We start from the raw sequence: 144,179 nt of genomic DNA, 5'->3' as shown, positions 1-144,179 counted from the left end.
GGTCGCTCCACAAACAATGGAACTTCTAGGCTAAGTGTTCGGAGACTGAGGACTTTGACAAGATGTACACACCGGCGCCTCCTCCTCTGCCACTGTATCCAGTTGCGGTACAAAACGTGATGTCAAATGGAAGAGATGCATTTTAGGTTTAAGGAACTGCCCAGGGAAATGTAGCTTCTGTGGACGCTGGCGTTTTGTGATCACCAGAATAACTTCATGACTAAAAAGCTTCCGTATTTGATGTTAAAAACAGCGTCACCACTGGCTAACACTATCAACTAGCTAGTGGGCTTGCATCCTTATCAGTGGGGACGGTGGTCGCGCGTTTGCTCCCAGTGCTGCTCCATTTCTTTTGTTTTTATAATTTTTTTTCTTAACACCTAATTCTTTGGGGTGGGGGGTAAAATTGCCTTAACGACGCCGCTGGTTTTCACATGCATAATGGGCCTCTGAGGGGAACCCTAACCACGATGTGGCCTGCGTCTAAAATGAGTTTGACACTGCTGCAGTAGACAACGTCACGGCATCCCCTCTGTCAAGCACACTAATGGTAACGATGTACTCATGGAACAAAGAGTTCTAGTCAGACTTGTGTTTGTAATTGAAATAAACGGGTTGTCGCAGGCCTCCTTTCATTTTTGTGCACAGTGGTCAATTCATTTGACAGCATAAATATGAGGTAAAAACTCACATCAGCCTTTAGAAATAGATTTTAGGTTCAAAGCATCCTATGGCACAATGTTGTGTTTTTAAATTAAAGGTGTCTGTGTATTGGGCTTATGTACGTGAACAATGTCCCTCTAAGTATTACTGCACGTCCCTGTCTGCTGGCATGAGTACGGCAGTTGGCTGAGCTCTGGGACTTTATTGGAAAAATTAGTGTACGTAGTCTGGTGAAGAGCACATTGTGTTTGTGTGTGTGTGTGTAGTGGATGGTGGGTTCAGAGTTACTGACAGGGAAATTTACTCACTGACCCTTGAGAGATGTTCCTCGGTTACGTTGTGGCTGCTGAAAAACTAATCCTCGCAGTAAATCATGACATTATACATGCATGCAGCTAAAATTATCCCGTTAAAGTCAGGCAGAAAATTGGAGTGGGGTTTGGCTGCATTCTGACAAAGTGTTAGCAATCCAGGAGCAGACAAACACCCACGAAAACATAGTTCTATCACTCTGGCAGCTTCACACAGCTCCCTGACAATGTCCACACGTTGCAATTTCAATTTGCATGGCCTAAATTTATTACACAAAATGCAGGTATTTTAGGTAGGCCAAAATTGTATTTATTATTTTTAACCCAGTAATTGCAAGGCAAATGGTCTTAATGGAAACCACAGCCTCTGAAATAAACAAGACTGAAAAATGAAAGTAGTGATTATGGTTTCTCAGTGCCTGTTGTAGGATTTGTGAAGTTGCTGCCAAGAGCGTTTTCATGTCACTGTATCAAACTGCTGCCCATTCTAGACACACTGACTCATTCGTCAGAACACTGGCCCCAATGGAGGACACTTTGGTTCGGGAAGGGGGGGATGCTAAATCTATCCACTCCCATTATTTGTCCGTTAATGTGATGTTCCATTGTGTGTGCCCTACACAATTACTACTGCCCATGTGATGAATGGTGGAAAAAGTGCATCAGACAAATCATATCTATCAGTACATCTTAAAGTTTTTACCAGAAAACATTTAAGTGGTCATTATGCGAGCACAAGAAATGCTCCAATGTCATGACAACATACAGAAAGGATTTTCAGTGATTCATTTGTGATGATGTTACACGTCTGCAATATGATTTACTCAGTGAAAAGCCACAGACGGCAGTCTAGGACCTCTCCTTCTTTTGGTTTTACGTACATGTTGCCTTCCTTACAAAAAAGTATTCTTAAATTTAGTTAAATTTAAGCGCAATTATTTATTATTATTATTATTGATTTTTCTCTAAGCGATTTGAGACTAAGTATGTCCGCTTTTTAATTTATAACATTATTTATTTAAATATCCAGCATGCCTGCGACCCTAGTGAGGATAAGAGGTTCAGAAATAAATGAATAATTGAATACTACAACTACTACTACTACAGTATATTATTATTTAAATATTTAAAATAAGTGTATATTAAGAGTATATTAAAAATAAATGTAGGAAACCCTTTGGTCCTTACAGAATGGTGAAGTAAAGAACATATACAGTACATAAAAAGTAGATTGGTGTATGAAAGTTTTACATTGCTAAAATGAATACAAAATAAAATTTAAAATACAATTGACCAGTTCAGGGTGTGCCCTCCCTCTCGCCCAAGATAGCTGGGATAGGCTCCAGCACGCCCGCGACCCTAGTGAGTATAAGCGGTACGGAAGATGAATGAATGAATGAATGATACATTTGACCCTCTAGGCGGCACGGTGTACGACTGGTTAGCACATCTGCCTCACAGTTCTGAGGACCGGGGTTCAAATCCGGTCTCGGCTGTGTGGAGTTTGCATGTTCTCACCGTGCCTGCGTGGGTTTTCTCCGGGTACTCTGGTTTCCTCCCTCATTGCAAAAACATGCATGGTAGGTTAACTGAAAACTCTAAATTGCCCGTAGGTGTGAATGTGAGTGTGAATGGTTGTTTGTTTCTATGTGCCCTGCGATTGGCTGGCGACCAGTTCACGGTGTACCCCGCCTCTCGCCCAAAAATAGCTGGGATAGGCTCCAGCACGCCCGCGACCCTAATGTGAGGATAAGTGGTACGCAAGATGAATGAATTAATGGATCATAACAAGAGTTACTGTATGTTCTTATTATACAAAGGCAATCAGTGTAAGAAAATCACACACATGCACACACGCAATGATGCTTGCAATACATAAGGACTAAAGTATTTAACAATTTTGAATACCAAATCATTTGCACAACAAATGCATTGTCTGCTTGGTATAATATTTTGCAATTTTCCCACTGTGCCCACCTCTCGTCGTGCTGCTGGATCCTTCCTCCACTGAAAGGATCTGTCAGTTTTGCACATTTTGGTTCACGTCTGGTGTGAGGGGTAGGGGCGCGGAGACGACGCGTTTAGGGCTTGTCTCCTGCTTGACAACAATTTTGGGTCGCACCGCACACGGCATAACAGCAAGGGTCTGACGGAGTCACGAATCATAAACACATGCTGCAGCCTGCAGGCTATAATCTATAACAGTACTCCGGTCGGCGGCCGGGACACTCGGCTTTGAGTGAATGAGCGCCTCGGTCGCGTGCGCCGTGCGTTCGTGCACGACTGCGTTGACAGACCCTATAAATGTACTTGTTGAATGGAAGACTGTAATTATGTTTTGTTAAAGGGTGGCTGTGTGTGTTGGAAATTATATAGAATTTATCGTATGCACAAAAAAAAAAAAAAAAAAAAAAAAGGTCCGGACGGTCGAGAGTTGTCCCGAAATTCCCAATTGCCATCCTGCCCCTGCGTTCCAGAGAAATCTATTTGGGCAATGTTTTTGTGTGATATCTATCGAAAATCTGGTCAAAACCGCCTTAAAATTAGAGTAAAACAGTAGAACTCAATTATTTCTCACGATATCTCCTCGACCATCTCATTTTGTGTGATATTCGGGGAACTCCTTTTCCGATTGGCTGACAGGTTTCAGTTAAATATCCACAGATTGCTTGTACAGGCCAAAATCCCGATATGTTGACCCATCAAAATTACCTTTACATTTCTAACGGTGTCATTTGCCCTAGAAACTCAACTAGCGCAAATGGAACATTATTGGTGATAAGAGCAGTATCGGCAGTAGAATAAATTCAGAATTTGGTGTTTGACATGCTCATTCTGTCTCTTTTTTTATTTTATTTTATTTTTTTAGAAAATTCCACAAAGATGGCGGACACATTTGTATTAAAAAAAAAACAGATATAATAAAAAAAAAAACAGTCTTTATACAAGCATGAGCAGTCAGTCACACATACAGTAAAGTAATCTAAATGCATTCAAATGAAATTTATGTGACAGCCTTTGGCCTGCAATAGCATTGTGTGTGTGAGCCTTTATTTGGCGGCCTGACTGCTGGCAATTTCTTACCGTGGCTGGCCAAGCACAACACTGGCGCTCAGGCAAAAATAACCATCGTGAGCACCTGGCAGTGGCGACTGTCTAGAGAATGCCAAGCTGAGGCAGCAAGAATCAAGTCTATGCAGGAAGCCGGTCACACCTTCAACGCTGATCTATTATCCACTTTGGCATGACATGAGCTGGACTGACACACCAACACCAACATTGCGTTGATTAACACAATAAATAAATAAATACAAATTTGTGTCACGCACAAAGTTAGTAGTGAGAGATTTACAGTAGATAAATTCTGTCACTCACACAATCCAATTCAGTCTATATAATAAAAATATTCTGTCAAAGCAGCATCTGGTAAACCCTGACAAAATATTAGTCTATTAGTGTTCAAGTGTACTCTAAGTATACTTATTTAAATAAGTATACATATAGCTTACTTAATCCAATATATACTACATGAAATTATACCTAAGCATACATGGTTTATACTAATAATATATTGTTTTAAAAAGTATATTTTGGCCATGTTTAATTTACTTTTTTTATATTGATGGAATTGTGTACAGTGGACCTAAATTCAAACGCCCTCGAGATTGCACAATCTAGCAAATTACACCACAATGTTGAGGTTAAATGTGTCAAACTCAACTCAACAATTTGTGAGATTTCAATCCAAAAGCATATTTTGCTTTTCCTTTGGCTTTTATTTTATTTTTGGGTGGTGGGATCTCACTACGGAAGGGCACCAATGATAGCAAAAATGAAGTGTGTGATGATAACCGCAGAATTGATCAAATCTGGGCCAGGCATTTCCGGTTGTCATCATCATTTCAGTATTCTGTTATACCTAGATCAGACTACAGGATTTTAGCCCCGATATTGACCGCGGACGAGTTCCGAGATCGGGCCCAACATATTTTGTCCTTGGGCGACACCATGGAGGGATTTATAAACAAATAAAATCATTTTCAAATCAATACAAAAATGAACAAGGAGCCAGTCCAATGACTTTAAAATCGGAGTGATGTGTTCTTGTTTTCTTGTGCCAGTTAAAAGCTGTGCAGCAGCATTCTGAACCAGCTGCAGTCGGGCAAGTGATGTCTGACTGAGTCCAACATAAATGCATTGTAGTAGCCTAAAGGATTTGTGATAAAAGCATGAATTAAAATGTCAAAGTGATGCAGAGAGAGGACTGATTTAGCATTGGCCAACTGAAAAAAGCTTAACTGGACAACCGAGCTAGATCAATGTGCAGTCTCACTCCCAGAGTGCTTACTGTGAGATTCAAGTATTGTGTCAGTGCACCAAGGTCACCATTAATTGTGGGGGCATCATTAAGGCCAAAGAACATCACCTCAGTCTTTTTATCATTACAAAGCTAAATATTTAAAGACATCCATGCCTTTATTTTGACAAATGTAAGTTTGCATATCATTCGCATAAAAATTAAAAGAGATGCCACGTTTTCAGAGGTTTGATGAAACAGGCCCAAGAACGGAACCTTGAGACTCAGCGGCCCCAACACGAACACTACATTTTCTACCTGCAAGGTAGGACGGAATGCACTCTGAAGCTCGGCTCTGAATGCCCACACAGTTCTCCAGCTGGGACAATAGGATCTGGTAGTCCGTGGTGTCAAAAGCAGCTATTAGATCGAGCAGAACCAATATGACACAGTGACCAGAGTCTGTGGCTAAAAGAACATCATTACAAACTCTCAGGAGTGCTGTCTCAGGACTGTGCTGAGTTTTGAACCCAGACTGGAATACCAACTGGCAGTGGACAATTTTCTTTTAACTTTTTAAAATAAAATTGGGCTCCCAGATGGACCTAAAATTTGAGAGAACGGGGTGGCTAAGCCAGGTGTGTTGATCATTGGTTGCACCACAGTGTGCTTTAAAAACCCTCTAGTACCATACCATTTGCCAAGTTGCTGTTTAAAATGTGAAACAGATATGGAGCCAAAGAGGGAAATACCTCTTTTAAAAGGTGAGGTGTAAGTGGATCATATGGAAATCCGGAAGACTTCACAAGACCAATAATTTATTTCAATTAAGGCAAACGGACCAGCTCAAACTTAAAAAACAACAGAGGATGTCATTAAAATGGATGAGTTGCACAAATGAGGGCTAATTAGGGCTAATTAGTGGTCCCAACCTTACTTGAAAAAACACACTTCATCTGAAACCTCCAGGGAAACCAGTTGTGGCGCATTAAGGAAATGAGTCATTATAGTAAACAAAACACGGGGGTTGTTACAGTTTGACACAATTATATTCAAAATGTTGCATTTTAGCAGCTCTCACTGCTCTTTAACTGTCTCTTAATATTTCAAACGACCCCTGTAATTTGTATTTTTTCCACAGCACCTTGAACTGAAAGTAGGGACTTGTGGCCAATGTTGGGACTATGTCCCGACAAGCTAGGACGTTGGTTGACATGATGATTAGGAGAAAGGCAGATGTACTGTGTGTTTTATTTATTTATTAATTTTGGTCCTGTTCGGCTGTTAGGTCAAGCAGAAAGGAGGCTCTGTATCCCTTTTATGCCAGAACAGTTTTATTGTGTCACAGTGGACTTTTTAAGCTGCCGCTGTGGTTTCTTAGTATTTTAATGGATATTTATTGAGAATCAAAGTCGATCAGTCGAACAGAACAAGGTTTCTAGAGGTGAGTGAGAAAAGAAGACAAAACAAAAGACAAAGCACTCGCTGTAAACAAGATGAGGAAAGCAAATCATTATATACCGAGAAAAATTACACGTTAGATATGAGTGTTGTATGGGATGGGGCAGTGGTGCCACACCCTGTGAGGGAAGGACTGGACAAGATAGGACAGGACAAGGACAGGGAAGCATGCAGGACAAGGGTCGTGAACCCGGCTGTACAATTGAAGTGTGGTGGGAGTGGTTACGTAAATTATAAACGTCTATAGGACCAGAATGTGAGTGAGGGGATACCCAAGTAATTCACATAGTCATAAGTCATTTGTCGCAATGAGTGAGTGGCCCCACACCGAACGAATAAGTCCCAGGTGTGTGTGTCCGAGGACACATGCAAGTGAATTGACACCATTTGGCGTGCACAATGACCGTCAGGAGTGTCCTGTAATTGCTGTGCTTGCACCGCAGGGACTGAGGACCCCACCCACTCAATCAAGAGGCAGGGTCGCGCCCAGGAGTCCACCCGAGGGCCCATCCCACACCGAGGGATCCAGGGCGGTCCACTGGCCCCACCGAGGCGCCCCGAAAACAGGGACCCAGCCCAGCCCAACGGCAAGACGGTCTACCTTGTTTGGTGGAAAGGACGCCGGATAGAGGTGCCCGACAAGGGAGCGATACGAGGGGGGGAACCCAGAGAGTAGCTACAGGGCATGAGAGTGGCGTCCCCACACCAAGCAGCCATCCAGCCTGAGGGCCCCGGACTCAAAAGCACCTAAGGCTGATGTACTGTGTGTCCAGGAAAGCAGGTGGAACAGCAGTAAGGCTAGAAACCTATGAGCAGGGACCAGGTTTACGTTGTAAATTATTTTACCATGTTGTGGACCGGAAGAGAAATAGAGTAGTGTTTATCTTAAAGGAAGAGTTAGTTAAGAATGTCCTGGAGGTGAAAAAGGTGTCGAATCAAGTGATGAGGCTAAAGATAGAAATCAAGGGTGTTATGTTTAATGTTAAACTTTAAACCGCATACACTCCTTGAAGTCTCAGCGCCCCTTGCACAATGGTCATTGCACCGGTCTATTGCAATATTAGTCATTCGAACTGCTTTAAGTGCTAGAGGACTCTGCATCTTTTTGCACAATTGTTTTTTGTCAATGTCTTTGTCTCCAAAGTGTTCTGTCTGTTGTACTAGAGCGGCTCCAACTACCGGAGACAAATTCCTTGTGTGTTTTGGACATACTTGGCAAATAAAGATGATTCTGATTCTGATGTTACTAGTGTTTATGCTGTACAGGATGTGAACTACGTTGTAAAAGAGAAAGACATTCTGGAAGGAGCCAGTCGAAGACTTTGCCAAGGGATGGAACTGGCTGTAGTGAACATTTTCTTTCAGAAGAGGCATTAACATACTGTAAGTAGAAGGACACAGGTAGACTAATCTTGTCCAGATGATGAAATCTGATGACTCTGGTGTTGAGGAATCAGGGTCACGATGAACTTTATTGTTCCAGAGGGAAATTTGCTGCATTTGCATATATTCTGTCAAAACAGGAAACAAATACAAACATTAAAAATACTACAGACAAGATAAACCGTAGGCACAGCAAGCAAACATAAAGAGACACTGATAAATAGTTAAAATATGCTTGTAATAAAACAGTGGTAGCAATAAGAACAGAAATCACTCCAATAAAATAAGTGAAGTGTTCACTATAATATAACAGTTCAATAGAGTAGAAACAGTAAAACCAATAAAACCAATCTAATCAATAATAAAATATCTGATGATAGTGATCAAATCTCTCGATGAAACGATTTCATTGGGGCCTTGTGTTTTGTCAGGTTGTTTGTTTAGTAATGAGATAGATGTTGGGAGGAAGAAGAGCTTATAGCACACACTTCTATAGCTGAACACTCTGTAACGTCTCCTTGATGGCAATAACTCATACTCTAGTGCAGAACATGAGAAGGATCCTCTAATATTCTGTGAGCCAGGTTGACTTCCTTTTATCAAATATTGATTGTAGAGGAAGAGGATTTTTCCTACCAATCACCTTCATGGCACAATTGACTAGTTTTACAATCATAGATTTGCATCGCACTGCGAGAATGCCAGAGTTTCCATGACACCATTATAGAAGGTTGTCATGATTTTTTTTACACATCAAATATATTTATTTGCACACCAAATAGCTGGAGTCTGCAAAGGAAGTGAGACAGCTTTGCACATAGTAGGTCAATATGACCATCTCAGAAAGTTATTGATCTGAATGCTCAAGTATTTTTATGAGTCAAGCTGCTCAATTTGACTTTTGCCGATCATGACTTGATTGTGCTGTCTTACTGCTCAGGAGTCAAAAATCATTTCTTTGTTTTGGTGGTCTTGAGATAGAAATAGTTCATTTCACACCAAGAACTGAAAGAGGAAATACCTACCCATCCATCCATCCATTTTCTGAGCCGCTTCTCCTCACTAGGGTCGCGGGCGTGCTGGAGCCTATCCCAGCTGTCATCGGGCAGGAGGCGGGGCACACCCTGAACTGGTTGTCAGCCAATCGCAGGGCACATAGAAACAAACAACCATTCGCACTCACAGTCATGCCTACGGGCAATTTAGAGTCTCCAATTAATGCATGTTTTTGGGATGTGTGGGATGAAACCGGAGTGCCCGGAGAAAACCCACGCAGGCACGGGGAGAACATGCAAACTCCACACAGGCGGGGCCGGGGATTGAACCCGGGTCCTCAGAACTGTGAGGCTGACGCTCTAACCAGCCCTTTTTAGGCCCCCTTCCATCTAAATTTTTTTCATTATTTTTTTTATAATCTCTGATGTCCTTTTATTGGGTTTGCAAGATAATTTGGGTTGAAAATTTCCAGAAAGTTGTTTTTCAAACTATTCTAGTTGGTCTTTTACACCTGTAAGTTGAGACGGCTGGATTTCTCATTAATATGTGATGGAAATAAGCTTTACTCTGATTGGGTCGCTTGTTTTCTCAATGTAAATATGGAAAACAGCTTCGCTTTGATTGGCCGTTGATGAATGGCAATATCTCAGTGGCTGGGCAAAGAGCCAATATACCGTATTTTCAGGACCATAGGGCGCACCGTATTAAAAGGCGCAGTCTCAGTTATGGGGTCTATTTCTGTATTTAACACATACATAAGGCTCACCGTATTATTGGGCGCAGGCATGGTAAAACATACGCTAGCTTAAAACATACGGTAGCATGCATGCACCCTAAAATTTTTTTTTAAAAAGGCAGCGGGAGCAAAAGTGATTTCGCTTGTACTTTATTGAAGTATTTAACATTGTACTCACGTTATTTTTTGATCAATCCTCATCCACAAATCCATCAAAGTCCTCATGTTCTGTATCCAAAATGAACAGCTGGGCAAGTTCTCAATCAAACACACCAGGTTCGAGTCAGTCTCGTTGCCGTGCGGCTCCTCAGAAATGATGCCGGCTTTTACGAAAGCTCGAACAACAGTGCAAGCAGACACGTTAGCCCAAGCACTCCTAGTCTTAGTAAAGCGGTATTCACCATCTGTCATCCATCGCTCCCACACTGCTCGCAACTTCACTTTGAACGCCCTGTTTACACCGATGTTCAGTGGTTGGAGTTCATTAATCCATTGCTGGAGTTGGTCTTCCAACTCAGGCCACCTCGCCTTATTTCTGCGTTTTGTTTTTCCTTTTTTTCCGCAGAAACTCAGCTTCGTCTTCCTGACTTGGCGAAGCTCGTTTTCCTGCTTCCTCCACTTGCGTACCATGGATTCGTTGAGCTTGAATTCTCTTGCGGCTGCTCGATTCCCATGTTCCTCCGCATAACTGATAGCTTGCAGTTTAAACTGTGCTTCGTAAGCGTGTCTCTTCGTAGGTGCCTTTTTCGACTGCGGTCAAGCCAGCCTCCACTCGTAAAGTAGCAGTCAAGCCAGCTGCATTCCTTAACTGAAGAGCATTGACGTCCGTATTATTGGGAAGCTTTTATTTTGAAGGTAGCTTACGCCGCGAGTTGGCGACTTATTACCGTAATGCCTAGTATGAACAAAATTAGGGGCGACTGGCTTGATTGCTACTTTACGAGTGGAGTCTGGCTTGACCGGCGCTATATACCTACTGGGGGCGTGGCTTTAGCGTCCTCTTTCACGCGCACCCTTCCCCCTTTACGTCCACATGCTGTCCTCAGCCACGTCCGCTTTTCCTCTGTATAAGCAGCGTGTCGGCAGGAAATGCTCCCAGTCAGTCAAGCGGAGCACTCATCACACAACAACATTTACAGCTTTTGGAACTTGGTGCACACATAAGGCGCGCCGCATTATAAGGCGCCCCATCCATTTTGGAGAAAATTTAAGACTTTTAAGTGCGCCTTATGGTCGTGAAAATACGGTATATATATATATATATATATATATGTATATTATATATATATATATATATATATATATATATATCCATCCATCCATTTTCTGAGCCGCTTCTCCTCACTAGGGTCGCGGGCGTGCTGGAGCCTATGCCAGCTGTCATCAGGCAGGAGGCGGGGTACACCCTGAACTGGTTGCCAGTCAATCGCGGGGCACATTGGAACAAACAACCATTCGCACTCACAGTCATGCCTACGGGCAATTTAGAGTCTCCAATTCATGCATGTTTTTTGGGATGTGGGAGGAAACCGGAGTGCCCGGAGAAAACCCACGCAGGCACGGGGAGAACATGCAAACTCCACACAGGCGGGGCCGGGGATTGAACCCGGGTCCTCAGAACTGTGAGGCTGACGCTCTAACCAGTCGGCCACCGTGCCGCCTATATATATATATATATATATATATATATATATATATATATATATATATATATATATATGTATATATGTATATGTATATATATATATATATATATATATATATAATCTATATATATATATATATAATATATATAATCTATATATATATATATATAAAATATATATGATCTATATATATATATAATATATATATATAATATATAATATATATATATATAATATATATATATTATATATAATCTATATGGCGGCACGGTGGGCGACTGGTTAGAGCGTCAGGCTCACAGTTCTGAGGTGTGGGGTTCAATCCCCGGTCCCACCTGTGTGGAGTTTGCATGTTCTCCCTGTGCCTGCATGGGTTTTCTCCGGGCACTCCGGTTTCCTCCCACATCCCAAAAACATGCATGCATTGGAGACTCTAAATTGCCCGTAGGTGTGAATGTGAGTGCGAATGGTTGTTTGTTCGTATGTGCCCTGCGATTGGCTGGCAACCGGTTCAGGGTGTACCACGCCTCCTGCCCGACGATAGCTGGGGTAGGCTCCAGCACTCCCGCGACCCTAGTGAGGAGAAGTGGCTCAGAAAATGGATGGATGGATCTATATATATAATCTATATATATACATATATACATCCATTTTCTGTCCAATTTATCCTCACTAGGTTTACGGGTGTACTGGCGCCCATCTCAGCTGTCTGGTCACCAGCCAATCGCAGGGGACACATAGACAATCACTCACACCTACGAGCAATTTAGAGTCTTCAGTTAACCTACCATGCATGTATTTGAAATGTGGGTCCCAAGTAGCAACATTACTAACAACACAACCAACGCAACCTGTTTTGATTGAAGATTTGTACTACTTTTCAGAAGTCTGCTGCCTTTCTTTAAATGCTGCTTAGTCAACATGTTCAATGGCTACATCTCTTACAATAGTAACGCTATACTGTATATAATGTGAGCATACATGCACCATATATGCCATCACGTTTGTATTTACATTGTTGTGCGAAGGGTTTCATAACTGCAAGCTGAGGAGAAACGGAAATGTCCCACTGTGTTTTTTTTGTTCCCAGCTGAAGAAATTGGGTTGGCCGGTTGTGTTTAAAATGGATTTTGTCACTGAGGTTTTAAGTTGTGTTGTTTTGTTGCGACTTCATACAAATTTGACATAGCAGCTCGTTGGTGTGAGCGAGATGGCTGCGTTCATCTGGCTTGAATCCAAAATGTTCTGGCTTTGCCGTCAGAAAAAGTAGCTTCATGTACGCAAGCGCCCGCATTTCAAATCACGTACGAGTGCAAACCCGCACACAGGCATGCACACGGCCAATCAGATAGCGAGTCCCCACCGTTCACTATTTCTGATTTGTTTAGAGACCAGATGAGTTTCATGTGTGTGCTTTCTTCCTCAAATGAACGGGCACCTGTATACACCCTCTGTTTGTTTTTTTGCCGCACCATTCAGAAATTACGGCCTATATGCAACCAAATTAGACACACTCTGGAGTCCAGTCTCGGCAAAAATAAATAAATAAAATAACAAATAAAAAAAAATTCATACGCCGGATTTCCAGCACCATGACAGAGAACTTAGTCATAGTTCTGCGTACTTTATGCGTCACTGCTAATTTTTGTGCGTCTCAGATGCGGGACGCACATCAAACAAGATTCCTGTATATAATTTTATAAGCTTGATCGCCGTCCCCCCCCCCCCCATTTCCAAAATCTCATCAGTTTTCTTGCATGAGGTAATATTCAGACATTTGGTTTCAGTATTTTTAAGGATTCAGTCATTGTAGTATTCAGACACAAAACAGGGGGATGCATCTTCATGTTAAACTATTTTCCTGAACAGATTTCCCCTAGACGAAGCAATAAAGCAAAGATGTCTTTCACCAAGTGAAGTAAGCAGTTGCTCTAACATCTTCTTAACCCTTTCAACAACAGACATCCTCTGAAGCCAACTTTCCATCCTCTTTCACTGTCCAACAGGTTGGACAAAGAGAGACAAAGGCAGCCATCGTGAGGATCGAATGTGACCTGAGAGCACAGGATAAGGTATGACATGATGAATGGAGAGATATAATGTTGGACTTCAGTGAGTAACAGACAGAAAAGGATTGATTGTGAACAAGTCCTGTCCCTGATCTGAACTTGAGTTGATCAATTAACTCCATTATGTTTGTCTGGGATGCACTCCATGTTCCCGTTGGCTCTCTGTCCACACAGAAATCCCGACATTGAGCCAACACTAGGGACAGAGGAATGAGTTCATTTCCTGCCCATCGGTGAATCGGTTCATCAAATACAGCGCGTGGCTATCCGTCCTTGTGTGAGCTCACATATACTTCTGCACAGCTCAGAAATGCAACGGTGTGTTTATCTTTCGATAGACCACTGTGATGTCTGTACAGCAGAAACACTTAATTGAAGATTTGGTCAGCGACCATCCAGTCTATTTTTATTTGGCCCTTCATTTGCCAAGACATTAATGGGTCGCAGCGTCCTCTTGTATTATAACATTAACCTAGTGCACCGGGCACACTCGAACACACACAATTTATTTTATTTTTTTCTTACATGCAAATACACAATAAAAGTAGTCTTGCTTCCACCACATCCAGGTGGGTGATAAAATCAGCAGCTTAAGGATGAATTAAAAAACACCAACATGCTTTTGTGTTTTTGTGTACGCCCGTGAGCACACGCCTGCAACTAAAGTCCCTGAGAGTTCAGGGCCAAGGCTTCATTTCCTAGACTTGGCAAACCACATAAAGACAATTTGAATGACCCAGGGCTGTGACTAAAAATAACCTGACAAAAAAGTCCAAGAATTGACTTGGCATGAAGGGCGAGGAGTGACTTACTGCTGCCATATGCCATCATACCTACACATCCAGTTTGATAACAGCGTGGGGCGGGTGTGCAAATTCGTACCAGCTGTATGGCATTTGGGTGTGATGTCAACAGAAAACAGTGCCCCAATATGTAAATAAATCCTTTTGACATAATGACTGAAGGTTCGCCAGTTCGAATCACGGCTCCAAGACTGTCCGCTGTCGAAGTGTCCTTGGGCAAGACACTGACCCCTAATTTTCTCCCAGTGGGCCTGGCAGCGCCTTGCATGGCAGCAACCGCCTATCGGGGTATGAATGTGTGCATGAATGGGTGAATGTGATGCTTTGTAAAGAAGTTTGGGCACACCGAAAAGAAAACGTTTAACTGAAAAAGTGTAAGGTGAAACTTCAGCTACAGTATTATGCCTATGCCCTTCCTCTTTACAAACCAAAAACATACATTAGTAAAAAGCCTTCAAGTCTTAACACAAACAAATTTCACAATTTTTAGGAGCAAAATGAAATAAGTTGAAACAACAACAATAACAAAACAAAAGCAAACTCGAGACACACATTTATCATAACAGTCAAGCTTACACAACCAAAAGTTCCAATATTTTCACAATTTCTTTTGTTCATGTCTGATTCATATATTTTTTCAGCACTGTAGTTTTAAACAGTGCCCTTTCTTGCGACCAGTCCAGGGTGCATGCACCCTGCCTCTCACCCAGCGTTAGTTGGGATAGGCTCCACCATGCCCGAGACCCAAGTGAGGATAAGTGATATGGAAAATGGATGGATGGATAGTTTTAAACATATGGTTAAAAAGTGTAAGTGAGCCACACATTTTCAAATCATTCTCATCATATTCCACAAATAAACACCTGTAACAGAGACAAATCTCTGCTTTATATTAGTTCTTATCTTATATTTTTTTTAACACCTTGTTCCCTTGAGATCATAATTCTCTCTGATTACAAACAGCTTCTGTGTACTGTGGCAAAGTGAATTATTGTGTATTTTGTACAATATCTGTGCAGTTTTGAATTCAACTAAGTCAGATAATTTATATTTATGAATAGTTCATAAATTGGTTCCATGAAGTTAGAGCGATTACTAATTCTTATAGGTAATTTTTGTAGCTCAAAAATAGGGTGTTATTTTTTTATGTGTTGCCCCATATCTCAGCACAGTAAATCATATTTGGGAGTAACAGTGAGCAGTAAAGTGTGTTCGTATTTTCTTATTTAGGACATCCTTGGTTTTGCAGAGATTAGCTATGGTTTTTGACATTTTGGTTTTCACATGATCTATATGTGCCCTCCAGTGACGTTTCGCATCAATTACCTCTCCAAGAAATGTATTTATATAGAGTACTTTTTCTATTTCAATGTTATTTACAGTGGCAGCACAGTGGACGACTGGTTAGAGCGTCAGCCTCACAGTTCTGAGGACCCGGGTTCAATCCCCGGTCCCGCCTGTGTGGAGTTTGCATGTTCTCCCCGTGCCTGCGTGGGTTTTCTCCGGGCACTCCGGTTTCCTCCCACATCCCAAAAACATGCATTGATTGGAGACTCTAAAAATTGCCCGTAGGTGTGACTGTGAGTGCGAATGGTTGTTTGTTTGTATGTGCCCTGCGATTGGCTGGCACCAGTTCAGGGTGTACCCCGCCTCCTGCCCGATGAAAGCTGGGATAGGCTTTACAGTGATTTTAACCTGTTGTTTTTAATTTGTCTGTTAGAAAATATTATGAGCTTTGTTTTGTTTAAATTCAGCTATAATTTACTAATGTCAAACCAAATTTTAAATGCGCCTGTCCCTGGCAGTGGCACCAGCACACCACACGGTGATGAGGGAGGTGAGGATGTACTCACTGATGGCCGTCTAGAATTGCATCAACATCTTGATTGGCAGCTTGAGTTTCCTCAGGTGCCATAGGAAGAACATCTTCTGTTGGGCCTTTTTGAGGGAGCTGATGGCCGCAAAATAATCTTGATGCGCATTAGCCGAACTATAATTGCAGCTTTTCCCTGGTGTCTCTTCTGGGGAGCATGGAGAGGTTGAAATGTTCTGATTCAGGATACTCACATTGTTTGTTTGGAGGAATTTTAAATCTTGTTGCGCAAGTGTCTGTAGCACGTCTACAGTGTATTTACCTTCACTTGTAGCTCTGGGATACAGTGGGAGGAAAAAGTATGTAAACCCTTTAGAATTTCTTAAATTTCTGCATAAATGGATCAGAAAATGCGGTCTGATCATGAGTCAGCTTAAACTAATACACACAAAAAATGTTTTCATATTTGTATTCAAAATAACATAAACAATCCTGTAGTTACAGATCAAAAGTGCACAAAAATCAGGATGAATTTTGTACCATTGTTTGTTGCAAAACTGTTATAGTTCACCAAGATTCCTGGGTTGTATGGTGTGAATAGCTCTCTTGAGGTCATACCACAGCATCTCAATTGGGTTAAGATCAGGACTTTGACTGGGCCAGTCCAGAATACCCATTTTCTTATTCTAAAACCATTCTGTGGTCACTTCTGTCTTTTGGATCGTTTTCCTGATGCAACACCCATCCTCTTTTGAGGTTCAACTGTATCTTGATATGCGTGTGAATTAATTTTCCCATTGATGATAGCAAGGCTGTCCAGGCCCCTCGGTGGAAAAGGATGCCCATACCATGATGCTCCTTCTACCATGCTTCACAGTTGGTTTTGATGTTGGTGTGCTGTGCCATTTCCCCCCACACACATGGTGTTTGTGTGTTCCTTCCAAAGACTGCAACTTTGGTCTCATGTCCACAGAATATTTTGCCAGTAGTGCTGTGGAACATCCAAGTGCTCTTTAGCAAACTTCAAATGTGCAGCAATCTATTTTTTTAGACAACAATTGCTTCCTCCTGGGTTTTTTCCCATGAATCCCATTTTTGTTTAATATTGTATGTATGGTAGATTTGTCAACAGAGATGTTTACATGTGCTAGTGATTTCTGTTCTTTTTTACCTCAGTGAGTATTCTGCGCTATGCTCTTGCAGTCCTCTTTACAGCACGGCCACTCCTTGGAAGAGAAGCAACTGTGTTAAACTTTCATTGATAGACAATTTGTCTAAACGTGGACTGAGACCTTTAGAGATATTTTTGTATCCTTTTCCAGCTTTATACAAGTTTATATATAAAGGCCCGACCTCTACCCGATTGAGATGCTGTGGCATGACCTCAAGAGAGCCACCAGACATCCCTAAGAATCTTACTGAACAGCAACAGTTTTGTAAAGAGGACTGGTCCAAAATTCATCCTGGTTGTTGTGCAGGTTTGAGTTGCAGCTACAGGAAGCATTTGGTTGAGGTTATTGCATACTAAAGAAGGGTCAACCAGTTATTAAATTCAAGAGTTTACATATTTTTCCTCCCTGTCCTATGAATGTTTACGTTATTTTCAATAAAAATAATAGACATATTTTTTGTGTACTGTTTGTTTATTCTTTTTATTTAGCTGAAGATCAGACCAAATTGTATGACAAATCTATGCAGAAATTTAAGAAAATTGAATTTCACTTACTTTTTCCTCCCGCTATGCATTTGGTGTGTCTTCTCCAGTCCGTTTATAATTACATCCTCCATTCTTGTATAGTGTTCCAGTTCTTCAATACACTGTGCCAAATTGTCTGTTTTCTTTCTCCTTTATCAGGGTTTTTAATTGTTTTAGCTAATCCATCAAGTTGTGCAGCATATTTTGTTGTTTGGCCATACAAAAAACATATCAGTCGCCATTATAGTATTACGCACAAAGACAAATGCATCAAATGCTCACCAGCTGCCAAATGTGTTAGTGTCGCTGCCTTCAAAACAAAGATACAATGTTAACAGAGCTTTTCCACGGTTTCATCACACTGTGACACTAAATTTTTTTACATTGGAAATTGTGTGGAGGGGATGCTACTAGTCATGCATGACCACAGTTCTTTGCATTTACAAGCAGTATTTAGTTAAAGTACATGGTTATTATTAAAATTGGTTGTTGGAATGGACAATAATATTTTGCTCTAAGCAAAATGATCCAGTTATTTAATATGGAAATTATTAGTCAGTTCATTGTAGTTAATTTGATTAATAGAAACATTAACACATCTGCCTCACAGTTCTGAGGACCGGGGTTGAAATCCGGCCTCGCCTGTGTGGAGTTTGCATGTTCTCCCCGTGCCTGCGTGGGTTTTGTCCAGGCACTCCGGTTTCCTCCCACATCCCAAAAACATGTGTGGTAGGTTGATTGAAGACTCTAAATTGCCCGTAGGTGTGAATGTGAGTGCGAATGGTTGTTTGTTTCTATGTGTCCTGTGATTGGCTGGCGACCGGTTTAGGGTGTACCCCACCTCCCGCCTGAAGATAGCTGGGATAGGCTCCAGCACGCCCGCGAACTTTGTGAGAATAAGCGGCACAGAAAATGGATGGAGAAACATTATGCAGTATTTCAAACAATAGTTCTAATTGCCCTATGGGTGCATGAAGTGCATCTTGGCTGAGACAATACATTTATGGCCCTCGCACTCATCAAAGGTGTGCATTTCAGTTGTAGATAGAGGGCTCAGTGAACAAAATGCCTCAGAAGAATTCTTCTCAAAACATGTCCTCAAGTGCACCTCCCTATTCCAATATTTATTAAATTGTCAGCCAAAAGAGGACAATCTGTTTTCAAGCCACACTTTTGTAGAAAAGCACACAACTGGGTTTCACGTGCATTCTGGGAATTAAGTACCGGGTTTTCAGAGAACCATATATTCTAGCAAATGCATATTTATGCAACGTTTCACAATATTTCAGAGAACTACCATATTTTACTGCAGTGTTACAGTTAAAAGGTTTTGTAATTTAAACCAGCATAAGGTTTGGCTAACAAATGAGGTTTATTGCCAAGATTTCCAATGAAATGTGGAGATGTTATTAAAGTCATCATTGCCTCTTTATGCTTTTCGCAATATTATGGAGGTGTAAGGTCGACTAAAGGCGCTTTAACTCATAGAGCCAATATGATAAAGTTTTTTTCATCATGATGACACAAAAATCATTGGCTCTTTGAATCACAGACCCTCACATGTTGCTCCATAAAGCCGCTGTTTATTATAGTACTGTTTTTACTGGTCTGTAAAATATTAGCTTTGAACCACTCTGCTCTTGTGTGTGTGTGTAAAAGCCACATCTGAACCGACTGGTTTGTCATGAATGGCCGTGGGGAATAAGAGCTAATGCTGTGGCTTGGGAATCTTCCCATAAAAACACACACTCCTTTGACTCCATGACAGCCAACACCACTGCTTGGACCTGCTCTGTTTTATACTTCGACAGGTTGCAGGGGCTCCCTGCTGGGTTTATAAACAGTCATGTCTGGTCTGCTGCCATCCATTGCTCCCATAGCTACCTGTGAGTGAGTAAATCAATCAATCATTCAATACAACTTTATTTTAATAATACCTGTCATTTGGATAAGTGCAGTGTAAAGGGATTCACAGATGACTGACAAGCGGGTTGTATGTTTGTGTGTTCCCCAAAAAATGTGAGACATAAACTGGTGAAAGACCATAAAATTATAATGCAAGTTCTTATAAATAATTGTGAGGGCTGACCATTAACATGGTTCTTACATAACGTGTTCTCTACTACTCTTAGGAGTGTCATTCATGGTAGTATCCGCTGCATTTTTGTTTTGCATTTCTTTTGTTGCCATTTCCTTTCAGTGAAACTGTTAACCTGCCGCCCAATAGTGTAAATGGTACGGTCTCATTCACACTCTCCCACAAGATATTGTGTGACTGCTTGTACTGAGGAGGAATTTGTTATTAAATTTTAGTAATAAACTGCATAAATTTGAGGATATACTGCTGCTGAAATAAGTATTTAACACGACACCATATTTCTCACTAAATATACTTTGAAGGGTGCTATTAACCTGAAAATTTCAGCAGATGTTGGGAACAACCCAAGTAATCTATATATATAAAGAAAGTAGAACAAATAAGCCCAGAAATTAAGTTGTGTAAAATTGTGAAATGACACAGGGAAAAAGTATTGAACACATGAAGTAAAGGAGGTGCAAAAAGGCATGGAAAGTCAAAACAACACCTAAAATCGATCAATAATCAAACAGCAATCCAGCCCCAGTGCAAATGAATATCAGATGGTTCAGTCGTAACTGACAGCCTACAAAAACGTCTCATTGCCAAGGTGTGAGTCAAGACACATCTCATGATGGGTAAGAGCAAAAAGCTGTCTCCAGACCATCGCAACTAATTGTTGCAAAACCTAACGATCGCATTGGTTACAGGTTACATATCTAAGCTTCTGAACGTTCCAGTGAACATGGTTGGGACCATAATACGTAAGTAGAAAACCACCATAAATTTGCCTTGATCAGGTGCTCCTCGCAAGATTTCTGACAGAGGACTGCAAAGAATAATCAGAAGAGTTGTCCAAGAGCCAAGGACCACCTGTGGAGAGCTTTAAAAAGACCTGGAATTAGCAGGTACTGTTGTCACAAGGAAAACAGTGAGTAATGCACTCCACCACCATGGCCTGTATGCACGCTAACTATGCAAGACCCCATTACTGGGGAAAAAAAAAAAAGAATGTCAAAGCATGTCATTTAAGGTTTGCTGAAAAACATTTGGACAAGCCAGTTAAATACTAGGAGAATATAGTCTGGTCGGATAAGAGCAAAATTGAACTGTTTGGACGCCATAATGCACACCACGTTTGGAGGAGAAATGGCACTGCACATCATGCTAAAAACACCAACAGTGAAGCTCGGAGGTGGGAAGATGACGGTGTGGGACTGCTTTTCAGAAAATGGTACTGGTAAACTTCACATTATTGAAGGACGGATGCATGGGCAACTCTACCAAGACATTCTTGACAAAAATCTGCTGCCATCTACGAGGATGATGAAAATGAAACGAGGGTGGACATTTCAGCAGGATAATTATCCAAAACATACTTCCAAGGAAACTCTCAATTGGTTTCAAAGAAAAAAAAAATAAAGCTGCTAGAATGGCCCAGCAAATCACCTGACTTGAATCCAATCAAACATCTATGGAAAGAAGTGAAACTCAAGGCCCATAAAAGAAGATTCAATATTTGAAGACTGCTTGTGTGGCGGAATGGACCAAAATCACACCAGAACAATGCATGAGACTAGTTTCTCCATACAGGAGGTGTCTTGAAGCTGTCATTGCAAACAAAGGCTTTTGTAGAAAGTATTAAGTAAATACCAGACGTCGTGCTCAATACTTTTTTCCTGTCATTTCACATTATTACACACAACTTAATTTCTGAGCTTATTTGTTCTACTTGTATGTATGGATTACTTCTGGTGAAATTTTCATGTCAATAGCTCCTTTGGAAATATATTTGAGAAAAATGGGTTAAGTGTTAAATACTTATTTCAGCCACTGTACTGTATATGATACAGTCCCGTATAGTCACAACATCAAGCACACAGTCGAAATGTTCTTTCTAAACAATCTTTTGCATTGATTGTTATTGTCGAAGTAGCCCACAATCTTTCCTCCTTGGAGGAGATGTGTGATATGAGTGCCTTTTGATTTTAACCGACTGTTAGTATTTTATAGGAGACAGAGCATTGCCGTCCGTCCCTGGTTTGGGATCTATGTTGCCATTTGCTTTGTGACACTAAATGTGAATACTTGAAAAAAAAAATAAGGGAAAACATCCAAGTATGAAACCGAAACAACAAGATCGCAGATACAAGCGGCCGAGAAAAATTTCCCCCGCAGGGTTTCCGGGCTCTCCCTTAGCGATAGATTGAGAAGATCGGTCACCCGGGAGGGGCTCAGAGTAGATTCGCTGCTCCTCTCCATTGAGATGAGATGAGATGGCTCTGGCATCTGGTTAGGATGCCTCCCCCACGCCTCCCAGCAGAGGTGTTACATGCACGTCCCACTCGGAGGATGCCCCAGGGAAGACCCAGGGCACGCTGGAGAAAGTGTCTCCCGGTTGGCCTCAGAATGTCTCTGGATCCCCCCGGAAAGGCTGGACGAAGTGGCTGGGGAGAGGGAAGTCTGGGCTTCTCTGCTTAGGTTGCTGCCCCCACAACCCGACCCCGGACAAGTGGAAAAAAAATAGATGGATGCATGGACATCCTTTCTGGCGGCATGGTGAACGACTGGTTAGCACATCTGCCTCACAGTTCTGAGGACTCAGGTTCAAATCTGGCCTCGCCTGTGTGGAGTTTGCATGTGCACCCTGTGCCTGCGTGGGTTTTCTCTGGGTACTCCGGTTTCCTCCCACATCCCAAAAACCTGCATGGTAGGTGAATTGAAGACTCTAAATTGCCCGTAGGTGTGAATGTGAGTAACTATGAGGATAGAAACAAATATCTTCATTAAATCACATTCATTTACTTACCAAGTCAAACTTCAGTTCAGTGATACTGTCACAAAACTCAACTGGCCACCATAAGCCAACTGTAAACTATGTATGCAGCTAATGCATCATAATAGCGTCCCATGATGGGGAGAATGTTTGGAATATAAGATACAACGCATAAAAAACCAAGAGTTATTTTTAAGTTTATTCTTGAAAAATGTAAATACCTCAAAGAGACAAATGGAATCTGTGGAGGAGATGCAAACTACTGGGGTGAAGGGTTGAACTGTGAGTTAGAACTGATGGAAGAAGGCCTGGGGCACATACAGTAGTTTACACAGCATTTGCACCACTTTGTGTGTCGCATGCATGTATTTAGCACGCAAAAACGCACGCACACACACACACACACACAGTGCATCCTTTCCACCAATGCAGGAGGAGGAATGCAAGTCCAGTAAATATCTAGAAGGAGAGAGATGACAGATGGCAGTCGTGAACACAATAATTACCACATACTTCATAACACTGCGCATATCAGCTACGTACATCCAGAGCTCCTTGAGCCAACTCCCTTTAAGTCAGCTCACACATCCACAATATGCCCACTAAGAAGCCTTACATTACATTAGAGCATTGGTGTCAAAAATAAGGCTTGTGGGCCAGAACTGGCTCATCAAGGCCCAGGTGGATTGAACACAATGCATTTTTTCAATAAAATTAACTATTGTTTCTAATTTTGTCCACTTAAGGGAGCACATATGACCACTTAAATGACAATTGTGGGGGTTGCTTCGGGAGTATGGGGTACCGAACCTCCTGATACGGGCTGTGTACGACCAGTGTCAGAGTTTGGTCCGCATTGCTGGCAGTAAGCCGGACTCGTTTCCGGTGAGGTTTGTTTTGGACTGTGCCAAGGCTGCCCTTTGTCACCGATTCTGTTAATTACTTTTATGGACAGAATTTCTAGGCACAGCCGAGGCGTAGAGGGGGTCCGGTTTGGTGGCCTCAATATTGCATCTCTGCTTTTTGCAGATGATGTTGTTCTGTTGGCTTCATCAAACCGTGATCTCTCACTGGAGCAGTTCGCAGCATAGTGTGAGGCGATTAGGATGAAAATCAGCACCTACAAATCTGAGACAGTGGTCCCCAGTCGGAAAAGGGTGGCGTACCCTCTTCAGGTCGGGGATGTGATCCTGCCCCAAGTGGAGGAGTTTAAGTATCTTGCCATCTTGTTCACGAGTGAAGGAAGAATGGAACGGAAGATTGACAGGCAGATCGGTGCAGCGTCTGCAGTGATGCAGACTTTGTATCGGTCCATTGTGGTGAAGAAGGAGCTAAGCCGAAAGGCGAAGCTCTCAATTTACCGGTTGATCTACGTTCCTACCCTCATCTATGGTCACGAGCTGTGGGTCTGCCTCATAGTTCTGAGGGGCCGGGTTCAAATCCGGCCTCGCCTGTGTGGAGTTTACATGCTCTCCCCGTGCCTGCGTGGGTTTTCTCCGGGTACTCCGGTTTCCTCAAACATTCCAAACATATGCATGGTAGGTTAACTGAAGACTCTTACTTGCCCATAGGTGTGAATGTGAGTGCGAATGGTTGTTTGTATATATGTGCCCTGCGATTGGCTGGCGGCTAGTTTAGGGTGTACCCATCCTCTCGCTCAGAGTTAGCTGGGATAGGCTCCAGCACGCCTGCGACCCTAGTGAGGATAAGCGGTATGGAAAATGAATGAATGACTAACAATAATAATAATAATGCATTATACTTTTATAGCGCTTTACTAGGCACTCAAAGACGCTTTACGATTTAATTTACTATTCATTCACTCCACATTCACACCCTGGTGGTGGTAACCTACTTGTGTAGCCACAGGCTGCCACTCTGCAGATACAGCCCCTCCAACCACCACCAAAAAATGTGGATTAAGTGTCTTGCCCAGGGTCACAACAACGACATGCGCACGGGCGGGGATATGAACCAGCAACCCTCCTGTTTATCCTGACCTAAGGTGGGCTATGAGTTTTGGCCCCCAGTACGATTGAAATTGACACACCATGCATTAGAGGTTACATCTAAACCCCAACAAGGATGACCTAAATCATGCGATTCATCCCAGCTCAGACTGCAGAGTTATCACATATACAGTATATACTGTATCATGGGGGATGGAGGGAGTCTCTTTTCACCCAAATCCACCATGACAGGTTCCATTAAGACAACATTGGGCACCAGTGCTAATTCTCACCAATCACTTCAGTTCTCAAGCATTCAGCTTCCATCCAACCCACAGGTATGACCATGAATGCTGCAAAGGCCAAGACAGTGTAATCACCAGACTGTAGTCTGGAACCATGATGATGAGTGGCGCCCACAGTCATGAAAACTAAGCTGTATCTCTTTGGTTCTTTAAAAATGTCTCAATCAGCCATGTGCCATCTGCAACTCAACTGTTGAGAGCCAAACTAGAAGTCAATGCAGAAGGAAGACTTGTTGCAAAAGAGCAGAAGAGCTTTGAATGTTTACACTCAACGTTAAAGCCGAGGTGATAGTTGTATTGTATTTTTTTAGAAAAGCAAACTGATGTACGCTGTATAAGATTCCGTTTTAAAGAGATTTAGACTCAAACAAATCGGAATTTGGAATTTTACATACTCTTAATACTTTTCCTAATAATTTAACAATTTACAAATGCATAGTCATTAGATTTGTTTTGTCCAGAACTACAAGCCAGCCAAAGTGGTTGAGAATATTGGATTTAGACACACAGTGATTATATACAAGAAAAAAAGTGCACATAAATGATAGATGATGAACAGATTTTCGAAAAGAAAAACATGATTACAGCTCAACGGGAAAAATCTTAACTGACAGTCTATCAACACAGCATATTTCGACTTGGTAATTAGTACCTACTCTTCCTCTTTCTTAAAAAACAAGTACTCCAAATATGGTCTCAGATCGGGCCATTCCCAAAATTTTAATCTTCTTCTGGCGACAGTTGGAGATTAACGAATACCTCAATTTCTATGAAGGTAGCCAAATCCATTTCTAGGTGTTTCTAATACATAATCAACAGCCATTATTTTGATTAAACATTATATATTTTTTTACGAAAAAAGTAACAAATCCCCTAAAGGGACTTGAATTAAAAAATAAAATAAAATCTGTGTGTGCTCTTAGTCGTTAGTTTTTCTTGTGAGTGTGGTACAAAAGCACATGCCGGCTTGCATGTAGTATCTTTCCGTTAGCTTGTAAGAGTTGTTTATATTAAAAGACCTACCTACATTTGTAATACTGCAAACATCCATCCACCCATTTTGTGAGCCGCTTAGCCTCACAAGGGTTGCGGGAGTGCTGCAGCCTATCCCAGCTAACTTCGGGCAGGAGGCGGGGTACACCCTCAACCGGTTGCCAGCCAATCGCAGGGCACATATAAACAAACAACCATTCGCACTCAGATTCACACCGACAGGCAATTTAGAGTCTTCAATTAACCTACCCTGCATGTTTTGGGGATGTGGGAGGAAACCGGAGTACCCGGATACAACCCACGCAGACACAGGGAGAACATGCAAACTCCACACAGGCGGGGCCGGGATTTGAACCTCAGAACTGTGAGGCAGACGTGCTCACCAGTCGGTCACAGTGCCGCCATACTGCAAACATTGGCACTTATTTTGTTGTTCTAGACTTTAAAATGATGTTCGGAAGAAAACAAAATCCCACCAATAGACTCAGTAGTAATTTTATACTTGTTTTCTAATCACATATTTGATTTTGAGCCATATTTTGGCCTGCCTGCATTTAAGTCACAACCTGTGTGATTGACATATCAGCCTGCTGACATCGGCGACAGAAGACAAGCACGTTTCCTTTATAGTAGTACGTGTTCTTGGTTGCTTCAGCAATTAATACTATTTGTCTGTCCCCACCAGTGTTACCACAGTTACCTTGAAAAAGTGACTTAGTTACTTTACTGATTACTTTGGAAAAAAAGTAACTTTTTAGTTAGTTTAATCAGCTGCCAAGTGGCAGGAATATCACTTATCCACAGTACAAAAAAAGCATTAGCTTCACCGTACCCATTACTTGGTAATGTACGCCACACAAGTTACAGAATGATGTCATTAAATAGTAAAGCAGTAGGCGATTTGTGATGGGATAGTGAAATATCTATTACAAGGTAGGGGCTCCTTGGCCAGCTCGCTAGCTCCTCCATAGCTGATGTCACCAGCAGTCGAATGACTTTGACAACTCACCCTTTGCCATTCCATTGCTTTTAAACCGGCCACTTCAGCCAACACAGCCATCCAGTGGCCGTGTTTCTCTGCAGTCCATTGTGGGACCATTTATCCTTGATGCGCTGTTAAACTCCTGAAAATGTTGCTCGGCCCACTAGCTTGAAAGTTTTTTTTCCCAGGAACTGTACCGGGCTATAGTTACTTTTATTTCCTTTTTTTGTATCCTGAATATGTAACGCCGGCACATGAATTCCGTTACTTCCCAAGCCTGATTGTCAAATATGATGCATCATTACGTTAGGAGCATGCTCCGCACCTTGCTCCATAAAAAGTGCACAATATAGATTAACTTGTATAAATTTCACTGCTTGTCTTTTTTTTCTGTCTTTCAGTTGAAGAGTATTGGCAAAGGAAGAGAAAGTAGAATCCCAACTCTATAAGACAGGAATCCATCAGCCGCACCACATCAGGGACGGAACTACAAGCTGCACTCACAAATGCTTATATCAGATGTTATAAATTTCCCATGTGGACCTTATGAAGGAGACCTGTATGCCATCTTTAATAAAGGGTCCTTTTATCCCCACACCTCCCCGAATGGTCTGGTGTGGGGCTCTGCGCTAAAAATAGGCACATGTATATGCATTTTAGGAGTTGGCACACTTATGAATTCACATGCATTCACAGATGTTTCAACAAGACTGCATGTTTGCAAATGAACAACAGAGAATTTTCATTATAATGATTCAATGCCTTATAACACCATCACTATAGAATTAGTCACGTTTTCCAGACAGCGTTGTGAAGAGTCTGGGAACATGTTGGTCAGCTTTTAAGCTCATAAATTCATCTCCTCACTGTGTCACTTGATGTATTGTCAAAACAGTTTTACTTAATCAGTGAAATTTCCCTCACGAACAAAACGTTCTTAGTGCATATCCTGAGGTTTACACTGGAGGGTTTGTGTCCCCAGCTCCTCCTGCAGTGAGGAGCCTGTCAAAACATTTTAACCATCCCAGCATTTTTAAGGAAATTGAGATATTTTCCTCCTTAGCATAGCCATGATTAATAGTCGAATTATAGCTTGTGGGCATATGATTACTTGTGAAGGGGAATGATCATATGAAGGATTCCAAAGTCAAGTAGCAGTTGTTTACAGTGTAATTATTCTATTTAAAAAAAATAAAAAATAAAAATTCCCACGAGCACAAGCTTCCAGACACCAAAATGACAGACAGATTAAATCAGCAAATTGTGCTGAAAGACAGACTGAAACACCAATTCATTAAAATCGTTCAGTCAATCAAATCAGGACACAAACCACAAGTGAATCAAGTGTTCAAATTTCATAGGCCAGCCAGTAAAGCACAACTACATGGTCTAAGCTCTTACCAAAGTCTTGGCAGCAAGTGTCTTTATGATCTGTATGATCTGCTGCAGGCACACTTTAATCACCATTTTTTAACTCACAAAACAAGCATAAACTAGCTAATGCAAAAGTTGCATCATTTAATGAAATATTATAGACGTGTCTATAATACATCAACAGTAATTCAGTGACACAAAGTGGCAGGTTTGGAGACAGTCCCATAGATTAAACTAAAGACAGACACACACTATACAAGGCGACTGAACACTGAACTATTCAGTCGTGTGACTTTTGGTATGATGTTCCCTTTTTTTAAATATTGTGTTACTTTTACGGCGGCACGGTGGCCGACTGGTTAGAGCGTCAGCCTCACAGTTCTGAGGTGCGGGGTTCAATCCCCGTCCCCGCCTGTGTGGAGTTTGCATGTTCTCCCCGTGCCTGCGTGGGTTTTCTCCGGGCACTCCGGTTTCCTCCCACGTCCCAAAAACATGCATGAATTGGAGACGCTAAATTGCCCGTAGGCATGACTGTGAGTGCGAATGGTTGTTTGTTCCTATGTGCCCTGCGATTGGCTGGCAACCAGTTCAGGGTGTACCCCGCCTCCTGCCTGATGACAGCTGGGATAGGCTCCAGCACGCCCGCGACCCTAGTGAGAAGAAGCGGCTCAGAAAATGGATGGATGGATGGATGGATGGGTGTTACTTTTACACCAGCTGTAACGAGATAGACACCTACCAAAAAAGTTATATATGGTAATATTCTTCCAAAAGTGTTGGGGATCATTCAGATGTTTATTTGGTGATTTATTTCTATAGTAAAGACGAGTCTTTATGTGCTTTTTTTGCCTTTCAACTCTGGCACTTTGCTCTGTCTCTTCCTTACTGCTGAGTCATGAACACTGACCTTATCTGAGGCAAGAGAGGCCTGCAGTTCTTTAGATGCTGTCCTGTGTTCCTTTGTGGATTCCTGGATGTGGAGGAGCAGCGGAAACTCATTTTGGCCGCTTGTATCCGGGATCTTGTTCTTTCAGTCACGACCCACAGCTCGTGACCATAGGAACATAGATCAACCAGTAAATTGAGAGCTTCGCCTTTTGGCTTAGCTCCTTCTTTACTTAACGGACCAATAAAAAGTCTGCATCACTGCAGACGCTGCACCGATCTGCCGGTCGATCTCCCGTTCCATACTTCCCTCACTCATGAACAAGACCCCAAGATACTTGAACTCCTCCACTTGGTCCAGGATGTCATCCCCGACCTGGAGAGGGCACACCACCCGTTTCTGACTGAGGACCATGGTCTCAGATTTGGCGGTGCAGATTCTCATCCCAGCCGCTTCACACTCGGCTGCGAACTGCTCCAGTGAGAGTTGGAGATCACGGCTTGATGAAGCCAACAGAACCACATCATCTGCAAAAAGCAGAGATGCTATACTGAGGCCACCAAACTGGACCCCCTCTACGCCTCGGCTGCGCCTTGAAATTCTTTCCATAAAAGTTATGAACAGAACCGGTGACAAAGGGCAGTCTTGGCGGAGTCCAACCCTCACCGGAAACGAGTCTGACTTACTGCCGGATATGCGGACCAAACTTTTACTCTGGTCGTACGGGGACCGAACAGCCCGTATCAGGGGGTTCGGTACCCCATACTCCCGAAGCACTCCCCACAGGACTCCCCGAGGGACACGGTCGAACGCCTACTCCAAGTCCACAAAACACATGTAGACTGGTTGTGCGAACTCCCATGCATTAGCATGTAGTTATTGACTGATTGATTTTTATACTGCTAACCAGTGAAGACATGAATACATAAATAGATTGCTGGTGTTATCACAAATCCCCATCAACCACTCACCACGCCCCACTTTTGGTCTGAGGATAGAGGTATTGTTCCACTGCAAGTATACTGTGAGCTGGCTTGTCTTCTAACACAGTCTAATGATGCAGGAACAAATATCTCTCCACTAACACTCTTTATCTACGTGCACTTCCCTGAATATTGTCCACTATCCCCCATGGCTTGGCTGACCTGACTCTCAATGTGGGTCACAGGCCGCACAATCACCTGGTAATTACCAGAGAGTAAACAAGCCAAGCCAATGGAGAGCTTTTAATGATTGTCAGGCTGCCACAAAGGGCCCTTCAGCTTTAATGAGGAGTAAGTGTGTCATATTATATTACACAATTGTTGGCCCTGACCCCCATGATAAATATAGTACCTCTGGCTACAATGTTGTGGGATCGGGGAAAATTTGAGGGCTCATGTGTGATAGGAGTGTAAACCTTGACCCCTTCGCCTCAGTGGTGTGATCTGAAATGACCTTACCTAATAAGCCCTTTGCCCAGTGTTTGAATCAGATGATTAATTGCTCACTGGTCTTTCAGCAGCTATGACACCATGTGCCACCCACAGAGTAAGTTTTGGCCTCCTGTCTCAGGCTCATTAAATGGGGCCTTTGTCTACAAGCTGCTCTCATTTGTCCCAGCGTGCCCACCTATCAGAGAGGTCGACCCCTGTCTCTAGTGACGATGACATCACCTCCTCATCGAGGCGAAGGTGATGTCTCTCTATGGGCCATCTCTTTCCCCTTATCACTCAATCACTCCTTTGTGCTGGCGAGGCCTGTGGGCTTATATGGACAGTAATGAGACTTTGCAATTTGCCAGCGCAATTTTAACCCACACAAAGCAAATGATATAAAAGGACATTGTTTTAAGCAAGAAAAGTGAGGTTAATGGGATGAGGTGCTCTCACACGTCACAGAGCTGGCTTGCAGAGTTGGGCCAGTAAAACCTCTTTTCACTAGTCAGGTGAGCTAGCAGGCCAAACAGTTCCTCAATAGTGTTTCATACTTTTATAAAAATGAAGACCATTTTGCTGTTTCACGCATACATTATTATTGTGTTTATGACTGCTTATCCTTGGTAGGAATAACACTTATGACAGCTTTTTAGCTGAGGGTGAAATTGCTGTGTTCCTTTATTCCCCAAACCTTTCAGTTCAAGACCAACATTAGAAATATGGTTCCCTCCTTGGTACCCAAACAAACACAAATATGTAATAAAATATATTGTAATAAATCATGGATATCCATAATATGAACATTTGCGGGCAGCTGTTTGTTTTTTTAGCAGCTATGTGTATATAATAAGAATAGCATTTGACATAGCCCATGTTATTATAAAAAAAAAGGTGGGCAGTGTGAAAAGTGCGGGTGTTGAAAAAGTGTGCGGGTTGCGACACCCAGATCCTCTCGAGTAAAGGATAAAGCCTATAATCCATCCATCCATTTTCTGTACCGCTTATCCTCACTAGGATTGCGGGCATGCTGGAGCCTATCCCAGCTATCTTCAGGCGAGAGGCGGGGTACACCCTGAACTGGTCGCCAGCCAATCGCAGGGCACATATAAACAAACAACCATTCACATTCACTCCTAATGGCAATTTAGAGTCTTCAATCAACCTACCACGCATGTTTTTGGCATGTGGGAGGAAACCGGAGTACCTGGAGAAAACCCACGCAGGCACGGGGAGAACATGCCAATTCCACACAGGCAGGGCCGAGACTTGAACCCCCGGTCCTCAGAATTGTGAGGCAGACGTGCTAACCAGTCGTCCACCGTTCCACTATGCCATCCATCCATCCATTTTCTGTACCGCTTCTATAAGAATAAAGACAATTAGTTACAGCAGCAAACTGCAGCCGTATGGGGGCACAAGGCAGTGCAAACTGTAGGCCGGTCCCAAGCCCGGATAAATGCAGAAGGTTCCGTCAGGAAGGGCATCAGGCTTAAAACTTTGCCAAACATATATGAGCGTTCATCTAAAGACACCGTTATCCTGCAGGGCACCGGTGTAAATTCAGCTGCTATGGGTCAAAGACGAAGGAGAGGTGGAAAGCAGGTTCTTAGGCAAAAAGAGAAGAGGAAAGCACAGAGCCTAGAATTGAATGTTGAGACTAGGACATCTTGGGAGTTAGTTGACATGATGATTAGGAGAAAGGTTGATAGATTGTGTGTCCAGGAGACCAGGTGGAAAGGCAGCAAGGCTAGAAGTTTAGGGGCAGGCTTTAAATTATTTTACCATGGTGTAGATGGGAAGAGAAATGGAGTAGCGGTTATTTTAAAGGAAGAGTTAGCTAAGAATGTCTTGGAGGTGAAAAGAGTATCAGATTGAGTGATGAGGCTGAAACTTGAAATTGAGGGTGTTATGTATAATGTGATTAACGGCTATGCCCCACAGGTAGGATGTGACCGAGAGGTGAAAGAGAAATTCTGGAAGGAGCTAGACGAAGTAGTTCTAAGCATCCCAGACAGAGAAAGAGTCGTGATTGGTGCAGATTGTAATGGAAATGTTGGTGAATGAAACAGAGGTGATGAAGAAGTGATGGGTAAGTATGACATCCAGGAAAGGAACTTGGAGGGACAGATGGTGGTAGACTTTGCAAAAAGGATGGAAATGGCTGTAGTGAACACTTTCTTCTAGAAGAGGCAGGAACATAGGGTAACCTACAAGAGCAGAGGTAGAAGCACACAGGTGGATTATATCTTTTGCAGACGATGTAATCTGAACGAGGTTACCAACTGTAAGGTAGTGGTAGGGAGAGTGTGGCTAGACAGCATAGGATGGTGCTGTATAAGATGACTCTGGTGGTGGGGAGGAAGATTAAGAAGACAAAGGCAGAGCAGAGAACCATGTGGTGGAAGCTGAGAAAGGAAGAGTGTTGCTTTTTGGGAAGAGGTAAGACAGGAGGAGGACAGGAGGAGCTTCCAGAAGACTGGACCACTACAGCCAAGGTAATCAGAGAGACAGGCAAGGGAGTACTTGGTGTATCTTCTGGCAGGAAATGAGAGGAAGAGACATGATGGTGGAACCTCACAGTACAGGAAATCATACAAGGAAAAAGGCTAGCTAAGAAGAAGTGGGACACTGAGAGGACCGAGGAGAGGCGAAAGGAATACATTGAGATGCGATGTAGGGCAAAAATAGAGGTGTAAAAGGCCAAACAAGAGGCATATGATAAGATGTATACGAGGTTGGTCCACCACACTTTCCTATTCTACTCTTCCTTCGCTCTCATTTCCCTCATTCATCACTCCTCAAAGTATTCTTTCCAGCACACTACTGGCACCAGTCAGCACATTTCCATCTCTATCATTAATCAGCCTAACCTGCTGCACATCCTTACCATCTCTATCCCTCTGTCTGGGCAACCTGTATAGATCATTTTCTCCTTCTTTAATGTCAGACAGAGGGATAGAGATGGTAAGGATGTGCAGCAGGTTAGGCTGATTAATGATAGAGATGGAAATGTACTGACTGGTGCCAGTAGTGTGCTGGACAGATGGAAAGAATACTTTGAGGAGTGATGAATGAGGGAAATGAGAGCGAAGGAAGAGTAGAAGAGGAAAGTTTGGTGGACCAGGAAGTGGCAATGATTAGTAAGGAGGAAGTTAGAAAGACATTAAAGAGGATGAAAACTGGAAAGGCAGTTGGTCCTGATGACATTCCTGTGGAGGTATGGAAGCATCTAGGAGAGGTGGCTGTGGAGTTTTTGACCAGCTTGTTAAACAGAATTATAGCGGGTGAGAAGATGCCTGAGGAATGGAGGAAAAGTGTGCTGGTGCCAATTTTTAAAGAACAATGGTTTATGTGCAGAGCTGTGGGAACTATAGAGGAATAAAGTTGATGAGCCACACAATTAAGTTTCACATTTTATAAATTTATGCCGCCATCTCGAGGTTATACAAAAGCTGTACACTTTCATTCCTATATGCCACCGCCCCCTAGAGGTTATGAAAAAGTTGTACACTTTAATTCTCATATGCCACCGAGAGGTTATGTAAAAGGTGTAGCCTACACTTACATTCCAATATGACAGGGGTACATATGACTACATACATGTACAATTGTGCTCATAAGTTTACATACCCAGGCAGAATTTGTGAAATAAAAAAAAATATATATATATATATCAGCACGGTGGCTGACTGGTTAGAGCGTCAGCCTCACAGTTCTGAGGTGCGGGGTTCAATCCCCGCCCCCGCCTGTGTGGAGTTTCTATGTTCTCCCCGTGCCTGCGTGGGTTTTCTCCGGGCACTCCGGTTTCCTCCCACATCCCAAAAAACATGCATTAATTGGAGACTCTAAATTTCCCGTAGGCATGACTGTGAGTGCGAATGGTTGTTTGTTTCTATGTGCCCTGCGATTGGCTGGCAACCAGTTCAGGGTGTACCCCGCCTCCTGCCCGATGACAGCTGGGATAGGCTCCAGCACGCCCGCGACCCTAGTGAGGAGAAGCGGCTCAGAAAATGGATGGATGGATATATATATCACTGAACGACCATCATTAATTTCTTTATGGTTATTAATTTTTTTTATGAGAATGCTTTTCTGAAATGCTCGACAGTTTCATTTGAATCCCATTGAAATAAAATTAAATGTGTTTCACCTGGTCCTTCATGTTTTCCTTAAAGTATTGTACACATCTTACAAATTCTGCCTGGGTAATCAAACATATGAGCACAACTGTGTGTTTTCTCATTTACTAAATAAAAGTAGGGTTGTGAATTTCAAAATAAGAGAAAGTAAATAAAAAGAAAGTATTATGTGTTCAAATAAAGTGCTTAACCAGAATAATTATTTGAAAAAACTAACAAAATACAGATAATACTTCACGTTTTGATTATATGGGTAGAAGCAAAATCATGCATTGTAAAAATGCACTATACATACGTAGAAGGGTTTTCCAGAATTTTGAGGTCAACTTTGGGGGTGCGCATTATTCATGGGTGCGCGTTAACCACGGGAAAGTACCGAACATATTTACAAAAGTATATTTACAAAAGAACACAACAGCTCAAAAAGCCACTTACAAAGCTATTTAAAAGAGCATTTAACTCAGTTAATTAACAACCCAATAAAGATGAACGCAGTTTTTGGATCAGATTTTGGATCCCAACAGACTGTAGGTTTTGAGTACATTGTTAAATACTTCAATAAAGTAAAACCGAACTCAGTTTTGCTCCCGCTGCCTTTATAAAAACTTTGTTTTAGCGTGCATGCATGCTACCGCATGTTTTAAGCTAGCGTATGTTTTACCATGCCTGTACTCAATAATAAGGTGCACCTTATGTATGTGTGTTAAATACAGAAATAGACCCCGTAACTGAGACTGCGGCTTTTAATACGGTGCACCTTATGGTCGTGAAAATACGGTAGGTGTTATCCACTGCTCCGCGACGAATGAGGTTCAAGCTAAACGAGCTTGTGCAACATACCAGAGGCTTCTTTATTACACGTAAGAGCCTTGTAATCTGGGAAGTTAACCCGTGTGGGGTTTATTTGCGGCATACTGAAGGCAACTGAATCCACTTAAACAAAAAAATCTAGTATACAAATATTGTAAAATGTATTAAGACAAAAGTCATTGGAAATACATTTAAAGGTGTCCTTCCATCCGAATCCTTTTTTTTAATATAGTTTTATGCAAAACACAGGTCAAAATGAGTCTGTGACATGGTTTAAGTTTGACATCTAAGCAGTTTGTTGTTTGAATGCAAAAGGCAATAAACGGCATAAGGCTAGCAAAATAGGTGGATTTGAAACCACTGACATTGTGACATACTGTAGTTTTGTCAATTCATTCAAAGTACCTTCCCAACCTCTCAACTCAACTGAACGGCAACACGGCATTTCCAGGTTTTAAGCGTGCGAGTCTTAACCATTGCCAAGCCATAAAAATACAGTCTCTAAAATATACATATGTTATTTTACAACAAGACAGTACTTGACTATATTCATAATTTATGATGTACAGTGTTGCCACAGTTACCTTGAAAAAGTAACTGAGTTACTTTACTGATTACTTGATCTTAAAAGTAACTTAGTTACTTTGCTGATTACTTGATTTCAAAATTAACTAAGTTAGAAAAAAGTAACTTTTTAGTTACTTTTGGCAGCTGCCAAGTGGCAGGAATATTACTTATCCACAGTACAAAAAAAGCATTAGCTTAACCATAACCATTACTTGGTAATGTACGCCACACAAGTTGCAAAATTATGTCATCAACATGAAGCAATAACTTAAATATTAGTGTAGTTGTAGCCACATTAAATCAGCAACTTAGTGGAGACTTGACATGCCAACATAATACAGTAAGTTATAAATGTAAACAAGCACACCATTCTTAGTACACTGCCGATTGTGGTCCATGAAAGCAACTGTGTGTGTGTGTGCGTTCCTTTATGTGTGAGTGTACGTAAACATAAAAGTGAGTGTCTCACACACACACACACACCATTGCTCCCACCACAGTAATTTTGATGCGAAGAGCGAGAAAGTTTTTTCTTACTACGTGACATCAGCCGTGCAGCGTGTTCAACCAGATCACAGACGAAGTTGAGAGTTTTCACTTTTCATTGTAAATATTATTTAAGATAAGTATTGTAAGACCTGAGTCACTGATGGTGTAGTGGTACACTCGCCTGACTTTGGTGCGGGCAGCGTGGGTTCAGTTCCCACTCAGTGATGGTGTGAATGTGAGTGCGAATGGTTATCCGTGTCTATATGTGCCCTGCGACTGACTGGCGACCAGTTCAGGGTGTAGTCCGCCTTTCGCCCGAAGTCAGCTGGGATAGGCTCCAGCGTCCCGCGACCCTAACCAGGATAAGCGGTGTTGAAATGGATGGATTGTAAGACCTTGCGATTGGCTGGCAACCAGTTCAGGGTGTACTCCGCCTCCTGCCCGCTGATAGTTGGGTTAGGCTCCAGCACGCCTGCGACCCTAGTGAGGAGAAGCGGCTCAGAAAATGGATGGATGGATGGATGGATGGATTGTAAGACCTTCAGTGAGTCAGTCCTTACCCTCCATGACCGATTGATGATCGCGCACTCGGTATAAATAATATGCATTGCGTGTTTAACACGCCAGTAAAACTGTATTCCTAATGTGTAAATAAAAACGTGACATCAAATACACTTTTTACTCAGGAAAATAACAAAAATAGTGTGGCGACAGTGAAATCGTGCATTTCTTTGCCCTTTCATGGTACTGCACAGTCACTGTGCATCGTAGAATCAACAATCACTTCCCATTCGCTTTCTGCTGTTCATTGGAGAAAATAGTGGTTTCGGTTAAATGCGGTTGCACATTTGGACTGCTCTTTGTTTGAGTCATCAGCTACAAATTACTGTTTGGTGAGAGACATTGATGATGCAAAAGTAACTATTGTTGGATTGAAGAAGTAACTGTAGTCTAATTACTTTCACGGGAAAAGTAACGCGTTACTTCACTTGTTACTCAAAATGGCAGATTTTTTTACTAATGTGTTACTTTGTAACGCGTTACCGGCATCACTGATGATGTAACAGTGGATGAAGTAGCGAAGCTTGCAATCAGTTTCGCCAGCGATGATCATCGCGGCAGGTTCAATTCCAATGAATGGGAGCGGATGACGAGCATAACCTCAAAATATCAGTCTTTTCATTTTCACCCACGTTGCCTTTCTGATCACGTTCCCTATTAGTGGGCCAACAATCCAACGCTTGGTGAATTGTGCTTCACAATGATCGTAATTAAGGCTCTGACTCAGGTTATATATCGCCACTCGCTATTCGTGAGGACGTAAACGAGCAAATAACGAATCAATTTGATTTACTATTACTGCAAAATAATAGTCCAACAAATGGAAAGTCCCATGTGATTATTTGAAAACTATCTATTGAACTGGTAAGCGAGTATGCTGGTATGTTTTGACTAATGATTGACAAGTTTTAGCTGCATCTCCATGCAGAAAAGTTTTACTTTTTAGTTTAAAATGGCTTACTTTAACAATGATTCCTCACCGTCGCTTGGCTCCAGGTAGACGGTAAATCCTCAAACCGGATCAAACTGCCGCCTTTCAAGCTAACCTGCTGGCTACCTAGTCGCTGTAACTTCATGGCACGCTCTGTTGGCTCAACATTCTCCCGTTAAATCTGCTGCCGCAGTCGCCTTCTCCAGCGATGGAACCATTTCCACTTCCATTGTATCCATGCAGCTCATTGGAGAGCTAGGCTAAAAGCAATTCTCCTTCAGCTCTGACCCCTTTTTTTTTTTATTTTCCAAACAAACTTTATGGAGCTTTCGCTGAATCCACAATGCGTACATGTGTCAGGTCTGCTGTCTCATCACCCTGAGCAAAGCCACAGTGTGTGTGTGTGTGTGTGTAAGTGTGTGTGCGTGTGTATATGTGTGGATGCATTTGTGAGTCCTTGGAGGTGTGGCGTGGGTGGGTGTGTGTGTGTGCGCGCGCATGTTTGTGAGTCCTTGCAGGTGTGGCGAGTTGAACTCAGCAGCTGTACTCCATCTCCAATCAGCTGCCCTTCTTAAACTGGCGTTGAACTCCACTGTGCTTCCAGATTGTCAACTCTCTATGAAGAGTTTGAACATCTAGCCACTCAGCCCATTTGTAAAAGAAACATTTTATTTTATTTATTTTTCTTTCTTTCTTTCTTTCTCTTTTGCTCAGCCTGCTACCTTGTCCATGCTCGGTGCAAGCCTGCTCATTCCCAGCACCCCGTCCACCTGGATTCAGCTATCAGATCTGTTCCCTGACTAGCACCAACCCTTACACCACCTGTTGTGCAATAAACTTCCACGGCGGTTGCGGAATGGCCAAACCGTCATCTAGAAGAGCGCTGCAACGTTTCCTCTGAGGTGGGAGTTGGCGCAGTGCTGTCCCAGCAGTACCCGGGGGATGGTAAGGTCCACCCTTGTTAGGCAGAAAGAAATTACAGGATTGGCGACAGAGGACTCCTGGCGGTGAAGATGACTTTGGAGGAATGGCGGCAGTTTCTGGAAGTAGCTGAACACCCATTCGTTGTGTGGACTGATCATAAAAACCTGCAATACATATGCTCCGCCAAGAGACTGAGCTCCCGTCAAGCAAGGTGGGCCTTGTTTTTCGATCACTTCACCTACTGTCCAGTATCCCAAAACGTCAAGCCTGATGCCCTGTTCTGTCAGTTCACTGCAGGGGGCACCAAACCATCTTGCCTCCTACTTGCTTTGTAGCATCTGTAACCTTTTAGATTGAGGCACTGTTGAGCGGGACCCAGGTTGGACAATCTGTTCCTGGTGGGACCCCACGGAATTGTTTTTGTCCCCGACTCTATCCGCTCTCAGGTTTTTCAGTGGGCCCAGTCCTCACGGCTCACCTGACATCCCAGAATTCCTTCGTCAAAATTTCTGGTGCCCCACTATGGAGAAAGACACCTGATCATTTGTCTCAGCCTGCATGGTATGTGCTCAAAATCAGCCATCTGCTAAACCCAGCTCTGATCTGCTTCATCCACTTCCCATCCTCTGGCGTCCATGGTAACACATTGCTCTGGATTTTGTTAGCTGACTTCCTCCATCCAAAGCTAACACTGTCATTCTTACAATTGTTGACAGCTTATCAAAAGCAGCCCTTCCCAGGCTCCCGTCTGCCAAAGAAACCGCGGATCTATTGGTCTAGCATGCCATACCTTCCGACAGCAGCCCCGAGTTCACCTCACCTGTTTGGAAGGCATTAGGCATTGGCCTGAGCTCTCATCTGGATACCATCCTCAGACCAATGGTCAATATGAGTGAGTTGGAAAATTTATGTTACATGTATACCAAATATTACTTCTATTAGTTGTGACTACTAGCTTTTTTTGCCATGTTGTGACTCCATTCTGATAAAGATAAGTTCGAGTGCAGCTGGACAAATTTTCTTTCCTTTTCTTGTCTGTCTCTCTTACTTCTTTATAATGGTGTTTCTTTGCTTGCTCTTTAGTAAGGGATGACGACTTGTACCTTTTCCTCTGTTTGCAAAGATTTCTTCTTTTTTGTCATAAAACCCCACAAATACAAGATTACTTCCTTACTTATTTTGTCATGAAAAAATATGACAAAAAAATGAATAGAGACAAGCTCACGCCCCTCTGGTCCGGTCCTCTGCAAGATCTCTGGTACAAGCAAACTGTCAACGCATCCCTGCACCTACTTACTCTGTTGGTCCAAAGGTGTGGCTCGGCACAAAGAATCTACCACTCAAGGTAGATTGTTATTGGCCCCTTTTGAGATTGAGGTTCTTGTAAATCCCATGTGATGTGCGCATCAAGCTCCCTGCCACTCTGTGTTCACCCAGTCTTCCATGGCTCTCAGATTTAAGCCTGTTTCATCGAGCACTCTGCCCCCCCCCCCCTCTTTCTTTTTCAGTCTCCCACAGCAATTAGCACATCCAATGTAACAGGATTCCACTACAGCTTGAAGCAAACGTGGGACTGGATAGTAGCAAACAGCGACATGGGATAAACAACTCAAATCGCTGATGTTCAGTAACACTTTCAAAAATAATTATTGCCTTATTTTGTTAACACTACAGTGAACCTCTGCTGTTTCACAGTTTATCATTCGTAGCCCTGCTATTTTGAAGATTTCTAAGCAATTGTTTTTAGACTAAGGCAAGTCAGAATTTAGTTGCACGCCTCCAGCTGTGCTGCAATATGCTGAGGTCTATTAGAAGAGATTCAGTGAAAATAACAGCAAGAAGCAGATGCCCCTTCAATGTAGTACAATACCATATTTTTCCATTTTAATATTTGTTGTTCCCACAGAGCAGAGACTATATGCCTGCGAGTATTGTTTTATGCTCTTGTTTGTATGTTGCTGCTCTGTGTGTTAAAGTTGCAATTGTTTGAAAGTTTAACATCTATGCTAATTTATAGTGGCCAACATGTGAACACGCATGCCCCACAGTTCAGAGGTCGTGGGTTCAAATCTGGGGTGCAGTCTTCCCGGGTGGAGTTTGCATGTTCTTCCTGTGCCTGCGTGAGTTTTTTTCCGGGTACTTCGGTTTCCACCCACATTGGATAGTAGGTTAATTGAAGACTCCAAGTTGTTCGTAGGTGTGAGTGTGAATTTATTTGTATGACTTGTTCAAGGTCCAAAGTCAGCTAGGATAGGCTCCTGTACACCTGTGACCCTAGATAAGTGCTACAATGGATGGATCTCTGCTATCCATTTCCCTCTGATTTTTTTTTTTTAAATCTTTATTAAACCTGTCCTTTTCGGCTGCTTGGTCATTCAGTATGGAGGATGTATGCCTTTGCCAGAAGCTGTGCAACAGGGGAGTTTTATATACTGCCTCTGTGGTTATTTGCATTATGATGGGTATTTATTGAAAATTCTAGTAGGACAGAACGATGTTTGGGGGGGGAGAGATGGGGGGGGGGGGGGGGGGGGGTGGGGGGGGAATAAGCAGAAGCACATGGCTGAAAGTACTGCGACCTACATACTGTGTGTGTTGCTGAAATGCTTCCACACTATAGAATCACAGTAGTAAAGGCTTTTTCACACTGCACTTTTTTTATTATTTGTTTTTATTAACTACAAATAACTCTTTGCTGTGCTACAGTATGTATTCCTTACTATGTATTTTAACAACATATGCAGTGTTTCTTCATGCTTGGTTCTTTAATTGTTTTTGTATATGCAAAGATCATTTTACACTTGAGACCATGTGAGTCCCAGGATGCACGTCTGGGAAGAATGAAACCCTGCAACTTATCATCACGGAGCACAGATACAGTAATCCTCGGCTATGTGACGGTTGTAGATTCGCGGTCCTGCTATATTGCAGATTTTTTATTTGTACATTTTTTCAGTATATTTGCATTATCCATTGCTCTTACTCTCTCTCAGTACATTGTTTCAGCTTGCAATTGTAGCAAGTTTTTTAAGACGATACATTTACCCAACAACTATCACGATAAACGATATAGTTTTTTTTTTATGACAATATAATAGTATAGCGCATAATAATTCAATTGCATACATTTTAAGAACAATTAACTTTCTATTTTAAAGAACATTGAACATTGGCATTGTAATGTGGAACAAATAAAATCTTTGATAAATAAAAAATACAAAAAATAAATCAGACTTAGATTTTGTTTGCAAAAACTGCACTTAAACAAATATTAAACGTTTGGCACATAGGTATAGAGTCATTAACACACTAAAGAGACCCAAAAAAATTATTGAAGCCTGCCTGAATTTAAATAAATAAAAACGCCATGTATATAATCAAAAGCATTTAGGCTTTGTCACTGTTTTTAAATCAGATGGCATACATTTTAATGTCAGATATTTTCTAGTCTTTTTTATTTAGTGTTGTTGTGTTATGTACTATATAATTTCTGCTGACTGTATCATTTCTGCTTTTGAAATTTTAGAGATTTTAGCTCTTTTAGTTTGAATGTTCTCCCTGTGCCTGCGTGGATTTTCTCCAGGTACTCCGGTTTCCTCCCACATCCCCAAAACATGCACGGTAGATTATTTGAAGACTCTAAAATGTCCGTAGGTATGAATGTGAGTGTGAATGGTTGTTTGTACCGTAATTTTTTGTGTATAATGCGCATTCTTTCCCCAAAAAATGTCAAAAGTCAATAGTCCGCATTATACATGGGTAAAGGAGAAAATGAAAAAGACTTTCACATTTTATAAATGTATGCTGCCATCAAGAGGTTATGAAAAAAGCTATGCACTTTCATTCCAATATGCCACCGCCCCCTAGAGGTTATGAAAAAGTTGTACAGTTTCATTCTAGTATGCCACCTAGAGGTTATGAAAAGAGTGTAGCCTCCACTTTCATTCCAATATGACAGGGGTACATATGACTGCATGTATGTACAATTGTGCTCATAAGTTTACATACCCAGACAATTTGTTTAGTTTTTAGTTAAAACTGCTGACTGAACAACAACAACCATTAATTTCTTTATGGTTATGTTTTGTTTAATGATAATGCTTTTATGAAATGCTTGACTGTTTAATTTGAATTCCATTAAAATAAAATAAAGTGTTTTGCCTGGCCCTTCATTTTCTTAAAAGAAAAGCTCTTCCTGGGTAATCAAACATAGGAGCACAACTGTTTGTTTTCTCATTTACTAAAAAGTAGGGCTGTGAATTTCAAAATAAGAGCAAATAAGTATTTTGTTCAAATAAAGTGCTTAACTTCAGAATAATTATTTGAAAAACTAACAAAATACAAAAAATACTTCGTTTGATCATATGGGTAGAAGCAAAATCATGCATTGTAAAAATACTTTATACATAGAAACGTTTTCCAGAATTTTGGTCAACTTTGACGATGCGTATTGTACATGGGTGTGCATTATACACGAGACATTACAGTCAGTGCCTTGCGACACCAGTTCAGGGTGTCTCCTGCCTCCTGCCCGCAGTTAGCTGGGATAGGCTCGAGCATACCCGTGACCCTAGTGATGATAAGCAGTGTAGAAAATGAATGGATGGATTTTAGCTCTCAATAAGCTTTTACCTGGTTAAATAAAGTATGAAATCTAAAATAAGGCCTGCCCTCGAGCTGTGGAACTGTGATGTGAAACCTTTACCTGTCAATCCAATGATGCTGAAAATGGGTTCGCTGAAGTCAACTACTGCCTGAATATTGATGTGTACCACTGTGCATATGGTTTATAAACAGTTAACTTTGCCATATGTGTGTGTGCGTGTGTGTGATGTGGGGAACACACACATAACTCTGAGCGCTCATTTTTTTGCAGTATGCCTGGATCAGACTACAAGACAAATTTGGTCCTTCACGATTGCAACATGTCAGACTGTTGCCGTATCTCTCTTGTGAATGGTGAATCACATTAGTGGCCTATGGTCAAATGCAAAACACGGATTGGCTCAAATTGAGGGTGTGTTTACAGCGAGGGTGGGTTTCAACTGACTTCAGTTGAGCAGGAGATTCCAGTTTGTGGTTGAAGCTCTAGTGGAAACATGCAAACCCTCCAGAGATATGTGCCATGGTGCGTTACAACCCCGATGTGAGTTTCCCAAATCAGCAGACTTTAAATATTGCTGCATTGCAATTTCCACTCTGTTCCCATCAACCTTGAGCACTTTGCGATGCAGTGACTGTAACTATTGTGGGGGGCTCAAGCATATCGTAGCCTATTAAGAATGAATAAGATAAAACTGTGGGACTGAATGAATACTAGAATTTATTTTTCCACATTCCTCTCAACAATAAATGCAGTCATCCATCCATTTTCTATACCGAGGATCAAGGGTGTGCTGAAGCCTATCCTTGCTGACTTCAGGAGGCAGATGTGCTAACCGTTCGTCCACGATACCATCCCAAATAATATCATGAGAAATGCATTAAAATACTGTGGTAATGTCTCAACAATTCATTCCACAGCCTGACCTGGATTAAAATTATAGATATGGTAATTATCCATATTTATCTTAGCTAAATGCTAAGCTAAGAGCTCAGGCCCAGAGAAGCCGGCGGCGTTTCTGGGTGTTGTTGATAAATGGCTTTTGCGTTGCATAGTAGAATTTCAAGTTGTACTTACGTATGTTGCGCCGAACTGTATTTACTGACATTGGTTTTCTGAAGTGTTTCTGAGCCCATGTGGTTATATCCTTTACACATTGTCGGTTTTTGATGCAGTGTCGCATGAGGGATCGAAGGTCACGGGTATTCAATGTTGGTTTTCGGCCTTGCCGCTTACATGCAGTGATTTCTCCAGATTCTCTGAACCTTTTGATCCTATTATGGACCGTAGATGATGAAATCCCTAAATTCCTTGCAATTGTACGTTGAGGAACGTTGTCCTTAAACTGTTTGACTATTTTCTCACGTACTTGTTCACAAAGAGGTGAACCTCGCCCCATCTTTGCTTGTGAATGACTGAGCTCATTCAGGGAAGCTCCTTTTATACCCAATCATGGCACCCACCTGTTCCCAATTAGCCTGTTCACCTACGGAATGTTCCAAACAGGTGTTTGATGAGCATTCCTCAACTTTATCAGTGTTTTTTACCACCTGTCCCAGCTTTTTTGGAACGTGTTGCAGCCATAAGATTCTAAGTTAATGATTATTTGCCAAAAACAATAAGGTTTATCAGTTTGAACATTAAATATATTGTCTTTGTCGTGTATTCAATTAAATATAGGTTGAACATGATTTGCAAATCATTATATTCTGTTTTTATTTAGGTTTAACACAACGTCCCAACTTCATTGGAATTGCGGTTGTATATGAATGTTACACGATTATTATTTTTTTGATCCACAGGGATTTGTCTTGTGTGAGGCTCCTCCACTGTATAAGCAAGTGGAGTAGGCTGCTACAAGTGTAAGTGCTGAAGCTATAATCTATGAAAGTTTAACTTTTTGAATGGAATTATGGAAATAATTCCATGATATTCTAATCTTTTGGAAAGGGTCTGGAGATGTAAATACCATGAAAGAAAAGATGGAATTATGAACTTTTGTCTCATATTCGTCTTTTGATCTGAAAAAATTCTTTAGTGTACAACAAAAACAAAGGAATTGACCTTGTCGTTCCAATACTTTTGGAGGGGACTGTGTGTGAGCGTGTGTGTGTGTGTGTGTGCGTGTGTGTGTATATATATAAATTCAAAAACTCATTATATGGATTCACTACAGAGAGTAAACTATGATTTTATTTAATATTAATGATGATGATTTTAACATACAGTTCACGAAAAAACACATTTTAACATCTCCAAGAAATTAGAATGTTACATAAGAAACAGTCAAAATAAGGTTGGAATTGGCCTTCTGAAAAGTATTCTCTTTTGTTGAATGAATCTGTATATTTTTGTGTTTGGACCTGCAATGCTGAAATGCAATGAACTCTCCTACAGTATCCATCCATCCATCCATTTTCTGAGCCGCTTCTCCTCACTAGGGTCGCGGGCGTGCTGGAGGCTATACAAGCTATCATCGGGCAGGAGGCGGGGTACACCCTGAACTGGTTGCCAGCCAATTGCAGGGCACATACAAACAAACAACCATTTGCACTCACAGTCACAACAATGGGCAATTTAGAGTCTCCAATGAATGCATGTTTTTGGGATGTGGGAGGAAACCGGAGTGCCCGGAGAAAACCCACAGAGGCACGGGGAGAACATGCAAACTCCAAACAGGCGGGGCCGGGGATTGAACCCCGGTCCTCAGAACTGTGAGGCTGACACTGTAACCAGTCGCCCACCGTGCCGCTCTCCTACAGTACTCTAATTTATTGAGATGCACCTATACGTGTGTACTTGTGTGATGTTACTCACTTGTCATTGAAGCACACAGGCAAACACATTTATTATCCTGTTCACACTCTGTCTTTCACCAATTGTATCGCAACCTTCGCTCTTTCAGGCACTGTGACTTACCACGCATGCATGTGAACTGAACCGTTCGAATAACATCCATCCATTTTCCGTACCGCTTGATCCTCACAAGGGTCGCGGGCGTGCTGGAGCCTATCTCAGCTCTCTTCGGGCGAGAGGCTGGGTACACCCTGAACTGGTCGCCAGTCAATCGCAGGGCACATATAAACAAACAACCATTCGCACACACATTCACACCTCAGAGCAATTTAGAGTCTTCAATCAACCTGCCATGTGTTTTTGGTATGTGGGAGGAAACCGGAGTGCCCAGAGAAAACCCACACAGGCACAGGGATAACATGCAAACTCCATATAGGCGGAACCCTGGTCCTCAGAACTGTGAGGCAGACAGTGAGCACCGTGCCGCCGTTCGAATAACAATAATACACACATGAACGCAAAACTAAAAAATTGCTTAAGGTACCCAAATGTAATAGATTAACCCTTTATAGGGCACTCATGAAAATACTTACAAATTCAAAATGTGTGTGACTTTTTTGTCCTTCAGTTTTTTCCTTGAATACAACTCATCTCCATGCATATATAGTATACAGTATGTTGGGTAGCTGAGGTTTTCCAAGCGAGAGGGACAAAAAGTACAAATAGGCAAGCGCATATAACAGGATCAATAAGTACACTGTACAAAGTAAGTCTATGGGAGCGTTCGTGAAAAGCCATCGTGACGTAATTGGTTGGGAGAAGTCCCATTCATCTCCATTTAATATTGGCTTGGAAACCTTGTTTCGTGGCTTTTTATCGCAGGATGCAAGTTTGGGGCAGCTGATGCCAAACAAAGCTATGCAGCAAAGCTTTTGTACAACAGCAGCAACCACAATTTGCCTTAAATACGAAGTAACAGACAAATGTGTCCCAAATCTGTCCACTGGCCTGACCAGAGGGGACGTTTTTGATCTACTTTTCATGAATTTCCACAAGTCTCTTGATGCATACAAGAGTTAATCATTCAATTGTTGATTGGAAAATGTTCAGACGGTGAAACGTCTCCATACGTGACGTGTATTTGCATATTATAAGGCTCATATCTGCGGCACCGTGGACGACTGGTTAGAGCGTCTGCCTCACAATTCTGAGGACCGGGGTTCAATCCCCGGCCCCGCCTGTGTGGAGTTTGCATGTTCTCCCCGTGCCTTTGTGGGTTTTCTCCGGGCAATCTAGTTTCCTCCAACATCCCAAAAAACATGCATGGTAGGTTAATTGATGACTCAAAATTGCCCGTAGGTGTGAATGTGAGTGTGAATGGTTGTTTGTTTGTATGTGCCCTGCGATTGGCTGGCAACCAGTTGAGGGTGTACTCCACCTCTTGCCCGATGATAGCTGGGATAGGCTCCAGCTCGCCCGCAACCCTAGTGAGGAGAAGCGGCTCAGAAAATGGATGGATAAGGCTCATATCCATTTGTAATTTATTCATGATAATAGGCCTACTTTAAGCGGTAAAATATCACCATAAGTAAGAGTGGCATCAAGTATTTAAGAGTGAGATGCAAGTTATTAGCTAATGTAACATTTATCTTTTGTTTGTTTGTGCCAAATATCATGACATCTGAATAATATAACATCCAATATCATAATATTATGTTGTAAAACAAGTTATTTTAAAGCTAAGCGTCTTACCATTACGATATAAAGTGCTGAAAGCGAACGTGATCGGTCAATATGGTTCAACTTGTGTCACGTAATGGCTTCATGTAAGCTTTCAATTAGCTTTATGTGTCTTTGGGATACCGTAAAAGCTCTAGGAATCCTTTGTTGACAATCTGTATGTACAGCCCATAATGCAACACGACACTACCATTTATTAATTACTGGAAATAAGCGTGAATAGCCCCTTAACTCGTGGTCGGCTATTGATTTCAAAAGGCTTTCTGCCAACCAAGACACCACATGACCACGGAGAAAGAGCGGCCAAAACAAAACTTCTGTTTTTTCCTCTTATTTTGAAACTCACATTTGCGCCACTTCTGGTGCCGGAGTGACGCTAACCTGATGACCGCTACACGGCAAAGGGTTCACTTGAACGTGACATAATCACTTAACAAACCACTTATGTAAAAAAAAAAAAAAAAAACCAACAAGGCAATGCAATCATAGCAAAGCGTTTGCATGCATGTGTATTTGGATGACTTTACTGACTCGTCATTGTCACACACCACCGAAAGAATTCATGATATTATCATACATGCAAATCAGTCGCCTTTCTGCGAAATTCTCAAAATAGGCCATTTACATGAATCGTATAGATCCAATGAGTTTTTCTTGGGGGGGGGGTCTCCGTCACTGTCACTGACATCCTAGACTGTTTCGTACTCGGACTTCGACTTCCGCATTGGCTGTTTGTGTCAATCCAATTTAAACGCTAGTGACTTTAAACGCTAGTTCACCAATCAAACGACACAAGAAAGTCACATGACCTCACACAACGTCTTCCATTGGGCTTCCCAGGCGTAGGTATTATCACTAAATAAGACAGCCCGTGGCGGCCCTGTTGGGAAGGTCGTCGTTACCATGAAGGCAACGGCGCGCTATTCGTGTTTACATTTAGACGAACAAAAACAGCTTTCATGTATTGCAGTATTTGTCTGGCACTGTCTGCCTAAACGTGGATATTTCAGCTCACTTCTAACTTGAGAAAACAGTAAATTGCAGATGGTTTGTTGTAGTTTTTACTGTGCATACACACACACAGCAATATCAGAATTTGCACATTCACATTTTATTTTGTAATACTTTTTTTTATTGTTGTTCATGCTGTAGTTAAAAAACCAGAAGTTACTATTTACTCAGTACGTTGAGTAATTATTTCACTATGTACTTTTTACTCTTACCCAAGTAATTTTTTGGAGGACGACTTTTTACTTGAGTCACATTATTTTCAAGTAACAGTACTCTTACTTGAGTAACATGTTTGGCTACTCTACCTACCTCTGGAGTGGACATCCTCTATTTTTACTATTATGTTTAAGCAAGCATTTTTTCTCATCAGATCAACCAGTGTTGTATTTGTTGCATTGGTCTTTTGTATTTTCGCGTTAAGGTGCTGTGGGTCGTGGCCCTGGTTGTGATCCCAGCGGAACCGCGAAGCACACGTAACATCGGCGACAAGAGTTGATCCGCTAGTACATCTTGTATTAATAAGGAAACGCAGCTACAATTATCTAATTAGTTTACGGATGTTAATGTGAAATGTATTAAGCGACGGAGCGACGTTAGGGATTATGTCAGAATGAACTAACTTCAAATTCAGAAATGGACAATAAAAACAGAAAAATATTGTACTTAATATTTTCCTGGAGATTGAATTTGGGATTAGCCTTTGAAGTTGGTAATAGTGAAACAGACAATAATTTTTGTCAATTATTTTCCAGAATGAGAGTGCTTAAAGAGGAAGATGCTATTCATGTGGCACAGCTTGAAGCAGGCATCAGGTGCAGGTGGAGATGGGCCTGGCTCAAATTGAAGGCCAGAACAAACAAAAAAAAGGCAAAGAAATTAGGCAGATTTCATTTTAATCTTAAATTTGTACATCAACGGCGGTGTAAATAGGTTTTTCTGCGTGAATAAATTATTTTATTTGAGCCTTATTGTACTCTTCAGAGTCTTCCAGATTGTTGAATTTATGTTAAAATAAAAAAAGATTCTCTGCAAGGGCCTGGGGGAAACCCACCCCCCTACAATGTTTTTTTTTTGTCACCTTTTTCATGCCATTGGTGTTTGCATGTCTGTACTATGCATACAAATTATCTTCCAGACTTCTAACTATGCTCCACACAGGCACACGTGCCACTGGGCAGGCGCAATTACGTAAATTAGACTCCTTCACATTATACAAATGTATAATTAATAAATGTTTAAGGCACTTAAATTATAAATATAACATTTCCTGAAACAGTAAATGACTGTGGACATTTCTACAGTCTCACTGTCAGACAGTCGGCACACAGTACGAAGAGCAGGAGACAGAGTTGAGGAAGCTTACGTGGATTTCATTTGAGAAGTCAATGAGGGTGTTTGTGGGAGCCGTGCTCCCTCTTGCCCCAGCGTGTAGCCTCCAAAGTGTCCTTCTTCCACCATAAATCTTTCAGACTCTTAATACTCGTATGCTGTATTGAGGCAATAAAGCAACAATGTGTATCTGTTGGGCCCCCTAGAGGATTGTAACCGAAGTGCACTTTGCCGACCATTCACATTTGTTGACACTTCGTTTCCATTTGGTAGCACACAAGCAGCCTCCCCTGGCACATGGGTGAGACAGACAGGGATATGCGGGTTTACACCATGCAACACCTATAAGTGAAAACACCGTTTCCATGGCGACTGGAAACATTCTAAGAACTTGAGTCTGGTGCATTGACAGTTATTCCCTGTCACCCTCAAAAAATACATCTTCTCCTATTACCACATTTTAAAATACTATTTACACTACCTCTTACCATTGTATGCTCAAAATTCTATTGGGACATTACTAAGTTGTTTGTGCTCAATGTTAATATAGCAATGCTTTTTTTTCTTGTCATTTTATACTTCAGTAAATCCAAGACGACTTGACACCTGAAATGGTTCATATAACTTATTTTGGAATCTGTATCAATCAATACCTGATCAGTTCATAGGCAATATCCGTAAAGGGTAAAATCTGAGTAAGGTTCAGATGCCTAACTGTGTATAATTCTTTGTCACAGCATTGCTTTTCTAGCACTTGAATGCAAGTCATGCAACTTGCAAATGTGGCTGTGGGTTTACTGGTGTATAAGAGTCCAAGTGTTCCAAACGCTGCTTAATCGTCCAAGAACCACCAAAATACCAGTTCAGCATCAGTCGCGAATATTTCTTTTATAGCTCGAAAGTTTTCTGTTAAAATGGGGGAACTTTCTCTGGCCACGCCCCTTCAAAGCAAAGGACTTGGATGTCGGCGTCTCCGATTGGCTGAGAGGCGCCGAGCGACAACACCTGCTTAACTCCTTCATCCAAATTGACACCCGGGACTCTGAGAAATATAGGCAGCATCCACGGCGGCACATGCATTCACTTGGACGCCGAGCCGCAGCCAATTCGAGGTCAACCATCACGCGCCATCCACGCACGCATTACGCACGCGTTCCACGTATATCTTTGCCGGAGAAGGGGCAGAGACGCGATGTTTCTTAAAGTGGCCGTAGCGCTGCTGGTTCTCTCTGTACTGGAGCAAGTGGTCGGCTCGGATAATATCGACATTTACGACACTCCGCCGGAGAAGCCGGTCTTCCCCAAAGGACGCCTCTCACTGCAGAATACAGGTTAGCTATACAGTACAAGTGGCTGTGCGTGGTGTCAGTGGGACACGTGCGCATGTGCGTGTGTGGCGGCATGTAGGAGTCTCGTCCAGCCATCTAAACTTTTGTTGTTTGCTGCTTCTGATTCAAACTGTAAACTGTAAATCCAGGCACACGTACGTACGAGATACGATATCTTGATATCTAAGTAACAGTGGACAGGAATCCAATATGTTGGCAAACTATTAATAGTTCGGTCTTGGGCAATATATCCTAACATTTATTGAGCCAAGGCACGTATTTTACATGGGGGTGGGGGGGAAATAAAATACAATCTCACTGCACACCACCAAACAAAAATTTCAGGAAGAGTGGATCCACACGTTAATTATTTACCTTCTGCCATCTAGTGGAAGAGCATTTAATTGTTCTGCCTGTCACTATATGTCGCTGGCATAGATGGATGAACAAAGATACATTGTCTGTAGTAAATAAATCATTATCGGATCAATTAAGTGAAAAGTGATCATTTCCGACAGCACACTTGATCTCTCATGGCACACTGGTTGGGAATAACTGCCCGAAAGTAATCTGTAATGCAATGGTACAACTTTGTGCATCAAAGATGGTGTCACTTCCTCATAATGCATTGCTTTTCTTTTGATTTTGCACCTGTACATAGTATGACTGTCAAATGCAGCCCCAGTCTGTCAAGCTGCAAATATTAGCTGCTAATTTCCCTGCTGAAACTCCAAGACAGTTTTAATAGTGGAACCCCCCTTCCCTCCCTCCCAGTCCTGTAACAGCAGCGTGTAACTCAATGCATGCTGCAGCCAAGCTCGTACGATCCAAGCACATTCCTCTGATGCCAAAACAAGCACTGCCGTCAGCGGCTCACTTTTCCTGTGCACTTAAGTTCAACTAAGGCGTACTATCCGGGGGGCTTGTGTGGCGGTTTTGCACACAGTCGGGGGTGGGTGGTGGGGGGTGGGGGGGGGGAAATCAGCTTCAAGGCAACACGCCCATGATGATGCTTTACTTGGGTCCAACAGGTGTGATCTAGAACTGCAGAACCCAAATCCTTAAGTGAACAACTTCCAGCAATTTCACATTCAACAGCGTTTTCTGTGGTTTGTCCCTGCCATTCATGACTGTAGTGAGACTGTAAAGTAATAACCAGAAGCAAATATTCACAAGGTTTGCTCTTGTTTAAATTTGTATATACCGGTATTCTCAATTTATTGCACACGTTGCTGTTCAGGCAAGATAAATCACAGCACACTAGAGTCCACCAGAAGAAGCCCACATCTGCAATGCACCATCCCAATGCTCAATTCAAGGCATTGCAGATGGACCATGGTGCCACCTATAGGGAAATTACACCTCACCCTCTCATGTGTCCTGCTTGCATTTTTCTTTCTCAGGCTTAACAGCCACTTGCATTTGTGTAAAATGTGAACGCCATTTGTCCAGCAGCTTTAACTTCAACACACTGCTGCTATTACCTCCTCCAAACTGTTCCATCTATTCCAGCTGAGATCCAGCACTGTCTGATGAGTGCGGGTGATGTCGGCTGCGGTGTGTTCGAGTGCTTTGAGAACAACTCCTGCGAGATACGAGGGCTACAGGAGATCTGCATGACGTTCCTGCATAATGCTGGCAAATTTGACTCTCAGGTATTACCGGACCATTTGCAAGAATTGTATAACCAGAGGGCAACATTCCTTTACGATGACTCGTTGCTCCAGACTCATCTGCGAGCAGATTTGTTTATTTCTGTTTGTGCATGCCTCCAAAAGGACTAGCTTTTGTAAATACGCAATTATGGCATCAGGTCTACTAACTGCTTGATGCACATAGTTATGACCAAGAGTCTCAAACTGTCTGGCCAAAAGTCTATTAAACCACTTTATTCAAGGCTTTTGAGCTTTTTGTAACAATTTCATGTATTCGTGGCGGGCTTGATCTAATAGTTTTTATGTGTCCCGCAGTTCCTGTCATTTTGTAAAAGAATGTTATTTGCATGACTGAACAGTGTGCCTCCGAATCTCCTTATGTGACATGATTTTCTATTTGGTTTGGGCTGCACAATTAATCAATTTTTTATTGCGATTTTGGCTGCCACGATTAAATGAGCCTTATCGCCTGTTTTTTTTTTTTTTTTTTTCATTTTATTTTATTTTTTTATATAAATGCGGGCAGTGCTGCATATGAAAAGTACTTCATTTGCAGCAGTGCCCACAACCTGGTCAGCCAGCCATCAGGGCACTGCACTCTGGTGCAAACTTCAAAATAATAGCCTAAAATGGCATTGATCTCCTATGTAGTGATATATGAAGCTCTAATTTTGAAGATGGACCTCTCAGCACCTTGGCAGAGAAGGGGCATGTCACGGTTAAGACACTATTAACAATCGTAGCGACTGCTTTGACTTCAGCTTTTTAGCTGGTCTGACTGCAATGAAAAAAACGCCGGGAGTAAATACAGAGTGAAATCACAACCGTCAAGTTCTTTACAGTTTATGCATGACTGACCAATGGTCAAGCAGAATAACAGAGACGTACCGTCCTTGAAAATTCATTATACTAACGATGGGGATTTTCAAATGAAAAGTTGGTGCTTATTGCCTTCTATGCATTAACTGTATTTGCTTCCATTAAGTTGCAATTTGTGATTGCACTTTGTAATAGCACATATATTCAGTTAGCCCTTGCTAAAGTTGATTTTTTTTTTTGGGTACATTTTTTATTATTATTACCTATCATTTATTCCTAGTCATTGTGAACTCAAAACTCTTACATATTCTTTGTTATAGTTCCCTAACACAGCGGTGTCAAACTAATTTTTTTTCAAGAGCCACATTGTAGTTAAGGTTTCCCTCGGAGGGCCATTACGTCTGTGAACCCATATAAATATGATGGCGTCGTATTATTATACATACACTACAAATTCATGGATAACTTGTTTTGAAATCAAAAGCCAGTAAAACATTGATTGTTCTACTATTAATCAATTTATTTTAAAAGGGGGATTGGTAACAAAACAATTTTTGCAATATCTTAATGTTATTAAAAGTGAAGACAATTTGCAGTTTTGGTATTTTAGCAAGATACATAAAGTCCACACACCTGAGTTGCTCTCGCGGGGCATGTTAAATGATCCGGCGGGCCTGATCTGGCCCCCGGGCCTTGAGTTTGCCCAAACATGAAGAATAATTGTGATTAATAATCATGAGGCGGCACGGTGGCCGACTGGTTAGAGCGTCAGCCTCACAGTTCTGAGGACCCGGGTTCAATCCCCGGCCCCGCCTGTGTGGAGTTTGCATGTTCTCCCCGTGCCTGCGTGGGTTTTCTCCGGGCACTCCGGTTTCCTCCCACATCCCAAAAAAAAACATGCATTAATTGGAGACTCTAAATTGCCCGTTGGCATGACTGTGAGTGCGAATGGTTGTTTGTTCCTATGTGCCCTGCAATTGGCTGGCAACCAGTTCAGGGTGTACCCCGCCTCCTGCCCGATGACAGCTGGGATAGGCTCCAGCACGCCCGCGACCCTAGTGAGGAGAAGCAGCTCAGAAAATGGATGGATGGATGGATAATAATCATGATTACAATATTGATAAAAATAATAATGATTATCATTTTGGCCATAATCATGCACCCCTAATTTTGGTTAACTTTATATTGTAGTGTGACATTTATTACAATTTACTGTTAATCCACATGATTCTCTTGCCTCTGATTCATGATTGCTTTCATTGTAATTGTTCCAAAAATGGCTTTCTTCACCATTCTAAGCACCACCGATTGCAGTGGGATTTGTTCAACGGCTTGCAATCGAATGCTCGTGTGAACAGAGAATTGTAGTGTCAGCACTATATTGAGCTAAAATACTTTGTTTGGCTTCCGTTACATTTCAAATGCAAAGGGTTTTGTTGTGCCATTAATTATATGCCCGCTTGTTTTGTGTAGGGAAAATCCTTCATCAAGGATGCTCTGAAGTGTATGGCCCACGGGCTTCGACACAAGTTTAGCTGCATCAGTAGGAAGTGTGTTTCCATAAAGGAGATGGTGTTCCAGCTCCAGAGAGAGTGTTATATCAAACACAATCTGTGCTCAGCTGCTAAGGAGAATGTGGCCGTAATGGTGGAGATGATCCATTTCCAAGATCTCTTCCCTAAAGGGTAAGCAACTGGACAGTGTGTTATTCAATAAAGCCTGGCCTTTCAAGGTTATCTTTTTGCCATTCATCCTTGTTTAGTCATAGTATTTGGCCTTTATTTGTCCAAACATCATGTAATTTATTGACTTCTGTCTGCGTAGTCCTTATGTGGAGCTGGTGAATATTTTGCTGGGTTGCGGAGAGGAAGTGAAGGAAGCATTAACTCGTAGTGTGCGGCTTCAGTGCGAGCAGAACTGGGGAGCTTTGTGCGACAGCCTCAGCCTCTGCTCAGCCCTGACGCCTTCACCCTCGGCTGACGAACAACGCCGCCCCTCGCCATCTCAACCTCAGCCTGAGCACCCTCGCCACCTACGCCACGGTGACCGGGACAAACCCGGTAAAGTTGGGTTCCATGGCCACCCTCGCGGTCGCAGTCAGGGACTGCGCCGCCAGGGTCCAGATGCCGCAGTGGCAGTGGAGCAAGAAGACCCTGAGGCCACTGACATTAGGAGGTGAAAATGCAGGAGGTTACAACACTGATATCCCCAACATCATTTAATAGCACACTTGGACATTTACACATGAACACACACACACAAACTGAGCAGAGGGAAACAAACCCCTTTTCTGTGTTCTTTTTTTACCTTTTCCAGTCATTCCAGCAGTCCCACATGGTAAACCTGCAGGGTAATTGTGGCATAGCAAGTATTGTTACGCCTGACTACAGGCCACATTTTTTTGTAATGAATAATAATTATTATTATGGTGATTATTTCTACTTTTAGGACTGTTTTGGCTAATTTAGCATTTTTCTAATCATACTTACTGTAAAATGTGATTATTTGTATTTATTTTCTTCTTTCTGAAATGTTGAAATATTCAAATGTAAATAGGAAAAAAAACTATATTTATATGAACATGTATAAATATAGTTACAAATATAAAATAGTTATGTGTTAGAGGAAGTATACAGCGTGCTGTTTTTCCTCACATTATTGCACCTATCTCATATTGTGCTGTAGATAGGAAACATACACCATTTGTTGTTAGCAAGTGGGATTGTGTATTGTAATTATAAAGATACTTGATAGTGAAATACCAATTGTACACTTTTGAAGTCCAGTTCTGGCACATATTAATTGTAGTGCATTATTACAGCCATGACGCCAACAGAAAAGTTAGGAATTAAAATGAACATATTATTAATACATAAACTGATTTTGGATATCACCCAAATCTGCAAATTGTTGGCCGGTTAACAGTGCAGACACGAGGAATAAGCTACGATTTGTATGTTATTAATTGAACAGAAGAGACGGATGTAACATTCAAAGCTGTTCTTGTGCACTGGCAAGTGTTCCAACATTCTCTCCAAGCTTGTAACCATCAGCAAATGATTACATCTAACACAAAGAAAGGGGTCTCAGCATGTTTTATACAAAGAAGTGAGGTTATTGAATGTTCTGTCTTTATGATGTTGAGCCACAAATTTCTTTGCTGTTGCACTTTTGTTAGCTTTTGTTGGACTGCTGAAAGTTTAAAAAAAAAAAAAAAAAAAAACATGTGACCCGCCGTCTTTATCTTATCTTCACCTTATACGGGATATTTAATTTGACCAAGCCTCACCTACATCACCAAATTCAATAGAGTATCTATGCTCATTGCTCTGGACTGGATTGAGCCATTTTTCCCATTCTTGTTGTGTCCCATGCCTTGCTTGCACCCTTGAAATTAGTCCTTTTCCAAGTCCTTCCCCACGGTCAGCAGCGATGTGAGTTCCTGTTATTGTGCCTGTTTGAGCTGCAGGCGATACAACAAGGACCCAGGAAGTGGGTTACGTCCACACATGGGGTATGTTATTATAAATGTTATATTTACAGAGGCCACTAGAGCATTCCTCTGGGCCTCGGCCAAGAGCCAGCAACTCCAAGAGGCAGGCCAGCTGAGAGCAAGGCCTTTTTCTTTTCTTTTTTTTATTTTTATTTATTTATTTTTTTTAATTATTATTTTTTTACAGTCTTCCCTCAGGTTATTGCCGCCTGCTGTTGACCTTTTAAGCCCAGCCATGCTTTTGCAGTAAAAATAAAGTTTAGAAGCATGTCAAACCACCCTTCAAAGCACAATGACAGTATACAGTCAACATAAATTTCAGTTTGAGTATGTAATGTATAACCCTGTAATTTTGAAACCATTACAATCTCCATTTAAAAACAAAAAAAGTTCCCTTTCTGTTACAGAGGTTGGAGACCTAAGGAGACATAAGCTATTTTTATTGAATATGTACTGTATATGTGTAACGTGACATTTTGTTCAATGTAGTGACTTGTCTTTATGTATTAGAACAATAAACTAACCTTGTTCCTTTTTTCATCACCCAATGATATACTGATATATTCTGTACATGGCTTCCACAATTGAAATATCGTTTAGAAGTTTTCACTCATGTTTTAAGCTTAGACCCAATTCATATTTTGGGATTCATGAGGTCAGTTGTATCTTCCAGTCATTAAAATGTTTGAATCTTTATTTTGTACAGCAAACTGTGTTTATGTAGCTTTGTGCCTGTTTTATATAAGTACCACATGGAGTGGTAGCAGTGCAATTGTACTTTTATCAGTGGTAATGACATCAACTCGGCAGAGAGCGTTCGTCTCAGGTGTCCATACATGTTAAAGGACACCCTGCTCTCGTCTGACTAGCTGCCCCATCTCTTGGCAGTGAAATACGGCCTGTGTTTAAAGTTTTAAAGTGTCAAGTACTGTATTGGAACTAGCTGCCGATTGAAGGGTCAAAACATTGACATCATCCACTTGGGAGTGTGTTCACAGTGTAGTTTTTAAGAGTTGTGAGCAAGAGAACGGCATGGCACAAAACATTTACACAAAGCTGTGATTTCATAGATTGACATGCTATTAAGCCATGCTGCATTGAGCCAATTTACTAGGCTCATATCTGCAGTTGCTACAAACTTGAGTCAGGCTAACAAATGTTACTTATTTTTTATTTTTTACTTCTTAAACAGAGTTACAGGGAGGAAAGAAGACCACATTTTAAATCACAACATACCATACAGTTTATGTTACACCAACACCATGACCTCCATCTATTCAGTGTCAGGTCATGAAAGAGAATGTGGTTATACAAAATAACCACTGGGTGGTGACATTTCTTACATGTTTCTCGGGGGAAGGTAAAGTTCAAACTCTAAATTAGGTCCAAAAGGAGTTGAACAAAGGCAGAGGTTGTATGATTTTCCCTTTATACACTACGACGATGTACAGAATATGAACTAAAGCAATCATGATGCGATTAAAGATGTCTTTCAAAATTATTGTATTTATATTTCAATTTCAAGGGTTAATAATTAGTATCTCCAGTTATGAGTGTTATTCCTTCATTCATGCATTATGATATACGTGTCACTGTTTTGTGTGGTGGTTGTTTTGTATATCAATGGTTTCTGTTGATGTAACATGATAGTGGTGGTGGATTAAGTCGAGTAAATCCCAATGAAGGCCCTGGTACCAAATGCATGGCCGGCCACTGGATTCAATAGTATTGTTTGGACAACTGACATAATTAATTATTTTGAATACTGAATTATTAATGAATATCCTTTTTAGGACTGGTTAGAGCGTCAGCGTCACAGTTCTGAGGACCGGGGTTCAATCCCCGGCCCCGCCTGTGTGGAGTTTGCATGTTCTCCCCGTGCCTGCGTGGGTTTTCTCCGGGCACTCCGGTTTCCTCCCACATTCCAAAAACATGCATTAATTGGAGACTCTAAATTGCCCGTAGGTGTGACTGTGAGTGCGAATGTTTGTTTGTTTGTATGTGCCCTGCGATTGGCTGGCAACCAGTTCAGGGTGTACCCCGTCTCCTGCCCGATGACAGCTGGGATAGGCTCCAGCACGCCCGCGACCCTAGTGAGGAGAAGCGGCTCAGAAAATGGATGGATGGATGGATGGATGGATATCCTTTCTAGTCATTTTTTGCCTGAAGTCTGGCACCTCAGTCACCAAATTCAGACTCACTCCTGCTATGACAGGTCTTAATTGCAGTTACCTTCAGTCTCTGCCTGTTTATGGGTATTACTGTCTTCACATCTATCAGTAGTAAGTCAAATACAAGTTCTATTGAGGTTCTATTGTTGTATTCAGGCTATGCTGACTTGGCCATTGATGAATATTTGGTGCATGGGCCTTGAAATCGTGTTGAGTTGCATCTAGGTCATAATCTATTTGCACTGTGAAGCGCCTGTGACCAGAGGTGCATTGCCCGCTACACCCCAAAATTGTTACTAAGTTCTGTCAGCAGTCATTTCGTCAATAAACACCAGTAAACTTGTGAAAAATAACTCAAAGCTTTTTGAAGGTAGAAATTAATCTTACGTCTCAAACCAATACGGCATGATTTTCATTCATTGAAGACAAAGGTGGACGCACCAAGACCCACAAAAATGAGCAACTGAAGGTAAAGGCTTGGCAAAGCATCTCCAAGAAGGAAAGCCAGAACTTGGTTACTTTTGGTGATGTCTTCAATTAGTGTCATGCAATAAATTAGTCATTATAGTGGTAAATATACAAATGTGGCCTGTTGGAGCAACACATTTACTGTGCAAGGATTGTAGCAAAAACAGCATGCTGGTGACTGGACTCGAATACACTGCACTCACTTGGTTGTTATGGCAACTATGCGCTATCAATATTGAGATGTGCAGAGACCACAAAAAGTGCCCTCTGAAATGAGAAACCTGAGATAACCAGCTTCGTCTGCACTGTGACCATTTCTGTGGGAACAAATAAATATATGCATGACTTGGTGCCCAGAATAATTAATGATTTAGCATCAATCTGTAATGAATTGATGTAGACTGTCTCATGTTGAGCATGGAAATAATGTCATAGATGTTACAAAAATATGTAATAATCATTGTATCCAATGCTAACTATTTAGCTTTAGCAGCATAGCTCAGTTTTTTTTACACTTAAGTAATATGGACACAAAAGAAAGCCACTAGACAAGGGAGTACATACATTAATCATAAATCTAACATATGCATATTTTATTCAAATAAAGATTCAGACACAAACAACAACTATATGTTCAATGAATATTAAACCAGGAAGGATCTGGACCTCCAGCTTGTTAGTTCTTAAAGGAAACCATAAGCTCAAAGCAGGCTGTGTTGTTAAACCACCCCAACAGGACCTGCAGCACAAGAGATTGGGTTGGGTGGTGAGTGCAGCTTAGAGAGGACACAAATAAGGGGTGGGTCTGGTATTGCAAATGGTAAACATACTGAGAGACAAACGAGGTGAAGAAAATCCTCCTCAATCAAATAATTTTGTCATATGGAAGTTTGGTATACTTTATATAGACATTTTACTTTACTCTTATGTCCGACCAACATTCCAAACCATTTTTGGAGAATTGCAAAGGCTTTCACCAATGACTTCCACTGGAAGTGGTGAAAGAAGCTTGTTTTGGTTGAACAGGTTTAACACTAGTCATCTTACTCCCACTTGAATAATTGAATGTATAACGCAGGCACTCATCTGAATGGGTTCTTCTTCTTCCCTCTGCTACAAGAATGAGAATGAAGACTAGCAATATGCACTCATGTATGCATTCTGACTTACAGTAAAGGTCATTATGTTTTTATGCAGCTTAACTCATTCACTAGCCAGCCTTCCCAGTTACCATGGATATTTGACTTCTAAATTATTAACAATTAACAATTATGAGAAAACAGATTTGACCAACCCTTCAGGAGTGTGTTTAAAATATTTCTGGTGATAATTCGATGAGGTACTGAATTTGTTGATCTGACACAGGGACAAAGCACACAAATTCACCTAACATGAAGTGTCCATGGGTTGCCTCGATTGAACATTTGTGGATTACGCAACCTGGATGAGAAAAACATAAAGAAAAACTGAATTTTTAATAAGCATGTTTTTTGTTTTGTTTTTTAATTGATTTGTGACAGTAAGCTAAAAATAACTAGGCGAACGATTTGTTTAATCATATTGTGCCCTGTGCATTTTTGAACGAATGGCTGCAAATGATAAAGAATACTTTTTTACCCGTTTAAACATTTCACGTAATTACCAAGCTTTGAAATGATCCCATTACAAAAAGGGCTTTGATTGTCTCTCATGAACGTTTTCCCCAACAACTCCTCCCATTGATTTCAATGCATCCTTATTTGGGAGGAGAACGTGTGCCATTCATTGAATAAAGGCGTGCCATAGGCGCGGCGACTCAATAATTATCCACTCAAATGGAAGATCGAGGCATGACTGGGCGGGACTATAGTGGAAATCCAGACGCATATTGGCTGCCTTCCGTTCTCAGGGCGTGGCCCATAGACGGAAGTGTCCGCCGACTGGCTCAGCTGTCATCTACATGAAAGGAGAAACCATTTACACCGGCCGTCTGGGAAATGCAGAAAAGGGAAAAACGCTGAAATATGGCAACATCAAAACGATAAGGTCATGACGCCCATCTGAAGGTAGTTACGACCGAGTTGCTAGAGATAGACTCTCATTCTCAATGACTCAGAGCCGCGGACGGGTTTGGGTTACGTTTTTTCGAGGTGAAAATTTGATGGCTTTACTGTGTGACATTGAACAATCAGGGCACGAAATAGACGAGGTCGTTAAAAGAGCCAAGCTCCATTTCCATCATGTCATCCCCTGGAAATTTCCACCGAGCTCTCCTCCGTAATGTTGTCGCGTACGTTCGTTCGTTCGTATCGTTTGACATTGTTATCCGCCGAAAGCGCTTTAATGCTTGCCAGCTGCTTTGCAAATATGCTAGTTTTCCAACGTCCCTTATGCTAGCTTAGCGGCTCCGGGAAGGGAGCCTACAAGAACCGACTAGAGACGTCATCAGCATTTTCCTGTATTTAAATGGCTTCGTGTGGGGAGGTCATTGCTTAGAAAGAAATATTTCTCGGTAGGTGTCCACGCTGCTGCATCGGCGCCGACCGGATCCGTCACAAATTCAGAGCAATGCTCAGGGGTGATTTAAAATAGCCTTGTGTGTCTGCATGATGAAAAGGACACATGCAAGGTGGTGGAGTCGATGTTAGCTTTGCTGCTAGCTGCGCAACGACCTTTGTAGGCGTCAAACTGGGCGTTTAGCTGCTGCCTATGCTGGTTCGGTTGGGTGTTTTCCCTGCTTGCTTACCACCATTATTATCCTGGCGAGGCACTTCTTACATTTCTGTGGTTATATTATAAAACAGACATGATGCAATTCAAGTAGTGTATGTTTATATATGTTTATGTGTGGTGTGTTCTTTTTACTAGCCAGTCTTATTCAAGGTGTACGTTGAAGTGAAATTTGTCACCATTTAAATCCATTTGTCTGTTTTTCAGGATTAAAAAAAGAAAGAAAGCCAAAAGCTACTGAATATATATACTGTGTGTCCTAAATGGGGGACTACGGGTTTGGAGTTCTAGTGAAGAACAGCGGTGGTAACAAATCTGCTCTCCCTGTAAGGATCCCTCCTCACCTCCAACCCCAGCACCCTCACCACCCCTCCAACCCCTCGAGCTCCCCCTCCTTCGTAAACAACACCTGCTCCACCAATGGAGGCAGTGCTTGGCTGTTCCCCGCAGTAGCCCAACACAGTAACATGCAAGATGAGATTCTGGAGTCAGACAAGTCTAAGGCTTTAGACCTCCAGGAAATGCAGGAAAAGTCTCAAGTCCAGGCCCAGCCTCAGGCCCTTTCTCCAAGCCAGCAAGAGGCCTCCTTAGAACTGGAGGGAGCTCTGCCCGAAAACAACTTGATGGAGAAAGGTTCTTTGGAGAGCAGTGGTGGGAAGGAGAAGCTAAGGATGGAGTCTCCAGTGCTGAGTGGGTTTGACTACCAGGACACACTGGGAATGGGTACAGGGTGCACACAGTCGCCCCCTTCCTCACTGACAAGCTTCAACAACTGGTCCCCTGCTGTTCCGTCTACACAGTCTCCTGTGGTAGGTGATGACGTTGGGGGTTTCTTCGGTCCTTCTGGTTCCAATGGCAATGCACCTCCCCTGCTGTTCCAGAGCTTCTCCCACCATGCTGGGCCTGGGTTTGGTGCAGGTGGCAATTTCTCTCCACAGATCGGACCAGTCTCCCAGCACCATCCTCCCACACCTCACCCCCAGCCCTATCACCCTCATGGCCAGGGCGTTCCGCCGCAACACCGGCGCTCCCCGGCAAGCCCTCACCCCCCTCAGCCCTCCTTCCCTCCGCACGCTCATCGGACCGGCGGCTTCCCCCAGCTGCCCCACCTCACTCCTGCCCAGAGCAAACACCCTTCACCCTGGGGAAGCTACCAGAGCCCCTCCACACCCACATCAACCACCTGGAGCCCTGGCGGATATGGAGGCTGGGGGGGCACACATGGGGTTCGAGAGTACCGACGTGGGGTAGGTGGAGGAATGACTGGCCTTAACTCAATCTCTCCACTGAAGAAGTCCTTCCCCAACAGTCAGGTAGATGCACGTCACGACTCATAAAGACGCTCATTCTCGTGTATTGTGGAAACTCCAAAGTTGACTTTTTTTCCCCAATAGTAAATGTATATTGCCATCAAAGATCAAAACCTTTAATTGTTCAGATATTTTATTTATAAATGACATTTGAACATTCTCAACTGTCATTCAAGGATAAAGAAAAGTATGTAATATAACTAAAATCAAGAAATACTACTGACCATTTTAGACACCTGACAAGTTGCACAGTGGAGCAGAAACAGGAAGATGGCAGAGCAGTAGGCTACTGTCACGTTGTGGCGTTTTATAGGAAATGCTGAAATCAATAAATTGCGCATCGGTCAGCACTAGTTCTGTGGTTGCTTTGTTGGTATTGTATACTGTTTTAAACAAATAAACATTAGGAATCAAACAGTAAACTTAAAACCTTTGATAACATTTCAGAAGGTTAGTATTATCGTTTTAAATTGTAATTATCCTTGCTATTGTATGTAGCGTCTCTGAGAGCAGTATTTGTCTGCTAACTTCTCCTATTTGCTGTGTGCCGCAAATGGAGAAAGAAGACGCGAATCATAGACTGCAATGATGAAGACGACGCAACTTGAACGCGAAGATGATTATGCCAGACACACATTTTGAGGTTTTGTAATGTGGCAGAGGACTAGGGTTGAACTGTGGGTGTTAGATGGAAAATTATTTTTAAATATAAAATTACCCTGTATGCAAAGAAGATTGGTCAAATAAGAAAAACAAAAACATTTTCAGTTCAGTGGAAATAAGATGTTTGTTGACGAGCTTCTGTGGTTATTTTCATGCTAGTCATTAGCTACTTTGCTCTCGGCTAGATACTGTTTATGTAAGCATGTGCTTGATTAAAATGAAATTTCCACTGTATTTTCATATTAGCTGCTGGTGTAAGCACAAAATAATTTTGGCCTGTAGATGAAACTCTTGCTGGTCCCCAGGTTTCTTCCCAGAAGTTTCCCCGGAATAACTCTGGCTTCAATCACAAGGGCTGGGTGGAGGATGCAGTGAGCCGCAGTGATAGTGTCTACCCTTTCCAGGTGAAGCTTCAACAATAATGCCATTCATTTCATTTGTTAAGCCTTTTATTTTCAGACTGTTAAATCCTCCACAGTCATTTTTGTGCTTTGTTTCTAAATACATTAAAGATGTTTGAAGATAATTGCTGAAAATGTGCAAAGACTGACACTTGTTACTATGAGTTTGTGTGCAGTGTATCCTGCAGATTAGGTCTAGCCACTAGCATCGTGACTAACTGTGTCAGGCTGCCGGTACCTCAGATGGTGATAGGGAGGCTGTGAGGAGTCTTAATGTTCTTTTACTCTTTTAGCAGGAGAGAACCCGCTCCTTTGATGGTTTCAACATGCACTCTCTGGAGAACTCCCTGATCGACATTATGAGGGCTGAGCAGGATTCCTTGAAAGGTTAGTTACCACACTGACAATAGTCAGGATGAGCTCCATTGCTACTGGCTGTCAGCCTTATCTGACAGCCAGAAGTTATTGGGCATCTTCGCATAGCACACACTTTACAGTGGAGACACAGCAGAGGAAAATGTGAAATTATTTTATTTTGTGCAGTGCATTTTTATTATATTTGAGTGAACCCCAGCATGTTTGCAGTTTGGCATTTGCAAATGCACTTATTCACAGATTTTTCTGGGAACCTATCCTCCGTTATTATTGTTGCGCATCTTGTAAGTAAGTAGTAAGTATTGCTTAGGTGGCATCTTGGTGCGAAGGAACTATGTTTTAAGTGAGTTGAGGAGCTTCATGTAGTGCTTTGTTGCCATCTTGTGAAATTTAGTTGCCAAGGAACTATATCAAAGTGAAGATTTAGACATTGTCATTTAGACATAAGCATTGCTTTGCTGCCATCCTATGGCATCTATAGGCGAAGGGGCGTCAGTTACTGAGATTTTCTCTATTCGTGGCAAAGTTTAGTTTTTAAAAGTAGACACCTGATTCACATACTATATACAGTGGGTACAGAAAGTATTCAGACCCCCTTAAATGTTTCACTCTTTGTTATATTGTAGCCATGTTCTAAAATAATTTAAGTTCATTTTTTTCCTCATTACTGTACACACAGCACCCCATATTGACAGAAAAAATGGAATTGTTGAAAATGTTGCAGATTTATTAAAGAAGAACTGAAATATCACACAGCCATAAGTATTCAGACCTTTTGCTCAGTATTTAGTAGAAGCACCCTTTTGAGCTAATACTGCCATGAGTCTTTTTGGGAATCATTCAACAAGTTTTTCACACCTGGATTTGGGGATCCTCTGCTATTCCTCCTTGCAGATCCTCTCCAGTTCTGTCAGGTTGGATGGTGAATGTTGGTGGACAGCCATTTTCAGGTCTTTCCAGAGATGCTCAATTGGGTTTAAGTCAGGGCTTTGGCTGGGCCATTCAAGAACAGTCACGGAGTTGTTCTGAAGCCACTCCTTCGTTATTTTAGTTGTGGGCTTAGGGTCATTGTCTTGTTGGAAGGTGAACCTTCAGCCCAGTCTGAGGTCCTGAGCACTCTGGGGAACGTTTTCATCCAGGATATTCCTGTACTTGGCCCCAGTAATCTTTCCTTCGATTGCAACCAGTCGCCCTGTCCCTGCAGCTGAAACCCCCCCCCCGGGCATGATGCTGCCACCACCATGCTTCAGTGTTGGGCCTGTATTGGACAGGTGATGAGCACTGCCTGGTTTTCTCAACACATACCACTTGGAATTAAAACCAAAAAGTTCAATCTTGGTCTTATCAGACCAGAGAATCTTATTTCTCACCATCTTCAAGTCCTTCAGGTGTTTTTTAGCAAACTCCATGCGGGCTTTCATGTGTCTTGCACTGAGGAGAGGCTTCCGTCGGGCCACTCTGCCATAAAGCTTCGACTGGTGGTGGGCTGCAGTGATGGTTGACTTTCTAGAACTTTTTCCCATCTCCCGACTGCATCTCAGCTCAGCCACAGTTATCTTTGGGTTCTTATTTACCTCGCTCACCAAGGCTCTTCTCCCCCGGTTGCTCAGTTTGGCCGGACGGCCAGCTTTAGGAAGGGTTCTGGTCATCCCGAATGCCTTCCATTTAAGGATTATGGAGGCCACTGTGCTCTTAGGAACCTTAAGTGCAGCAGAAATATTTGTTTAACCTTGGCCGGATCTGTGCCTTGCCACAATTCTTTTTCTGAGTTCTTCAGGTAGTTCCTTTGACCTCATGATTCTGCAAGGTCTTACATAGACAGGTGTGTGGCTTTCCTAATCAATTTCAAGCAGTGTAATCAAACATAGCTGGACTCCATCCATCCATCCATTTTCTGAGCCGCTTCTCCTCACTAGGGTTGCGGGCGTGCTGGACCCTATCCCAGCTATCATCGGGCAGGAGGCAGGGTACGCCATGAACTGGTTGCAAGCCAATCGCAGGGCACATACAAACAAACAACCATTCACACTCACATTCATACCTAGGGGCAATTTAGAGTTGTCAATTAACCTACCATGCATGTTTTTGGGATGTGGGAGGAAACCGGAGTGCCCGGAGAAAACCCACGCAGGCACAGGGAGAACATACAAACTCCACACAGGCGCGGCCGGAACTGTGAGGCAGACTGTGCCGCCTGGTGTAGAACCATCTCAAGGATAATCAGAAGAAATGGACAGCACCCGAGTTAAATGAGTGTCACAGCAAAGGGTCTGAATACTTATGGCTGTGGGATATTTCAGTTTTTCTTTTTTAATAAATCTGCAAAAATTTCAATGATTCAGTTTTTTTCCCCCTGTCAATATGGGGTGCTGTGTGTACATTAATGAGGGGAAAAATGAACTTAAATGATTTTAGCAAATGGCTGCAATATAACAAAGAATGAAACATTTAAGAGGGTCTGAATACTTTCCATACCCACTCTATTACAATGCATAAACTAGTTTAAAATAAATCAGGACTATTACTTACAGTATTAGAAACAAGACCCCAGGAAGGCTGGATAGTCAAATCAAAATAAAATGGTGGCACATAACGCTGTCTAGTGAGCACAGAGGTGACTGGAACGCTAGCTACAAAAGACACTGTTGCAACATAAGTAATCATGTTTAATACTGCGCAGGGAACTTGGTTACACATCCCGAGAGGAAGCGGGTACTACTCCACAGTTGAATAAATCTGAGAGGATTAACTTCCTCGATAGGTGCTGTTGTTACGGTAGGTAACTGAGTTAGTGTCGGGCCCTGCGTTTGCAACCTGGGCCATCAGTGGGGATTTACCGACTTAATCCACCTCTTAACACTTACCACTGTCAGGCCGGTATCATAGAAACCATCAATAATATATAAAAACACAATATAAAAGCACGCAACTATGCTATGTACATTATCTGGAGCAGTTCAGGATCAACATTTAATAAAATGACAAAAACATACAAAAATGTTATTAAATACATGAATACTCTCCAGAGATGCAGATTATTAAATGCATTAATGTTCAATACCTACAGACGGGTTTTGCTAGTAGAACTTGGCATGCTCTGACCTAATTTTCAAAGGATGGAAAAATGCTGATGTATTTAGCCCAATGAGGTGAATGTTAAATCTCATTGGTCAAAGAAACTGTCCCATTGCTAATAGAGTTTAAGTTAAATCAGCCAGCACTACTTATTCTGAAGGCCCTCGGCTTGACATGGCAGCGCATAGAAGCTAAAATCTGATTTGACACTTGGACACAAAAAAATGCGACATCCAGATAGAGGAAGCAGTGCAGCCAACAGCAGCGCTGCGAAATGAAAATAATAGATTTGGGAATTAATAATAATATTTAATGGAACAAATATTGGAATTTAGGTTGGAAATGTAGGCCAGTGCTTCTGATAGTGTGAAGACAAGCAAAGAAGGCCCTGCTGGACCTGACTGTTCCCCATCAAAGTGCAAATGGGCTTTGGAATTTACTCATGGCCATGTGTATAATTGGAGGAAAAAGGAAGTGAACACTTCGGAATTTCTTTGATTTTTGCATAAGTTGGTCATCATATGTAGTATTATCTTCATCTGAATCGCACAAATAAAGAGAGTCTGCCTAAAATAATATCACACAAACAATTAGTTGCAGATCAGACATGCACGATCAAGATTAATTAATTTGGACTATTCCTCTTGACGAAACTGTTGCAGTTCAGCAAGATTCCTGGGCTGTCTAGGGTGTGAATAGTTATCTTGACATCATGCCACAGTGTCTCAATTGGGTTGAGGTCAGGACTTTGACTAGGCCACTCCAGAACATGTATTGTCTTCTTCTATTGTTTTGTTGCTTCTGTGTTTGGGATCATTGTCCTGTAGACACACCCATCCTTTTTTGAGCTTCAACTGTTGGACAGATGCCCTCAACTTCTCCTGCAAAATATCTTGAGAAACATGAGTTTATTTTTCCATTGATGATAGCTAGCTGTCCAGCCCCTGAGGTAGAAAGCACACTCATACCATGATGCTCCCACCACTATGCTTCACAGTTGGGATAAGGTTTTGATGTTGATGTGCTGTGCTATGGCGTTGTGCCTTCTTCCCAAACGATTCAACTTAGGTTTCATTAGGCTTTTCACGATCAGGATTTTTTGGGCCAATCACCGTTTTAAAAAAATTCAATAAAAAAAAAAAATAAATAAAAAAAGATATCCGATCACAAGATGGATCAATGTCTATTTACATGACTTGTTCATTTATTGTATATACTTGTGTACTGTATACTGAGTATCTTCAAAAGTTTTGTCTAGCATATTAGACAAAAGTTAAAAGATCAATGACCTCGAGGGGGCATTCAAGGATTGGCCACTGAAATAAATTTAGGTTAAATCAATATTACAACATGACAGAAATAATGTGTTAACTTACTGTAATTAAATTACTTTAACAAGTACTGGTAATGACATGCTTACTCCAACTTTCTCTCTGTCCCGGCTACATGGACGGTGTTCTCCAGAGTTTGCGTCCGTTTGGCTTTTTCTTTTTTTTTCTTTTTTTTTTATTGTATTTTTTCTTCTCTCCCCCCCACGCTGCGTTGCTTGAATGCAGCATGCTCTTCCTTGTGTACATTCTTCAGGTGCCTGATCAAATTTGTAGCATTTAGATGATGTTCCCAACGATGTACTTCAGTTGTTATCACAGGAATATAAATATTAGACAAATATAACCGAAGTAAACATAAAATGCAGTTTTTAAATTGTGATTTCATTTATTAAGGTAAAAAAACTGTTGAAAGCTCTACCCAACCCTGTGTGAAGCAGTAATTGCCCCCTAAACCTAATAACTGTTTGGGCTACCCTCAGGAGCGCTGACTAAAATCAAGCATTTTCTATAACGGGCAATGAGTCTTTCAGATCTCTGTGGAGATAATTTGGCCCAATCTTCCTTGCAGTATTGTTTTAATTCAGCAACACTGGAGGGTTTTTCCAGTATGAACTGCCTTTTTAAGGTCATCCCACAGCATTTCAATCGAATTCAATCCGGACTTTGACGAGGCTGCTCCAAAACATCCATATTTTTTTTTAAGCCATTCAGAAGTTGACTTGCTGGTGTGTTTTGCATCATTGTCCTGCTGCAGAACCAAAGTATGCATCACCTTGAGGTCACAAACTCATTCTCCAGGATTTTCTGGTAATGAGCAGAATTCATGGTTCCATCAATCACATCATGTCGTCCAGGTCCTGAAGAGCTAGGCACCGCCAGACTGTCACGCTACCACCATCATGTTTGACTGTTGGTATGATGATTTTTTTCTGAAATGCTGTATTACATTTATGCCAGATGTAACGACACACACACACCTTCCAAAAAGTTCAACTTTGATCTCGTTTCTGGAAACAAGTATGTATTTATTTATAAAAAAAATTACCAAAAAAAAAGCCTTTTTTAAATTTTTATTTTTTTGTCAGCAGTGGTTTTCATCTTGGAACCATGGAGGCCGTTTTTGCCCAGTCTCTTCATTGTTGTTGAGTCATGAACACTGACCTTCACTGAGGCAAAGGAGGCCTGCATTTCTTTAGATGTTGTGCTTATTTTCTTTCTGACGTCCTGGATGAGAAATCCAAATTGGGGTAATTTTTGTAGGTTGGCCACTCCTGGAAGGTTTACCATGTTTTCTCCATTTGTACAAAATTGCTCTCACCTTGGTTCACTGGAGTCTCACACTCCTATTATCTCATGGAGAAGCCGTAGCCTTGTAGGTTCACTTATATTTTCGTCCGTGTCTTGTCAATGGCTGTTATTTTCAAAAAAAATATGAAACACAATTGTTTGTTTAATTAGTTTAAGCACTCTTTTTGTTTATTCTTGTAATTTAGATGAAGCTCAGACTATATTTTATAACCAATTTATGCAGAAATTTAAGGAATTCGCATACCTTCCCCCCCACTGTAGAAACAGCCAATCAAGTTAGCAGCTCAGCAAAGATTGATGGCATCCCCTGATCTAAACCTCCCTATCGGGCAAGGAAAAACTCAAAACCCCATTTCGAGAGAAAAGGAGAAGTTTACTCTGCTACGGTTCATCATAGCTGACCCGAACCTTGAATTTTAGGCCCAATGGCTCATTATTTTATCCTGTGACAAGACCATGACAATATTGAGGAAATTTTAATGCCATGGTATTGTGATATTGTCAATGGCATTACATCCCTATTCTGTGGTTGTCATGTTGGGCACCTATTAGTGCACTTTTTATGCATGTATGCTCATGTAAGAAATTTTTTTAAATCAAGCACTATTTGATTTGTCTTCTGAATTCCTTTTAACCACAAATTGTATACGATCGTGCTCGAAACGATCCTTTGACAGAAATTAAGTAATGTCTGTTAGTTGCATGGTCTGAAGTCTTTCCTGTTTTGTCATTTACTGTAGGACGCTTCAGCTTCTCTCACCAGGGCGGAGACGGCCCTCTGCCTGTGAATGGTATGTAAATTACAGTACATGCATAAAAAGCACCATGGCCTAATTGAACTATATCTTTACACATTGCACCAGTTTGATGCCTTTGATACATGATGCATTTCCGTGTTTAAAGGTCACTATTTTTTATTTGAGGCAGTTGTTTGTGTTTAACTCCAGAACAATGTAAATGTTTTTGTGTTGTTTTACATGCAGCGAGAAGCTATGGCAGAAGGCGAGGTAAAGCTTTTAATATACAGTGGAACCTCGGTTTACGAAGGACCCAGTTTATGAACAATTCGGTTTATGAACATTTTCAAGAAAAATTCCTGCTGCTTACACACTATTTTCGGTTAACGAACAGTCTTGGCATGGGCACGAAAGGCTCAGAACTTTGTGCTTTTTGTCCCGCATCATCATCGTGTACGCATCATTGACTCTGTGCTTCAGTTTTGCCTAAAATGGCAGCAGCATCCCACAATGCAATGCAAAAGTTGGTCTGCATTGTGGGGGCCATTTAGGGCTAGCAATAACCAGGGTGAACGTAAACATTACTGTACCCGAAAAGGCTAAGACACTGCACATTGATTTGCAAGCGAACCCACTGTTATTTCCATCCATCCATGCATTTTCTTACGCTTATCTGAGGTCGGGTCACGGGGGCAGTAGTTTTAGCAGGGATGTCCAGACTTCCCTCTCCCCAGCCACTACATCCAGGTCTTCCGGGGGGATCCAGAGGCGTTCGCAGGCCAGCTGGGAGACATAGTCTCTCCTGAGTGTCTTGGGTCGTCCCCGGGTTCTCATCCCGGTGGGACATGCCCGGAACACCTCATCAGAATCAGAATCATCTTTATTTGCCAAGTATGTCCAAAACACACAAGGAATTTGTCTCCGGTAGTTGGAGCCGCTCTAGTACAACAGACAGTCAATTTACAGAACACTTTGGAGACATAAAGACATTGACAAAAAACAACAACAAACAACAATTGTGCAAAAAGATGCAGAGTCCTCAGTTCGAATGGCTAATATCGCAATAGTCCGGTGCAATGACCATTGTGGAAAGGGCACTGAGACTTCAAGGAGTGTATGCGGTTTAAAGTGACGAGTAGTGCGATAATCTGGGACAATGGTTGTGCAAATGTTACAGATACTCCTCAATCAGTGTGCAAATGGAGCAGATGCTACTCTGACATGAGTGGCCACTATATGCAAATAGTGCAGCACGGCGAGACAACTACAGTGAGTGCACGAGTAATACATAATACAGAAATGTGACAACGAACTCAAGTCAAAAAATTGCCAGCTTGTTGTAATGGAATTGTAAGTTAGCTGTTTAAGAAGTTGATTGCAAGAGGGAAGAAGCTGTTGGAATGTCTACTAGTTCTAGTTTGCATTGATCGGTAGCGCCTACCTGAGGGAAGGAGCTGGAAGTGCTGGTGACCGGGGTGGGGAGGGTCTGAGAGGATTTTGCACGCCCTTGTCTTAGTTCTGGCACCGTGCAAGTCCTCAAGGGTGGGTAGGGGGGTACCGACAATCCTTTCAGCAGTTTTGATTGTCCGTTGCAGTCGGAGTTTGTCCTTTTTTGTAGCAGCACCAAACCAGACTGTGATGGAAGAACACAGGACTGATTCGATGACCGCTGTGTAGAACTGTCTCAGCAGCTCCGGTGGCATGCCATGCTTTCTCAGAAGCCGCAGGAAGTACATCCTCTGCTGGGCCTTTTTGAGGACGGAGTTGATGTTGGTCGCCCACTTCAGGTCCTGGGAGATTGTAATTCCCAGGAACTTGAAGGTCTCGACGGTTGACACAAGGCAGCTGGACAACGTGAGGGGCAGCTGTGGCGAAGGATGCCTCCTGAAGTCCACGATCATCTCTACAGTCTTGAGCGTGTTCAGCTCCAGGTTGTGTCGGCCGCACCACAGCTCCAGCCGCTCCGCTTCCTGTCGATATGCAGACTCGTCACCGTCCTTGATGAGGCCGATGACAGTGGTGTCATCTGCAAACTTCAGGAGTTTGACAGTCGGGTTCGCTGAGGTGCAGTTGTTCGTGTAGAGAGAGAAGAGCAGCGGAGAGAGGACACAACCTTGGGGCGCCCCAGTGCTGATGCTGCGTGTGGATGAGGTGGCCTCCCCCAGCCTGACCTGCTGTGTCCTGCCCGTCAGAAAGCTGTAAATCCACTGGCAGATGGCAGGTGAGACGCTGAGCTGGGGAAGCTTGGATGAAAAGAGTTCAGGGATGATGGTGTTGAACGCTGAGCTGAAGTCCACGAACAGGATCCTCGCGTAGGTCCCTGCACTGTCGAGGTGTTCTAGGATGAAGTGCAGTCCCATGTTGACTGCATCATCCGCAGATCTGTTCGCTTGGTAGGCAAACTGCAGGGGGTCCAGCAGGGGACCTGTGACACTCTTGAGGTGGTCCAGCACAAGACGTTCAAAGGACTTCATGACCACAGATGTCAAAGCGACAGGCCTGTAGTCATTCAGACCCGAGATTGCAGGTTTCTTGGGGACTGGGATGATGGTGGAGCGTTTGAAACAGGATGGAACTTCGCACATTTCCAGTGATCTGTTGAAGATCTGAGTGAAGACTGGCGAGAGCTGGTCCGCGCAGACTTTGAGGCAGGATGGGGACACGTGGTCCGGGCCTGCCGCTTTGTTAATCTTTTGTTGTTTGAAGATGCGTCTCACATCCTGTTCATGGATGGTTAACGCAGAGGTCAGAGGTGTGATTGTGGTCGCGGGTGCGGCCGGGTTGGTGTGTGGTGTGAAACTGTCCTTTTCAAATCTGCAGTAGAAGGTATTCAAGTCGTTGGCTAGTGTGCTATTGTTCTCAGCTTGGGGGGATCGTCGCTTGTAATTAGTCAGCGACTGGAATGCATGCCAGACTGATTTAGAGTCGTTTGCGCTAAACTGTTTTTCCAACTTTGCTGTATAGATCCTCTTTGCAATGTTAATTTCTTTGGTCAGCTGGTTTCTAGCTCGATTATACAGGGCCCTGTCCCCGCTCTGATATGCGTCCTCCTTAGCTTGGCGAAGCTGCTTAAGTTTAGCAGTGAACCACGGCTTATTGTTGTTGAATGTGCGAAATGATTTTGTTGGTACACAGACCTCTTCACAGAAACTGATATAGGATGTGACAGTGTCCGTATATTCATCCAGGCTGCCAGCTGAATTTTCAAAGACACTCCAGTCTGTGCAGTCTAAGCAGCTTTGAAGTTCCATCTTGGCTTCATTTGTCCACTTTTTGACTGTTTTCACTGTAGGGTTCGCACATTTAAGTTCTTGCCTGTACGTCGGTATTAAGTGAATTAAGCAGTGATCAGATGAGCCCAAGGCTGCACGAGGTATAGCACGGTATGCGTTTTTTACCGTGGTGTAGCAGTGGTCTAAAGTATTATTTTCCCTGGTAGGACAGTCGATGTGCTGCTTGTATTTAGGGAGTTCGTGGTTGAGTTTAGCTTTGTTAAAGTCCCCGAGAATGAGGGGTGAATCGGGGTGTTTTTTTTTTATTTCGTTGACTTGATCGGCGAGCGTTAGCAATGCGGCGTTCGTGTTAGCTTGAGGCGGAATATAGACGCCAGCGAGAATGAATGATGCGAACTCACGTGGGGAGTAGAATGGTTTACAGTTTAAGAATAGCGACTCCAAATGCGGGCTCCAGTGTGTGCTGAGCACCGTGACGTCCGTACACCATTTTTCGTTGATATAGAGGCATATCCCGCCGCCCTTTGTTTTCCCCGATGATTCCATGTCGCGGTCCGCTCGATGAATGTGGAAACCGGGAAGCATAACAGCGCCATCGGGTACAGCGTCGCAAAGCCAGGTCTCCGTGAAGCACATGGCCGCGGAACGTCCGAAGTCTTTACTGGTCTTTAACAGAAGATGAAGCTCGTCCATTTTGTTGGGTAGGGAGCGTACATTCGCGAGGTGGATCGACGGGAACACCAATCTGTGTCCTCTCTTGCGGAGTTTCACCTGAATGCCGGCTCGCTTCCCTCTGTGGCGCCGCTTCCGTCTCCATGCGCCGAAAACCGCGGACGCCGCTCCGGTGAGTAACTCGGGGGGAAAAAACTGAGCGGATATTCGAAAGTTGGTGACAGAAAGTCCGGAGTAGACTCCTTGATGGTTAGCAGGTCTTCCCTTGTGTAAGTGAGTCGTGTAAGGTCTCCAAAGACGGACGAAAAACACAAAAAACACAAAAACAAAGACAATACTAGATTCCTCATCAGGGAGATGTCCAGGGGGCATCCTAATCAGATGCCCCAGCCATCACATCTGGCGCCTCCCAATGTGGAGGAGCAACGGCCCTATTCTGAGCTCATCACAGATGACTGAGCTTCTCACCCTATCTCTAAGGGAGAGCCCGGACACCATGCGGCAGAAACTAATTTTGTTCGCTTGTATCCGGGATCTTGTTCTTTGTCACGACCCACAGCTCGTGACCATAGGTGAGGGTAGGAACGTAGATCGACTGGTAAATGAGACCTTTGCCTTTCGGCTTAGCTCCATCTTCACCACAAGGGACCGATTTTAAAAAGTCTGCATGACTGCAGGTGCTGCACCGAGCCACCTGTCGATCTCCCACTCCATTCTTCCCTCACTTGTGAACAAGAACCCAAGATACTTGAACTCTTCTGTGCATTGCCACAAACAACAGTCAGGACCCGTCCCGCCACCCAAAGGCGGAGGAAGGCTACCTTCTCGTCCCCCGGGGTGAACCCCAATGTACAGGTGCCGAGTCGGGGGACAATAAGTATACCCACACCTGCTCGGCGCCTCTCATCGTGGGAAACTCCAGAGTGGAATAGAGTCCTACCCCTCTCAAGAAGACTGATACCAGAGCCCAAGCTGTGCGTGGAGGCGAGTCCGACTATATCTAGTCGGAACCTCTCGACCTCACACACCAGCTCGGGCTCCTTCCCTGTCAGAGAGGTGGCATTCCACTTCCCTAGAGCCAGCTTCTGTAGCTGGGGATCGGATCGCCAAGGCCACTGCCCAGCTCACACTGCACCCGACCCCTATGGCCCCTGCGCCAGGTGGTTTGGCCATGGGAAGGGGGACCCACGTTACCCTTTCGGGCTATGCCTGGCCGGGCCCCATGGATGCAGGCCTGGGCACCATGCGATCGTCTGCAAGCCCCAACTCCAGGCCTGGCTCCAAAGGGGGGCCCCGGTGACCCGGGTCTGGAGAAGGGAAAACTGGGTCCAATATTTTTACTTGTCATAAGGGGTCTGTGAGCGTGCTTTGTCTGGTCCGTCACCTTGGACCTGTTTTCCATGGGTGACCCTACCAGGGGTATGAAGCTCCAGACAACTTTCCTCCGAGGATCATCGGGACACACAGACCCCCCCCCACGATAAGGTGACGTCTCCAGGAGTTAATCATCATAAATTGTTTTCACAATTTCACATCATTTCTGTATTGCACAGTATTTATTTTTAACCTCAACAATCAAAATAAGGTCAATATAATGTAGTTCTGCGGCTGGAACGGATTCATTGCATTTCCATTCATTTCAAATGGGAAACATTACCTTAGTTTGTGAACGTTTCGGTTTGAGAATGGGGTCACGGAACAAATTACATTCGTAACCTGAGGTTCCATTGTTCTTAAAAAAAAAAAAATAGTAAAAAAATAAAGCTGAGTTCTTCGACCATTTGAAGTAGTTTAACCATTGCATGTTCTTTCATGGATGTTGTCAGCACCGCAGCCCTATGTTTGCTTTTAAATCTTCCCTTGAATAATCAAACTCTAGCTTTCTTCACCATTTTAATTATATACATTCGATTTTCTTGCTAGGTCATTCCTCTCTTTTCCCCATGGAAGATGAGCGCTCTTTCGGGGAGGAAGAGACCACTGAACTCAGTGGACTTGGCTCAGCGCACTGTTTCCCCCACCTCAATGGAGAGCGCATAGAGCGCTACTCTCGCAAAGTGTTTGTTGGAGGGCTGCCCCCGGACATAGACGAAGGTACAGCGACTGCAGTGATCCAGAAGGTGTTACACTAGTTTTATCCTAGCTCATAATCTGTAAATAAATAAATAAATATCCATACACTCTTTTGTTTATAAAATAGCAGACAACTGTGAACATTTGTCAGTTATGTCAGTTCTAATAAATGGGTCAGTTTTCCCTACAGTTGAGGATTTCAAATGAAAGGAATACATGGATGGGTGACAAGTCATTAAAGCATTACGCTGTAGTTCTATAACACAAATCACTGTGAAATTATAATAGAAAGAAACAACATTTCAGAGTGTCAGTGAAGTGAGGTAATGGCATGAGTACATGACGCAACAATTGTTTTTTTTGCCAAATGTATTTCCATTATTTGTCTTGACAATTGAACAAAGTTTTTTTGCTGAAAGAAAAGAAAGCAGTACGGAAGAACAGGGTTGTGGAGCGACAGATCGTACTGCAGGGAACTAGCATGCACCTTAGTTTAGCGAGTGGAGTAACGCTCTCTTAGGAATGATGCCTTTGCAGAAATGGCTTACTGGTTGCCACAGGCTTCATTGAAAGCCCTACTTCGTTAGATGGCAAGCTATGTGAGTCAGTTATCAGTGCACTCTGCTCATTGTAGCAAAATAGTGCACTCCATTTTTCATGGAAACATAGCTTTGTTAATGTAAACACTTGATAGATAATAAATTAAGTAAATGATTTTTATGTTAATCCCTAATTGGGAACATTTGCATGGATTTGCTTGAGCACTTGCAGTGCAAAAAGTATTTGCCCCCTTTTCAAATTATAATTTTTTGCACAGTTTCCCCCACTTTAATGTTTGAGTTCATCAAACAAATGTAACTGTCAGACAAAGATAACAAGTATTTATGGGGATAGAAAACTATTCAAAGCTAACTGGCCCTGTGTGAAAAAGTAAATGACCCCCTTGTTAAATCATGAATTTAACAGTGACTAACCACTTTTTTGGGGAAAGCTGAGTTAATTTTGACTGATCACTACCAAGCCTGATTACCTCCAGACCTGTTCAATCAAGAATTCCCATGAATACAACCTGTCTGACAAAATGAAGTTGGCCAAAAGATCTGAAAATGCTACAACTGCCACGAGCCAAAGAAATTCAAGAACAGATGAGAAATAAAGTAATCTGTCAATCTGGTAATCTGTCAGTCTGGAAAGGGTTACCAAGCCATTTCTAAAGATTTAGGACTCCAGCGAACCATGGTGAGAGCAGTTATCCACAAATGGAGAAAACGTGGAACAATGGTCAACTTTCCCAGCCTACAAAAATGACCCCAAGAGCACACCGACGACTCATCCAGGAGGTCACAAAGGAATCCAACATCACAAGAACTGCAGGTCTCCCTTTCCTCAGTTAAGGCCAGTCTTCATGATTCAACAACAAGGAAAAGACTGGCAGATGGCAGAGTTCCAAGGTGAAAACCACTGCTGACCATAAAGAACATAAAGGCTCGTCTTACTTTTGCAGAAAAACATCTGAATGAGACTTTTGGGACAATATTCAATTGGCTGAGGAGACCAAAATTGAACTTTTTGGAAGGTGTCTCTCATAAATCTGGTGTAAATGTAACAGAGCATTTGAGAAAAAAAAGAGAAAAAGAACATCATGCCAACAATAAAACATGGTGGTGGTAGCACTGTGATAGTCTGGGGCTGCTTGGACCTGGACGACTTGCTGTGATTGATGGAACAAGGAATTCTGCTCTTTATCAGAAAATCCTGAAGGAGAATTGTTGGCCATCAGTTTGTGACCTCAAGCTGAAGCACAATTGCGTTCTGTAGCAGTACAACGATCCAAAACACACCAAGTCAACTTTAAATGGCTTAAAATAAATAAATAAATAAAATAAAGATTTTGGAGTGGCCTAGTCAAAATCCAGTCTTCACGCCGATTGAAATGCTGTGGCATGACCTTAAAAAGGCTGTTCATCCTCAAACCCTCCATTATTGCTGAATTAAAACAATTATGCTAGGAAAAGTGGGCCAGAATATATCCAGAGATGTGAAAGACTCATTGCTAGTTATAGCAAATGTATGATTTCAGTTGTTGATGCTGCCAAGTAGCTATGAATATTTTTTATCCCCTTAATAAATAAAATTATTTAAAAACCGGTATTTTATTTTTACTTGTTAGCTTTGTCTGATATTCACATTCGATTATCTTAGACATTAACCTGGGGAAATAATGTAAAAAAATAAGAATTTGAGAAAGAGGCAAATACTGTAATTTCTTGTGTATAATGCCCACCCTTGTATAATACGCACCCTCAAAGTTGACCTCAAATTTCTGGAAAACCCTTCTCCCTATGTATAATGCATTTTTACAATGCATTATTTTTCTTCTAACCATATGATCAAAATGAAGTATTATCTGTGTTTTATTCCTTCCTTCAAATAATTATTCTGAAGTTAAGTACTTTATTTGAACATGTAATACTTTTTATTTACTTGCTCTTATTTTGAAATTCACAGACCTACTTTTATTTAGTAAATGAGAAAGCACACAGTTGTGCTCATATGTTTGATTACCCAAACAGAATTTGTAAGATGGGTACAATTCTTTAAAGAAAACACAAAGGGCCAGGCGAAACATATTTTATTTTAATGGGATTCAAATTAAACTGTCAAGCATTTCAGAAAAGCATTATCATTATCAAAACATAACCATAAAGAAAATTATGGTTTTTCAGTCATCAGTCTTATTTAAAACTAAAAAACCCCCAAAAAACAAAAGAAAACTAAAAACACAAACAATATTTCCTAAATTCTGCCAGGGTATGTAAATTTATGAGCACAACTGTACATATGCAGTCAAACGTACCCCTGTCATATTGGAATGAAAGTGTAGGCTACACCTTTTTCATAACCTCTAGGTGGTGGTGGCATGTTGGAATGATAGTGTACAGCTTTTTCATAACCTCTAGATGGTGGCATACATTTATAAAATATGATAGTTTTCCCCCCCCATTTTGCTCTATACCTATGTATAATGCGCACTATTGTGTTTTAACAATTTTGTCGGGGGGGGGGGGGGGGGGGAATAATGCTTATTATACACGAGAAATTACGGTACTTTTTCACGGTACTGTAATAAACACTGATTGAACATTTGATTTGTGTTCCAGATGAAATCACTGCCAGTTTTCGTCGATTTGGTCACTTGTTTGTTGACTGGCCTCACAAGGCAGAGAGCAAGTCCTATTTCCCCCCAAAAGGTGAGGACTGATACACATTTGTTCTACTTTGGATGTAACAGCGCACTGATATTAATTGCTCTTATGACACCTTTCCAGGATATGCCTTCCTGCTTTTTCAAGATGAGAGCTCTGTTCAGGCTCTGATCGATGCCTGCATTCAAGAGGATGGCAAACTGTACCTGTGTGTCTCGAGCCCCACCATCAAAGACAAGCCTGTGAGTGTTTTCATGCGCTTTTAGTCGGGGGATGTAGTAGTTCCATTACTGTTCTAAAATGACAATAGTCTGATTAACAAACAACCACAATGCATATCACATTCCTCCTCTAAACCTGCTGTGTCATCCTGAATGAATAGTTTCTGTAATGTGTTCATATGCCAGGTCCAAATCAGACCTTGGAACCTAAATGATAGTGACTTTGTAATGGATGGTTCTCAGCCTTTGGATCCAAGGAAGACCATCTTTGTTGGTGGTGTTCCTCGCCCCCTACGTGCAGGTAAATTTGGGTCATGGCTCCCAAATGCATTACACTGCCCTCATCACGCCAATTAAACTTGTATGTTGTTTATGTATGTTGTTCTTCCAGTGGAGCTGGCCATGATCATGGACCGTCTCTATGGCGGAGTGTGCTACGCTGGTATTGACACGGACCCTGAACTGAAATACCCAAAGGGGGCGGGGCGAGTGGCTTTCTCCAATCAGCAAAGCTACATTGCAGCCATCAGTGCCAGATTTGTTCAACTGCAGCATGGGGAGATTGATAAAAGGGTAAGTCATTCTGCTGTTTGAATTGATGATTTGTTTTGAGGTCCTGTTGTAAGAGGCTGTAACATGTAGGTGATGTTAACCACTGCCTGCTGGTTGATCAAGCAGATTCATAATCACCACAGCTTAGTAAAGACTGTGGATTCATGTCAAGAAAACAAACACTAATGTTAGCTTGCCCTGTTGCTGCTCCACAGTCTCTACTTCGCTGCAGCGGCCCATTTTCTTGCTGCCCTCAGTCTTTAGAGCAGTGGTTCTTAACCTAGATTTGGTCAAACCGTAGGGGTTCAGTGAGTCAGTCGCAGAGCTTCAGCGGAGGAAAACACAGACATAGTATGTGCGTGCCTGCGTGTCTCCGTCAATCTGTCCGTAAAAGCCATTTCACACTGCGTTTAGCAGGGCGCAGCGCATTGTTGACAAATCGTGTTGCGTCTAGGTGGGCGTTTGCCACCGCGCCTCAATTTGAAAAGGTTTTTTTATTTTTATTATTATTTTTTTTTCTCCACAATCTTGTAACAATATGTAAAAGATACACGAGTTGAAATGCTATTTTTTTTAAACAATCTTTCATTTAAAAATATGTCCGATACACTTGTTGAAATGTTCAACTCGAGTGCGGCATCGCTGTGTCATCAGACAGCGCATCCATTAGGATAGGGGTTGGCGGAGTGATTTCACAGTGCTAACAACAATATGTAGACTATTAATGGAAGACTACCTGGCTATGTGACGTGCCTATATAGCAGCCACGTTGGTGAGTGCAATGTTCCCATCAAAGGCAATGCATTTACAGTGGAACCTCGCTTTAATGGACCCCAATATAACGGATATTTGAAGTAACGGACTGTCTGGAAAATACATGTGTCCAAAAATTGTTTCCAGTTGTCCCCTAAACTGGCATTGACAAAGTCTGTTAGTTCCAGAATTGGTCACTGTTGTTTACTGGTGCTGTGGCGCAATATAGACAGAGACTGGGAAAAACCTATTTCCGGGTCACTGACACACGTGCCTCCTGTGCCCATGTGGCAGCCATATTAAATGTGGTGACATTACATCAATGACATTTGGCAGCCATGTTGAATGTGTCACATTTCGAGGCCTTGCATTGACATGGCGTCCATGATGGCCAAAGTTCTATCTATCGACGCATAGAGCTCTGTGCTGCAAGAGAGCAGCATGGCGGGAGTGTTAAATTAAGAGGTTGCACTGCACGTATCTTAGCGAACAATCCTTTTCGAAGATTGTAGGCATAAAAACAAATACAAGGATTAGACTTTGTTGTGAAAGTACGAGTCGCACTTGCCAAAGTGCATGGGAAGAACAGAATTTATAGTAGGTTTTCACTGAATCGAACTGTTTTTGTTTTCGTCTCAAATTCATTTTTTGTTGATTTTGTTTGAACACAGGGATTTTGTGTACACAAATATACCTGTTTTAAATTTGAAATAAACTATTTTATTTTTCCAACGAAGAAGGGTTCTGTGAATGTGTGTATGAAACTTGCGGGGTTCAGTACCTCCAACAAGGTTCAGAACCACTGTTTTAGCACTAACAGCCAGTTGCTCAGTAAATACCATAGGCCCTTGATTGCAGTTTAACATTTCTTGATCTGACGTAGGCATTCAATATCGTGTGGTTTTCCTTTTGATACTATTTTTGAAGTGGAAATCTGACAGCCCACACCACAGAGCCAACCGTTTGTTTTAAATGTTTGGTTTTGAAAATTTAAGAACAAGCAGAGAAGCAATGATGCTGCAATGCTGTTAAGTCATCTGCAGATATGTAATATTGGACCAATCAGATTGCTCTGATGTCATCCCTATAATTGATCACATCCCCAAGGGTGTCGTTTTGGGGGTTGAAATACTATGAGGGTGATATATTAACCAATTATAGAGGAGTCCTCGGTTTACGGCAGTTGTGTTTCTTCACCTGCAACATAACCTAAATTTCTAATCTGTCAGTAACTGACACCAACGCAATAGTAAAATCATAATTACATGATTGATTGAGTGTCCTTATTTCAGATTAAGTTTTATGAAAACATTGCTTCGCCCGAAATGTAAAACAATCAAATGGAAAAACAGTACAATGATAAGTGAACGACTTGTGGCAAATGACGGCGTATTCTTACTCCACATGTAAATATACCCCTTGGTTATTTCAGTTCAGGGTCCATGTCAATACCAGCATAAACGTAAACTGCGCTGCTGCTGCTGAACGATTCTTACTTCATGCGCTGTTCTTAACCCCAAAATGTTGGATAGGCGCAAACAGGCGTTTTTCAACGAACAGTTTGTTCAACAGAAATATTTTGCGTATGGTGAATCGGCAAGGGTTAACTGTACTGTTAAGATTGAGTGGATGGAGTTCAGTCCAATTCTGTGGTCCCGTGCATGATTTTAGCTAGAGTGTACATCAATCCTTTATTTCAACACTTTCTACCATTTGTGTGTCCCAGGTTGAAGTGAAGCCATACGTGCTGGATGACCAGCTGTGTGACGAGTGCCAGGGCACCCGCTGCGGAGGGAAGTTCGCCCCTTTCTTCTGCGCTAATGTGACTTGTCTGCAGTACTACTGTGAATACTGCTGGGCGGCAATCCACTCCCGGGCAGGACGCGAGTTCCACAAGCCCCTGGTGAAGGAAGGTGGCGACCGACCGCGGCATATCTCCTTCCGCTGGAACTAAGGCAAAAGCGAGAAAGGGACCTAGGATTGGGGATGGTCTGAAAGAAAGGGGTAGCTAGGGAGTGGATACTGGCGACCTATGATATGAAAAATATAAATGCACTTTTCTCTTAAGTTAAAAAAAAAGACTTAATTTATGTTTTTTTTTAAATTGGGCCCTCTAAACAGTAACTGCTCAGAAGAGAGTAAAATCCCTTTTATGTTTTGACTTGGTGTGCATGAACATATGAATGCATTCTATTTGGATTTCAATGTTTTCTTACTTGACTGTAATTTTGTTTGGTGTTAGCTGGCGAAGCTGCTTACATTTGTTGTCAAGAGTAACAAAATTTAATTGAGGTTCATCGTAATACCTAAATCGGTATACTAACTATGGAAGCTGCATTGAAGAGAGTATGTTTTCTTTTTTTTTTTTTGCGTGCAGAATTTGAGATCAACTACCATTTACCAAAGTTTGAGTTGGGTTTGAATAGAGGAGGAATGTTAGATGCTGAGTTGATTTGTTTGGAAGCTGGCCAATGTCATCATCAGTCTCCCCAGCAACTGGCAAAAGCTGCGTTTGAACTGCTTGCAATTGTCTGAGGTCTCTGTTTCAAAGTGTCGACTTTGAAAGGAAAGGGCAAACCAAAGATTGGCCTAAAACGCATCATCAAGAGCAGACATCAATGTGGGGTTGTCGTGTCCTCTTTTCACGCAGCGGAGGAAGTCTGGAGTTTCAGCTCATTAAGGCACAGCCCTCGTGGCTCAGGTAGTAGTATTTGCTCGCTTTATATTGTCAGGGATATTAGCACTGGAAGCTAACATGCTAATGTAGTACAAACTATGGGAATGCACAGTCCATTCTCCCTGAGCTGTCCTCATGGTGTTCCACTGCACGCTCTACCTGGATTGGAGCTTCTCTCACTCGTGTTGTGGATGGATATGGCTGTAGCTAGAATTTGCTGTCACAGAGATAAAGATATTATTTTATACATGGCCTGCTGATTTTTGTACAGTGTTTTATAGCTGATTATTTTGTCATGGACATATATACATTTATTATGCACTACTTTTCTAAATATTTTTTTCAATAGTCATTTGAGGCACATTTTTCACAGATGGGAGAACTCCTTTTGCAATACCTCATTTTTTTCACTTGGTGAAAAATAATTTTGTACCTTTGTTACTAAAAGATCTGCAATTATGATTAACTTAATTTAAGATAAAAAAGTGATAATATAATTTTCAATTAGCTTTTATATATTTAAGTGCTGGTCAATCTGAACATTGTCTGGTGTATTGGTGTGATTCTGGAGCTTAAAAAATAGGCTGTCATTAGCCAATCGTACATAGATTATCTGCCCTGATTAACATTATTACTGGATCCTAAGGCATGGCAAGACCTTTCTAAAAGATTTTGATAGTCTTGAAAATATATATATTCTGGTATTTCACTCTTTAGGTGTAGTTGATATGATTAAGGTAAAGTAAAATAAATGTTTTGACTTTGGTCAACATGTAATCATCCTATCACCTGAGTGGATTTGAATATTTAGATCCTCTTTGTGGGACTGCCTGCAAGTTCTACTACTTGGCATGCATAATTATTATGTACTACAGAAACTACATGGCTAGTGTTAATGCAGGACCTAATGATGTAATGCACTAGATCTCTTCCTCCTTTTCATTGCCTCTTCGAGATCACCTCTCTTTACATGACAGAGTCTGCCTTCCTCACACAGACATAATGTTTATGCAATCTACACTATGACAACACTTTTGTAATGTAGAGGACACTTGGTAGGACATAGGTGAGAAGACTTGATCACTTGACCCCTTTTGTGATGTGGCATGCTTTGGGACATAACCTGAATGTGATGTAATGTTGCAAGTTAACTGTGAGCCATTATGTGCAATACCTATTCTTTTTAGAAACAAGTCTTCGCAGTCAAAGTCATTAAATCCATAAATCATGCAGTCACACGATTGTTCCCTCCTTTTTGTTCCCTAAGATATATGGAAAAAAAGCTAATTTATTTTTAAACATTTGGTTTTGTGCTTACGTACTTATTTTGCTACTACCATGCAACTGTGATTGAAAACATTGTATGTGTGTATATATATATATGTGTGTATATATATATATATATATATATATATATATATATATATATATATATATATATGTGTGTATATATGTATGCAAGGTTGATAATGTATTACATTTGCTATATTTTCAATTGAAATGTATAACTATGATTTGGATCAGATTTTTGTTATATTTTTGGGGTGATGTGTTTAACTTGTTGATGTGTCTAGGTTTTCTAATTGCTGTTTTGTGCTCTGCATTTTCAGATGAAAAAAGAATATCAAATATGTTTCTTAGTATTACTTGATTGCAGATGTTCAAATAGTTTTTAATTGTATGCTGGGAAGGTTATTTATTAACTTTTTTTTATCTAATATAATTTGGATTTTTATTTAGTAATTCCACATTTATAATTTGGATTTTTATTAAGTAATTTCATTTATACTGATTTTTATATTTTTTTTTCCTGATTTTTCGCTACAATACAGTTTTTATAACTGGTTTGTAGGAGTGAAGTATAAAAAAAAAAAAAAAAAAAATCTGTCATATTCATTTGCAGCCAACCTTGTTTGTAATTGTCGACATACATTTGAAGTATTTGTAATGTGAGATGTTGAACAAATAAAACCGCTGTGAGGAAGAATACATTTTTTGGCCTTTTTCAATATGGGTGGTATCTGTGAAGATAAGTCTAAAAAAAAAAACTGCTTTCATGTGATGAGCAATGTGTGATATATAAAATGTATTTTTCAAAAGTTAATCTGTCAGACATTGCTAATTAGTGAACTGCTGAGCATCTGCTGTTGCTTCTGAGCAGTGTATTGTAATGAACCTCATTATTTAACAACAATGTATTCAGTATGGCCATATTTGGACACTTAACAAAACTACATGGCAAGTGGTAATCTAAAATGCATAGCACATAGCAATGCACTAGGGTCGTGAGCGTGCTGGAGCCTATCCCAGCTATCTTTGGGGCGAGAGGCGGGGTACACCCTGAAGCCAGCCAATTGCTGGGCACATATAAACAAACAATCAATTTAGAGTCTTCAATCAACCTACAACGCATGTTTTTGGGATGTGGGAGGAAACCAGAGTATCCAGAGAAAACCCACGCAGGCACGGGGAGAACGTGCAAACTCCGCACAGGCAAAGCCAGATGTGAACCCGGACCCTCAGAACTGTGAGGCAGATGTGCTAACCAGTCTTGCACCAAGCTGCCTTTTTTTTTATTTTTTTTTTTATTTTTTATTTTTTTCTTTATATATCTTTTTTCTTCATTTTTTTCCAATTCACCTCATTTTCCCCCCTCTTATTCTGGAACAATGTGTGTGTCATCGATTTAAACAATTGAACTTTGGTTTCGTCTGTCCACAGAATATTTTGCCAGTAGTGCTGTGGAACATCCAAGTGTTCTTTAGCAAACTTTTAACATGCAGCAATGTTTGTTTAGACAGAAATGGCTTTCTCCTTGGTGTTCTCCTATGAACCCCCTTCTTGTTTAATGTTTTATGTATGGAATATAAGCAACATTGGTGCATTTTCTCCATTCATAGACAGTTTGTCTAACTGTGGACTGATGAACATCAAGACATTGAGAGATACTTTTGTAAACATTTGTAGCTTTACACAAGTCAACAATTCTTTATTGTAGGTCTTCTGAGAGCTCTTTTGAACAATGCATGTTACACATCAGGCAATCCTTCTTGACAGGAGACAATTCTAACCTGGTGTGTTTTCTAGTGGCCAGAACAGCTTTAAGTCACACCTCCAATCTTTTCTCATTGATTGGACTCCAGGTTGGCTCGGGCTGGTTTACACCTGAGCCACACCTGGAAATCTACCACGCTTTATTTGTTAACGGAGATTTTCGCATGTGCCAGTCATATCTGCAGGTATTCAGGTGGCACTCTGGGGTTCTTTTTTGTCTTTTTCTTTTCTATTTTTTACCTCATTGAGCATTCTGCGCTTTGCTCTTGCAGTCATCTTTACAGGACGGCTCTTGAGCAAACTTCAAACATACAGGAAGAGAACCAACAGTGGTGAACGTTCTCCTTTTTTGGACAATTAGTCCAAAGATTAACTGATTAATATCAAAACTTATACAGATACTTTTGCAACCATTTCCCGCTTTATACAACTCAACAAAACTTGATCATAGGTATTCTGAGACCTCTTTTAAGCAGGGCATGGTATACATCAGGCAGTGCTTCTTGACAGGAGACAATTCTAATGTGGTTTGTATTTTCTAGTAGCCAGAGCAGCTTTGAGACACACCTCCAAGCTTGACTTTTTGATTGGACTCCAGGTTGGCTCACACCTGCCTCTGATTAGCTCTGCGAGAATCTGTAACCGAGAGGTTCGCTTACTTTTTTCCTTGCCTGTCCTGTGAATGTTATTTTCATTTATCCATCCATTTTCTTTACCGCTTCTCCTCACTAGGGTCACAGGCTGCTGGAGCCTATCCCAGCAATCTTCTGGCGGGAGGCGGGGTACACCCTGAACCGGTCGCCAGCCAATCGCAGAGCACAGAGAAACAAACAACCATTCGCACTCACGTTCACACCTAAGGGCAATTAAGAGTCTTCAATCAACCTACCACGCATATTTTTGGGATGTGGGAGGAAACCGGAGTGCTCGGAGAAAACAATAGTATTTCAAACAATAGTTCTAATTGCCCTATGGGTGCATGAAGTGCATCTTGGCTAAGACAATACATTTATGGCCCTCGCACTCAGCAAAGGTGCGCATTTCAGTTGTAGATAGAGGGCTCAGTGAACAAAATGCCTCAGAAGAATTCTTCTCAAAACATGTCCTCAAGTGCACCTCCCTATTCCAATATTTATTAAATTGTCAGCCAAAAGAAGACAATCTGTTTTCAAGCCACACTTTTGTAGGAAAGCACACAACTGGGTTTCACGTGCATTCTGGGAATTAAGTACCGGGTTTTCAGAGAACCATATATTCTAGCAAATGCATATTTAGGCAACGTTTCACAATATTTCAGAGAACTACCATATTTTACTGCAGTGTTACAGTTAAAAGGTTTTGTAATTTAAACCAGCATAAGGTTTGGCTAACAAATGAGGTTTATTGCCCAGAAGGAAATGCGGAGATGTTATTAAAGTCATCACTGCCTCTTGATGCTTTTCGCAATATTATGGCGGTGTAAGGTCGACTAAAGGCGCTCTAACTCACAGAGCCAATATTAGGAAGTTTTTTTTCATCATGATGACACAAAAATCATTGGCTCTTTGAATCACAGAATTTATGTTGCTCCATAAAGCCGCTGTTTATTATAGTATTGTTTTTACTGGTCTGTAAAATATTAGCTTTGAAGCACTCTGCTCTTGTGTGTGTGTGTAAAAGCCACATCTGAACCGACTGGTTTGTCATGAATGGCCGTGGGGAATAAGAGCTAATGCTGTGGCTTGGGAATCTTCCCATAAAAACACACACTCCTTTGACTCCATGACAGCCAACACCACTGCTTGGACCTGCTCTGTTTTATACTTCGACAGGTTGCAGGGGCTCCCTGCTGGGTTTATAAACAGTCATGTCTGGTCTGCTGCCATCCATTGCTCCCATAGCTACCTGTGAGTGAGTAAATCCATCAATCATTCAATACAACTTTATTTTAATAATACCTGTCATTTGGATAAGTGCAGTGTAAAGGGATTCACAGATGACTGACAAGCGGGTTGTATGTTTGTGTGTTCCCCAAAAAATGTGAGACATAAACAGGTGAAAGACCATAAAATTATCATGCAAGTTCTTATAAATAATTGTGAGGGCTGGCCATTAACATGGTTCTTACATACCGTGTTCTCTACTACTCTTAGGAGTATCATTCATGGTAGTATCCACTGCATTTTTGTTTTGCATTTCTTTTGTTGCCATTTCCTTTCAGTGAAACTGTTAACCTGCCGCCCAATAGTGTAAATGGTACGGTCTCATTCACACTCTCCCACAAGATATTGTGTGACTGCTTGTACTGAGGAAGAATTTGTTATTAAATCTTAGTGATAAAATGCATAAATTTGAGGATATACTGCGGCTGAAATAAGTATTTAACACGACACCATTCTAAAAACAAAGCTAGTGGTGACTTTTTCATCCATCTATCATTCCCTGTATCGTCTATGGTCACGAGTTGTGGGTCGTGACCGAAAGAACAAGATTCTGCGGTAGGGGCTCAGAGTAGAGCCACTGCTCCTCCGCATTGAGAGGAGCCAGATGAGGTGGCCCGGGCATCTGTTTAGGATGCCTCCCAGACGCCTCCCCGTTGAGGTGTTCCGTTGTGTGTGTGTGTATATATATATACACACACACACACACACACACACACACATATATATATATATATTTATATACACACATATATAAGTATATGTGTAATACTTTTACTAGCCGAGGTTTAGAAATTTACAACTTCCCAGTTTTATGGATTGTACCATCATATTACACTAACCCTAACAGAAGCAAACCCAGTTTGTCTAGCAGAAGATACAGAGTCAAAAGTTTATACACTTAATCTAGCAGTGTCTAACAAAATTAAACAATCTAAGATGAACATTTACCTAAACCTTTTTAATTACTCAGCCAGTTTTTGATATATTTTCTAAAATCAACAACTTGTTGACTGTGCCCTAACTCTCATGAGAGCGGAAGCAGAGGGGGACTCCTTCCATCCTCACTTCTGCTTTTTCAGACCACTAACTGTTTCTTGTTAATATACAGTGCGTTAGTAGGTGCGTAATGGTAACATACATGTATATATATATATATAATTTTTATTTTTTTCACATTCATTTGAATCGTCTTCTAACAAATTGAGTGTTTTTCAGGTTGATTTGACAATGAAGGAAAGTGGGATTATTTTGGTATTCATTTCAGGTAAGCTTCATTTTAACTGTGTAATCAGAGATGTCACTATTTATTTTATGAGACATCAAAACCCTGTAATGACCCAAAATTGGTTAAAGCTGGATTTTGGCTGTATAATCACAATTCTTCCTGTCATGCCTGACATTTTTGTGAATAATGTTCATCCGTACTGACTTCCTTTGCTCGAAAGGTGTATTGAGTGGAGACTGGGGAGTGACATTCGAGAATCAGTGTGCCTTGGAAGGGACGACAGTGCTTGTGAGGTGCCAGTATGACTACCCTCTTTTTCACATTGTCACTTCAACTCGCTGGTTTCAAGCCCGGTGGGATTCAGGCAGGCATATAACCTCTGCCACCCCACACCATTTTGAATATGTGGGCAACTCCTGGAAAGACTGCAGTCTGAAGATCCATAACATAAAACGTGCTGATGAAGGACATTACCGATTTCGTTTTGTGACGACACTGAGGAGTTGGACGAGCAAAAATACACTTTATCTGTCAGTGAAAGGTACAGACACTTTTACTTTTAAATAGGGCTGGGCGATTAGTGGGTTTTATTGATTGATTGTTCATTGCGATTTTTTAATGGCTTATTTTAAACAGTGGCATTTTTGTGAAAAAATAAAATGCAGAATTTGTTTTATGGCCATATCACCCAGGCCTAGTTTTGGGTGCCATTCAAATGTCTCTTAATCGCGACTTTCTGGGGAAGGACTGACCGCTGCTGTGGAGCCAAGCACTGTGACAGAGGGGCAGTCTGTCAGCCTGACTTGCAGGACCGATTGCGGCATGCTGTTGCATGTCTGGTACCGAGATGGAAAAGTGGTACCACACCCGGTCTTCCAGGCCAGCAGAAAGGATTCTGGGAGGTACTACTGTGCTGTCCTCGGACAAGAAAAGATCAAATCGGCCTCTGTGGCTTTAAATGTTCAATGTGAGTAGTTTTTGTTGACTCTTTTCAAGGCAGAAATCAACAGCAACATTACAGACCTTTTAATGTGCAGGACGGCATGGTTAAAATCATACATTCATCAGCGTTGTTGTTATACAGTTTGAAAATTTATCTTTTTGGGGGGATGAAAACATATCTACAGTTGTGGCTATTTTGAACATACACGTTAGGGGAATTTAAGACTGAAAGTTGCCCGTAGGCATTCAAATATGAGTGTGAAGGTTTGTTTGCTTGTTTGTTTGTTTGGGGCGGCATGGCTCAGTTGGTTGAGTCAATGTCTCCCAAGCTGAAGGGGTTTGGGTTTGATCCTGAGCTGTTGTTACCATGTCTCTATGTGTCTCTGTATTATTCACGACCAATCCAGCGTGTACTTTCTTGCTCACATTCAGCTGGCAAAAATGCATTATAATAAGAACATGTTTTCATTAGTGATTTATTAGTATGTTGGCATTTTTCATTCATATCAAAATGTCAAATTGTTCAATAAGACCGCAAGTGCACATTGCTGATGTCAGACAGATTATGTACTAGATCACAATACAATATATCCCAATATAGTTATTTTCTCCCACTCTTAGTGAGGTGTTGTCTCATTGTGCGATAAATGAGATATTGATCTAAGTTTTAATTCTCTGTGTTGATGAACTTTGTTTTTGTTTTAATCAGATGCTCCGAGCAACGTTGTGTTGTCAATTACGCCACCAGGAGACGTCATCAACGGAAGTGCCGTAACTCTCGGCTGCAGCGGCGATGCCAACCCACCCATTCCACCAACTGGCTACAGCCTGTATAAGGGCAATCAATTGATAAGTTCCGGACCAAGTCACACCATCTCGCTCCTTCAGCCCAGTCACAGTGGACTGTATCATTGTAAGGCCTCCAACAATATCAGCTTGAAGGGCATCACGTTTGGTAAATCGACTGAGCTCAACCTGGATGTGCAGTGTATGTATTATCAGATGTTGATCTCATTTATGTTTCACATGGATTTATTGGTGTACTGATGATTCTCAACAGCAAACCAACTTGCATATTGCTGTGACGTGAGTCACATGACCAATCCAATCTTTTAACTTCTTACACTTACCTGTGATAGTTATTTCAAGTACAGTAATCGCAAAAGATCCCACTGTTGTAATAATTATAAAACATGTTTTGTACGAAATCATACTAAATTACTGGCTCTCCACAAATAAGACAAGATACAAATCTGAAGGAGTGACATAAATTAACGCATATACATATTTTCTTCCTTTTTTACTTCATGTGGGCCAGGTGTCCAAATATTTTGCTCCACATAAAAATATTGTGATAGAAGTGTTATGTTAGATTTTCACATATTTCTCATTTTTCACAGTTCTCATATTTGAACTGACATTTCAGTTTGTGGGGGACCTGAATGACAGCAGATTATCATTATCATTGACCTTTTTTTAAATGTATTTATTTATTTTTATTTTTTTTTACAAGAGCATGTCTCATTTTTCATCTAACACCGGACTTGACTTTTTCATATTTTCCATCAAACTTCTTGGTTTTACCAGTTCTGCCAAGTGCTGCTGAGGGCAGTCGTGTCAACATGATGTGCAGCAACACAGCCAACCCTGCCACCCACAGCTACATCTGGTACAAGTGGACCAGCTCCAGCTCCCTCCTCCAAGTGGGTGCGGGACAGATGCTGTCTCTTCCCGCCATGGAAACGCCCCACACTGGAATCTATCTCTGCCAGGCCTGGAGCCAACTTGAGGTCATCAACTCGACGAAAGTCCTACTTTTAAAGGAGGAAAATTATTCTGGTTTGTGTTTCATCCCTGTCAAATATACAGTTGAAACCAGAGATTTACATACACCAGGGGTGTCCACACTTTTTCAGCATGTGAGTTACTTATAAAATGGCCAAGTCAAAAAGATCAACATATACAGCATTTATTTATGCAGTAAATATATTGCGAGTTTTTTTTTTTTATATGTAGAATATATGTTGCTGTACCTTGCATAACTGCACAGAACCAAATTACACCATCGAACTACTCGTATAAAGGAAAATGATAAAAAGCACCGACCAGACAACTGAAATGGAAATGTATGTTAACTTCTGTTTTCAACAAAAGTAAGAGGCCTATATGTAATCAGCCACTCCCCCACACTTATCATGTTAACTTTTTGAACCAACTCAACTGTCCATCCATCCATTTTCTGAGCCGCTTCTCCTCACTAGGGTCCCGGGCGTGCTGGAGCCTATCCCAGCTGTCATCGGGCAGGAGGCGGGGTACACCCTGAACTGGTTGCCAGCCAATCGCAGGGCACATAGGAACAAACAACCATTCGCACTCACAGTCATGCCTACGGGCAATTTAGAGTCTCCAATTCATGCATGTTTTTGGGATGTGGGAGGAAACCGGTGAGCCCGGAGAAAACCCACGCAGGCACGGGGAGAACATGCAAACTCCACACAGGCGGGGCCAGGGATTGAACCCGGGTCCTCAGAACTGTGAGGCTGACGCTCTAACCAGTCGGCCACCGTGCCGCCCCAACTCAACTGTTGAAATGTAAATTATGGTTGGCGTTCTTTCTCCCTTCGAAGCAATTTACTTCACCGACTAACTTCCTTTTCAACTGACACTTCACACAATCTACAGCGGCAGAGAAGAAGACCAAAATTATCATTCAAACCATTTTCCATGTTTTCTCTATTGGTCTACCTTGGAAAAATTACGTGGAAGGGTTTGTTTATTAGAGGCGCTATCTGAGAAAGCTCAGTCTATTTCCACCCGCAAGTAAGGTATATGTGACATCATGGTGAAATGTCCTATTTCGTGCTTGTCTGTACACCTACAGTACCTACCTACTTTTATCTCCACAGGTCATCTGTCTGTCCGAATACTTGCTGGACTTGGAGCCTGTATCTTTGGTATACTTGTTTTAGCGCTTCTTTTTCTCTGGTAGGTCACTGATATAGTAACCTTTTTTTGACATCTAATAAACATGGGTATTTTTGCACTTCCTCTCTAAGCTTGTAGTTCAAGTGCTGCGCAACTTTGTGGATCCCTATTGCCTAACCTGGTGCTGTAAGGAGGGAACATTCTCAGGGCCCATTACTGACAGGGGTCCTGGAAAATATTTTTTTCAATTTGCCACATTGAAGTGGTGGTGCCCAAAATCTTGTTTTTCACTGGTCCCCAAATCTCTGGGCCCTGTACCTAACATGGCTTCATACAGTATATGCTTAAAAATACTTCATATATAACATAAAGTATAGAACACAGAAGATTACCAAGATACAGCAATACTGTAGTGTAAATGTTAAAAATTCAAGTTTTCATCTGAAGAGAAGCCCATTTGTCAATGGAAGATCCCCCCCCACCCCCCTCCTAAATAATTTGTTAAACAAAATGCTGCTTTTCATAATATTCAAATGATTTGACTCTATTTTATTTCTGTGGTAGGAAAAAACAGAGGAAGACAGAAAAAAAGGTTTGTATCGCCCATCCATCCAAGCATCATTTTATTCTACTTACTCTACTTGGTCCGACTTTGCTGTCCCTGGCCAACTCTCCTAGTTTTACCACAGAGGCAATCCCAGGCAAGCTGTGAGACAAGCCTCTTTTATACAGACAACCCCCATAGCGGAAAAGCCAATTGTTTGTTTACACAAAACCTTGCCTATAAGGCATATTCCTCCAACTGTGTGATTTGACACGGAGCTGGCATCCTGAAATCAGATTATTATGATGTGTGACATCAGCACTAAAGGGCTGGTGCTGACGTTGAGTGTCGGGTGTGAAATGTCACACCTCTGACTTACTTTTCTGGCCATGCCTTTTATTTAGGCTTTGGGGGTTCTGGTGCCGTTCCAGCTCTTGTGCTACCTCTGAAGGCAGAGTGGTGCAGTCCCCCAACTTTGTGTTAGTGCCATTTATACAAAACAACAACATGAGGAAAAGGCGGAAAAAAATACCAGCTTTTGCAGACAGTGTAAAAAGGCTATACTGTATCGTAGTCCTTGCAGTGGGTGCTTGGTCTACTCAGAGGTCCCCTCCCGGTTGGACCTTTTCACCTCCACAGGTAGATGCCTGAAAAATAGATGCCCAAGCCAACTCGGTTGTCTCCTCTTAATGGAGAGCAGTAGTGTCTCTACTTTGAATTTCAAGAAACAAATCCCAATTGCAATGAAGTCGCGACATTTTGTGTAAAAGGTAAAAAAAATTGTTTTTAAAAGAACACAATCTTTTTCAACCTATTTTCAAATGAATACAGTACAAAGACAAAATATTTAACATTCAAACTGATAATTGTTATTGGATTTTTTTTTTCTGCAAATATTCTCTCATTTTGAATTTGATGCATGCACCGCGTTCCAAAAAAACATGACAGAGGAGCAACAAATAACTGGGAAAGTTGAGGAATGCTGAAAAAAAAAAATTTTTTGGAGCATTCCAACGGTGAACAGGTTAATTGGAAACAGGTCAGTGTCATGATTGCTTATAAAATGAATGACTTAGTTGTTCACAAGCAATGATGGGGAAATATTCACCACTTTGTGAATAACAGCGTTAATAAATAGTCCAACAGTTTAAGAAAAAGGTTTCTCATCATACAATTGCAAGGAATTTATGGATTTCATCATATACGGTCCATAATATAGTCACTGATGGTGTAGTGGTACACTTGCCTGACTTTGGTCCAGGCAGCGTGGGTTCAGTTCCCACTCAGTGATGGTGTGAATGTGAGTGTGAATGGTTGTCCCTGTCTATATGTGCCCTGCGACTGACTGGCGACCAGTTCAGGGTGGAGTCTGCCTTTCGTCCGAAGTCAGCTGGGATAGGCTCCAGTGCCTCACGACCCTAACCAGGATAAGCGGTGTTGAAAATGGATGGATGGACAGTCCATAATATAAAAAGATTCTGAAAATCTAGAGAAATCCCTGCACGTAAGCGGCACGGCCGGTAACCAACACTGAAAGCTTGTAACCTACGATCCCTCAGGTGGCACTGCTCTCAGTGCTCAAATGCTTATTGAGTGTTGTTAAAAGGAAAAGTAATGTAACACAGTGGTAAACATGCCCCTGTCCCCGCTTTTTGGGAACGTGTTGCAGGTATCAAATTCAAAATGAGTAAATATTTCCCAAAAACAATAAAGTACATAATATCAGTTTGAACATTGCCTTCGTAGTGTATTCAATTAAATAAAATTTGAAAAGGATTTGCAAATAATTGTATTGTTTTTATTTACATTTTACACAACGTCGCAACTTCATTGGATTTAGGATTTGTCTGTTTAAAGCCCGTCACCCTGTCCTTCACCATTCGTCATCATTCATCATTCCTTTACTCGTCAAGAACAAGATATTTGAAGTTCACTGCAACCAGGAGGGTGCACTCCACCTTTGGGCTTCAATTTGATGGTGCTGATTATCATCCGGGTAGCTTCTGTTGATCATCCCCGTAGCTTCTCGTCACAGCAAGCATTTAAGAGACACAACTTGATGAGACCATCTGGCCTACCTATTTTGCAAATAGCAGGAATGAGATGTTACGGCCAGGACAATGGACACCCTCTGCATCTTGGCTGTTTTTTTTTTTTTGGAAGTACTCTCCATAAATATAATTAACAACCAGCAACAATCCTTCTGACGATGTCCAAATTTCAGTGACCACCCTAAAATAGTCAATATAGGTAGCAGTACATACCGTATTGGAAGAAAAAAAAATTGTTGCCGCTTGTTAGGTTGCTAGAAATTGCACATAGCCTATACAGTAAAATACTAAGATTTTACTTCCAAGGATATTGCTTATATTTTTGTGTTTTGCTGTCTTGCACATAAACTAACCACTCATTAATAATGACCTATCAGGCGATGTTTACTTTTCAAGAAGTCAGCTCTACCGCCACTGAAGATCAGTCCAATGGCATTTATGCCAACATCAACTTTTATACACCATCTCCTCAACCTCCGGCACGAAAATACTCGAAGAAACAACATGAAAATGTGATGCATGTGTATGGACACATGAAAACGAGACGCCAATGCTCACACCCACAGTCACGTAATAACCACTTGTCCATTCCCAATGAGGATGATGAGGTTACCTACTCTACAGTCACCATTGACGTGAAAAAACCTCATTCTGACGAAAACAGATCACAAGAATCCAGGTAGGTTTATTACCCAGGCTGTAAAACACTTACAATATTGATGCAGAGTGACATGTAGTGAACGTAACTGAAGGGACTCATTCCTACTTTCTTTTCCATCTAGGTTCCAAATGGGAGAGTCTGCCGACTCAGTAATCTATAGCACCGTGGCTAATTCTAGCTGAGCGAGTGGCATTTTTTGTGTGTATGAGGTTTAATTGAGACCTCAGAGCATTTAAATGCATCTTGTATAATTCTACATATAATATATATCAATGTAATTGAGTTATTTTTTTTATTTAAATTTGATGACTTGTTAATAAGAATTTTATAATAAAGCTGTGTACTATATTATATTTTGCATCAAGGATATCGTACTATGAGTTACAATTATAGTGGTGGTGAAAATGTTCACACGCAGTAAGTAGAAAGTACAAAAAAGATTAATGAATATACATATGCTGAAAAATAAAATGAAGTACAAATAGGTAACTAAATCTAATAAATTATTGCCGAATCATATTTAAGATGTTTTTTTTTGCTTCAGTCATAATGCTGCTTCGTCACCTCCGACCTTGTTTTATATCGTCCTGATTGGGTGCTGCCGCCACCTGCTGGCAGTAGTTTTACATAAAGGACAGTTTAATTGTTGTACATATTCACTTTCAAGCCTTCATGATGTCGAATAAAAAAGCGAAGTTACCACCTTTGGGCTCATATTGTAAGTCAAGTCAAGGAGAAGAACCGGAACAGAAAGAGAGGCGTGCTGGCAATGAAATGCTTCGAAGCACGCGTCGGGAAAAGAGGACGAGACACGACAAAAGCTTGGGCCTTCTCAAAGTCAAATTGCCAAAGCGAGCCAAACTGTCTTTGGCCAAACATAGCAGCAGTCAGGAGACACCCAGTGGAAACATGTTCACGCAACCCAAAGGTAAAACTAAAATAATAATAATAATAATAAAAATTTGTGGCAAAATAATATTTTGCAGTATTGCAGTTTATATTTAATAGCAACCATCTGGCTAGCCTGTATACCAAGCCTTCCATTCGCAAGCAGTCATTTAAGCAAGCCCATTACTTGAATGTATCTTTTGTTGAACAAAGTTCATTGAGGCGAGAACACATTAAAAGCCTGGCCAGTTTCGTCATTCCAGTATTACAATTAGAAAATAAAATAAGCAAGCATGTACCACAATAACACTGAGCTTTTGTTTCGTCAGTTGCAGAAATGAATTGTGAACCTGTTGAAGATCCTTTCTTTTTTTCACAAAGACCCCAAAGCGAAACCTGCAGCGACAAAGAGATGGTACAGTAGTTGATTGGTAATGACAGAGAATGTTTATGATGACCAGTACTCTTCGAAGTCTTGACACATTAATGCAGACACTGCAAAGCACAGAGATACATATGTCATGCTCATTACTTAATTAGGGACACAGTATATTATTTGAATAATAGTCCTATAATCTAGTCCAATTTAATGTTTTATTTGTGAAAGAAGAGGATAAGGGTCTTCCAGATCCACGGTAGGAGACTGGTTATCACATCTGCCTCACAGGTTTGAGGACTGGGGTTCAAATCCCGGCCCCGCCTGTGTGGAGTTTGCATCTTCTCCCCGTGCCTGCGTGGGTTTTCTCCCGGAACTCCGGTTTACTCCCACATCCCAAAAACATGCGTGGTAGGTTGATTGAATACTCTAAATTGCCCTTAGGTGTGAATATGTGCGCGAATGGTTGGTTGTTTATATGTGCCCTGCAATTGGCGGGCGACCAGTTCAGGGTGTACCCCGCCTCTCGCCCGCAGATAGCTGGGATAGGCTCCAATGCGCCCGTGACCCTAGTGAGGATAAATGGTACAGAAAACGGATAGTGAAAACAGGTACTTTTTCATAGTAGCAGCTATCTCAAAAAATACGATACTGAAACATTTCTTACTGGTTCTGCTTTTTGGACAGGCAAAGCTATCTGTTCTCAGTACCATCTCCAAGATGGTGGAGGAGAACAAGCTCATCAGGAAGCGTCTGGCCTCCCTCAAACAGACTGTCTGATGCTACACTGGCAGTCAGATTTACAATTTTTCTCAATACAATAGTTGCTGAAGCAGAAGTTGTTTCACAGTTGATAGTTACACTTTGATAGAAATTGTATTAACTAATTGTTATTAAAATGCTCTTCTGCTTCAGGTTTTTTTTGTAAATGGAAGATGTAACTGTTTCTAAACTAAACTGATGCTATAGTAAAACAATTCAATTCATAAAAGGTGAACACATTTATTTTGGTTTCAGAAAAAAAAATAATCCTGCTCTATTTATCAGGGATAGGGATGGAGTACTGCTGCGAATAGTGAAAATTTGCAAGAAATTGAACCCCTCCTAAAAAGGTTTATTATTGCCTATTTTAAAAGCTTATATACCGCAAACTATGATCCCAAAAGCGTTTATCATTTCAGTCCTCATTTTATAACATTAAATGGCTTACAGATTATTTGATTTCGAAAAATTGCACCTGAATTGTATCCATACATATCGTGACAACTCTCTTATAATTTATTTCGCCTCCAAGGCCAAATTTAGCTATTCCCTGACAATACAACACTTGTTTCTCAGTCGAAAAAGTGTCACTTTACCATAGTTCCTTGGTACCGAGATGGCGCCAAAGCCCTTCTTTTCTGTTAGACAGGGCATTAGTGCCAGGTTGTGGCATCTTGGGGCTTTTTATAAAGAGCACAGAAACGCAGAATAGGCAAGTTTTTCAGCAAATAATAATTAGTGAATAAGTGAATTTGCAAAAAGCAAATGCAAATAGGCTGGAACACTGTATCATGTCCCCCTCAATTCCAATTTCTGAACAGAATACAGAAGAAACAGATCCTTAAAATTTTAAACACTATTGAGGTCAGAGAAATTTTTTTTCCCAGGAATATTTGTCTGAGACTTAAGATCATCGATCTGATTAACTACACAAGCATATTTTGCCTTTTCCTTGGCATTTGTGTGTTTTTTTGTGATGGGTCTCAGTGATTGCAAATCGAGGTGGTACACACATTTGTGCTGGCTGCTCATTACAATATGGCTCAGTTGACAATAAGACAAATGCCCGCTTTTGAAGTAACCAGAACCCCCCAACCAGTAGCCACTTGAGGTTCAACACCAACCACCAGTTAAGGACTTATACAGTTTGTATTGCAAAGCTTTGTAGAATAAGTTTTCATGTCGTTTAGAATAGAGGATGATTCATTTCAGATGTGTGTGAACCTGGAGCACCTGCATGCTGAAAATTAAATTCAAATCACACCTCAAAGCAAGCAAAATGGAAGAGCAAAGTCAATGGAGTTACTGAATACTGCATGCACAGTATATTGATGGCACCTAAGTGTATAAGGAGGTGGATTAAGCCCAACCGTCTTCAGCACAGACACACAGAGAGAAAAAACACAGATGAGCACACGTTAAGAGAACTATAACCTGACATTGTATGGACTTGTGTGTCATTTTTTTACCTTGACCTGACGTTTCGGTTCACTTGTTTTGTGTCCGTCCGACCGTCTTCCTGCTTTGAGCCAATCAGCAGCCTTCATTCCCTTTAATTTTTTTGTCTGCATCTTGTGGTCTCATTAAGTCACAGAGTATACTGGTAAGCCTAAAAAACTGCAGTGACATTTGTGTTGCTAGATGGATGACTTATTTTCAACATTAGTTTGTCCTTTACTCGTTGTTCAGTTTTCTATATTTTTGTTAAATGTTGATTTAGTTCAGATTTAGGGTGTGTGCTGCGGAGAGGACGGTGGGCCAACTGTCTGGACGTTGAAGGGAGTGCAAGGCTTGAAAGGTTTTGGAAAGGCTGATATACTACTCGTTTTTCTTTCTGCTTATATGACAAAGTAAAACTGGAAAATGTATTCTTTGTGTTGAAAGTAATTTGAAAAGTTTTATTTTAAGATACCATGCTCGGCCAGTAGTTTACTGCGTGTCCTTCCTAGTTCTGAATTTTCTTCCTTGGTGTATATGTGGATTTACAATTGACAAATATAAGTAACAGAACTCAGTTGGACACATTCTCACAGAAGTTATGATGCACATGGCTGGGGAACCATAAAAAGATCGTAAAGAATAGTTAAGAAAGAAGCTGTCGCTAGGTGTCCGGCAGTCTTTACCTCGGCAGAGGGCAGCAATGTTTTTTGTTTTTAACTTTATTCCAATAAAGGACATTTTACAACTGTGCAATAAGGGCAGCAATGTACGACAGCAAACAGCAACCATTATACTGTGCGTCATCAATCCCAGAATGCTTTGCACATGCAAAAACGACAGCCACAAACTATTTTTGCAACTTTATTTATATTCCTTAATTCTTGTCTTTTGTTTTTAATATGACTAAATTCAATAATTCAACAGTTCCTAAACAGTGCAATGACAGCAAGACAGTAGTAATAACACAATAAAGCACCGTACTCTCATCTTCTTGCTCCTTTTTGTGAAAGCTCGTTGTCACACTCCATTGCCACTCACTCCAGCCAGTCATTCAAAGATAGCGATGTTTCAGTGTTAAGTATTGCAGAATATGATCACAACATTAAATATATTAAGACTACTGATGAAGAAAAAAAAAATATTATGGTCAAATAAATGGTCATATTAATGATAGTTTAAAAACAATTTAATCAGAATGAAATATGAAAACATTTGATAATTTGATAATATGGTGTTACATAATTACAAAGCGGATGTTAATCGTGAGCAATCAGGCAACCAGTTAATGACTTATTTTCATTACTTACTGTTAAAATAGTCACACAAATGCAAAACTGCATGTAAATATGACTGATTGCTTGGTCTTTGCAGTTCTCTCATAGAGCCACTAGATGTAGCAGCGTCCCATCAATTCAACATCATTTCAGTCGAGCTGGTTAAATTTTACGTTTCTACACTGATTGTAAACCCGCAAGGAGAAAACAATTCAATCTACTGTGTGCGTGTGTGTGAAAAAGTATTGGCAGTATTCTGGTGTGAATAGGTCATTACCCCCCTTGTGAAATCATGAATTAATTGTGACTAATCAAAATCTTTGGTAAATTTTCACTGATCATCCCCAAGCCTGATTACCTCCAGACCTGTTCAATCAAGAAATCCCTTAAACAGAATCTAAATCAAGTTGGACAAGATCTAAAAAAGCTCCAACAAAATGATACGATGCAAAGGAATTCCAGAACATTGTAGAAATAAAGTAACTGACATCTAACCCTAACCCTAAAGGGTTGCAAAAGCCATTTCTAAAGCTTTAGGATTCCAACGAACCATAACCATTATCCTCACATGCAGAAAAAAATTGAACAGTGGTAAACCTTCCCAGGAGTGGCTGGCCTGCAAAGATGACCCCAAGAGAACATAATTGACTCATCCAGGAGGCCACAAAGTAACTCAGGACAAATTCTAAAGAACTGAAGGCCTCCCTTGCCTCAGTGTTCATGACACAACAATAAGGAAAAGACAGGGCAAAAATGGCCTCCATGTCAGAGTTCTAAGGTCAAAACCACTGCTGACCAAAAAGAACACAAAGGTTTGTCTTACTTTTGCGAGAGATAAAAATCTGAATGATTCCCAAGACTTTTAGGAGAATATTATATAGACTGACGAGACTGAAGTTGATCTTTTTGGAAGGTGTGTGTCTCGTTACATCTGGTATAAATGTAGCACAGCATTTCAGAAAAAGAACATGATACCAGCCGTCAAACATGGGAGAGGTAGTGTGATGGTCTTGGGCTGTTTTGCTCCTTCAGGACCTGTACAACCTGCTGTGATTGATGGAACCATGAATTCTGCTCATTACCAGAAAATCCTGAAGGAGAATGTTCAGCCATCAGTTTGTGACCTCAACCTGAAGCGCACTTGGGTTCTGTAGCAGGATAACGATCTAAAACACACCAGCAAGTCAACTTCTGAATGGTTTAAAAAAACAAAATGAAGATTTTGGTGTGGCCCAGTCAAAGTCCAGACTTGAATCTGATTGAAATGCAGTGGCATAACCTCAAAAAAAGCCGTTCATGCTCGAAAACCCTCCATTTTTGCTGAATTCAAACAATTCTGCAAGGGAGAATGGGCCAAAATATCTCCACAGAGAAAACACTTGATTTGAGTTGTCGCTGCTGAGGATGCCCAAACCACTTATTAGGTTTAGGGGGCCATTACTTTTTCACACTGGGCCAGATAACTGAATTGTTTTGTGTTTTTTTTCTTAATAAATGAAATGAAGATTTAAAAACAGCATTTTAAGTTCACTTTGGTTAGTTTTGCCTGATATTCACATTTATTTGATGATCTTAAACATGGGGAAACTGAGAAGGGGGGGGGGGGGGGCAATACTTTTTCACAGCAGTTTTTATATATATATATATATAATTAGTATTTCACACCGCGCACATAGAACAAATTCACACATGCAAGGAGAGATGAAGAGTAAAAGGGGTCTCAGCGAACAATTTATCTCTGAGGTGGCGCTATACATACCTGACTTACAGGTTCTTAGATAATGTGTGTTAAATTCACCATGAATGTCCCAATGAATAAAAGATGGAACTGTTCAGTGTTATTTCGTGGTGTTTCCCATATAGTGGGGTGTGTGGGAGAATTTGGGCCCATATACAGTACATGTATCATCGCAAAGCAAAGTTTCATATGTCTTTCCTGTGTCAGCTCAGACTGAGAATAAGATCGCATGTGCTTCGGAATAAGTTCCTCTCCTTTGCTTTCTTTGTGATTCTTTAATAAACATCCAGCCTCTACTTCTATCAAGTTGCCATTCCATTGTGCATGGCTGGGTGTGATCATTGTCTTTTTAGGGAAAACAAAGCACCCAGGCCTGTTATGTTCAAAGAAGATAAAAGCCACTTTGGACATTATCGCTTCGCTGCTCCCTTTTCCTGTCCTCTTCCAACCAATTAAGCAAAAGTGCGATTCAAAAGGAACACAGCATCTCTGCGTACTGAAGCTGAGACAAGTAGCCTACACGCTTCCTATGACCACAGAAATACTAATCGAAAGGATCACTTCTGAAAAGTGGTCCAACAATCTGGGATATGATGAAAAGAAACTAGTGATGGGAGACAGGTTGTGACTTCACACAAGAAAAACATCACTGATGTAGCAAGTGCGTGCTTTTATCTGCTCTTCAAAGCTTAGAACAGCTGTCTCTACCCCAGATGATCCATCCCCAGTCATTCATAGGTTAGCACTGTCAACTTCTCAACACAGCTATATATTGTCTTTTGAAGGTAAGATAATTATATAGTAATTCATTTGTAGTCAGACACTGTTGAAGCAACAGACATTTTCTGTAGGATTTTGCACATGATAAACAATCAGAGGCTTATTGTATTATTTAGAGATTACTTTGGTACTTATTTTAATTCTTATATTAATGTAATCATTTTTATTATATCAATCAATTTTTATGATATCAATTAACAAATATAGAATTTGCTTAGGACAGTCGTTAGCATGTCTGCTTTACATTCGAGAGGTCCTGGTTCAAATCTCAACGGAGGTCCTCCTGTGTGGAGGTTGCATGTTCTCCCCATGCTTCGATTTTCTATGGGTACTCTTACTTCCTCCCACCTTCCAAAAACAACGATGCTAGGTTCATTGAGGGACACTAAAGTGCCTCTAGATGTACTGTAAATGTGAGTGTGAGTGATTGTTTTTCTTTGTTCCCTGCGATTGGATGGCAACCAGTCAAGGGTGTACCCCTCTAGACTTGATAGCCAACATGTACACCGGGGCTGGATGCTGTCGTGGTTGCTTTAGAGCACCTCATTGTCAGCGTGAGTGTGCCAACGTCACGGAAAGAAGGCGAAGAGCCAGGGGAAAGTAATAAAATAAAAATTCGGACGTGACGGCCAGCATGTGGACCGGATCTTCAGATTGAAATGGCCATTTTAGAGCACCTTGCATGGAAAAGTCCCGCGATGACCCGGTGGGATATATTCCAGCTACCGGAGGCTTGAAGCGGAAAAATGTTCGTAGCCCAAACGTGTAGTTATGCATAGGGATTAGGGCTGTCGCCATTGAATCTGTTTACAATCGCTTATCCTACAGATATTTAATCGAGTACTCGAGCAATCGCCCCCCCAAAAAAGATATATATATATATATATATATATATATATATATTTTTTTTTTAATCACTAATGTACATTTTATTCTCAACTTGAATTCTGAACTTCTATCCTTCAACTGCATACCTGTCTGTTGGTGCTGAGTGTATGGTAGTGTACGCAGAAGAGATACATTGTGACTGGTAACAAGTTAAGATTGCTCACTGATCCAGTTTGGAACACGTGTGCTTGTACACGTGTGAGCAGCTCTCCCAATCCCACCTCCAGCAGTTTCTGTCTTTTGTTTAGTTCTTTCAAGTGCTTTCTCAGAGAGGGTTCTTGTGATCTGGTTGGCAAGACATGACCCATTTAAAACATAAAGACCTAAATGCTGTGGCTTTGAGGTTGTAGTTCCTGCCAGCGTTAAGACGGTCATAAAAAATTTTTTTTTATTGTTTTTGTTTGAAAATCAGGAACACAGTTGGCACCCAACTCCCAAAAGGGAGGGAAAAAGTCACTAGAAAAAGAAAGGCATTGTATTTGTTCAATGGCTAAAAACACACTTTTTTTCTTTCTGCTCCACTGTTTGTTTTTCAGCTCTCAAAGCTGTCATTGGGGAACACTGCTCACGCAGGAGTCTAGCATTTTGTATACTTTTTATCATTCAAACAATTGCTATACTGTCTATACATAACATCCTCTGTTCCCCATCTGTTACTTTAAAATACTGTATTGAATGCAATGCTAATTACTCCTAGTTACCTGCATGTACCTTTTTGAAGACACTAAAGCATCAGTGTCTACGTATAATTGAACCATTGAAACTACAGTGGTGTATACTACTACTACTCAGTGCTAGCTGAGGCTTTGACTATTGTGAGTGTGTCTATAGATATGAGTGTGTGCAGCCACTTATTGTCCTGACTTACCCCCACATGGGTTCTATAAAGTGAAGCTGTAGCCCCCACCTACCCCTCCAAGAAATAATAAGTGTTACACACAGTCACTAGAGATTAAATTCCACAAATGTGCTGACCTCTGTTTTTTTTGTCCTGTTTGTCTGTTAGGTCAAGCAGAATGGAAAATCTGTATCCCTTTTTTGCCGGGACAGTTTTACTGTGTCACAGTGGAGTTTTTAAGGTTCCGCTGTGGTATTATTATTGAGGATCAGACTTGATCAGTCGAACAGAACAAAGTTTCTAGAAGGGAGAGAGAAACAAAGACAAAAGACAAAGCACTAATTGTAAACAGGATGAGAGAAGTAAATCATTATATTATCTCCCAACAATGAAACATTAAATATGAGTGTTGCATGGTGCTGTAGTGCTACGGCTTTCGAGGGAAGGACAAGATAGAACAGGACAAGGACAGGAGAAGAAGCATGCAGGACAAGTGTCGTGAACCCGGCTGTACAACTGAAGTGTGGTGGCATTAATTATGTAAATTATAAAAAGTCTACACGTCGAGAGTATAAGTGAGGGGATACACAAGCGATTTGCATTTTCATGAGTTATTTGTTGCAGTAAGTGTGTGACCCCACACCCAGTGAAAGAGTCCTAAAAACATTATTGTTAAATAGTTTTTGTATCGTGGTTAATTCCATGTTGTTCCCATGTACTAAAATGAAGGGGTATATTATTAATTTCGAAATCTGGATTATGCCAGATTGGGGAGAGCATACTGGGAGCTAATACAGATCCTGTCGATTCTAAATTTTGCCACCAAGCCATTAAGGTGGATGCGATTATTGGATTCTTGAAACATTTATGGCGTTTAAGACTAGTAGAAATAAATGGGAGTTTTGGTAGTTTGATGTTGTTGTAGTCTGTTTGTTCCAATTCTAGCCAAGAATCACACTCCTCACAGTGGTGCAACCATTTGATGAGGTATTGTAATTGATTAGCTAAATAAAAGTGTTTACAGTTGGGAGCATTTAGGCCTCCCTCCTGTTTAGTTTTCTGAAGAGTGGATAGACTGATTCTATTTTTATTATTTTTTGAATCAAAATCTATTACAGAAGAATCTAAGGTTTGAAACCATTTAAATGTGGGTTTAAATGGAATCACTGAAAATAAATAATTTATTTGAGATAAGGTTTTCATTTTTATTGTAGCTATTCTTCCCAGTAATGACATAGGCTAGTTATTCCAGCGTTTTAAATCAGCCGAGATATTTTCCAGAAGTGGTTTGTAATTTAGATTGGTTAGCTCTGTGAGTTTTGACGAAATATTGATACCTAAATACTTAATGTTTCCTATAGGAATACTGTACTCTGGGATTTGATCTGCAGGAGTCCATGAGTTTGCTGTTATTGGGAGTATTGTTGATTTTGTCCAATTAATAGAGTAGTCTGATATTTGTGAAAATGTTTTAATGAGATTGAAGACTGCCTGAAGAGAATACTCGGGTTCCTGTAAGTAAAGAAGAATATCATCAGCATATAGATTGATTTTGTGTTCTGTCACTAGTGAGCAGATACCTTTAATATTAGCATTCTGACGTATAGCGGCAGCAAGAGGTTCGATAACTATTGCAAATAGCATTGGTGAGAGTGGACATCCTTGTCTGGTTCCTCTTTGTAATGTAAAACTTTGTGAAGTGATCCTATTTGTGGTGACCTCTGTAATTGTAGTTACAGTAAATATGAGCAAGAACTGTGTTAAAGCTTTCCACAGAGAGCCATCACAGGTTTTTTTTTTTTTTTTTTTTTTTTTTGTAGTCGATAAAATGTATAATCAAAGCTTTATAAATTGTCTTCCAGGGATCTTAACATATTCTCAAGATTCAGCATTGGCCACCAGACACCAATCGAGGTGATTGTGAAACATATTCAACAATGCAACAGGTTAATAATGGCCTTTCTAGCTCCATATTGATTTATTGATAAACAGTTGGGCTAAGCAGGGGAGCGGACTTCCAGATGGGACAATTAAAGAGGATTAACATTGTACTCAGAATAAGCAGTCATTTTCACTTCCTCTCCCTCTCTGATTTAACTGAAATCTCAACATGTGATCATTTTTTAAAAAAAGATGCCATCAGCCAGTCACTTTTGAGGGTTGCGAGGGTCTTTGGATTGTCGGTGGGTGCTTGTTCTTGTACTTTTGGACTAACACGCTATCAGTTCAGGGTACACACCAGTCTAATTAGGGGCAATCTCATCATGGGGAAGTAAAATGAGACCCCCAACATGTCCCATGCAGGAAGATAGCTGGGATATGCTCCAGCACACCCGCGACCCATCGGGATAAAGCGGTAAAGAAAATGGATGGATGGATGATTTTCAATTTGGCCGCACGGTGGATGACTGGTTAGCACATCTGCCTCACAGTTCTGAGGACCTGGGTTAAAATCCGGCCCCGCCTGTGTAGAGTTTGCATGTTCTCCTGGTACTCCGCTTTCCTCCCACATCCCAAAAACATGCATGGTAGGTTAATTGAAGACCCTAAATTGTTCACGACCCTAGTGAAGATAAGTGACACGGAAAATGAATGAATGAATGATTATCAATGCATTGTTTTCATGTATTTACAGTCTTTTAACCAACCTTTTGCATAACAATAAATCATTTTTAACACATAAACATGTAAAAACCTGAATTTAAAAAATCATAATCAATTGAATTTAAAAAAATGAAACAAAAAAATACAATGTTAAAAAAAACACATCTTAAGTATTTTTTGTTTGTTTTTTGCTGCTCCCCCTGAGGAGGCATGCCTCACACATTGACTTCAACTACTTTTATATCATTCGAGCCATTTACTTTTTTTTTTTTTTTTTTTTTTTTTTACATTCAGGAGCCATTCAGTACTGCAAGAATTTTGGCTTTGAAAGCCCCAGGCTTAGGTTTAACACTCAAACAGAAAAGAATCTGTGGTAAAATGTTTTGGTTCACTGGCTACACCCAAATGAAATTGTTGCTAGCAGCCTTCCTCCTTCTGCATTTCCTTTTGCTGAATGGTCCTATCCCAACTGTCCTGAGGGTTTAGGACGCCTCCTGCTGCGCTCATGTTTGACATATATCCTTCCCAAAATAGCCCATATTGTGTTGACTGTCTGTTCTGCTCCTATGGAAGTGAAAAAGCGGCACAAATGCCCAGCTGCAGCACCATCTTCCTACAACAATGAATGTTTGAGGTGTTTCTATTCCTGACCCATCTGGGGACCCTGCTTTCTCCCTCTCCTTGAGTTATCCTTACCCTCCTCTCTTATCATGTTTTTCCCTCTGCTCATCCGTATACCTGCAGTGAATCATGGCTTCAAATATCATTTGGCCACAACTGAAGTGAACTTGCAAACAGGCTTCAATAGTAGTTTGGAAGGACACATGTTCTCACAAATAGTTTCCAAACTCTCTGTAAGGATGATATCCTACTTCGTAAATTAAAAAGCACTTACAATTTAACTTTTCAGTAATATTTTGAAATTATCAGACCCTCTTTGTCAGCACACTTGTGAGTACTGACGCTACAGTACACAATTTCATGGATGGCAGAGCTGGAAAGCAACCTGGAGATATGGTGATGGTGTTATGCTGAACACATAAATACAAATTACACTGGTTTCTAAGAAAAAATAAAACCCATTCTGTTTTTTTAATCTACTATGAAGACCTTTACCAAGACTTTAATAAACTTCTATTTCAATATACAAAGTAAAACAAAATAAAAAATAAATGAAAAACATGAGAGCCAACTAAAACATTAATGAAATACAATTATTATTATACTGACCTAGACATGCATTTGTTGTATGTTGAATGCATTGGCTTAAAGACAACAATTGAGTACAATGACTTTGTTACAGACAGGTAGAATAATAAGCCTGGGTGTTAGAACGACTGCCTCACAGTCGATAGGTTCTTGGTTCAAATCTCCTGTGTGGAGTTTGCATGCCCCCCTATGTGCTTGTGTAGGTTTTCTCAGTGTACTTTGACTTCCTCCCACATTCTGACAACATGTATGTTAGGTTCATTGAAGATTCTAAATTCTCCATATGTGAGTATGAATGGTTGTTTGTTTATACTGTATGTGCCCTGCAATTGGCTGGCGACCCAGCCTCTCGCACAGCATCCTGCCTTCTCACCTGCGATCCTAATGAGTGCTGTAGAAAATGGGTGGATGGAAATTTGTTAGACTTTTGCTGTATATGCTGCACTTTGTCACAACTTGCCTGTAATGTCTTTCTGACCCTTTCATGCTTTCTCACTCTGTCTCTCTGCTGGGGATGTTTGTTCAGCTTCACACAGCTGTGGGATTCTGAGTGCTCCAACTCTTGTTGTTCCACTTTTTAGATAAACACAGCAGGACCTTTAAAATTAAAATCCATCGGGCTATGTCTAAACTCCTCCTCACTTTCTTTGTGTGTGTGTGTGTGTGTGTATATGTATATACACACACACGTGTATATATATATATATGTGTGTGTGTGTGCTACAAAAAAATCATAACATGCTGTTGTTTTGAGTCATCAAGCCTCGAAAATGATCCTACATTTCCGATAATTGAAGTTATTATTAAAGAATGTTAAATGTTATACAAACCCAATTCCAATGAAGTTGGGACGTTGTGTTAAACATAAATAAAACCAGAATACAATGATTTGCAAATCATGTTCAACCTATATTTAATTGAATACACTACAAAGACAAGATATTTAATGTTCAAACTGGTAAACGTGATTGTTTTTAGCAAATAATCATTAACTTGGAATTTTATGGCTGCAACACGTTCCAAAAAAGTTGGGACAGGTGGCAAAAAAGACTGAGAAAGTTGAGGAATGCTCATCAAACATCCCACAGGTGAACAGGCTTATTGGGAACAGCCGGGTGCCATGATTAGGTATAAAAGGAGCTTCTTTGAATTGCTCAGTCATTCACAAGCAAAGATGGGGCGAGGTTCACCTCTTTGTGAACAAGTGTGTGAGAAAATAGTCGAACAGTTTAAGGACAATGCTTAACGTACAATTGCAAGGAATTTAGGGATTTCATCATCTACGGTCCATAATATCATCAAAAGGTTCAGAGAATCTGGAGAAATCACTGCATGTAAGCGCCAAGGCCGAAAACCAACATTGAATGCCCGTGACCTTCGATCCCTCAGGCGGCACTGCATCAAAAACCGACATCAATGTGTAAAGGATAATCACCACATGGGCTCAGGAACACTTAAGAAAAACAATGTCAGTAAATACAGTTCGGCGCTACGTCCGTAAGTGCAACTTGAAACTCTACTATGCAAAGCAAAACCCATTTATGCACAACACCCAGAAACGGCGCCGGCTTCTGTGGGCCTGAGCTCATCTAAGATGGACTGATGCAAAGTGGAAAAGAGTTCTGTGCTCCGACGAGTCCACATTTCAAATTGTTTTTGGAAATTGCGGACGTCGTGTCCTCCGGGCCAAAGAGGAAAAGAACCATCCGGACTGTTATGGACGCAAAGTTCAAAAGCCAGCATCTGTAATGGTATGGGTCTGTGTTAGTCCCAATGGCATGGGTAACTTACACATCTGTGAAGGCACCATTAATGCTGAAAGGTACATACAGATTTTGGAGAAACATATGCTGCCATCCAAGCTTATTTCAGCAAGACAATGCCAAACCACATTCTGCACGTGTTACAACAGCGTGGCTTCATAGTAAAATAGTGCGGGTACTCGACTGGCCTGCCTGCAGTCCAAACCTGTCTCCCATTGAAAATGTGTGGCGCATTATGAAGCGTAAAATACAAAAACGGAGACTCTGGACTGCTGAACGGCTGAAGCTGTACATCAAGAAAAAATTCCACCTAAAAACCTTCAACTACTAGTGTCCTCAGTTTCCAAATGTTTATTGAATGTTGTTAAAAGAAAAGGTCATGTAACACAGTGGAAAACATGACCCTGTCCCAGCTTTTTAGGAACGTGTTGCAGCTATAAAATTCCAAGTTAATGATTATTTGCTAAAAACAATAAAGTTTATCAGTTTGAACATTAAATATCTTGTCTTTGTAGTGTATTCAATTAAATATAGGTCGAACATGATTTGCAAATCATTCTGTTTTTATTTTTTTTTATCCAGCTTCTTGTGACACCATACTGGCTAAGAGGAAATTGATGGATGAATTATGTAAAATGTCCAAATACTTTTGAGCCTCTGAAAATACAGATACTCCTATCGCATGTTGATTGTTTTATTTCAAAGTCATTGTGGTGTTGTATAAAGGCAGTCATAAAAACTCACTGTCCAACTGTTTTTTAATACTCCTCACTGCTAAAGAGTGGCAGCATGGTGAACGACTGGTTAGAGGGTCTGCCTCACAGTTCTGAGGACCAGGGTTCAATCAGGTTTGCATGTTCTCCGCGTGCTTGTGTGGGTTTTCTCCGGGCACTCCGGTTTCCTCCCACATCCCAAAAATATGCATGGTAGGTTAAATGACAAATCTAAATTGCCCGTAGGTGTGACTGTGAGTGCGAATGGTTGTTTGTTCGTATGTGCCTTGCGATTGGCTGGCAACCAATTCAGGGTGTACCCCGCCTCCTGCCTGATGATAGCTAGAATAGGCTCCAGCACGCCCGCGACCCTAGTGAGGAGAAGCGGCTCAGAAAATGGATGGATGGACTGCTAAAGAGTTCCTTAGTTGTATTTTGGCCTCACGCTAAACAAAATAAAAAATCAACATTGAATTACCTTGTTTGAAAAAGGTGATAGAAAAATACACTACCGTTGTTTGATTCTTACTACTACTTATCAAGCTGTCCTGAGCTGAGCACCAAGAAGTAGGGTTGGAATCACATGGTAAATTGGGATTACAATTTAATCAGATGAAAATCCTCAATGAGATTTAAAAATGTGTGTGACCTGGAAAGAAAAGAGCATATATGTTAGATAACAGACAGTTCCTAGTGGTTACGATGTCTGACTCACAGTTGAGAGGTTCTTGGTTTGAACCACAGGTTGGGCCCACTTACACATACACATGTACATACACTAGAAAAAGACAGTCTGACATTAAATCAATTTAAATTTCAAAATTTCCTGTTTTAGGTCATTTAGGATTACCAAAATTATTTATATTTGCTATATACCACAATAATGAAATTTTTTTTTTTGTAGACAATTTTTCATTAATATCTTCAAAGAAGTTTATATACCTTAAGACTACTATGCCTTGAAACAATTTGGGAAAACCCAGATGATGATGACATGTCTTTAGAAGCTTCTGGTTTATTGAACATTTAACATTCAGGTTAGAGACATACTCTGTGGATGTATTTGAAAGCACACCTGAAACAGACTGATTTTTAGTGTAACATCGTGGGAAACTCAAAAGTAATTAGCCAAGATATCAGGAAAACAATTGTGGAATTGCAAAAGTCTGGTGCATCATGAGTGTTATTTCCAGATGCCTGAAGTTACCATGTTCATCTGTTCAAACTATTATACGCAAGTATAAACACCATGGGAATGTCCAGCCATTATACCACTCAGGTAGGAGACAGGTTTTGTGTTCCAGAGATTAACTTGCTTTGGTCTGAAATGTGCATATCAACCCAAGAATAAAGGTAAAAGCCCTTGTGACGATGCTTGCTGATGATGCTGGTAAGAGTGTGTTATTATCCACTGTGAAACCAGTACTGTATTGACATAGGCTGAAAGGCCACTCTCCCAGGAAGAAGCTATTACTACAAAAGATAAAAAAAGACAGATTACAGTTTGCAAATGCACACAGGGTCCTAATATTTGGAGACATTTCCTGTGGTCTGGCGAAACTAAAATTGAACTGTTTGGCCATAATGAGCATCGTTATGTTAGGAGGAAAATGGGGGAAGCTTGCAAGCCTGAGAACGCCATCCCAACTGCCAAATGCATTGGTGGCAGCATCATGTTGTGGGGTTATTTTGTTACATCTCAAGAGATCAGCCAAGAAGTTAGTTTGTGCGCCAATGGAAAATCATACAAAGCATACAAAGTTGCTTAAGGATAACAAACTCAATGTTTTGGAGTGGCCATCACAATGCCCTGATCTCAATCCGATTGAAAATATCTGGGCAGACATCAAAAGGCATGTGCAGGCAAGGCGGCCTACAAACTTGAACTGGTTCCACCAGTTCTGTTAGGAGGAATGGGCCAAAATTCCTGCCAACTATTGTGAGAAGCTGGTTCATTTTGTGCTCAAATTAAATACATACCTATTTTAATTTGGAATAAAATATTTTATTTTTCCAATTACGACAGATGTTGTGAATGCACGTATGAAACTTGCGGGGTTCATTGCCTCCAACAAGGTTAAGATTGGGAAACATACTGATCAATACATTTGAAAATTGATATTTTGTCCCACCTTTACCAAGCCAGGCAACAAAGTAGTGAGAGGATTCTATACAATGCAGCATGGCCTTTTTTTCAGGAAGTAATCTTTCTGTAATTTCCTTAATATGTTCTGTGACATACAGTACAAACACACACTCCCACACACTAGCCGAATGTCTCAATCTAAGCTACTAGAATATGTGTGTATGTAAGGCCATCATCCTTGCTGTTCATCAGTCATCATCATTTCCGCTGACTGATTGGTTATTATGCAGTGTGACTGCATCCCCCTCCATCAGCAATCTCCCATTCTCTTGTCATTTTCCTCTATAGTCCCTTTGATCTCATTCCCTCACTCCTTTCCCGGTGGTGGGGTCACAGGCGCCGTCCTCTCCACTGGAGCCAGAGTGACGAATGGCGATGCGGCACTGCCAGTGGGCTGCAGCGTAAACAGTAAACAGACTGTGGGTGAAGGAGGAAAGTGGTGTCATAAGTGAAGTGAAGACCAAGGTAGGGTGAGCAATGGAGTGGCTCTGTTCAAATCGCATCCATGTGTCCACATTTTCCTCTTGGCATGTTGAAATGAACAGGAGTATTTATCCAACATGCAAAGCAAATTCATGTCTGATGTACTTTGGTTCAAGTCACTGACATGCTCCCTCTTAATTATGCTTATCTTGGGTGTGATGTGAGTTATTAAAAATGCATTAGGCTCTAGCTCAATTATGATCTGCCACTTGTGATTAATGCACATTTAATTGGGGGTAATACAAATATTGCAAATTATTTGATTGCATTTGAACCCCCTGAGGATGTGCCTGCAGAGAGTGAGTGATAATAAAATCATTAGTTACATTAGCAAGCTGCCTGCATTGCCAGCTGTGCCTGTCTATTCGTGGGGAGCAAGTGACAACAGAAGACACTTCATGATAGACATGACATCAGGCTGACCTTGCTGATACTTGTGTGTTATGTTGTATTTAAATATTATATTAAATTATAATGTATTTTTCACTTGCTTTTTTTTTTATCCCTCTTGAACTGCCCATTGTTTGATACTTACATAAGACTTTCTTTCCTCTCTGCTTGCCCTGTCTCAGTAAATCATTTCCCCAGGGCGGGTCGTTAGCATCATGCAAAGTCGCCATGTCTGACATCACTTCTCCAATGTGCCAATCCAGGACGACAGCAGCACTTTAAGAAGCTCTCGAGCTCCCTGGGGGAGAAAACGGAGAGAAATTCTCCGTGTTTAAACAGTGTTGGTGACATTGTGAGGATTCTGGGTCAGGCTCTGGAGCAGGTTAAAGTGCTGATGCAACGCACACACACACACACACACACACACACATACATACATAGAGCCACAGTCACCACCTCAGACATCACTCGGAGTGATATTAGTCATATTAATTGTTGATCCCTGCTGGTATCATGCTTGGAGAGGTTTCTGAAGGTAAGGACAGTCCAGGGCCCTGTGTGTGCTTTTACTATTCATCCACCCATGAGAGTGCACATTGGACCAGTCGCCAGTCAGCTGCAGGTGTAGTACTGTAACTAATAAAGGCGAACCTCCAAAGTTAAAAATCCATTCTTCCAATTTTCTCTAATTTGAAAACTTTTTGTTATTATTAGTGAAATTATCCCGTCCAATGGCAAAATGTCACCATTAGAAAACCTTTCTATAATTGTCCTGACAATGTTTTAAGTAACATTTAAACGTTATTTAAAATCTCTTGTGCAAATTGTAATAAGCTCTCTTTGAAGGCACATCATTTAAGCAGTGTTGATGAGAAGGGATTGTGCTTTTAAACGTTCTTAACTGTCATACAACCTTTGTACAGTGAAACTTAAACAACAATGTGACATGCTAAACATTACCTATGTGGCCGACCTGTGACTTGATATAATCAAAATATCCTGATTGCTGATATATACAAACCCGCCCAAACAACAATAAAAACAAACATTAAAATACACCCTCTGCAAACCTTAACAACAGTGCACCATTAATAACAGTAACCATTAATATGTAACTGTAGGTGTGTCAATCATAAAATAAGCAAAATTATTGGCAATGTCTGCCTGTGGGGGGGGGTTAGCCCAGGCCAACTGAATGGTATGTAACATTTTATATTTGTATAATTTCTGTATCATTGTTTACTTCCAGTCACTGATGGTGTCATGGTACACTCGCCTGACTTTGGTGCAGGCAGTGTGGGTTCAGTTCCCACTCAGTGACGGTGTGAATGTCTTTTTTTTCAACCGGTCCTCTACTTCTGCATTGTCATTGCCAATAACACCTGCTGAGTTATTTAAGTTTGGGCGTGTGTGCATGTGGCTTATTTCATGAGCTTCGTGAACGTAAACACAGTCATAATGGATAAGTATCACTTAAAATGTAATCAGACATCCGTCCATCCATTTTCTGGACCGCTTATCCTCACTAAGGTCGGGGGTGCGCTGACATCTATATCAGCTGATTTGGGGCGAGAGGTGGGGTCGCCAACCAATCGCAGGGCCAGTCAAAAAAATAAATAAATAAAAACAGATCTAGGCAAGTTCCTTTTTGTTAGCTAAAGTCATGATCACATTGTGAATCTTTGCACTTGTACCTTCACTTGTACCTTTCTACCTGGAATCACAAACAAGTAAAACAAGGTTAGAATTATCCCTTTAGATGCTCACCGAGTCTCATGTGATTGATGCCATCACATATGATGATGGTTTGAGCTCGAAAAGGTTTTGGCTTTTTTTTTTATTATCTGAAAGGTTTGGTTGAACTTTACTTTGGAGATTCCACTCTATGAACCTTTGTTAAAATGAAATGACTGCTGATGGGTTTTAAAGTCAATTTTGACACATGCCGACAACAAATCACTGATGAACTTTGAAACATTTTATTTCTTCAAGGCTGTCGGGTGTAGAGGGACAGATTTTGGTAGGATTCCTCCTCATCAATCTGCTTGCCCTTCACACTTCAGCTACCTACCCTGACCATCTTAGCACCTGACTATAACAAATTGTAAGGTTTTTTGACAGGTGCATCCTAAATATACAAAGTTACTGACGCATGCTAAAGTCATAGCTCATGTTCTGTCAGTCCGTTAAGGATAAAAAATAGCTTTTGTAATGACTTGAAAGAAACAATGACAGTTGTAGGAATAAAGCAGCCCCTCAGTCAGTGTTCTTGCTTTATTATTCCTGGCTTTTCACTCCTCCAGCTTGAGCCTGTCACGTTGCTAATGATGGCACTACATCACATGAACACCAGAGTTATTTGAGAGAGAAATTTTAGATGTGAGACACAGCTGGGCTTGTTAGATTTTGCCCTTGAGACTGAAATGTGCTACAGCTTGACATGTGGAGGTCATAGTGGTTCAACAGTACGTAGAATTGAACAAATATACTTTAATTAAGATCATTGACGCATTTCCACTTTAGAAGTGGTTCATACAGTGCTGTGAAAAAGTATTTGCCCTCTTCTCAAATTCTTATTTTTTTAACTCGATTAAAATTGGGTTAAGAGGCCTAAACCAAATTAAAATGCTCCATATAAACACCTCAATCAATAAACATACTAAAGCTGAATGGAATTTCAATGGGTTTCGCAGGAGTGCAGTAGTCCTTTCCCCAAACCGATCAAGTCATGTAAACGGTTCAATCGGAATGTTGTCAGGCTGCGTTCTGTCTGTGCAAACTCTGTCTTGACATAAATGCACAGTGACATCATCGTTTATGCACTAGAAAATATGGCAGCTTCCAAACAGAGCTGGTCCGCGACGGAAAGTGTGTTTTTCCCTATTTTTAGCTTTTTTTTTTTTTTAATCAAGCTGTTACTTTGATAAAAGTGCAAAAACAATTGCAGCTACTGTGCTAAATAAATGACTGAGCTCCATCTTGATAAATTAAGTGATGTTTACATAGATCTGCGAATGTCACACATCTGTAAAAGAGCTGTTCTGATTACGTATCGTATGCGTCATCAAAGATATGAGTGAGTACACATTGTTTCAACATCTTATCACCATTGGTCACTTCTTTTTACACTTCCATGACAGTTAATTAAAATGTTATTTTATTGAATGATTGATTAAAATTTATTTCAAACATGCAGTACAAAACAAGTAAAAAATCCAAAATATAAACATTTCATTCTGAAAACACCATGTACTGCTAACTTATTTAGAGGTCGTCTTCCATCAAAATCTAATTTTTTTCCTGTTTTCTGCATAGCATACGTCAAAATGAATCCGTGACGTGGTTTGACATCTTTGGGATTTGTCGATTGATTGCAAAAAGACAATGAACAGCATACGGCTTGCAAAATGACCGGATCAGATTTCCTTGTGTTTGTGACATTGCAAGTTACTAAATATTGAACCACTTCGTGGTTGGTACAAGTCCACTCAGGAAAGGCTGAATGACAACGTGGCTGCATCATGTGGAATGCTTAAACTTGGCATCACCTGCCAAACTAAGACAAGTTGAGGATTTCATTTTATTATTATTTTATTTATTTTCAACCACCCACCGCTTTTCATGGGAAACACTTATGGTGGTATATCCCCCCCTCATTGCAGAATTTTTTGGGTTTAAAAAAAATCAAAAATGTATGATTCCTAATGTACTTATAATGGGCGTCAATCATCCGCAGATTTTCTCTATTTGTGATCGGGTCCAGTCCCTATCCCCCGCGAATAGCGGGGGTACACTGTATTCATGTTTTCAGCAGTATACATTGAGTTGTTGACAGATATGAAGTGGTATATATGAGGTGTCCGATCTGGTCCACTAATCTTACAGAAAATCTTCCTAAACTGGACAATCTGGCATTATTAATTGTGATTACTTCCTTATTACAAACTACTTTCGCACCCACCCACCCATGCATTCTTTTCACATTTTAAAACTGTTCCCATGTGTCTTTACAACATACGTATATACTTTCCTTAAAATACCCCAAGAAACATATTTATATACATTTATTCAATATTTATTCTTTAAACATATTTGTGCAGCCTATGTCTTTCCAAATTGGCTAATTTTAGGGGTAGATCTGTCTCATGTATTTAACCCAATCCACATACTGTTGGCCCAGCTTTTGTTAGAATGACAGGCAATGGACTGGATCTCATGTTTGCCATGGCCAGCTGAGCTCAGAGTGTGGAATAAAATCATTTTAACTCGTGTGCATTTGGTGCACGGACACATTGCCAAACACAAACAGCACCTCCCTGTGTATCACCATCACATTTACATCTCCAAGAAATTGTGCCAAACACAGCCAATGCTAATCCTTTTAATTCTTGTTCCTTTTGCACATTGTGGGAGGGGTATATGCAAATTTAGCACGTGCATTGTAGTTTATCAAACCCGAGACGAATTGGGCTGGCTGATTTTGTGTCCTTAAATAGCACCTCTTAAAGGCAGGCAAACCAGGCACAAAGCATGGCCAGCGTAGCGCAGGGAAAATAACAGGTGGCGGGGAGAACTTTTCATTAACATGCGCAGTGTCTTCACATAGATGAATATCATTAATTATGAATAATAACAAATAAAGGTAATTTGAGCAAATTTGTTTTGGAAGTGTGTGTCAAACTGGTTCATCTTTGCAGTAATAAGTACGCAAAAAGTAGCAGTTTCAAAAAGGTTGTTGACTTCTGTGTTAGAGTGAGTGAACATGCAGTCATGTCATTGGGCCTATCTAAATCATTTGGTATTTTTTATTTGAGAAAAAACACAGCATGGACCAGCACTGGTTAAGAGTTGAATGCACTCACCTAGTAGGCTAAATGCCCAGGAAGTATAATAATTATCAACGATTTAACAAGGCAGGAAACCAATAAAAACATTACTTCTACAACACTCTGCAAGCTTTTACATGTTCAAATAATCACTTCTACAACACTCCTAGGAAATCCCAATGTCCCATCATTGGTGAGCTACTCTATTTTTAGAAAAGGCCCTGGACTACTCATATGGTCCTTGGTTGCTACCTGGTGCCTCCGGGCACCGTGTTAGTGACCCCTGCTTTAACAGATTGTGCCGTTTTGGTATACGAGGTGCGCATGATGTACTAAAATTGTGGCACAGTTGGCAACAGATGTAAAAAGGGCTGAAAAACTAGACAGCGGATTTGAGAGACAAGAGTTGATAGTTGAAATTTTCCATTTGAACTACATCAGCACAATGATCTGGTTTATTTCCTCCTGTCACGGTGAGTTCAAGTAAATTTCACGCTTCAGACATGGAGCAAGTTCTCCTGGAATGATTGAGCTGTTTGTATCCGTAAGGGGAGGCCACTTTTGTAGGGAATTATACACGAGGAGGACAGCAGCACGGTTTGTCGTCTCAGCAGTGATGGTTTTGCACATGAAACATCCCGACAGCTTTTGTCCCCTATTTAAAAGAGGGTCTTGCGCTTTGGCTAGCTGGAACTGTTAGTGGAAGAGGTAAACAAACATTACTGAGTTTTAGAAAATGAATCAGTCGCTCCGACAATTTGGAGAAGCCAGCAACCGCTAAAAGCCATGCTTTGTTTTATTTAGCTCGCCCTGGAGTGTGTGACAATTTGACGCACAGGTATGTGCCCATCCTGCCTACAATTGTGTATAAAAGTTGAGACAGCACAACCGGAAAAGCACAGAAATGCAGAGTTGAAAGGAGTTTTGTCAAAGGTGATAACGGTCAAAGGATAAGAGTTTGTTCAACTATTGTTCAAGTTACCATAAAAAGGGGTTTGGTCACCAAAAAAGGCTGGCAATATTATCTAGTACATATGATAATTTAACATTTTGGTACAGATTTTAGCAAGAATGATAGAGGTTGACACATGATTTATTTTCGTGGGCCACATAAAATGATGTTGCGGGCCAGATCTGGTCTCGAGGCCTTTAGTTGCACAACTGTGCCTTAGCTCATTCGGAAGCTGAAAAATTGCATTGCTGGCTAGACAAAGTGATGCGATCATTTTTGTTGAAAATTCAGAAATGTTTACACGAGTGAAAAAGTTGTCCCTAAGGTCTCTCATTTTGCTTGTGCTATACTGGCACCACTTTGTGCCTGGTTTGGACCTATGTTTCGGATGCGGTATATAAAGACGCAAATTCAGCCGGCGTTATTCATCTCAGGTTTGACACATTGCGCATGCTAAAGTCATCTACGGTATTTGCATAAAATCCTCCCACGTCACGTCAAATGAACTGCGCGGCAATTTGCAGACGCAATCCTCCTTGCGCCTGGTTAGTTGATCATCTTCCGCATCAGTGTGCAATCAACTTTGTGCCCATTTTTGCACACGGAAACCTTTAATAAATTAAGGCCTAAAAGCGAGCACCAATACAGATCTCATTGCATCATTACATGAACCATTTCATCACTAAGCCGCTGAATTATACTTCAGTCAATTAATGTGGTGGTGGGCACATGACATCACGCAAAAACTATCCTCCACTCCAATTTTGACCACTTAGCCGAATATTATTATGATATTATTTTCAGAAGGTATTGCTGGTAACACAATTTGTGCCAACACGGCACCTCCTTTCAGCTTTGACGATTGTGCTGTGACTGCTGCTTCAAATTAATTATTTTGCTGTGGAACTTCGACCAGCCTATAGATGTCAAGTCATTGGCTGAGAAACTCGGTGTGGGGTTGATTATTATGTTAATTAGTCCACTGTTACTGAACTGTGGGGGGAAGTGCAGAAGGATACAGTTTCAGAAATAGGCATATTAATTAAGATTTCCTTGACTGTTTAATTTCACAGGCACTCCAGACACAGAACTAGTTGTATAACATTATAACATTAAAAAGTAAATTTTCCATATTATGTCTCCGTAAAAGTTGACATATTGTGTAGATTGTATATTCAAGTGATACCCAGCAATGAAAGTAAGACCAAGTTGTAATAATCCAAAAGTGGTGTTTAATTGTTAACTGTGAACCATTTGAGACATAAATGGCTAAAGTATCAATTTTTATTTGACCTCATAGACAAACACAAATGACAAAGAAAAGATAAGTCACTCAAAGGTTGTCTTTGCCTTTTTCCTAAAATACACCGTAATGTGAGACATAAAAACAGAGCAGCAGACATGATGAGGTTAAAAATGGGACTGTAAATCCTATTTTTTGGTGAGCACAATAAGACAACCTGCATATTTTGATGCACTTACAACTTTGAAAGGAAATTGAAATCACAGGTCTGAAAAAGCCTAATAAAATGTCAACATTATTGTCAAATCAGTTCTTAAATGGTAGATTGAATTTTATGGACATATTGTCCACTGTAGACGTGGGTTGCTGACATATTTTCTTAATCTAAGGTATCTATCTGGCGTGCTGGACATGCAGCTGTACACCCAGTGTGTGATGGCACTGAAGCGAGCAGTGCCTGGCAGCTTTAGGGTGTGCACTGCCCAGTCATGGGATTATCTATTCCACAGGTCTCTCAGTTCTGCAGCGCTCCCTGGCACAACAGCAAAGAGTCTTAATCTCAATCCCCAAATCCCCTCCTCTCATCTAGAGCCCTCTTGTCATCCAAAGGCATGAAGTAAGCGCGCTCACTCTGACAGTCTGCCTGGAGTCGGGCCACTTGCCCACTACAACCAGGGTACATGTAGGGTCAGCGCCTTCAGTCACTCTAACACGCACAGAGCAGCATCTCTGTTTGAAGGCAATCAGACAGGCCTGAGCAGGGGACGCTTGGACCCCTCTGCTGATGAGTCAGTGCTGTGAGCGAGTCATGAGTCATTTTTTGTTTAGACTAACCGTCTCGATGTTGTGGCCTCCTGGAAATTGTTTGTGGCAGCCCAGCAGGATGGAGAAGGCCTTGCGAAAATCTGCATTGAAGGCATAGATGATGGGGTTGAGGGAGGAATTAGCCCAGCCGAACCACACGAATACGTCAAAGGTGGTGGGGCTGATGCAAGGGAAAGCCTCCCCTCCGCTCGACTGCTCGCAGAAGGGCACCATGCAGTTGAGCACGAAGAACGGTAGCCAGCAGCATACGAACACGCCCATGATCACAGAGAGTGTCTTCAGCACCTTGGTCTCCCTTTTGAAGGTCATCTTGAAGGAGCTTTCCGATTCAGCGATGCTGGAGCCTCCACCCATGCTGTCGTGTCGGTTCTTGGCGCTCTCGGCCGCTCGCTCCAAGGCTGAGATCCTCCTGATTTGCCTTGCTGCGATGCGGTAGATTTGGGTGTAGGTGACCACCATGATGGCGACGGGGATGTAGAAGCTAATGAGCGAGGTTGAGATGGCGTAGGTCCTGTTCAGGCTTGAGTCACAGTTCTCCGACGTGACATTTGATCTCAGAAGGGTGGAGTGGGGAGAAGAGAGTGAGTTGAAGGACGTTGTTTGAGCCTTGTGCCAGTTGAGCTGCACTGGAATGAAGGAAATGAGGACAGACAGGGTCCATGCCGCACTGATCATCACAAATGCCACTTTGGGCGTCATCTTACGCTCGTAGCGAAAGGGGCTGGAGATCGCCCAGTAGCGGTCCAGGCTGATCACGCACAAGTTGAGAATGGAAGCGGTAGAACACATGATGTCGAAGGCCACCCAGGTGTCACAGAAGGAGCCGAACGGCCAGAAACCGGCGATCTCGCTCACCGCCTTCCAAGGCATCACCAAGATGGCCACCAAGAGGTCCGACACTGCCAGCGAGATGACAAAAAAGTTGGTGACTTTCGTGCGCAGGTGACGGAACTTGGTGACGGCCGCGCACACCAGCGTGTTGCCCAGCAGTGTGGTGAGGATGAGCAGTGAGAGGAAACAACCAGTCAGGACTCGACTTGAGGAAGCCTCGTCCGAAAGGCCGCTGTCGATGACGGTTGTAAAGTTCATGACATCCATCCCTGAATGCGTCGGGAGTGTTCATTCAAGTCATGTTGCGGGGAGACGGCTACATCGTAACCGCACTTTAACGTGTCTCCAGGCTTCTCTGCCACAGAATCATTTTATCTTCCGTTAAATGATGAAAGAGGGGCTTCTCGAGGCTCAGCCGCTCGGGGGCCAACATGAGGCCTTTGACTTGGCAGATTAGATTTGACATAGTTTGAGGTTCAGTGCTCAACAGGTAACAGTAATTCAATTCCTCAGTGTAACCAAACCTCTGCAGTTTCAGAGATCAGCTGTCTGCTCGGTGAGGTCATCAGGACGCCTGTGGACGAACGACATCAGTGACATGACACTTTTGTTTTGAGGTTTTTGTCCCCAAACATTATGAAATTACACTGAACGGTCCTCCCCTTTCCATTAATGACAATGCTCAGTTTTCATTCACATTACATGTAGCCCTATATAGGTCAGTGAATTGGCAACTTTAACTTAAGTCAAACTTGACACCATAAGCCTCTTTCCAGGGGAGTACAATCTGAATTAGTCCTTCCAGTAAAGAAAGAAAAGTAATGATAATCGTGGGCAAGTTTAAAGAAGACGGGGATAATGATTTAAAGTATGGGTGAGAGGAGTAAACAAAAATGTATGTTTTTTTTTTTATATTCTGGGCTTGAAATTTTCAATCATAGTAATTGAACTATTACTGTAGGCTGTAAGATTATTGTCACTAGATACTTAACATTAGCATTTATACTGAGTGCTGATTTCTAATATTTTGGTTACCTTATTTGATGAATATTAGAGAAGCACCTCAGTCGGATGCAGTACTGTTACACTTCTGCATTATTGCAAACTACAGCCACAAAAATAAACATACTTTTATATTAATCTCACCAATCAAAGTGAGCATTATTATCTGTTACATCAGCACTCATTTGACTGTGTAAGTGTATTCAATGAAGTGTCCTAAGAGCTTCTTTCCGTACATTTACTACTGAATAAAGCTGGTCACCATTAAGAGTCAAACATACCTTCTTCCACATCCGGTTGTAATCTTGTGTTAAAAAAAATAATAATTTGAAGAAAAAAAAGGCAATTCATTCCCAAATATCTTCCGTTGAGAAAAACAACAACAACAGCGTCAAGTCCACGCAATCAGCATCCACGTCCGCGACCAACAGTCCCGTTGTTGACATGTAAATACCATTCAGCATCGCAGATTGAGGGCTGCGTGGTGCTTCGGTGGCTTCAGCGCGACTCTGCGGACACGCGCGCTTTTCCACGCACTTCTGGAGTCTGCTGACCGTCTCCCATTTAAGACGGCGAAGTGTCAATTAAAGCCGGCTCGCCCTGCCTTTCTGCTACTGATGATGCCATTCAGTCCAAATCAAATGTTCAAATGAATTATTGACCACATCGCACCGCTTTAAAACATAAGAACAAACAAACAAACAAAACACACGTATCTATATTAATTTGCAGCGATTAATAATTATTTGACCCGGGTAAATGTGCACCGCTGTGCGGATACATGAAATTAACGTCCAGGGTATGAAACTGAATCAGGACACCATGCAGGTGCAGGCAAGGAGGCCAGTGGTTCACTATGGCCATCTAGCGGACTAAGTGAGGTTGCTTCACTGAAGAGAAAGAACCACTTTCAGACAGATTGAAGATTGAGATGTTTAGGAAGTAGTAGTAGTTGTTGTTTTTATTCTTTTTATTTTTTTTTTACCCAAACGTGTTATTCTTGATCACCTCGTGACAAAATGTTCACAATGTCACCTTGAGGCTTGAGTCCGCTGTGACGTTTAAATCGTGATCCTGCATCCCACTTGCAAAAAAATAATAATAATAAAATAAAATAAAATAATATTTTTGTCAGCATCGCCACAGCGCCCGCTTGTTTTATTCCCTTCATGCTGGCATCTTGCATGCAGCGCATAATGGAATTCAGAACAATCGTGACATACCAGCTGTCGCCTTACATCCATGCATGATGTGACGGGAACAAGAGCGACAGCTTTTAGCCTTTTCCCTCTCATGCGTCCACATTATAACCAGTTTACAAGATTGGCCATGAGGGCAGACGAGTGATGCAAATAACGTACTAAAATTAGAACAGCATCTATACAGTCCATATTAATCTTCCATTTGCCTTTAATTGCCAATACAAATCATGCATGACAGGCCATTTGCATACAATACTGTAATTTTAAATGAGGCAAGTGCATGCCCATGTCGCTTTACAATATTTACACTCATTAATGCAAGCATTCCCATTACCATCGTCCTACACTAATGACCGATGAACGCTAACATTTAAATATGGGTAGGTTGGCCTGCACGCACACGCGCACTCTCTTTCTCTCTTGCTCACGCACACACATTGTCTATGAAAGAAAACATATTTGATTTGACTTTATTTTGTCTCAGACGTCCCTGAGGGGTGAACCCACGTCCGGCATTCCCAGGCCAACTGTGAGACACACTGTCGTCCATCAACATGACGTCACACGTGCTTCCGGGTGGCAAGACTTTCTTTGAAGGCAAGAGGTAAACAAACCCTTACATGTCATTTGACCGATGCCGAGCGATTGAAAAAAACAGGGGGAAATGGCTTGAACGATGATACTAGCCTTCTTCTCTACACCTGTAATTTCAATGTGTGAAGTGTCCATCAAAAAGAAGATATTACGTGACGTAAATAGAGATTAATATAGTCAGTACGATCAATGAGGGACTGGCTAATTCATTGACTTTTCTGTTGCTCGGATTAATGGCACAGACATGCTCTTTTGACAGTGAAACGGAGAGCTGACATTAGCTAGCACACTAGCCATTATGTTCAACTAAATTACAAACATTTTATGCATACAGCACCTGTATGAGAAAATGCCTACCACAAACCCAGTGATGGAGGTTTGGTTCCCAGTCTGTGCCTTTAGAATTGGCTGCTCAACCATTTAAGACATTTACTATATTTCTCCTCCTCAGCCACTTGAACTTGAAGCGTGATACTCCTCCTCAAATTATGAATATGACTGAATATGTAGCGATTGTACTCCTGGAGCCTTTTCCAAGCCTATAAATGATAAATCACATGCTGCCAGATTGAGCAAGCACTTATGCATCATAAATTTTCCTGGTACGGGTAAACCGTCGGTCTAGTGTTCCCCCACCGAGACAAAAACCCTGTTGGATCTTCTCGTTTTAGTTCTTCACGTATACAGTGAACCCATCTAGCCTGGGGAGCATAGTTCCAGATGTTGAGTCAGTACTTCAGTCGAGGGAGTTGGAAATTAGCCTATTACACTTTTGTGAGTGCAAAACAATAGCATTTCTGATCCAAGATGCTTGAGTCACCACCAATAGACACCCATAACCTCTGACCACATGACCAAGAAGTTTGGGGATTCTGCATATAGCTCAACATCACCAGTCATTTGAGAATTGGACGACATTTTCTGTAATTGTTCAAACATTTTGTTTTGATCACATACATATTTTAAAGAGTAGTAAATGTGCTCTAAAGTTGTGTCTCTCAACATATATGCAACCCTGTTACTAAAATGTTTTGAGCCATTTAGAGGAAGAGAGTATTTTTGACTCCACAGAAATGAAGCTAATTGCTCTGACCCCGGGTAGACCTACGGTACAATGTGTCCTCTCTTCTATTAATATCAGAAGACGTAAAAGTCAGTATACAATATTCAAGGCTACAGGATACATACAAATACATTTTACTTTATTTAATAGGAAATAATTTATTCAGCAATATTTTTGAAAAAAATATTTTTCAGGTGCCTGGATATTTGTAACAGGGTTGCGCCAAACAGCAAAATATAGGATATGACCAATAAAATATCTCATTAATAGTGTACTATTGATGGTTGAGCTGTACGAATGAAATTAAACGTTTAGTACTTGTTTTTTCTTGAAAAAAAAAAAAACTAACAAAAAAGTTTTAAAATAAATGCTCCATTTTCCCAAATTGTTGGTGCCTAAATTGTCCTCCAGTTCTGGAATAACCCACCACCATTTTAAAACTAAACCTCACAGGACTAGTCCAAATTTCTAGACTTTGTGTGGCGGCACTGAGCCTAGCCTTGCAAATTGACCTTCTGTCACACTTGCTGTCAATAATCGAGAGTAGACAGGATGCCCGTTATTGCATTAACATCCATCCATTTCATTTCTTATCCTGTTAAAATTCACACTCTTAGCTGGAGCCTGTCCCAGCTGACAGGCAAGATGTGGGATACATTCTGGACTGGTCACTATTAGGTCACAGGGCACAGATTGTCAAACAAACATTCACACTCACTTTCACAGCTTTGGACGATTTCGAGTCTTCAATTAACCTAACTTGCATATTTTTGAATGTGGAAAGAAAACCGGACCACATGGTGACATATCCAATAGGCAGTGCAACCACCAAAGTTGAAAAAAAGAGTGAGGAGAAGGGAAAGGTGGGAGCTCAATACTGTCACCTAGTGGTGTTGCACAGCTTTTGTTGTAATTAATCAATGTATACAGTGGTGTGAAAAGTGTGTTTGCCCCCTTCCTGAGTTCTTATTTTTTGCATGTTTGTCACTCTTAAATGTTTCCCATCATGAAACAAATTTTTGTGGTTGAATATTGGTTAAACGATTTGCAAATCGGCGGCACGGTGGATGACTGGTTAGAGCGTCAGCCTCACAGTTCTGAGGACCCGGGTTCAATCCCCGGCCCCGCCTGTGTGGAGTTTGCATGTTCTCCCCATGCCTGCGTGGGTTTCCTCCCACATCCCAAAAACATGCATGGTAGGTTAATTGAAGTCTCTAAATTGCCCCTAGGTGTGAATGTGAGTGCGGATGGTTGTTTGTTTGCATGTGCCCTGTGATTGGCTGTCAACCAGTTCAGGGTGTACCCCGCCTCCTGCCCGATGATAGCTGGGAGAGGCTCCAGCACTCCTGCGACCCTTGTGAGGATAGGCAGCTCAGAAAATGGATGGATGGATGGCTCTTTTGGTCTGCTTCCCTTTGTCAGGCAGTTCCTATTTAAGTGATTTCTTGATTGAGAACAGGTGTTTTTACCGTGATGTCATTGAGGCCTCGGAAACCATTGCAGGGGCGCAGAGTGGTGTCTTTTTTTTTCGACGAAAAAGAAGCCCGGCCCCACGGGGGACGAAGAGGGTCGGATGAGGGAGTCATAGATATAACTTTCCATCGCCTCTTTTTCAGGACAGGAAAGATTAAAGAGGCAGCTGGAGGGAAGAGGGGCTCCCGGCAAGAGATTCGGGACAGACGAAAGGAGAAAGACAGAAGTGACTCCAACCAGTGATTGAGAGGTGGGTCCAATCTATGGCAGGGTTGTGTTGTTGTGTTGTTTGAGCCAAGGGATGCCGAGGACAAGTGCCGTCTCTGGGGAAGGGATGACAAATAATTGGAGTGTTTCGCGGTGATTCCCAGAAATTAGCAGGTTGAATGGTCCCGTTTGGTGGGTGACAGGGGAGATGAGTCGCCCGTTCAGGGCCGTAACCTTCTTAGCGGACGGGAGGGGCTCGAGGGGAAGCTGGAGCTGACACGTCAAGCCAGGCGGGAAAGGCACGGAAGGTACACTGGAGATGGGAGAGAACAAAATTGGGCGAGTACAGATGCAGGTCGTCAGATAATTACTTTCATACCACAGGAAACACGAGCGTCAGCCGGTGAGTCACAGACATGTTTTAATACTCAGACGAAGGCTTGTTGGACTTGACAAGCTTAAATGCAGGCAGTAATCAGTGCTGCTTGAAGACAGGTGCGCGGCACAGGTGATGCTGATTGCTGGGGCGAGAGAGGGGAAGAGGGGGAGACAAGGCGCAAGGCGCCACCCAATCTCCAAAAGAGGAACTGCAGGGCATGGATCATGACATTTTGAGGTGTCAATCTTGGAGGTTCCATTGTACTCACATGACCAAAAAAAAGGAAACAGGTTACTATTCATCTTCATAAAATGTGTATTCAGCCCACATTATTATATTTTGGGTTGCTTCCATGAGCGAAGAGTGATCACACATGAGGAGTCAGTCTATCCACTACACGAACCGAACATTAGCACATTTGTTTTCTGCTATTATGTCTGCTCAAAGACAAAACCTGCTCTCTTTTTTGACAGTATTCCTGCCATATCTGTATCACATCTCTTACAATGATGTGCTTTTGTTGCTCTTATCATTGCGGTAGCAGCCTTGTTTGTCAGTGAAGCACATCTTCTCTGTCACTGTGTTTTACAAATAAGCTTTATCTACCTGCCTGATTGTAGGACTATGTCAGGTTGTCGTTTGTTATGACAAGAGAAAGACTCTGCCATGAGGAAATGTTGGCTGTTTATTTTGTGTGAAAACTGCTTGTGGTTTCATTTGGGAAATTAACCAGACTATTTCTAGGCCTGACCCAAAAGAAAAAAAAAACATGTGCAGGCATGGTCTCATGTGTTAACGTTATTTTACACTTCTCCTGAGAATAAAACCTTCCGTTTTTAGCGTGACCGGGGATGAGAAATGTGCACAAGACACACATACTTGCTTTGAATAAGATTATTATTATTATTTTTTTTTTAGAAACAGGAATGTAAATTTAGCTCTCTGCCTTTCTCTGCTGGTGCAATTTGTGTGCGTGAATGTGTGTGTGTGTGTGTGTGTGTTGCGTGATCAGTGTGCATCAGTATGCATGTCAGCATGCACAATGTCAGCATTATGACTCCTGCTGCATTCTCCATGCTTGGAATAGATATATTTTGCTAACTGCTTTGCAGTAAAGGCATAATACGCTTTTACACGTTATCGTGTCAAAGTCTGGGGGAGTACCTGTCAAAGCAACTTAAAAAAGACTTGCACACTGCAAAAATAGAACAATAAGGATTGTCCATCATGCATATCGAGACCACAGCAATCTCTTGTTTTTAAAGTCACATACCCTGAAATTCATGGACTTGGTAAAATTCAAAACTGCTCAAATTATGTTTAAAGCTTGTAATAATGTATTTCCAGGAAAGATTAAAAACATGTTCAAGGATAGACAAGGTAGTTACTATTTAAGAGTCAAACATGATACAAAGCATCCTAGTGTCCATACTAATCTCAGAAGCAGGTACATCTCTGTCTGTGGGGTAATCCTCTGGAATGGTCTTGATTTGGAAACAAAAAATAGCAATAATATTAATGAATTCAAATGTAACTACAAATTATCATTTTTGGACACATTCGTGGTGCTTGAAAGCTGTGGGGCTTGAAAGCTGATTTTGTTTAGAACTGTGATTTATTTGGTTATCAATGGTAATTATTATTTTGTGTGCGAGATAATTTGATATCATATTGATCTAATGAAGATAAAATATAATATATATACATATAAAAAAATATATATGTATATACACAGTATATAATCTAAAATATAAAAAAATTGTTGTGTAGACACACACACACACACACGTTTATAGATGATGATATGAATTGGAAGGAGGGAGCAGAACAAGATAAGCTTTGCTTCCTTCTACCCCTACTCAAACTCATTCATTTGGACTGTCATATGGAATGGGGGATATCCTTCTGTATAGAGAATTGTTGAATTTGATTCTGTTTTATATGTTTTGACTGTTCAAGATAAATAAAGATCAATTCAAACAATGACACAATTATAAACAGTAAGTAAGGCCATATTACTTTTTATTCAAAGACAGCAGCAGGTTATGGAAAAATATTTGTTTTCTTGTATATTAACTGTATTTGTTACATCGGTATGAAATTCCTTGAACCCATAGCATAATAGAAAGATTGTCAAATAAATAAATAAATAAATCTAATACATTATGTTAATATTTGTCCTTTTCTTAGCAATAGACTACAGCTTGTGCCCTTTGTCAAAAAGGTAATAAATAACTGCATTGCAGCTGATTTGCATTCAAAAGATCAACTTCATATTTCCCTTTCCATTAAGTTTCTTGAGGAAAGTCGAGTAGGGTTTAAAGGGTGTCAGGCTTCGTCTGTTCTGTTCCATTTTACACCGATGGTCAGTCTGGAGGAGGAAAAGAGGTTTCATGTTACTCGTCGCCCGTAATGCATATGTAAAATTGTTGAAATTTTCAAAGTAGGAAGCGTTCCATGAAAATTTATGGGAACATATAGGAAGTGTACTGGGAGTAACAACACTAAACTGCCAAATTTTATTTCATTCTAATCCAACATTTTATTCATTGATGGCACGGTGAACGAGTGGTTAGCACATTCGCCTCATAGTTCTAAGTTTGAGGGTTCAAATCCGGCCTCCGGTCTGCCTTTGTGGAGTATGCATATTCTACCAGCGCTTGCGTGGGTTTTCTCCAGGTACTCTGGCTTCCTCGTCATTCCAAAATTCCTTATGTTAGACTTTGACTTATCCGTAAGTGTCACTGTGAATGCGAACGGTTGTTTGTCTATACGTGCCCTGCGATTGGCAGACCAAAGTCAGCTGGGATAAGCTCCAGCTCACCCATGACCCTAATGAGCAGAAGCGGTATAGAAAATGGATAGGATTTTATTCCGCCTTCCTGATTATTGGTGTTTAATGAAACAAGTTGAACAAAGGACTATTAACAAATAAACCAAGGTTGTATAAATTACCCCATATTTCCATTAAATTCTCATAAAAGTGCCCAACATTGTATATTTACTCAACTTTATGGAAATATTCTGCCTATTTGAAATATTATTTGGATTATGACAAATGTTTATAATTTCAATTCATTTCCACAAAACCTTAAAGATGAGTGAGGCATGGAAGCTAAGAACTCATTCAGTTTTATATATTTTTTTCTTTTTGTTTGTTCTTTCCAAAGCACAAGCGGCCGCAAATATTTTGTTTTGTCTGTTTGTGGGTTTGATTGTCTGCAACCCTTGCTTTTCACCATCACACTTGAAAAACACTCAGTTTTGACATACGTTTCCTGGGCTCCCAAGCTTTTTACAGGTCAAAAGGAAAAGCAAAGTCAAACATAAAGCACAAAAAAAGCATTTTTGTTGCAGTATGTTTTAATCATATTGTATACAAACCGGGTAGACGTTGGGCTCATCGCATGTCTATATTTGCAATTTGGTAGGTCTGAGCTAGGACTGAGCTCCTCACTCCTCTGTTTACATGCTAGCTCCTCCCACCAGAAATTCCATCGAGGCAGAAATTCCATCGAGGGGGGAGGATATTGACAGAGGAGTGCAGCGGGAGGAAGTAGGAATGCCATCCGTCCATCCATCCATTTACTGAGCCCCAAGGGTCGCGGGAGTGCTGGAGCCTATCCCAGCTATCATCGAGCAGGAGGCGGGGTACACCCTGAACTGGTTGCCAGCCAATCGCAGGGCACACATAAACAAACAACCATTCGCACTCACATTCACACCTACGGGCAATTTAGAGACTCTTAACGCTCTAACCAGTCGGCCACCGTGCCGCCGGAAGTAGGAATGTTTGGAGCAAATGAGATGATCATTCATCGATGACGTCATTTCATGGAGACGTCTACTAAAGATAATGTCACGTCATTGACTCGTGTCGCAAATGATCCAGCTGCGTGGCTGAATTATTACTATCTCCACAAATGTACACTTAATTCACTGGTGTCAAACTCAAGGCCCGACATCATTTTATGTGGCCCGTGAAAGAAAATAATTTGTGTCAACTCCCATGATTCTTTCTAAAATCTGCAGCATTTTTATTTTGTCACCAAGCCCCCACCAAGCTAGTAACTTGAACAATAGTTGAACAAACAGTTATCCATGACTTTTGATTTCAAAACTAGTTGTCCATTAATTTGTTATGTATATGTATTACTAGGCGGCACGGTGGACGACTGGTTAGAGCGTCTGCCTCACAGTTCTGAGGACCGGGGTTCAATCCCCGGCCCCGCCTGAGTGGAGTTTGCATGTTCTCCCCGTGCCTGTGTGGGTTTTCTCCGGGCACTCCGGTTTCCTCCCACATCCTAAAAACATGCATCGTAGGTTAATTGACGTCTCTAAATTGCCCGTAGGTCTGAATGCGATTGGTTGTTTGTTTGTATGTGCCCTGCGATTGGCTGGCAACCAGTTCAAGGTGTACCCCGCCTCCTGCGCTATGATAGCTGGGATAGGCTCCAGCACGGCCGCGACCCTAGTGAGGAGAAGCGGCTCAGAAAATGGATGGATGGATGAATATGTATTACTATGATGAAGTGATGAAACATTTATATAGTTTCACAGTTATAACGGCCCTCTGAGGGAAACCGTACCAACAATGTGGCCCACGGCAAAAATTAATTTGACACCCCTGATTTAATTCTTTATATTTCAAGTGGGATTAAATTAAACTCAAATATAATCAACACTGTTACTCTTCACAACTTTGTAGATGCAAACACAATCGTGATTGGCCTATCCCAAGCCTGTCCTGCCCCAGCTATAAGACTTCCGCTGAGGATACATCAGATGTCCCTCGATATAAACTAGCTCCTAGAAGCTCCTCTATGCTTGATCCTCGCTCCTCGGTTTGCATTTAAGACAATTGAGAAAATCCTTAATATGGCGACGTGAGAACAACTTCTGGGTCGCCTTCAATGTTGTGAGGCGGAAGGCGCTAGGAACGTCGCAATTAAGAGACTTGAGATGAGCCCATACTGTGTAGTAGGTCAGAAGCTACTTGGGTAATTCAGGGTTGGACATGATTGACCTACAGGGGTTATGGAAGACCCCCTCAGTCATTAAATTATTAGTAATAAACCATACTGACTGCATTTGTTTTATTCATATGTATAATTTTTGTCCTATATGACAGTACTTAAACCAGATATCAAGTGACATGGCGCGGTCCCCTTTGCAACATAGGCTACGAGTGGTGCATGTCCCGTATTTTCACGACCATAAGGCGCACTTACAAGTCTTAAATTTTCTCCAAAATGGATGGGGCGCCTTATATTGCGGCGCACCATATGTGTGCACCGAGTTCCTAAATCTGTAAATGTTGTTGTGTGACTTTAATGAGCGCTCCGCTTGACTGACTGGGAGCATTTCCTGCCGACACACTGCTTATATAGAGGAAGCCGAACGTGACTGAGGACAGCATGCGGACGTTAAAGGGGGAAGGGTGCGTGTGAAAGAGGACGCTAAAAGCACGCCCCCAGTAGGTATATAGTGCCGGTATGTGCATTGTGCAAAACAGTATCAGTTTGGGTAAGGACCCCTGAAAATGGCACCTACGAAGAGACACGCTTATGAAGCACAGTTTAAACTGCAAGCTATCAGTTACGCGGAGGAACATGGGAATCGAGCAGCCGCGAGAGAATTCAAGATCAACGAATTCATGGTTCGCAAGTGGAGGAAGCAGGAAAACGCCGGCATCATTGCTGAACAGCCCCCCGGCAACGAGACTGACTCCGACAATGACGAGAGAGAACCCGGCATGTTTGATGGAGAACTTGCACAGCTGTTCATTTTGGATACAGAAGATGAGGACTTTGATGGATTTGTGGATGAGGATTGATCAAAAAATAACATTTTGTACATTGTTAAATACTTCAACAAAGTACAACCGAACTCAGTTTTGCTCCTGCTGCCTTTTTAAAAACATACGCTAGCATGCATGCTAGCATATGTTTTAGCGTGCGTGCATGCTACAGTATGTTTTAAGCTAGCGTATGTTTTACCATGCCTGCGCCCAATAATACTGTGTGCCTTATGTATGTGTTAAATACAGAAATAGAACCCGTAACTGAGACTTCCCCTTTTAATACGGTGCACTTTATGGTCGTGAAAATACGGTAGTTTGTGAAGTTTGTGTAGTTTTATCATTTTATCACCTACAATTATTGTCATTTTTTTTCTTAACTTATCAGCGAAAACGTGTGAAGGTGTTAGTGAAAAAAATGCAAGCCATTGCAAGAGGTGAAGGTTTACAATTTGATGTTGATCTAAAATTAGGCATGTGCCAGAAGGAGCTTCTACACACTGCGTTGGTACGTTTCTGCTGACGAACCTGTTGTGGACTTCTCCTCAGATGATGCAGATTAGCCTTGAGCTCTGTGAGGATGTATTCACTCTCATTTTGTACGGACACATTGTTGAGAAGAAGCCCCAGCTCTCGGGAGAAAACATTGACACAGAAGTCCTGAGATGGAGAGAGTCCAGAGGTTAGTCGTCAGGCTTTTTTTTCACCAAGTGGTGAAATGAAAAAGAGCTTACTGCGTTATTGCGCATATCTGTGGTTGGCATCTTCAGTGCATCTGGCTAAAGAGACAGAAACAGAGGAAGTACATGACGCATGGTACATACTATTTATGTATATCCTGAGTAATGGAATTTATCCATCCATCCATTTTTTGATCTGCTTGTTCCAATAAAGGTCGCGGGTGGGTTGGAGCCTATCCCAGCGGACTTTGGGCGAGAGCCAGGGTACACCCTGAACTGGTAGCCAACCAATTGCAGGCCATATAAATACAAACAACCATTAAAACCTAAGGACAAATTAGTCTTCAATTAACCTACCATGCATGTTTTTGGAATGCCTGAAGAAATAGGAGTAACTGGAGAAAACCAACACAAGCAAGAAGATGCAAACTCCATACAGGAGAGCCTGAGCCAAGATTCGAACCTCAACCTCTTGACTGTAAGGCAGACGTTCTAACCATTATTTCACCATGCTGCTGTTACAGTATTTAATGCTAGATAAAACAGGCCCATGAGTATGAAAGAAAACAAATGAAATCAAACTTTTATTGTGTTTTGAGTTCAGCAGGCATCCATAAAGTGACTCAGTAGTTTAGGGCTGTCACTATTGAATCTTTTTAGAATCCATTATCCAATAGATATTTCGTCTAGTCCTCGAGTAATGATTACCTTTGATGACTGTAATTTAAATACATGCTTGATTGAGGTCTAACTTATGGGTCATCATGCACATAGTCCATGTAATAAAATGCAATTGTGATAACAATGTTAATCCTTAAGTAAGATAAGCATGCAACAAAATGAAAAATCAATTTTTACTTACAGACGTGATATTGAGTTGTTTGGCTCTGTAAAGATTGTTGAGTTTGTCCAGTCTCTCTATCATCTCCTTGTTCAAGTTAAAGTCGGCACGGTTGTCGGCACTGTAGCAGAAATGCAGCAGTAAGACAAGAGCAAACACGCACCTAATCATACTTCACTCTAAATCTCGTCGATCTCGCACTTTCTCCGCCTTGTTGTCCTAGGTGTTATCGCTTGCTAACATGACCAGCATCGCCCCGTTTTATTTGATTCACAAAGTTGGTGCGGAAAAGGAAGCAAATGATGTCATTCTTGTACCCCTACTCAAAATGCAAAAATAAAACGTGTTAAAATTACAAATTGCACAACAGTCCCACACCAGTCATGTTAAACCACATTCTCACACACCTGATGAGATCATATCTCATTATTACACTAAGAAGTGCTATTTGTGTGACATAATGACTTTTCAAACTTGTCTTGATTGTCTCATACAAAAGGCAGAACACAAACCAAAGCCTTGCTCAGTTTTGTTTGCGTGTCCTGAAATAATCTTGTCTGAAACATTAGATTATAGATGATATCATGCAGCATCAGTCTATTACACACACTATAGAAGGGATGGACCATAAGAACTATTTTGGTCACTTACATACACACTAGATTGCATGTAAACACAGTTTGTTCTTGAAAAGTAAGAGGATCTAAAATGGGCAACCCCATTGCTTTTTCCCTTTACTACTTCATCCCCCACGTCATCATAAATCCTCTTTTTTTTCGACCCTAGTGAGGATAAGCAGTTCAGAAAATGAATGAATGAATGAATATTTCACAAAAGCTTTCATGTGTCTATTGCATTACCTTTATTGGTGGTGACCGTGATTATAGTTTCTGTGATTGTCTATCAGCTGATGAAAAATAGGCCTCTGGGACTTTCTGATTGTTTATAGCATAGTCACTTAAGGCTAGGGAGCTCCCACACATCACACCATCCTCAGCTATTTTATTGGCTCTGTGCAGGAATTTGTAATATACAATATAATTTTTTTTCTACAAAGTATGTGATAATCACATTATACCTAAACTTAAAATTGTAAGCGTTTTATACAACCTAACAAATTCTGTCTCAAAGGATATTCGTTTATTTGTATGGAGAATCTGAATCCGAATCATCTTTATTGGCCAAATGTGTTCAAAAGCACAAGGAATTTGTTTCTGTTAGTTAGAGCCACTCTAGTACGACAACAAACAAGCAAAGCCACTATAACAAAATATACATTTACAACATAAAAACACAATCAAAGGGTACCAGTAATGTGGTAATGCTGATACAATGACAATTGTGCAAACGGTGCAGAGTCGTCAAAATGATGAGAGTAGATGAATTAGTAGATCTTTTCAAAAAGTGGCCCGGGGGGGTTTCTTTACTCAGCTGCAGAAAACACACGGAGTTTGTAGGGGCTGCTTGGGTCTTATGACGGTCCCAACACACGATATTTCAAGGTTACGGAAGGCAGGCAGTGTAAGAATACACTGTACGTTACTGTGTGGCATGAGAAGCCATGCTCAGCGGTAATTACTGTCTTTCATTTGACTGTTTGATATTTAAAGACTAGACATTAGAAGTTTTTCATGCAAATATTTCCTAAAATTATGACTTTTCTACTGCTTTAGCGTAGGTTAGTGATAGACTATGACACATTCTGATTTATGAACTATTTCAGGTTACGCCATAAACTTAGGATCCCCTATTTGAAGGAGGCATCTCTACAAAAAGAGGCATTTATTTGTAAAAATACTTGATACTTCATCCTTTTAGTTCCTACAAATAATGCAGTGCGTTTGGAATTTCCTCAGAACTGTGAGGCTGACGCTCTAACCAGTCGGCCACCGTGCCGCCGAAACTGGCAGTCATTTCCCAAAATATCAATGCATTTTGGAGGAATCAGTAAGTAATTGCCCTGGGAACGGCCGAAGATGCATACACTGCCATGCTTTCTTGGTGTGATGTCATTAACGGAACTGGAGACCAAATTCGCTGAATAGCCTGTGTGGGCAAAGAAATGTTACTATACTATAAAGTGGCAGTATTTAATCATATTTTATATATCGTCGCTGTCACGTGGAATCCCCCCCACTTCCAAAATGACAACTTTTCAGGAAATTTAAAAAAAGGACATCTTGCTTGAGTTTCCAAACACCACTTTGTTCAAGTTCGTAGTATACTGTACATACCTTATATTGCTATCACATACTGCTGCCCACTTACTTCAACAGCTGCAACCAAAATTATGTTAATTTCGAATAATGCTAAAAAATTACCAATTTGTGACGGTGTCATTGATTAAAATGGTACGAACACGGCGCCAGGCAGCCATGGACAGCAAAGTGTGCCGCGGTTACACAACTCCACCACCGTACAAAAAGCCTTTAAAAACAAACGCCTATGTTACATCATCTTCCTAAACTCTTTTTCAAAGGAGCAATCAATACAACATTGAGCAGACAAAACCTGTCTTAGGCAGAAATCAGTGTACCTCATGCGTTGCCTTCCTTCTGCAACCATGCAGTACAGCTATCAATTTTAACAAAACAAGCCTACTCACATGTATCTGACCTCGTTATTTTCACTCGTTATTGTCTAAAACAACATCCAGACTTTCAATATAGGTGACAATTACACTGCAGAACACACTCGTTTAATGAGAATATGTCTTCGTCTTCCATTAACCTGGTAGGTAAATTGAAGACTCTAATGTGATGTGTGTCAATGTGAGTGTGAATGGTTGTTTCTCTCTATGTGCCCTGTGATTGGCTGGAGACCAGTTCAGTGTGTACCCCACCTCTTACCCAGAGTCAGCTGGGATAGGGTCCAGCACGCCTGCGACCTTAGTGAGGATAAGCATTACGAAAAATTAAGGAATTTACCTTCCATGCATGGGATGTAGGAGGAAACCGGAGTACCCGGAGAAAACCCACGCAGGCACGGGGAGAACATGCAAACTCCCCACAGGAAGGCCGGACTTGAACCCGGGTCCTCAGAACTGTGAGGCAGATGTGCTAACCAGTCGTTCACCGTGCCACCGAAAATCAAACGTCCTCAGAAAACAAGCCTAAAATTACTACTGAGTCTATTTTGGGGGGATTGCAGCTGTCATTTGTTCACAGTATTAGAGAGCTTCTTTTACCTAAGAAACATGTTTTTGGAATGCGGGAGGAAACTGGAGAAAACTCACGCAAGCACAGGGAGAACATGCAAACTCCACACAGAAAGGTTGCAGTCCGGGTTCAAACCCACAACCTCTGAAATGTGAGGCAGATGTGCGAGTACAGTACTTAATAAACAATTATTTTTTGACAAATTAAATAAAATTTTATAATTTCATGTGGCACCCCTGATTTATGATCTCTCACATCACACTAGCCCGTGACACTAGTTGAGAGTCACTGGTACAAGGTTTATGCATTAAGTTGATTAAGATGTGAGCTGTACTGTGATGTTTTTTCTTCTTTACACTAGCTACATGGCTACAAGACAGTGCCATTTAAAAAATGGAATTAGAACCAATGGAGAGAATTCTAAGACGTATGTGTGTCTTGCTTTCTTCTTCATTTACTTCACTGACAAGTTACAGTAGGCCTACATGTAGTCATGTTGTTATGATATTACTCTATTTATGTACAATCTGCTAACCTAATGAGGGTATAGGATAACAAACCTAACTGTGTCGCTTGCTGTGAACGTGCCTATAAAAATGCTCATTTACTGTAGTTATTCTATTCTATATGAAGGTACACTGAGATTCTACTGCCAATAATGTGCTGCATTTTCTTTGACTAGTTCACGGAGTTACTGCTTTGTGACCCACGCAATGCAGCTGCTGCATTTGAGAGTCATCCTGGAAACAACTGTGGTGCATTGTCATAACACCATCAGTGGAACACCATCAGTGAAACTGATTAATGTTCTGATGTCACTTTGAGAGCTCCATCTAAGGAGGGGGATATTTGCAGGATGTAATGACACAGAATTTAATTGACTGTCACCCGTTTTCAACGCCCAACACACACACACACCCCATCACGTGTTTTGTATTGCGTGTGAGTAGTATTTTATATTGGCTATAAATGTCAATTAAAGCAATTTTGAACACAAATGTCATATGTATAATGAAAACCACAACAGCACTGTGATTAGACATTCGGCACCACAAATATGGATGGATAGATCACTATCTTACCAAGTCGTTTCTGCAAAGGTGACAATGTCATCAAAGATTTTCTATTGAAAAATCTGAATAGTTTAATAAATAATTTAGCTGACTAATGACTAATTTCACTGATTAGACTTCAAATATACCATGTCAGTCATCGGCCCAAAACTTGGTTCATTCAAAAAAAATAAAAATCGTGGCGACTTGCAGGTTTTCGTCTTCAGCATGCTGTCTGTCAAGTGAATGGAGAAGGTGCGGCCTCAACCGTAAGTACTGTACTTGTGAGGACACTTCAGTCATTTGAGATACTTTTAATAAATATGGTTGGGCTTTCAAACGGTGAGAACGATGGCGATACAGTTTGAGCCTAGGTTTGATTGGACCACGCAGAACACCACCGTTACGCAGTTTTATTAAGTTGTTGTTAATGTGAATGTGATGGATTCAATTGAATATTGATTGAACAGGATTTGCAATTCGAAGTTGGGGCATTATCCATCAATCCATTTTCTGAGCCGCTTCTCCTCACTAGGGTCGCGAGCGTGCTGGAGCCTATCCCAGCTGTCATCGGGCAGGAGGCGGGGTACACCCTAAACTGGTTGCCAGCCAATCGCAGGGCACATACAAACAAACAACCATTCGCACTCACAATCACACCTACGGGCAAT

General features: G+C 41.3%; 4 protein-coding genes and 2 long non-coding RNA genes across 16 annotated transcripts; 5 read left to right on the top strand and 1 right to left on the bottom strand.

The window, feature by feature from the left end:
• Positions 1 to 19,532: 19,532 nt before the first annotated feature.
• On the top strand, positions 19,533 to 27,503 carry LOC133484378 (uncharacterized). Of its 2 annotated transcripts, none has more exons than XR_009790386.1 (2): positions 19,533 to 19,760; positions 27,358 to 27,503. It is a non-coding gene; the product is annotated as an uncharacterized LOC133484378 (long non-coding RNA). The 2 variants fall into 2 exon arrangements; XR_009790387.1 differs by having other exon boundaries at positions 19,533 to 19,764.
• Positions 27,504 to 38,746: 11,243 nt separating this feature from the next.
• LOC133484797 (uncharacterized) lies at positions 38,747 to 41,553 on the top strand. 3 transcript variants are annotated; one of them, XR_009790500.1, is made up of 4 exons: positions 38,747 to 39,693; positions 39,772 to 39,947; positions 40,307 to 40,400; positions 40,564 to 41,553. It is a non-coding gene; the product is annotated as an uncharacterized LOC133484797 (long non-coding RNA). The 3 variants fall into 3 exon arrangements; XR_009790498.1 differs by having other exon boundaries at positions 40,269 to 40,400; XR_009790499.1 differs by lacking the exon at positions 40,307 to 40,400.
• Positions 41,554 to 51,546: 9,993 nt separating this feature from the next.
• stc2a (stanniocalcin 2a) lies at positions 51,547 to 58,372 on the top strand. The gene is made up of 4 exons (XM_061788398.1): positions 51,547 to 51,865; positions 53,375 to 53,517; positions 55,810 to 56,021; positions 56,161 to 58,372. Exons 1-4 carry the CDS (start codon positions 51,727 to 51,729, stop codon positions 56,513 to 56,515), a joined length of 849 nt encoding a protein of 282 aa, XP_061644382.1. The 5' UTR covers positions 51,547 to 51,726; the 3' UTR covers positions 56,516 to 58,372.
• A 4,008-nt stretch (positions 58,373 to 62,380) lies between these two features.
• On the top strand, positions 62,381 to 87,751 carry LOC133484697 (cytoplasmic polyadenylation element-binding protein 4-like). Of its 6 annotated transcripts, none has more exons than XM_061787656.1 (12): positions 62,381 to 62,513; positions 63,385 to 64,490; positions 65,456 to 65,554; positions 65,845 to 65,938; positions 72,381 to 72,431; positions 72,624 to 72,647; positions 78,206 to 78,376; positions 81,517 to 81,606; positions 81,685 to 81,803; positions 81,969 to 82,083; positions 82,174 to 82,355; positions 84,814 to 87,751. In XM_061787656.1, exons 2-12 carry the CDS (start codon positions 63,441 to 63,443, stop codon positions 85,039 to 85,041), a joined length of 2,223 nt encoding a protein of 740 aa, XP_061643640.1. In that variant the 5' UTR covers positions 62,381 to 62,513; positions 63,385 to 63,440; the 3' UTR covers positions 85,042 to 87,751. The 6 variants fall into 6 exon arrangements, with proteins under 6 accessions (XP_061643640.1, XP_061643642.1, XP_061643639.1 ...); XM_061787658.1 differs by having other exon boundaries at positions 62,405 to 62,597; positions 65,848 to 65,938; XM_061787655.1 differs by having other exon boundaries at positions 62,405 to 62,597.
• A 2,636-nt stretch (positions 87,752 to 90,387) lies between these two features.
• On the top strand, positions 90,388 to 101,337 carry LOC133485109 (B-cell receptor CD22-like). Of its 3 annotated transcripts, none has more exons than XM_061788473.1 (13): positions 90,388 to 90,708; positions 91,956 to 92,004; positions 92,186 to 92,506; positions 92,711 to 92,932; positions 93,617 to 93,895; positions 94,495 to 94,746; positions 95,814 to 95,892; positions 96,397 to 96,424; positions 98,805 to 99,106; positions 99,210 to 100,016; positions 100,306 to 100,391; positions 100,889 to 100,963; positions 101,040 to 101,337. In XM_061788473.1, exons 2-10 carry the CDS (start codon positions 91,968 to 91,970, stop codon positions 99,268 to 99,270), a joined length of 1,581 nt encoding a protein of 526 aa, XP_061644457.1. In that variant the 5' UTR covers positions 90,388 to 90,708; positions 91,956 to 91,967; the 3' UTR covers positions 99,271 to 100,016; positions 100,306 to 100,391; positions 100,889 to 100,963; positions 101,040 to 101,337. The 3 variants fall into 3 exon arrangements, with proteins under 3 accessions (XP_061644457.1, XP_061644459.1, XP_061644458.1); XM_061788474.1 differs by lacking the exon at positions 90,388 to 90,708 and adding an exon at positions 91,817 to 91,859; XM_061788475.1 differs by lacking the exons at positions 96,397 to 96,424; positions 99,210 to 100,016; positions 100,306 to 100,391; positions 100,889 to 100,963; positions 101,040 to 101,337 and having other exon boundaries at positions 90,390 to 90,708; positions 98,805 to 99,078.
• A 22,996-nt stretch (positions 101,338 to 124,333) lies between these two features.
• Positions 124,334 to 127,875, bottom strand: LOC133485140 (D(1) dopamine receptor-like). Its single transcript, XM_061788524.1, has 2 exons — positions 127,341 to 127,875; positions 124,334 to 126,631 (listed from the first exon to the last, which is right to left on the bottom strand). Exon 2 carries the CDS (start codon positions 126,322 to 126,324, stop codon positions 125,215 to 125,217), a length of 1,110 nt encoding a protein of 369 aa, XP_061644508.1. The 5' UTR covers positions 126,325 to 126,631; positions 127,341 to 127,875; the 3' UTR covers positions 124,334 to 125,214.
• Between the last annotated feature and the right edge of the window lie 16,304 nt (positions 127,876 to 144,179).

The sequence above is a fragment of the Phyllopteryx taeniolatus genome, chromosome 10, assembly GCF_024500385.1.
Source record: "Phyllopteryx taeniolatus isolate TA_2022b chromosome 10, UOR_Ptae_1.2, whole genome shotgun sequence".
NCBI lineage: Eukaryota > Metazoa > Chordata > Actinopteri > Syngnathiformes > Syngnathidae > Phyllopteryx > Phyllopteryx taeniolatus.
The sequence above is the reverse complement of the archived record's forward strand: the minus strand, read 5'-3'. Positions and strand labels throughout refer to the sequence as shown.

Excerpts from the sequence above, each read along its gene's own strand:
- stc2a (XM_061788398.1), top strand. The coding sequence starts at position 51,727 with ATGTTTCTTAAAGTGGCCGTAGCGCTGCTGGTTCTCTCTGTACTGGAG. Across the intron at positions 51,866-53,374 it reads CCTCTCACTGCAGAATACAG|CTGAGATCCAGCACTGTCTG; the intron begins GTTAGCTATACA and ends CATCTATTCCAG. Across the intron at positions 53,518-55,809 it reads CTGGCAAATTTGACTCTCAG|GGAAAATCCTTCATCAAGGA; the intron begins GTATTACCGGAC and ends TGTTTTGTGTAG.
- LOC133484697 (XM_061787656.1), top strand. The coding sequence starts at position 63,441 with ATGGGGGACTACGGGTTTGGAGTTCTAGTGAAGAACAGCGGTGGTAAC. Across the intron at positions 64,491-65,455 it reads AGTCCTTCCCCAACAGTCAG|GTTTCTTCCCAGAAGTTTCC; the intron begins GTAGATGCACGT and ends GCTGGTCCCCAG. Across the intron at positions 65,939-72,380 it reads TGAGCAGGATTCCTTGAAAG|GACGCTTCAGCTTCTCTCAC; the intron begins GTTAGTTACCAC and ends CATTTACTGTAG.
- LOC133485109 (XM_061788473.1), top strand. The coding sequence starts at position 91,968 with ATGAAGGAAAGTGGGATTATTTTGGTATTCATTTCAG. Across the intron at positions 92,507-92,710 it reads ACTTTATCTGTCAGTGAAAG|GACTGACCGCTGCTGTGGAG; the intron begins GTACAGACACTT and ends TTTCTGGGGAAG. Across the intron at positions 92,933-93,616 it reads TGTGGCTTTAAATGTTCAAT|ATGCTCCGAGCAACGTTGTG; the intron begins GTGAGTAGTTTT and ends TGTTTTAATCAG.
- LOC133485140 (XM_061788524.1), bottom strand. The coding sequence starts at position 126,324 with ATGGATGTCATGAACTTTACAACCGTCATCGACAGCGGCCTTTCGGAC.